We start from the raw sequence: 109,043 nt of genomic DNA, 5'->3' as shown, positions 1-109,043 counted from the left end.
TTCCTCCCCCCAGCCTCCATGTCACAGTCTGCCCCTCGGTGACACGATTGAAGCCCACACCCTGGGGTCTCACCTCTCCCTTCCACAGCCTTAAAAGGAAAAGCAAAATTGAATTCAAACGCTTTGAAGTTCTGCAATATAAACAAACTTCTTCACGTGAACTGCAATGAGGAAAAAAATCACAGAATGCTCCGTAAGGCATAATAAATCTGGCATCTATTGCATTTCTCTCTGCACCCATGGCAAATAATACATTAAAGACCTTAAAACAAAGTGCTCAGGGACACCACATTATTAAGGAGCTGCAAGTCAGCCTGGCTGTTTTGGAAGGCAACCAAAGCACTAGAACACATATTGAGATGGAACCAAAACCCAGCATGGAGCTGCAGGGTAGGCAGAGCACAGCAGGAACGGCACTTGGTTTCAGCTCCTAAAACTGAAAGTATTTCTTATAATTAGAGAGAGTTTGATGCCGGGTGTATTTGGAGGCCTGGAGCAACTGTAAACACATAACTATAGGAGTGAAAAGAACCTTCTATGCTGCAGACACAAAGAGTGTGAAAAATGGAAAAGTACATGTGATGGAGGCAGCTTGGGGCAGTTTGTCTGAATTCCTTGCTGGCCTGGCTCTAAGTCATTGTTATCACAGATCCCCAACAGCTGAGTGATCTCTGATGGAATGATGATGTTAAGGCAGTCGCTCTGTGAGGAAGGCACACTCACACACTGGGCGGATCTCGCAGGCGTAACTTCTAAACAAGCACTGCACAAAATGGATGGATTCTGATTGGGTTTCCAGTCTCTCTTTAAGGCTGCTTTGGAAAGCCGATTAAATGGGATTTAGATGAAGTTAAAGCTTGTCTCTGCTCCTGTCAGGGGAAAACATTCACAATTGTTATTAATGATTGATCTGGGGGCCGTTGCTCACTTTTCTTTGGGTAGTGTCTGAGCCTGTACAAAATCCTGGCTGCAACTTTTCAGCTGGTTTCTGCATTACAGAGGGTTACACCCAACTGCTGGAATCAAACACACTTCAGCACCCAGGGAGGGCAATTTCTGACTGTGGGCACTTTGGGCTATAAGCACTTAGGACTGAGAATCCCATTGGCAGTGGCAGCCAAGAACCAGAGAGGAGGAGGGAGCAGCGCTCCCACCAAAGGGTCTGATCAGGGGACCCAATCCCTGCCAGTAACACTGAGCCTCCTATCCCTGGAAGCTACTGAATGGCTCAGCCAACAACTATTCCTCATCCTCCAATTCCTAACTCATAATATCCTCAGCCAAAAACAAGGTCAGGGCTCACTCCTGGCAGAAGGAGCAGACCTGCAGCAGTGAGAAGGAGAGCTATGGTGACATTGCCGGTGGGGACACCTGACATAGGCCCCACCTGTACTTGATCGCTTCACGTTGTTACCGGTGTGTTTAGGCATGTTGCCCTTGCTGGAATCAGGACACACAGGCAGCCTGACTGGCCACAGGAGATGCACTACTTCAGTCATCTTCTAGATTGTCAGAGGAGTCAGGTTAATTTCCCGGGAAAAATTAAGAAATGTCAATAAATGTTTTGCAAAATCTGGGACAGAGAAACAATCAGGTCTGAAATCTCTAAGTTTTGAGCAGCAACATCTTTCATATTTATGTGTAACTTCCCTTAGGAGCAATGACCTCGCCTCCTGCCTTTATCAGCAAGAATCAGCCTTTCTAATGGGAATTACAGCTGCAAAATTGGAAGAAAAAGAAAAAAAGGAGAGGGGAGAGGGGAGAAGGGAGAGGGGAGAGGAGAGAGGAGAGAGGAGAGAGGAGAGAGGAGAGAAGCTTCGGTAAACACAGACTACTTTTTCCCTACATGAAAACCCCAGTTGTCCTAAAGGCAGACTGAGTGCTGGGGAGGCAAGGCCATGCTGCATCTTGGCACTGGGGCTGCCCAAGCCCTATCCTGCTGCCTCCCCAGGGCCTCACAACCCTTTGTGTTGGCTCCCAGTGAGTTAAAAAGTGGAAGAAAAAGAGCCTACATCCCTGCTGCCAGACTGCCATGGCAACGCTGCTACTTCTCCCACTTCCCCATTCCCTGCGGCATCAACATGGGCCCAGGAGCAGCCTGAGTCCCAACAAAGCCCGTGCACACTGGTCCCCCACGCCTCAGAAACAGTCACTGGCCTGGGCAAGGTAAGGACATGGCTCCCACGGCAGCATATCAGGCCACTCACATGGAGACCCTTGGCATGAAGACCCTGTGAGCACAGGAGGAGCGGGCGCTGCCCAACCCAGCCCCAAATCCGAACTGCTGGGTTGCTCTTCCACTGGGTAAGTGCACGCTTTGCAGAGCATGGCTCAGGTGATTACACTTCTGTTTGAAGGTATGAAACAGATGCTCAGGTTTTTGGCTTTGTAGAAACTCTTCAGTTTGCTAGAACAACAGGGGTAGAATTCCCCAAAGGCTTACTTTGCTTTAAAGGATATTTAAAGACAACAATAAATCCTACCCCACTGGGCATGGCAGTCTCCTGCTCAGCACCCACAGTGCAGAGCTGCTGCAGCCAAGGGGGCAAGGAAATTGCTTCACTGCAGCATCATCTTCAAGCAGAGGCTGGCACAGAGGCTGCAGAGCTCACCAGCTCTTGACACTTCAGCTTCCCCAAGTAACTGTCTGCCAGGGGGATTACTTTGCACTTTGTTTTGGTTTGTAACTTGTTCTGGAATTGTAAAAATCCCATTTAGCCTTTAGCTGCAGCCAGCAACTAGTCTGAAGGGTAACCCTGTGACGGCACCGGAGTTCTCTGCTCACTGAACTACCCTCTGCCCACAGTAAGGAAGCAGGATGCTATAGCTTTGCCAAAATATTTTACTGAATGAATACAATTGCATTCAGTTTCCACAAGCCAACCTAGCAGTGCCACATGACCCCAACTGGCAAGAGGCAAGGGTTACATCTTAGTTCAATTTTAATTCAACACAGCATCAACGCTTATTTACCGCACTCCATAAAATTCATGTGAAAAAATACCTCTGGCAGATGAGTAGCCCTCTTACTCCAGAAATGCAAAAGCACAACAAATCAAGTCAGTGCACGTCTGCAGGATCACGCAAGGCTGGCAGCAAGACGTGTGTTAGCGAGATTCCTGGCTGCAGTCTCCACGTGCTCTGTGGCTCTCATTGCATCTGGCAACCTTAGGGAATTCCCTCACTGCCTCTGTGCTGTGCGGGGGGACCTGCCAGTCATTGGAAGTAACTAAGGGCCCGTCTGTGTCATGTGCCAGCCAGCCAGCCATGGCAATATTGTAAAGGAGCACAGACACACGTATCCCAACCGTCCTGTAGATACTCAAATGGTTTTGAAGGAAGCACCATCTGGCCATTGCCTTTTCCAGTGCCCATTCCACTGCTACTACACCACATGGACAGTGCTGCTGGATAAGCCGCTCAGACTCTCCCCCAGTTTAGGTGCAGCTTCATGAGTCCTGGCAGCAGAGGAGAGGATGGACTGATAAAATCATGCCTGACAGCAGAAAGGTTCAAGCTTGTCTGCAGTGTAGGTGTTTTACCTCCACACCCTGGGATTACACACCTTGCCTGCACAGTCTGTGGTTAGTGCCTGGGAATTCTGCCCTGGCCAAGAGCCACCAGACCCCTCTGGTCATGACTGTAGTGCTCCTTGAGGTTATGGTCTTTGTTTTCTCACTGGAGGAACAACATCTGGGTACATCCAGACCCTCCCTGGCCCAGTGGAAGACCGTTTCAAGCCTATGCATCTACAGACAGCCCAAGCGTGAGGACCCACCATGGACCTGCAAACAACCATGACTAGCATCAAAGTTTACTTGACAGAGCAAATGCAGTTGGCCGCAGACCAGTCACAGGACAGCCTGTTTAGTATTGAGACAGTGATAAAAACTTCTGCGCCAGACAAACCTGGAGCCAGGGGGCTGGAAGCAAAGTCGTCACGATGGGCTGGGATTTGTGGAAGCTCTGGACCAGTTGCCATCCATTGCACCTTTGCCAAACCTCATGTCTGCCTGCAGCACACAGGCCTTCTCTTATCCCAGTGGGGAGACAGGGCAGGTCCGGCCTGGGTTTGACTGCCAGGTCCTTGGCTGCAGAAAGAGCAGGACATGAGATGGGAAACCAGGATCAGAACCTGGGGTTGTGTGGGTGCTGGTGGGTGGAGGTGGGCCTGCATGGACCTGTCTTGCCAAGCAACCCCCCAGCAGGACAGTCTGCCTGGTCCTGCCCTGGCGCTACCCCAGCTGCAGGAGGAAAATGAGGGCTTGTCCTCACCTCTCAGCACTCCTGGTTCTGCTTCTGTGCTCCTGCAGTGACCCTGGCCTTCATATGAGGACCATCTCTCCCACTGCTGACTGGGAAGGAGATGGCTAGGGGAAGATCTCCGCCCTTGGCAGGAGGGGCATTTCTGAGATAATCACAAGGGAAAAAGAAACAAGACTGCTCTTCTTCACTTCAGGGTTTAACACACACTCCAAATGAGAAGAGGACAGGCAATCTGGTTGTCTGCACTTTCACATGCAGCATATTACAACAAACCTTCCAGAGCGGTTATTGACAGCTCCCCACAGCTACAACCTGGCTCTTGTCTTGTTGCAGTCTGCTGCCAAGCATGTGAAGCTGTTGCTGATCAGGCGCAGCCTCACGAGCTGATTGGACTCTGGCTCCTTAGGGCCTCCTTCCCTGGACACATCCTAAGGAAACTGAAAGATGAGGTTTGTCAGAGCTCAGCTCATTCCAGTCCTGAGCTTGCCCTGCAACAACAGACTTTAAAGAACAGGTGACATCAGTGCTGACAGTGTGGCCTCGCTGCCCCAGGACCCCTTTGCCATTTGGCCAGCATTTCCGTGCCCATCCCAATGGGAGAGACCCAAGATGCTATCTCCTGTGAGGCTACAGGGAGTGGACCAGCTGTCCCAGCCCTCCACATCCTTGCTACATCGTGTCATTGCTCCCAACCTGAAGAAGTGAGGAACACATACCATACGAAGTGTGAGCAGCGCAAGTGCATCGCGTTGAGCAGAGAGATTTATCGAGGGTTGCGTCAGCACCAGGGCTCGCAGCATCATTTCTCACATGGCGCAGGCAGGCACTGGGAGCACAGGGAGCTGCTCCCCAGGGACGGCTTCATTGTGTGCCCGCAAGCTGGGAGCCATGGAAGGGAAGGAGTGCAGGAAGCCAAACTGTGTCACCGTAAATCCTGTCACGCCTAACGATGTTTTCTCAAGCATGTTTTCCTGACTTCCCTCCCGAGAGATCAAACCTAAAAGATGGTTGTGCTTGATCTATGGGGAGCCCACAAACAAAATGTTTCCCAAGAAATAAACACGTTGCAGTCTGACCGTGCTCATTATTATAAAAGAATGTTTTATTTCACTTTTTCCTGGGTGCACTATATTGCAATGTAACACTAGGCAGATCTATTGACAAATTCAGATTCTTGGTACAGAATTAAGGTGTTTGTCCATTTGGTCAAATCTCAGAGTTTTTCCTTGGCATTCTTACAGGACCTGTCACCACTCAACACAAGAAGTGGAAGTGCCAGAACTGCAATATGAGACTTGGAGCGGGTGCTTCACAATCACCATTTGCAGAAGCTGCTGAATTGGCTAGATGCACAAGGTCAGCATGATATCCATCCTAACTGTGACAAAGGGGGAAGTGCACACTGTCCAATTTTGATCTCAAAGTAGGTTTGTTTTTCAGGCTTAATGCACAATTAAGATTGTCTTCTTATTTTTGAGGCATGCTGTCACCTCTGCTTCCGCTACCAAGGAAGACTTGCATTATTTTAAAGCAATAATGTTAAATGACTCTCTTATATTCTGGCCATTGTATTAGTTATCATTAGGCACCTGATTAGTGTAATTAATTATATGAACTCATACAAACCATGCCTGATTATCCACAAAAAGTCCATCCATTCCAAGCCAAATACTATAGTTCACAGAAAAGTCTTCTAGTACGCAATTGCACATGAATATACATACGAGCAGTACATGAATCACTGAGTAAATATGGCACTTTTATATGTTTTCCAGGAGGTCATACAGAATTAGGAAACAATCTTCTCTGTGCTGACACACTTCTAAAATACCGTAACGTAGTTAAGAAAATGCACCCCACAGACTAGATAGTAAGTATAGAAAAGTCAGCAGTGCAGCTACCTGAGTTTGTTTCAATCAGTTTAACAGTGATCTGATATTTTTTTCATTCACCACAAGCCTGAGGGCTGGCTACCCACAAAAGGCTGCCACCTGACTCTGTTACAGACACAGCACACGGCTCTCCAAGTGCTGAGCTGACCTAGCATCTCCAGAGCGACCCATCCAACTGCTCCAGGCACAGACCCTGGCTGCAGCCCCGGGCCCTTGCCATCGATCCTTCAGAGAGCTGAGCCTGCAGCAAATGTGTCCTTTTCTTTTTTTTTTTTTCTTTTTTTTTTTTTTTTCTTACTGGCTTTGTTTTCTGCTGGCTCAGTATGTTGATTTGTCCTGTGGAGGAAACAGACAAGCACCAGAGCCGTAAAGGTACGAGCGAAGCAGTCAGATGCTGTGGAATGGGAGCAGGGGAGGAAGAAGGACACCAAGGAAATTCCTCCTCAGGGGCAGCGAGCTGTTCCATTGAATAAGCTGTTCCAGCAGACCAAACCATTGGGGAAGATACAGTTATTAGCTTGAAAGTGCTTAGGCTGGTAAGATTTATTCCTATGCAGAAAGTAATTACGGAAATACCAGCACAAGGCACTTTATACTCATGTAACTGCGTCCACATGAGGGACTGCAATGGCATAAATATAATCAGTGGCAAAGAAAACCCCCACATCCTCTATGATGTATTTAAAAACAGAGAACAGAACAAATCTCCAGCCTTCAGTTATGAGGCGTGCATAATTTCCATTCAGAAGACAGAGCGCTGCACATGGAACAACATTAGACACAAAATAAATTACAGGCTTAAAATGCGACATCTAGGAATATAAAGATAAAAAAAACAACAAAACTTCAAATGTAATCCCGTATTCCAAATCTAAATAAGATAACTATACAGCTCCACCGATTACTTGGACATTTTAAACAGTTTACATTCATCAGGGACAACAGCACTTTGGTTTACATAATTAGGTTAGTATGAGCAACGAAACATTTCTCTCCCTCACATTACATCAAAGTGAAACACATTTAGAATATATATATACTGCCAAGCTGCTCCAATAAGTGCATTCCATATATGACTAAGAGTAGCTCTTGCAACAGCTACATCAGTTATAGCTCTTTCATAGAACTACATCAAACCACTTGGAAAAAAATCATTTTGATTCATGAATCAAAGCCTGACCCAGCTTTGATTAATCACACAGATCTTCTCCAGAACACGCTCAAGTACAACAAATTACTCACTGAGTCTAGGGGCAAACCTACTTATTGGATTGTGCATCACACCCTGAATGAATGGGGAAATACTCATTTTGTCTCCCCACCTGTGTAAGTCTGACTCAAAACAACAATAAGCTCAAGAACTCAGAACGATGGTAGTTCAAAACACTTGATTGCAGCTAGAAAACGTTTAAGAGCAACCAACCCAGCGATAGTCAAACAGTTATTTTACAGAACTTTGAACAATTTGCAACTGATGAACAGCATTGGCTCCTAGAGAAAGAAATACTTACTCCCAGATATTCTTGCAAAGCATTTATCCAGTGCCTGCATCCGACTCAATGTGCATTGCTGGATAGGATGAAAAGATCTCCTCCCAGCCAAGCACTCTGCAATCATATGGTTATTTTTTATTAGCTTAAATTAGCTTGCGAGCAGCACGTGAGTGTTCATGGACTATGTCTGCCAAACTTGCCTAGAAGAAAGCAAGCAGCTGGATAAATAAACAACAGAACAGTTTCAGAGGACAAAGTTCCCAACTTGAAGCATAATCATTAAAGATATTATTGTCTATTAAATTATTTTAAAAAGCAGACAGACCTCCAAATGTATGACCTCTGATTTAATTACTATGTGGGAGAGGAAAACACAGCCTTCATCACTGTCCTCTGGAGGCTGAGACTTTGAAAAAGTTAATGTATTCAATGAATCCCATTTTTGCAAATCTGCAAATGTTCTTGTGTTGGGCTTGGCAATGTAATACCAAAGCTCAAATAAGGAGCATGTTCACTGCTAAAAATAATGTTATTTCCTTGCCAGAAGGTTCACAAACTAAAGATGATTGCACTTTTTCTGAATCCCGGTCCTGCATGGTGCCAAGCATCCCTGTGGGAAGTGACTGAGAGACACAGAGGACACTTTCTTCCTTGCAGGACCGCACATAAAGTGGAAGATGGGTAGAGCATTTTTGAAAATAGTGTTTTATCTCCCTGGGTTGACTTTTTCAACACTGCGAGTTCATTGCACCCCTTCCATTCACGTCAGCAGGAAATGGGCAGCTGAATCCCTTTGCACTGTTCAGAAAACCTTCAGCATGAGTCATTTTGGTAGGGACTCCTCTCTGACCTGTGCCCTTACTCCTCCGGCTCTGGAGCGGAAATCGCAGTCAGTGCCTCCTGCTCGGACAGCATGCAAACAGAGACCTAGACTACACTTTCCAAAAGGCCCTGGAGAAGTTCTGCATATTCCCTCCGACTTATGAAAATACCTCCAGCCCTTGTATGGAAAGAACCGTATCTGCTTGCTTTGACCATCTGAGAAAACAGTGCCATAAATTAAAGGTCAACCCAGACCTTGTTAGATGTTGAACACCTTCAGCTCCCACAAAAAAAAAAGAGGGAATGAGGCATTCAGCACCTGCAGTACTACCTGTTGAAGACCTCATCCTAAGAGATTAACAGTAACCAGGAAGACAATATAATTACCTGTTACAAATTATGCAATTCAAAACATACAGTTTAAATACAATTTCCCTATTGGGATTTACCAAAGGGGAAAAAAAAAAAACAACCAACAGCAGATAAAACCATTTACTTTTGCTAGTAAAAATTAAGTTACAAACACCCTTGCTGTCAGGGCAAAATAAACTTTAAAATATCTTAAAACAGTGAAAAAATACAAGAAAATTTTATTTAAAAAATATATGTACTCCTTACTCCAAATTTGTTTGTACAGAAAGGACTTTTTGAAAAGGCAAAAAAAAAAAGATAACAAACTAAATGCATATTCAGAGTATGCACTTTCTACAGGGTATTTGGTAGAAGCGTTATTTCTGTAAAACTGAGGAAGAGGAAGCTATTTATTCAGCTTTCATTTGTTCCCTGACATCAGAAGGCAACGTTTCAAACAAAGTGTCCTCTACAGTGAAACCAGTCCGCTTCAGAGACCTACATTCACCAAGTTCTGGTGGGAGAATTTCAAAATGATTGCCTTTAATATCCAAGTGGGAGAGGAATACCAAATTACCAATTTTAGGTGAAAGGACAGACAAATTATTTTTCCCAATTTTCAGAGTCTTAAGTTTTTTGCAAAAGTATAGTTCATCTGGCACACTCTCCACTTTGTTGCAAGTAATAGAAAAGTACTGTAAACTCTGCAGAACTCCTATTTCAGGGGGAATAAAGCGAATGTCATTGTAAGACAAATCCAAATATCTGATTTTGTTGCATAGGAACAGGTGGGATGGAAGAACCTCTATTTTGTTATGGCTGAAGGAAAGCCGTTCGAGACTAGTGAGTTTCTTTATGTGCTCTGGGATGTATGTTATACTGTTGTACCACAGCTTTAGGATTGTCAGTTTTCTCAGATGTTGAAAACTTACTATTTCTTCAATGGATTTGAGGTTGTTTTCCTTTAAATCCAACTCCTGAAGACTGAGAAGGCTAAAGACTGCGTGAGGTATGCGCTCTAAATCACAGTGAACCAGTTCCAGCTGTGTCAAGTTGACCATCTTCTTCAGGTTGTTGAGCATCACTAGCTTAGTGCCGTCGTTATGGATGCACAATTTTTGCAGGTGACTTGAAACATCGACTGCAGATTGTGGGATTTTTGACAAATTACTCTTTATGTAAAGAACTTTAAGGCTTTTAAGTTCCCGAAAAGATTCCAATGTAATGTTTTTGGAAATATCATGACTTAAGGAGCCAATTAAGTAGAGTTCTTCCAGATTTCTGAGGCCATACATCCAGTGTGGAAGTTCTCTGATGTCGTCAAATTTCACACTCAGAATCTTGAGATTCTCCTTCAGAAAGGCCAAGGCAGCACTGTGGATCTTAACAGAACACTGGTGCAGTGACAGCTCCTGGAGATTGTCCAACTGTGCAATGGTTGCTGGTATCATTACGTTATTAATGATTTCAAGTTTTAAAGACTGCAGCTCAGTAATTTCAAACACCGTGTCAGGTAGCCCAGAGAGCATGAAAAGCTGTAGCTCCAAATGGCTATGGGAGTTCATTTGTAGCCTCTGTCTTAGTTTATCTGCAGTCCACTCATTGTTTAAGTTGAGCTGTTTCAGCTTATTTTCACTGACTTCAGACAGAAAGACAGCAAACCTCTTCGAATAGAGAGGGTCATACTGATCTATCATATGAAGCATAAAAGCAAAGTCATTCTTGACATCTGGGATATCATCAATTCCTGTCTCCTGCCGGACATATTCAAAGGAATATTCTTTCAGTGAGCGATAGAACAGCCAGTATAGAGTATAAAGGCATGTGAGGCCATAGATGCTTACAAAGCACAGGTAGCAGTATGACAGTTTAGAGAATAGATGTGCCATTGTGTGATTACAGCAAAAATTCTTGTATCCTGTCATGTCTTCTATATCAACATTACAGACGACTGTAAAATTAACTTCTGAGACAAGTGCTGTGTTGTAAGCAATGATAATAAGGAATTTAATTACCTTAAGTACAGTCTGGCGAACATACATGACATAGAGTATGTCCCCCTCCTCAACATGCAGTCTAAATTTCTTCACCTTTTCGAACAGTGCTTTGGCCTGTTCACCTTCTTTCTTGTCCAGTGCCCCATGTGTTCCCTTATCCACAACCAGCTTCTCAGGGATTGATTTTAAAGATTGTGTCTTGACCAAAGTGCCTTCAGTGCTTGGTTGGGTAGTATTAGATTTGTTTATGTTGTTTTTCCTGTTATCTTTCTCTTCAGAGTCTTCTCCTGACACTTCAGATAAGGCCCTTGTTGTCCACGGAGAATCAAAACATTTCCCAAGTATTGAAATGAAGTGTTCAATTTTGGAGCTCGATCCAGGGAATTTGAACCAAAAGTTACTACACAGCATGAAGACCAGCGTGTGTATAAGGACAAGGTAAGGGAAGTACTTGGCATACCAGTGCAGGGCACGTTCGTAGCACACCTGATTAATAAAGCTGTACTGCTGAAGGTCCAAATCAGTCTTCAGTCCTTTCATTTCAACTGTAGCTGGAGGGGTTGATGGCTTGGGTGGAGGAAGAGGGGTTGTATCTGGGATTGTGCTAATTACGACTGAAGTATTAGATTGGTTCTGGCAAGGCTGGACTCGCTTTGGAAGGCATATTATCTTGTCTTGCATGACCTGAAACACACAAAAAGATATCTTTTAAACTGATGTACAAACAATGATGGCAGTATGACTGGGTAACTGCCCCTGGAGTTCCTCCAGCTGTCAGGCATTCCACCCCATAGCCTAGCTCTTGGTCCCACAGTCTGTGAGATGACTATTACTATTATCAGTCCCAAGAAGATACTTGTTCTATATGCCAAGAACTAGGTCACCCCTTTTCATTGATGGTTAGCTTTCCATTATTTGGATAAGGGGGCACTGAGATAAACCAGGAAAAGGAAAAACATGAGTAATGTTTTCACAAAAGACCAGGGATCTCTTGCACTGCTCTCTCCAGAGACAGACTGTTCTTGCTGGGTATATTCACCCTAGCAAAGTGCAACATGGTATTCATACAGCTTAGGCTTGAAAGCAGTGTGACTGCATCTGTGTGACTTTACACTCAAACAGTGATGTCTATCACATCCAAAATGGCTGACAAAGAGTCAACATGAGCACATCTGTGCTGGGACATTCTTTATCTTCAGTCTTAGTAAGGCCAGGTAGGGATACTTAGAGTTGTGTTTTATACATGTGCACTGTTTTATTCAGCGTCTCATATAGAGTTCTTCTATGACACTCCAGTGGGAATGAAGTACTTCTGCTCCTGAGTCTGTCTGTAACACAAAAAAGAGCAACTTCCTTAATTTAGGCTGTTCATCCACACTGGCAGTCAGGTGAGACTGCCTTAAGGGACCAATCACCTTTGGTTTAATTTGGGATAAGCCTGAGTTACTTGCCACAGTCCCCAGAGGTCTGAACTTAAAATATGAATCCATGTGACAAACCAGGAGCCCTGTTATTTGCCCTGAATGATTAACTGGGATCATCCTGAACTAAGAACGTGCCTTCTTCTGTATTGTGGATGTACCCTTTGACATGGTGGTTGCTGAAAGCACTATGAATAGAGTATGCAACAAGAGCTTCCAAAACAGATCCTCCTTGACAATCTGTCCTGGTGCAGGGAGACGAGACTACATGTTTCTAACAGTGACTGTCGACACTTCAGAAACTCTTACTGTTAATCTTTGCCTGTAAATGTTATTCTGATATACACCATTACTTACACCCTGGATTCATGCCTCTGGTAATAAGCTGGAATAAGTTTGAAGCGTTTCCTCACAGTGTTTTCCAGTGGGCTTCATCCAATCAAGCAGATATATTTAAAACCAAGAAGCTTTACATCATGTGCTTAAAGAAACACTTTGCTGTTGATGGAAAAAAACAGCACTGTATAGGAGAGGTTTTTAAACATGGACACTGTATCTTCTTCAGTGAAAATATCTGAAATGGTGAATCCAGGTAAAACCACAGTAGATTCCACATTAAATTTGGGACATATTATGTGAAAATCTTATGCCACATACATGAGCAAAACCTTCCTGAAACAGGAGCTCTATCAGTATGAGAGCTCCATTTCTGAGTCATGGCAAAAACTGAGGGACCCATGTCTGAGCTAGTACTGTAACTGCTTGTGTGGAGTCCATCCCAGACAGTATTTTCCATCTCTCTTCAGCTTTTGGCTCTTAAGCAAAATTTGGCTACAGTGAGTGACAGTAATGTCAATTGTTTACATGTAAGCATGTTCGGAGCTGCTTTGGAATGGAGGAAGCATTATATTAGTTGTGGGTGGCATTAATAAAATAAGCACATCCATTTCAAATCACTTTGAAACATAAAAGCAAAAAGTATTAATGTTTGCCAAATAAAGAAAAAACAGAAATTACAGAATTGCATTTTTTCAAGCTCCTAAGCAAAAATGGGATAATGTGTAAGAACTTAATTTGATCATCTGTTTTGTTATGCCAAATTGTGGTGAAAACAGGCATCCAGGCACAAGCCAAACCAACAGTTCTTATCTAAGCTGGCACCACTTCACTGACCCTAGCACAGCTCTACTGATTTGCAGCTGTGGAAAGTCTGGCTGTGCTATTTGATGTTTCTGCCTAAACAGCTTTAATCCTGGGAGCTGCAAATTTTGCTTTGTTCACTGCAAATTCAAGTGATTAACAACCCATGGCATCACCGCTCTCCCAACACTTCTGCAAGAACCGCCCATCCCTGCCCCAGCCGATTTACCTGCAGTGTGCACCCAAACACGCCGATCATCAGCATGGCCACAGAGAGATAGTCTGTGAACACATCCCACCAGGGCTTCAGCACCCTGAACGCCGGCTGCTGCTCGGAGAACTGGCGAAACTCGGTCACGGGAATCATCCTCCTGGAAAAAGAGCAAGGCCAGAGCTCAGCCTCCCACAGCCAGCACTCCCCGTCCACATGAGATAGCAAGAAAGTCCTTCTGCAAGGTTTGAAATCCATCCAGGACGTGATGTGGCAGCAGGTCCCTGGCTGCCTCCGACCTGGTCCTTCTGACACCCATCTCAATGTGTCCCATGGCGGCACTGAGGCCCTGTGTGTGCAGGGAGACAAACTGATCCCACACAGCCTCCCACCCCCACCAGAGGGTTGATGCGGCCTCTGCGTCCCTCCAGCTCTACACTGGCTGTGATCTCAGATGCCTGGCTACAGCCTTACCCTGTGCTCACATTTCACAGGCCCTTTTAGCTATTGTGTTTCGTTCACCTCTGTTGCCATTCATAGTGGTTTCTGAGACGTGCTGGAATATTTGTGTGCATACTCACCGCGGTTTTAAACCTACTATGTTTTGAGTGCAAGTTGCTAGAGCACTTCAGCTAACCAGAACTGCGGGTGCTATGGGCAGATCAAGGGCTTTATCTTCACCTCAGATGTCTGGCTGACGTCACCAACTCCTCTGAAAAATCAGCCACCAGACAAGCATGCACGGACAGAGACGCTGATACGAAAGCCTACAGCGTGTTGTGTAATGCATCCTTGAGATCAAACCAGCACTGAAACTCCCCAGTAAGTTATGATGGAAAGATAAATCCACATGGGAATGTAACAAAAATACTCCCAAGGACAATTAATGAGAAGTGCCCTTTGACTAATACCATAAATGCTCACCACAATCACCGCCTATCACTGCCACATTTTAAGAGCTCACACTCCTGATTCAGCCGAACAGTGGAACCCACCAACATGGTTCAGGTGCCCAGCTCTCCCAGGGGCGGTCCTCAGGATGCACCGTGCAGCATGGCCTAGATTTCATTTGTAGTTTTAGGGGTCTTTGTTGTGCTATAGGATTGCTTTATTTCTTGTAAGCGATGTGTGTGGAATTTAGATGAAGGAGATTCTGGCAGCGCAAACACAAGCTGCTGTGATCCCTTGTCCCCTTCAGCGGTTGCTGCTTGCATAGTGCAGCTCCTCATTAGCACAGCACACACGCTGCTAGCCACCATCATGGTCCAAGCGCGGAGCCGCGTGCACAGCCCACCTACTCAAGTCCACCTACCAGGAGCTCTGCAGTCCCCCACCAGAACCTCTTTGTCACTTATATTGTTAAAAAAAGGACAAAGCTGCTACTCAACAATGGCATTACTGCTGCACATAATTGTGGTAAGTAAACTTACCAGTAGTAACAGGCTACATTTTTAACTTGAGAAAAAGAGACATTCACAAGAAATGTTAAGTGGAGATCAACATGAAGAAGTAGGATAACTTCTTAAAGATTCTCCAGAGAAATGCTTCTTTTGCTGCAGCAGCAATAAAGAGAAGATGCTGGAAAGGTACACAGGAGCCTGGGCTTGCCAGGACTGCCACAGAGCACAACTTACTTCAGTTCACCCACATTCAAAATGCTACTTAATGGCAAAATACATGGCACCTGAGACACGGAATATGACTTGCATCAAATATCCTTCTAAGCCACCGTAGGAAATGTTGAGTAACACTGGACTGATTGCTGATTAAAATCAGAATTTACTGTTTTTTCTCTCTTGTATTTCCAACAGCCCTCCATCTCTACAGAAAAGAAAACTGCCCATGAGATAAACCACCCGGTGTTCTGCTACCAGAAGGAAGTCAAAAAGGAATTGCGTCAAAGAGCTGTACTGCCTTGTTCTGCAGTACTGCAGGGAAGAGACAGGTGGACAGCAACATGGTGATTAGTCATTTTTTGGTGATGATCTTTACTTCCAGAAAATAAAGAAGAGTCAATGAAGAAAAATGAATATGTAATAACAAGATAGAATGCTATAATCCAGGAAGATGTGCAAGGAATACCTGATCTCCACTGCAAAGGAAAATTAGGGTCAAATACAGTACCCTGAAGGGACGTGCAAACACTTGAAGATAATAAGCAAATACAGTTACTGCTAGAAGGGATGTGGAAAAGAACCAAAAAAAAAAAAAGCCAAAACCACAAAAAACCCAGTCAGATCCAAACTCTTCACTGATGTAAACAGGAAGAGTTTCCAGCCAAATATCAGATAGTTAGTGCTGCAGAAATCTAACCGGAGCCATCAGCTGATGCATGGGCAATGAGAAGCACAGCACAATGACTTGATGTGACCTGAAATGGCTGAGGAGAATAAGTACGTCCGAGTGAGAAAGGAAAGTACTGGACACAAATTAGCCTTAATAAACAAGAGATTAAATCAGAGGATGACTCCAAAACGGCCATCCAGCAGAGCAGCTCCTGAGCAATTGGGTTTCATCAGGGGAAATGCAGGGAGGAGGCAGGGACACACAGCACAGAACGCAAAGGAAATTAACTCATCAGCTGCCTAGTGTGGCAGCACTGGGAGCAGGGTGGGCACAGCAGCAGGAAGGGCCTTGTGCACATGGACTGCAGCCACTGTGCAAGGGCTGGGTGGGCAGGAGCTGATGGGGCAACCCACAGCAAGCCGGAGCTCTCCCTCCCTGGGCTGCCTCAGAGCACCTTGGGAGACACCGCATCATTACACTCACAGAGCCCGTAGCGCTCAGGGGTGTGCATCTCTGATATGACCCTGAATAAACGTGCTCTTGGCCCCTCACAGCTTCCGGGCCCCACGCTCTAGCACTGCTAAGTGACTGTTGCTATTTTTAAGCAGATTCTTTTGGAGCAGCTTAACTCGTTTTAGACAGCATACCTCTGAACGGATGCACTCCCACCACCGGCTGAAGGGACTGCGCTGCTGAACACCACGGCAAATGCTGGTGCTGGCTGCAGCCTGCACTCAAAGCTCCAGAGGCACGGCTTCTGTCAGGTATGGTGACTGAAAAAGGCACATGTAGTGAAACAGAGAGAACTGAAGTCCCTGCCTTCATTCCATCTCCTTCTGTAGGTCTGCCAGCACCAGCTCAGTACCAAGAGCCCAGTATGACACAGCGTGTTGGCCAAGGACCATTACCTGCTGTCCCCAGGCTGGTGACTGGCCCAACCCTGAAGGGAAAGACACCTCCTGGCAGGCAGCACTCGACATCGCCAGCCCAGCAGACCATGTCCTTGCACAGAGAGGCCCAAAGATGGGCCCACACCGGGCACAGCTGTGCAGCAGAAAGGTGGCAGCATGGCCAGTCACTGCTCTGTACATGGGTGACTGTGGTTTGGAAATGTTGTGGTTTCAGGTTTCAGGCTACAGGTGTTTGTCTCAAGAACTCAGGCCCTCTGCTACCTTACTCTTCCAGCAGTTACTCAGCTACATTGCCATGCACTGAAGGAACTTGCCATCATCCATCAGTTGTTTCAGGTTAACATCCACAGCCTTGCACCAGAAACAGGGTCCCTGGGTGCTGGACTGGCAATTAATAGCAAGAATTTATTCGTTCAGTAGGGGGAGGGCACAAATAACAGAACAGAGGAAGAAAGGAGGAGAAGCACTGTGGTAGGAGAGAGGTAAGGTTGCAGAAAAAGTGAAACTTAAAACTGGAAAGCACAAGAAGTTGGTGAGATCTCTTACGCCAACCAGAAAAGACAAGTTATTCACCACTGGGACACATTTTAGTCCCTCAGAGGGCAAACCACACACCACCGAGCCCTGGAGCCACAGTCTCAAGCCATGGCAGCACTGTGCTGGGTGGAAAGGGCAGGGTGAGACTGAAGAACTTGCAACTGAGACTGTGCAGCCCTGCACATAAGAGATCTATCAACAGGAGAAAGCATTGGGCTGGGCTAACCCAGCTCTCCTTGCTGATTTAAACATACTGCATGTGTTAGAATAAATTATGAAATGCCTTTTGGGAATACAGCTGCAAGTAGGTTTCTGGGCTAGTTCCCATACATGATTTATAGCATATTCATCTTCATTAAAGGAAGAGAGCACAGTGCACACTTAACAGAGGCTGCAGCAACTACACGAAGCAAGGAGTTCATGTCAGTGCCTTGCTGAGCCCCCAAATTTGGCTAGCGAGGCACGGGTGAAGCATTTCTTACTGCACTGTAAATAGCTGCCCACAGCTGGCTAATTTTAATTCATAATACTTGGAAACCATGGCTTTGCACATGTCCACTACAAGGGCTAAGCCTCGATTCCAGCATGTGCCCAGAGCTCCCTGCACTGCAGATAAACTTGCCCTGTTTCATCATCTAATTGGGAGGGGTTTCCAGGCTGGAAAACAGACAAGACTAAGAGGGAAATGAAATGTTCAGGGCTGGAATTAGCAACTCCTAAATCCTAAGTGTTTGACACTACCCCCTTATCTGAGTTCTCACACACATGGTACGTGCAGTGGAATGGTGTCTGAACTCCCCGACATTTGCTGTTGGCAATTACTTTGCTGTATGTTTGCACTGACCGAAGTGTCCATCATTTGGTCTGATCCCATGTAGCACACAGCAGTATCTCTACTAGCAGCCACTCCCTACATAGGAGGTATTGCAGGAGGCCAGTTTCCCCCACTAGACTCTACAGCTATTGGTGCTTCCTGAAAAATTAAACAAAACCTGTCATTTTTTCTTGTTGGGAAAATGACTTTAAAAGCTGGCTTTTTGGAAACACAGCAGAAAGGCCTTGCACATTGCCACTTCAAACATGGGCTACCCTGTATTCTGATGATCACAGCAGAAGTTTCCACAAGTAAGAAATACCATCATTTGGCAGAAATACAAACAAACGATGCTGTTGCTCAAACATAAAGCCCACATTGAGGAACTGGACAGTCATTAAGACCAATCCATTTGCATACAAACAAGTCATTCTTAAAAGACATGTGTTTAAGGTATTGTCAAACAAGCTACTTGAAATTTATCTTCTTGGGGCAGCAAGGAAATGTGTCCAGAAGCATGGACAGGCATGAGTCAGGGCTCCCAGGACTAGGCCAAGGGTTCTCTGCATGGCCCTGCCTCAGGAGCCTGTCTGCAATAGGAAGGTGCCCGCTTCCCTCACCACTTGTGGTGGGGGATAGGAGCAAATAGTGCTACGAGGTCATAATACCACTTTTTTCTGATTCTCTGCAAATGATTGAGTTTGAATTGACAGCAAGCCAAAACTCCCCTTCAGAGCCATTGAAGCCAACTTGATGCCGGATGCAACCAGAGCTGCATTCAGACACAGCGCAGGCAGTGACTAAAGCCCAGCCAGCCCACAGGACCCCATGCCAACAGCTGCAGCCTGGTGCCCCTGCAGCCAGTAGCGACCTACCGGCTCTGCCGCAGTGCCCAGAGCCGCTCCCAGCCCTGAGCTCAGAGATGCGAGAGATGAACATAACGAGGAAGTGACTGTAATGAATTGCATGTCAAAGTATACGCTGCAATTTCCACCTACGCATCCAGTAAGTGCCGCCTTGGTGGCGGCATCCCAAACAATAACTTTGTTGTTTGTTTTAATTGAGCCACAGTCCTTTTTCATGCGTTCCACACCAAAAATACTTCCTATTGTCAGCAGCTCTTTGACTTCCACTTAGCTGGGCTGAAGACAAAAAAGTGTCCAGGGCCAGATTTTGCCAGATAAGATCTGCACGAAATCAACAGGAGCTCTATTGTACCACAGCATTCTATGATAGCACTGCACGGAGATTTGGCCTTGCTGAACTATTAGTCCAAATTCAAAGCAAAGTGAACACTACACATTCCATGTCAAAGACTACTGCAGAAGCACCACTCCCCACCTTTCACGTTTAGGAATCATGACCCAAGTTTATCAGAGCTGTCACTCCAGCTGAGGGCTCTCTTTCCAGAGCTGCAAAATATTCATAATGTGACTGCTAACCTTTAACAGCAAACTCTAGCACAAGCAAGAAACTACCCAGAAAGTGCTATTCTAGTACTGCAGAAATAGGTCCAAATGATCGAGTAAAGCAAAGCAGATCAAGCTTGAATCAAAGTTACACCAGCCTATCCAAAACACTTTGATACTCAGATAGATAACAAAGACAGGAACAAAACTGTAGGACAGATAATATTACATGAACTAGTACCAGCCATTGCCAAAGGAATAGTGAGGGACTCCAAGCTAACACAAGCACTCATCATAAAAAGTGTTCAGCTGATATAATTAAAAATTAATTCCTAATTAGGACAGGAAGCACAAAGGCTCCATTCTGAGTCTAAGCAGCTCAACCAGCTGAAAAGTTAGTTAAAAACTTTTTATGCAGTGATTGAGCCAAAAACATTGAAGAAATGCAGCTTTCGTGATTTGTGAGGCTCCTTCACATAAAGGACCTTTTCTGCTCCTGCTCGCATGCTGCACAAGAGAGCTTTCTAAACTCTGCAACGGTCTCATAAAAAACGAATCCCCGAACGCCCTAATAAACACGTGAATATTCTCAGCCTGACACACTGCTGATGCGTTTTCCTGCCCCCAAACCATCTTTTGTGACAAAAATCCCCAACAATGAAAATATAGCTCATAGTCTTATCTGCGATCCTGAAAAAATGAAAAGCCTAACGCATAGAAATTCCAGCACATGAAGTGGATACAATCTACATGCGCTCAGAGATAAGCACAAACAGCTACAGAACCTGAATTTCTACTCATGCAGGAAGGCTTTTAAAGATTATAAACCTCAGAGATTTGGAAAACCAGAGCTATCTGCTAAATTGGTCAGATGTTTTCAGCTCCACATCCAGCCGTGGCCTGCTGAAGATGGAAGAGCTCAAAGCTTGCTCCATCAGAAAGGCCATGGCTGTTCCACAGAGCAGGAAGGCTGAGTTCATCAACAGCAAAGTCATTGCATGGCGCTCTGGCCATGTCATAGCAGGTGTGTATCTGTCAGATCACACTGTCATAGGTAAACGATGGCAAGGAGCAAGTACTCTTTTTAGTCACATTACATTTTACAAAGATTTTTTTCTGACAGTATTGCATGTAAACACCCAGCCTGCTCTATAAGCTTCAGACAGTGCTCTCTGAATACTGGAACTGCTTCCTTACAGCAGTCCCTGCTCCTGAGCCATTGCCACAGGGTGACACAAAGCACATGTGTCTCAGTACCTTGCCCCACTGCAGGGCAGGGCCAGGCCTGCGCTGTGCTCCGCTGCGTGGCCCAGGGCAAGTGTGCGACCCAAGCTCCCATCTCAGCTCCAGGAGTGAGCAAATGAAATTGGAAGTGTTCTCAGCGGTTCGCAGCCTTATTGCTACCTTGCTGGGTTTTAGATTCCAACCCTTACAAAATCAATGATGTGCTGTTGCCATTGAAGGAAGATGCAAGGTCCCGTCTCACTGCTTTCAACAGGGCACCACTTAAGTCCAGAATTTGAAGCTGGTAGACAAGGCTGGATGCTGCCTGTCTGGGAGTCAATGGAAAGGTAAAAGTTCACCTCAACAGAGAGAAGTACATCCTGAGCACTGCCCTGTGGAGCAAGCTGTGTCGTATCATCTGTGCCAGCCCAGGCCCCAGCTCTCCACTTTGGGAGATGAAAACAGTCAACACAACTTCCACGGTGTCAAAAAACACAGAAAAAAACCATCCCTATCGAAGCTCAGGACTCTCCACATGATGCCGTTACAAGTCCTGCTCTGTACCAGCTGAGCCCCTCAAGTGAGGCTCTGACTCAGGAAGCTGAGCCAGGGGCTGCTGGGCCCCATGCTGCTCCGCTGCTTCACTGCAGGGCCGGGAGGTGACAACGCGGCCCTATGCCACAGCCAGCAGCTACAGGCAGGTGAGGTGGCACAGCCACATCTGCCTGAGGTGAAGCACACCTCCCATTATGCCCAGATGCACCATCTCTGGAGTTTGCACCACAGCAGTCACACACAATCCCTGAGCACATTACTTGGAGGTGAGACAGGAGTTTCTGGTATTCTAAACATGTGAAATCCAACACTTCTCAACATTCTGATAAATCATTTTGGAGGGAAAATGGCTTCTTTGCTTTACTACATGAGGTTTTTTGGGGAAGTATTTGGGGACTCTTCTCTTTTTTTCTGAGTGTAGAATGTTTCCTCTTCAGGCACTTCCACACCCCTTCCCTGCCTCACACAGCACCGTGGCAGCCAGGAGGAGACTTCCCTCTGGGTTTTCCCAAAGGGAGAAAAAAACCTGTACAATTAAACCCAAGCTCCTGACGTCGTGAATTGTTTGGAGTACCATCAGAGATTTTCTGCTTCCTGCAGCATTGAAAGAGTTGGGCTGGGAAATGAATAGCGGCCACTTGAATCAGTGCAAGCGGAGGTCAGCAAACAATTGCGGGAATTGCTCCTTGGCTTATGCCGTCACGGGGCCACACCGTGCTGCTGCTTGGGCACAGGGCTGGTGCGACATCGCTCCCGTGGCAGCATCTCTGGGCAGGCAGTGGAGCTGTGGGGAGCAGCCGGCAGGCACCAAAATCCAGCTCCAGGCAGAGCCCAGCACCACAGCACAGAGCTCCAGAGAGGAGTTCAAGAACCTCCAGTGCTTCTCTTCACTGGCATCAGCACCAGCCACGTCCAGAGCTGGACATGTAGTCGCTAGGCTTATAGGCTTTCCATCCTTTTAAAAACTTATTCCAAAGGTAAATAATAATTAAAAAAAAAACAAAAAAAAAACAGGAGATGGAACGTTATATTACTTTAAAACCATCAATGGGGCCTGTTAGCATCCAGACTGGAAGAAAACAGTATCATGGCTGCCACACATTTTAGCAAACTCAGAGTGCAACGAGAAAGGAAATGATTCAGAAACCACAGGTGCTTTGCACCGCAGGCTGGGCACAGTGAGGGCCTGGAGCCCAGGCCGGCTGGGACGAGGAACCGCTCACACCGCGCTCAGCCCCCGACCCACAGTGCGGCCACACGGGGCTTCCGGGGAAGGACAGGCCGAGGGGAGCGCTGCCCTGCGGCCACTGCCCGCGCCAGAAGGAAAAGCAAAAGCAGCTCTGAAACATCGCGGGGTGGGAGGAAGCACGGCCGCTCATCGGGATCGGGCAGGCATTCCTGCCTCATCTCCCAGCCGCGCCTTTTCCCTACCACCACCTCGCAGAGCGCCTTTCTGCCTCCCCGGGGTTACTTTACAGCATCATCAGCCCTACTGAGCTCCATGGGAGCAAATGCAGACACGTGCGTGCTCACACACGGCCGCTCACGAACACTACATCTTTCTTTAAAGGCAGTACTTACTCCTGAAGTAAAAAATGAAAAAAAGCAACCCACAACTCACACGCTTAGCACCGGCAGTAAAATCCTTCACCTTTAAACACCTCCATCCTAACGCAACTGCAGCAGATGCATTCGGCAGCTTTCTATTACCCCCGTTTCTCTGGGCCAACCGCTCTGAGCAGCACCGAGGAGCACCGAGGAGCACCTCCCGCCCCGCTCTGCATCCAGGCCGGGCCAGCCCCGCGCTCCCGGCACCGCGCACACAGAGAGCCCGGAGGCTCGGCACGACACGGCACGGCGGGCTGAGCGTTCCGGGCTCTCCGCGGCGCGGGGGTTGCGGGAATAAAGCAACGCGAGCTCCGCGGCACCGCGCCTGGCTCTTTGCCGGGCACCCCGCGGCCGCCCGACCGTCGGGGCCCCGCCCGACCGGGGCAGCCCCTCCGGGAGAGAAGCGGGGCCACCGCGGGGCTCCGCTCCCGGCGGTACCTCGCCGCGGGCTTCCCGCTGCCGCCCCTCCGCAGCGCCGGGCCCCGCGCGGCCCCGTGCCCGAGCCCCGTCCTACCTGCTGCGCGTTCGGCGGGCTCACGGGCGGCGGCCGAGCAGCGGCGCGATCATGCCGCGGAGCGGAGCGGGGCCGAGCGCGGCGGGCAGGGCCGGGCCGGGAGGGGCCGGGAGGGGCGGGGAGGCCGCCGGCAACCGCGCTCCGCCCCCCCGCTGCCGCCGCCGGGCCACGTCTCTCGCCTGACGCAGGCGGCGGGGCCGGGGGCGCGGGCTGAGAGGTCTCTGCTGACGGAGGAGCTCCGGGCGCTCCGCCCCGCGGGCCGAGCCGGGGGCCGCTGCCCGTAACGGCAGCCGAGGCCTCGGGGACCGCGGCATCGCCGCCGGGAGCTGCCGCGGGTGGGGGACGTCCTTTTCCTGAAGCGCGATGCGGCGAGCCGACTGCGGAGAGAGGGCTGCGCCGCGGCTGGCATCGCCTTAACCGCAGGAAAGAGCCTCGGAGAGCGACAATTGGAAACACAAGCTTCCAGCCTAGCGATTCAGAACGCGCAGACCGAAAAGCGCTGCTGAAAGGAGAAGCGTGCTCTAAGGGACTTCTGTCCAACGTTTCCAAGAAAGATTTACATCTCCGGCGGAACTGAGACGGGACGGAGCGCGCCGAAGGGAGGCACTCGTCCTCTGTGGCCGCCCCCGGCCTTGGGGACAGCCCGCGTGATCCCCGAGGGACGGCACAGCTATGTAAACACGGAGAAGCACAAATACATAAACCCCGTAGGGGGGAGTTAATGGAAACAAACAGGACGTGAGGCCCCGCAGCTGCCCGCCCGCACAGCGCTCCCTGGGCCGGGATGGGGAGCGCAGCGCTGGGGGCTTCTTCTGCTTCGTGTGCCTCCCTCCCTTCGCCGGCTGCTGGGGCTGCGGACCGGGCGCAGGGCGCTGTTCGGGAGCGCGGATCCGCCGGGCGGCACAGCAGCTGTCGCTTCGCGCGTCGCCCGCCCCAAGCACGGAGCCACCTGGCTCGGCCGGGCCTCCCCCCCGTCGCGTTTTTTGCGGGGACCTCGAGGCCGCAGCAGGCCGAGCGCTGAGCGACCGCTGGCGCAGTTCCGTCCCTGCGGAGCCGCCAGCCTGAAAGATTCCTGCAGCGTTTCACCAGTACACGGTGTCACGGTTACCCCCACACGTAAGGGGGATGTGGCAGAAGATTAAAACGGGACTAACGAGCAAGGTTTCCATCTGGGTTTCGTTTCTGAGCTAAAGAAGCCGTTACCATGACTGCAGCATTCATTTTATTAGTTTCTTTCCATTACTCCTAACTCCTGGCAGCAGCTTAGAGAATCTCTCCCTGGCCTGGATGGTTTCTTCTCTCTGCTCACCCTGCCGTCATCTCTGAGCTCATTTAATCTTTCCTCATCAGTCAGTCCCTCCTGTTCCCTTAATCACACTGCTGCCTTTCCTTCAGCTCCCTCGCAGTTGCTCATTTATATGATGGTGGCATGGTAGGCAGTAATTCTGCCATTGTTAACTTTTCTTGTTGCGGACTTTGGGGTTATTTTCGTTCGGAGTAGCTGCTGTGTGGTGAGGGCTGTGCAAAACCCCAACACCTCACAGGAAAAGCAGTGTGCCCAGGTAACGATGCCCAGAGGACAGAGGCTCAGGGCAGCGCTGCTCTGTGGGCTGCTGGTGGGAGGAAACCCACAACTCACACCTGAAATTAAACACACAATTGCAGCTCCAAGAACTTAATCAGAAGCATGGTACAAAAAAAAAAAAAAAAAAAAAAAAAAAAAAAAGTTATTTGAAAAATTGCCAGAGGTGTTATTGCTTGCTACCATGTGCTGCCTTGTGGTATTTACGCGACAGCAAGACAGCTGCAGCACTGCTTTGTTAGCAGCAGGGGACACTGGGCAGCCAGAACTCACCCACCCAAGGGCCAACTCCTTGCTGGGACCTAGGGTTGAGATGCACAGTCCTGAAGCCATTGCTTAGAACCAGCACAGCATCTACCAGAATACAACCCCAGATCGACTCACTCTGTGCTTAAGAGCCTTGGGTCCCAAGAGCAGCCCTGAAACTGGGAGCAAGGGGACATTGCTGCTTGGAGCCTGGCAGAACCATTCCTGAAGCTGAGCTGGGCAAGAAAACCACAGCTTGAATGCAAGAGCTTGGACTGTTCTTGGAAACAGACGCACAATGGAAATGCTTTCCATCAGTCATCTCCTCCCAGCAACTGTTGAAAACAGCATAATCTGCTAACACAGAAAAGCTAAATTGCTTTCAGACGAAGTACTGAGAAACTACTTCTGTGACTTGATTTAACTCACATCTGAACTGCGTACTCTGATAGCTCCAGCACTTCTCAGATGCTTGAAGTTTCTGTCACAGCTCATCTTTCCCCTGGTTTACATTTCTCCAGATTTACATTTTAACCCCTTGTCACAGCAGTGTTTTTAAAACATGACTTTGGATATAGCAGATGTTTAAACAATAGCAGCGTGATGAGAATACTTTTAAAATGACTTGCATGGATGCTATGGGCTGAATCAAGATAGGAGAAGCAAAGCTTCAGAACAAGGTGAAGATTAAGCTGTCATTTCCTAATCCCGCAACATTTTTTTATGTATTAAAAACTGCTTTAATCAGAAGGTAAACAATGAAATCATTTTTCATCTCCTGAGCTCTTTTGTTGCTCCCAAGTAAAGAGGAGCCACGTTCTGTACTTCTGATTACAATGAAAACAGTACCATTACACCAGGGAAGAATTTGGTCTGACTAGTTCTCTGTGGAATAGCTATTGACAGCACTCCTCACGTACCTTGTATTGTTGAGAAAACAGAGAGCTAACGTTTCACCAAAAGACATAGGGCTAACTCCCTCTTCCTGACCTCTGGCTGAACTGGAGCTCCTGGATGTGAGTGACAGTTTCCCTCTGTATCCCTTCTGATGGCTGGGCTTCCTTCAGCAGTGTGCCTGCAGGCCTAACCAGCGAGCTGCACCACTACACGCAGACCTGACTGCAGCTCCCAGCCGTGCACTCCACAGGACGTGACGTCTTGTCATCCAGTTTTAGATGCGAGGCACTCCGTGGGGGTGGCTCATACAAGGCAGGAGTGATGGAGCCCAGCAACCAGAGCTCGCAGCAAGCACTGTATGTAATTGCTAAACACCGCTTTCCAAATAACAGTTTATTACGACCAGTGCATCTTCTTTGGTGTGACTGAACAAACAAGCAACAGTATGGACATCTATGGGAGGATTTCAAAGACGACGCAGCTCCACGCTTGCAGCCCTCACACTGCTGCCTCCTAGCCCCCCCAGCTCTGCCACCTCTGAGGTTCTCTGCTGAATGGCCATGCTTGGTCTTGCACACAGGCCTTTTCTCCTGCATGGGCATTACCTCTTACCCTCAGTCCAGCACTGGGATGGCTTAATCTAAGTGATGGTTTTTTTTCTTACACTTAGTTTTCCCAGCACTCCTCTACCCCTCACACAGGCATGGCTGTGGTGCTCAGAGCCAGCTGAACTAATGCACAGAACCCATACATTAACACAGAGCAGCTCTACTCTGAGGGGAGTGTCTGTTTGTCAGAGCAGTGAAGTACCCTGACTGGTAACGTGGTTATGAAGCTGTATGAGACTGAATCACTGCTTACATGGCTTGCTCCCCGGGTTACATCATGGTAAGAGATAACAGACTCAGCTGTGGTCCACTTTGCATCATGCTTGGTTGTTTCAGAGGATCCCAGTTTTTTCTTGTCATTACATCTCAGCTTGCAGTTTCTTCTACTCTTACACCAATAAATGCCACTGGGAAATTATTCTTTTCTCCACTCTCTTTCAACAGTTATTTGCAGATCATTTACTGCTAGCAAAACTGTGTCAATAAATCAAATGAAAAACAAGCAGCTCATTCTCAGTGAAAATATCTTTTTACACATCAAGTAAGTGTTTGTAAAACAGGCCCCTAACTTTCGTTATATTTTAAAAGTGATCTGAAAATTTAAAAAAAAGTTTGTTAATTATCTGGAATTTTCAATTTCCTATTCTGCACAGGAACCTAAGCAATCAGACACATGGTATGCTCATTAGCCAGGAAAGGATCAGGATTAGAATAGGTCCTCAAAATTAGAAAGTACTAAAACACAGCAGTGATCTTGGCTGCCTAAACTTAAAATGTTTTGTGTTAATTGCTGGAACAGATCAACATTGAGAAATACCAAACCACTGAATGACTCTGAAATGTGGTGCCTGGCAGGAGAGAGGAGGACAGGACCCTCATGGATAGGGTATGAGCTACCAATTTACCTGCAAAGATACTTATCTGATACGATCATAGTTGATAAGGAACAAAAAGCAAAGTGTTGTTTGGTAGCGCCTCTGGGATCTCAGAAGCTCTAAGAGCTGTGGGACTCTTGATGCAGAAGTGTTTCATCAGATGAAAGTAATCGTGTTTTGAATTTGTAGTACTAAGCATCACTGAGATATTACACACTAAAATTATGATCTCGTCTGATTTCCACACCCAGTGTGAAACTACAGCTTGCAAGGCATCCTGTTGCAAGAGGAAATACAGCAGAAGGAAAATCTTCACATCATCCTAGCTTAGTGCTATTATCATTCTTCAAATCAGTACTGTAATGACAGAAAACAGGTCCCAACATTCTCCTTAGCATCATTAGACTAAACTCTTGCACCTCATGAACAGACATTTTACGCTTACACGTGTGTGACACAGGTCCAGATCAACACTACTTCCAGCAAGGGAAGTCAGCATACATCCTGTGCTGTGCTTCATATGAAACTTCATCATCTGACATTTGCTTATGTGGAATGCCTCTGAGCCCATTGCCATTATTTATGTTCAGACTTGCCCATGGTTAAAAGATTCTTTCAGTCACGTGTATTAGCCTTGCACTTTATTACAAATCAATTTGATTCCAACTCTGGGAAGAAAAATGCCAAAAATATAAGTTTAAGTTCACAATTTCAGCTCTGGTTACTTCATACTAATTTAGCAGGGAAGCAATCCAAAAGACAGCATACTTCACTGATGCAGCACTTCTTTGCTGCAAAAGCCCCAATGGACAGAGTCCCTGAAGAAGTTGTGAGCAGTGTTAGGAAACTTGTAACAGCCTCTTGAGGTATGCAGGTATCACAGAGTGAGGTTGGAAGGAACCTTTGGAGATCATCTGCTTCCAACTTGACTAAAGCAGGTTCCTTAGAGTAAGTTACACAGGAAGGTAAGCAGGTGGGTTTTGAATATTTCCAGATATTTAAAAAAGGAAAAAGGAAGAGCCTGGCCCCATCTACTTGACTACCATCTTTTAGATATTTATAAGCATTGATCGAATCTATCCCCTCGGTCTTCTCCAGGCCGAACAGACTCAGGTCTCAGCCTTTCCCCACATCAGAGATGCTCCAGGACCCTCGTTATCTTTGTGGCCCTTCACTGGACTACCTCCAGCAGTTCCCTGTCTTTCTTGAACTGAGGAACCCAGAACTGGACACAGTACACCAGATACGGTCTCACCACAGCAGAGCAGAGGGGAGGATCACTTCCTTTGACTTCTTGGCCATGCTCTTTTAGTACACTCCAGGATACCATTGGCCTTCTTGACCATAAGCTTGCCATAAGCTTGAATCTATATGAACAACTATCACACAAAGGTATTTGAAGACTGTATGTATATGTACATACATAGTTTCTATGAGGAGCCTGCCTGTAGCTGCGATGAGAGAGAATTGTGCCTTATACCACAAACCTAAGGAGATGGAAATCCAAGCTGTTGGTTGGGTGGTATGTGGTAAGATGATCTTTTGATCAGCAAAAGGCTAAAGATGCATTTTCTCTGGAGACCTTTAATAGCCAGCAGGCTATGCAGTAGACAACTTCCCCTTTAGACTGGGTAGTGACAATTTTAGAGTTCAAACCATGCATTTTTCTATGCATGACTTCATCTGCTGCATGGCATTTTTAGAGCACACTATGTGACAAACCTTCCAGGAATCCCAAACACAAATGGAAGCTCCACTGAATTATTTTAAACAGTTGAAGAACACCATCAGTGAGGTCACACAACTGTGTGGAATGTGGTGAATTTCCAGGAATAGGATTGTTTCCCGGAGATTGTGCAAAATACAAGCAGAACAAGGGAACAAAGGTGATGCCGATGGTCTCTGCGCTACTAGGCTATTTTAGTTTGTGAAAAGAAGAATGAAGAAAGCAGACCAGGCTAACAGGAAGCCTATATATCAAAACTCTGAAACAAAACAGTACTAATTATCTCAGCATAAGATGTGATCTGCCCATGATTTTATCTTGTGAAACCAAATTCATTTTTAGCTTGATTTCAGCACTAATGAAGGTGTTAAGAGCTCTTTGCTCGTGCTTCCATCTAATAATAATAAAGGAATGTCTTGATGGCCATTAGGTATAAGGGCAGAGGCAAATATCCCATCTAAACAAGTAAACTCTGCAGTTTTGCGTGAAAAGAACAGCCCATCTGGGAATTCAAAAGCAACAGGAAATATCTCCATTTAGGCTAATTAAGAAATCCATTCTGCTGCCTTGATTCATGTCAACTAAACATGTCTAAGATACAAGACAAGCAGGGTGTTTTCAAAATGAAGTACCATACAGAATGGTCTCTGGATATAATGAATGCAAACATCCCAGTAGAGCCCTTCATTCAGGTAACCTCTACTACAACGTACCAGAGGAGGAAAAATGACATTTAAAGAAGGTCAATCTGCAAGGTATGAAATATAGTAATTTCCAGAGCTAGAAATATTTGCTTCTCAACTTTACCTAGTATAGCTCAGGTCCTAAAAATTACTATTATGTAAAGATTGCAACTCCTAATAAGGTATGAGATATCAAATCCAGGTGACACCATGGCTACTGCACAGTGCTTGCATACTTCCAACTTTTGTTGATCTGCCTTCTCACCACATACAAAAGTGTTTCTGTTTCTTTTGGTTGTTTACTTTTTGGTCTAGCACAGAGAGACAGGAATATAAAAACCCACTTTTAAGTACAAGGATATTCAACTAGAAACTTTATCAAGTCAGCTTTATCAAGGCTTAAATAGCAAACAATGACATGATAGTTACTTTCCACATCTACGTACTGCAAAGAACAGCACATGTCTATACTGCTCACCCCACTATTGCTACCAACAGGGCTAAAAACCAAACTATCATCTGGGTGATGCACCCAGAGCCATGTTCACACATCGTCGGAAAGGGTGCTGGTCATGCCAAAGTTGTGCTATGGGCAACACTACAATTTGCAGTACAGGTAGAGAGGATGCCAGTGCTTTGGCTTCTGCACATGTATATGCACATGTAGTCTGCACAGCTGCAGAAATATCTGCAGACACAGGAGGGGGTGGAGAGCACTGTACCATCAGTTTGTGTCAGCTCAAACTATTAATAGAATTTCAGCTTAGCCCTGCAAAGCACCGTATGCCAGAAAACATCTCTTGCCTAGACTCACATTAGGAAAAAGCAGAGGTGCCAGTCTACCAAGGGAGATGCATTAGAAAATGGGAACCAAACTTTTGTCCCCCAGACCTATATTTTGCCATCACATCCACAGCACCTCTCTGGTGTGAACTTCCGTCTCCTCACTGCAGAGCAAGGCACCATTGTGCAGAGATCCTGAACTAGACCAGAGCAGGGATGGAGAGTTGCCTGGCACAGTCCAGAGGACAAGCTTGTAGCCCAGAAGCTGCACAGCAGCGTTAGCTACAGAGAGAGCAGCTCAGTCAGAACAGGGCAGCCTGCATTCCTTCTCCTGACATGTCCCTTGACCTCAGTTAGAATAACTCCTACAGGAAAAATGTAAAGTACCATTTCTAGTTGTTTTTTTTCCCCCAGTATAAGAAATACAAGTATATTAGTGGCTTAAGTTCTATACATTTGAAAGGAACACCATGATTTTATGAAAAAACAGAAACATGGGAAATTATGAGTAACTCTCAAAAAAAAAAACCAAAACCAAACAGCAACATCAGTGAAAGCAATGCCTAAGCAAGGCCTTGATAATTACACCCAGGCAATCTTATTCTGTGTGTTTTTAGGTAGGTAGGACAAGGACAAGCTCCTCTTCTTCACTTTCAGTGTTCCTCTTAAGACCTACTAGGTAAAGTTAAAAGCTGCAAATAGATTTTATATAGATGCACACTTGAAACACTGATTCATGCTCTCTTGCAGAATTCGTTAAAGTGGGGTGGATGATTCAGTGCAGAGGATACCGCATTCAGAACACACACAGTTTCTGCAGATTTTTTGAATGAAGACTGTTTACATCATATTCCCACAGGATATCAGATAAAGAATGAGTATTAAAAGAACACGATGAGTAACTTAAACACTTACTGCTCTGGTGAATTTCAAGCAAGTTTTACAAAAACAAATCTCAGATAAACTGATTTCATTTGAGTTGCAAGAAAATAGGCAGCTGGCTACATCGGGGGCAAAGATCCTGCACGTGTGCTATCCAAAAGAAAGCCTTCAGGATGAGAACACAGCATCAAATCTGTAAGAGGGAGGTCACTTTTAAATACTCCAGCAATGAGGAAATCTTTGGGGACACTGATCTGTAGCTTCGGCTTGTTTCGTTCAACTTCCTGTTAAGTGATGCAGTGCTGGACTCTTCACTGTTTTAATTTTCTCAACTTCATCTGTTTATGGAACTGTTTTTTTTTCCAGAGAGTTAAGGAGTCTGTATGCCTATCCAAGTTAGAAACTCTAAAATGTATCTCAAAGAAAGAATGTAAAGATAACACCTTCTGCATCAGAGAAATCCGTGGGATTTCCAGGAGTTCTTATGATGCTAATAAAGCATGCACTGTACAGATGGGAATCCCTGGCTACACATATTAGATGGACAATCACACAACTCTGACATATTAATAGCCCCAGAATAAAGGCTTTTTTCACTGTTCTACCCTGTCGGTTCTGTCACTGTTCCAAAGCACTCACCAAAAGTAACCTCAGGCTCAACTAGCAAAAACCTTCAGCTGTTTTTTTTTTAATCCCTTCTTCCTGGTATCTTTTAAAAGCCTACACTGAGAGAAACTACTGACTCCTGTCTTGTCTTCTTCTCTTAACCTGGAATAATGGCAGTATCAGCAGCATCTCATCATGAACACCAAATATTTAGAAGCATGATACAAGCAAGAGATAGTCCTTTAATTACGTGAGACTTAGTTCTCTATTAGAAGATGATAATGTTGACCTCTAGTGACTAGTCTGGGGATACCTGGTGGCACAGTTACAGTGAAATGTTTGTGAATAGATAGACAAAAATCTCACTGCAGCTGGCACATAAGAATAGTTGCCTTCCGCATGCACACAACTGTACATACCCACAATGGAACAGAAACCCCCAACTGAAATAATGACCCCAGCAGGGCTGCTATGCAGTCTACATTATACACGTGCCAACGTATTTAAATACAGGACAGTGGTGCACAGATTGGAAAGAACTAGAAAGAACTAGTCAAGGAAGACATCTTTCCTGAAATCAGTGGACTAAGACAATTTTCCTAAACACAGAAATGAAACGGGTAGACAATTGTGACTCCCTGTAAATAAGGAAGGCAGCAATACATGCCAACCCACCTTCTGTTTCTTACCTAACATAACCCATTAGGTGCAATATTTTTCCAGATGGAAATGGAACACAGACACCAGCCATCAGTAGCTTACATATTTGATTATTTAATGTCATCTATTCTCCATAATGGAACTACTTACTCAATCGCTTGAAAATCATGTAAAGTATGTTACACTGGACATTCATGATAAGTAATAAAAACTACAGTAAACAATTGATTCGTTTGGAAGTTACTCAGGTCTTAGCCATAGCTTCAAAGTAAGTGTTTTATTTCCCACTTCTCCAAATTAAATGAAGTACTTATGAGAAGAGCCACTCAAGGCATATGAAGAAAATAGATTTTCAGGAAAAAGTTAAAGAAAGTGACTCAAGGACTAGGAAGGAGATACTCCAAATGGCCAAGCTGCATACTGACTACTGCTCCATGCAGATACTAGCAGAAAGAAAAAGGTAAGTAGAACATGCTTACAAGTAAAATTCCGACACAGATGAAGTGAGAAGAAAATTAACTATTTTTAGTTCCTCCTGAACTGAAGATAGTTGTTTGCTAATGGAAAAAGGGCTCCCCATCCCTTTAAAAAAAAAAGCTTACATATTTAATACAGCTTTTCCAATAGAGCTTAATATCTCTGATCCCCTTAGTATCAACCATTTACTTCTAAGTTTGCACTAACAAGCATCAGAACTTCTCAGACACCCAGTCAAAGAAAAGGCATATATCGCCACTCAAATAGAAAGATTTTTTTCCCCTTTTTGCTATTTGCTTTGCACACATTGGCTAACTGCCTGCATGAAGATGAACTGGTGCTGCTGTGCCTCATAAGGGTTCCACTCCAAGCTTTCATATCTTTGCTCCATACTGCAGCAACTGGAAATATGAGGTGTGCTTACATTCTAACTTCAGAGGGCATCGATTATTATTTGTATTGAATGTACCAAAATGTTTTAAACACTCTTTTTAAAGAGATTGTCCATACTTGAAATTCCATTCAGTCATATGATAAAGCCAGTAGAGGGAGACAGAGTAAAGTATGCCTTAAGCTGCATAAAGCAGAAAAGAAATTTTACAGTAAAATGCCTTATGCAGCATTTAAGTAACATCTGCTACTTACGTAGGAGATTTAAAAATAAAGCAAGTAGAAAAGCATCAACAAGCAAGAGCACGTAGTATCTGTAAACATTTCTTTCAACTTTCTGGGTATAGCAGATTACTTCTGAGCTCTTACTATTTTAATCTTTACTTCTTAATAAATTACCACACACATACCTTATACATTAGTGCAAGCACTTAACTGCAATCCTTTTATTAGGGCTACTCAGCACATTGTCTCTCAGCTCGCTATGTTCTCAGCACATGTAGCATTTTGAGAGGAAAAGGCAAAGGCATTACTTGGCATTTCCAAATGCATCAGGTCACCAGCTGCACAGGATGCATGCCCCTTGCACCTCACAATAAAGCCTCCTGATTCTTTAGCATATTTTATCTGAAAAAGAATTAAGATAAATGTTACTCCCCTCCCCATAGGTATCTATTAAAGAAGCCACTGGTTTAACTCTATGAAGAGGGCAAAACTACAGCTCTCAGCTAAACCAATGCTAAGAATGGAAACTGTAAATGCTCATATAGGGAGGGACTCCCTATGTTCCACAACCAAAGCTTTCACCTCCAAACAGTATTCCCCCCCACCACTTTTGCCAGCTTCAACATGAAGCAAAGAATTTCTAGATAATTACTAAGTTTATCTTCCAGTCTTCTCAGTTTATACTCAGTGTTCTACACTTGGATACGCACATAATTCTAACAATCAAAACTCACATGAACTAGCACTGCCACAAAAAGAATCAGCCCTATTGCGCCCTTCCCAGCTCTTTCTTTCCTACAACACAAGCAGTTCTCCAGCACACCAGGCCGTAATAACCAGCTGGGCATATGCAGGAGCCACAGCAATTAGCACCTCCCTGCCTTCAGCACAGAAACCTATGCAACGTTTAGGTAAACACAACAGATTACTTTCAGCATCACTTAGATGTTGTAGGAGATTCCTTTGTCCTATGGCAATTATCACTAGATTTAAAACTCACTTAAGAATAAGCCATCACTGAGAAAAGGCAGGGCTAAAATCAACTTGTAGGCAGGTTTTCCCTAAACAGAGAATTCTGAAAAGAGATATTGCAGTTTGGAGTTCAAAGCCTTATTAAGCATACTAGACTTCTGCAGCATGACATCGTTACTTCGCTACAAAAGAGAACACAGCTTTCAGGGAAGGAAAATCCCTGAACCCTGGCTAGCCCTCTGCTCTAGTTCTGTTTTCCTGAGCCTGCAAGGTACTAGAGCAATACTCTAAGGAAAGTAGATGACAGATCTTAACTGATTAAGCCTGAAGCCTTAAAAGAGAGCTTGTCATGTACAATTTGCCGTTTCACTGCTGACTGAAGACTCAGCTCCTGTGCTTTTTCCATCTTCCCCATCTGCCCACTGCTCCAGCTTCCCACTGACAGTTCTGCATTTCCAACAGAAACGCTGTTGATATATTATGAACTAAGTGCAGGGCAACATAAAACATGCAAAGCTTTTCATAAAAATATCTTAAGTACCACTTATTGACTATTAATCTTTACTTGAGAGCTTAACTTAAAAGCCTCAGTTTTTACTCCCACAGGCTTCGGGTGGGAGTCGAGCACATTTGCATGAACAGTTACTCAGAAACTCAACACCACACAGAATCAATCCTTGAACAGCCCTACATTCCTTCATGAGTTTCCTATAAAAAGACAGACTGCTTTGAATAAAAACCAGCAGTGTCCCTCACCAGTAGAATAAGGAACTGATTCAGGAATACAGATGTGATGTCTTACAACCAGCTACTGCAGCTGGTTTCATTAGTTTCCCTCCTACTTCTAAATTTTCAGGGAACCCCATAGCCAAAGTAACTGAGCATGCCTGCCACCCAATAAGATTATTTCAAGGCATGTTACTTGTAAATTCTCGACAAGTTTTAAACATCTTTTATGCTTTCACTTTCCATTCAATTACTATTTTGAGGTTCACTAAGATAGAAGAGCATATTTACTGTAAGAACTGTGCCCCAGACACATTTAATATTAGATCTGGATTTGATACTTATAGGTATATAAGTATCCATATCTGTATTGTAGCTCACCTACAGAAATTATTGCTACTTGATTGGAAAAAAGTACTATAAGAAGCAGCCACAAAGGATAATTTCTTGGCAAGCAAGTGCAAAGTTGTACCCTAAGTATCCATCATAAGAGAAGGCTCTTGTTAGTTATCCCTTTCTCCTATAAACTTTGGTACTTGTCAGACTGCACCAAGATAATTCAACTTGCTAAAGAGGCAGAAAACTAGCAAATTAAATATCGTGTTGTCATTATTGAGAATGCAGTGACTGGCATTCCCTCCACTATAATTAGTATTCATCCTTGCATGCTTTTCAAATACTAATGATGTTAGCTGCTTTGCAAAGCATTTTGACAACAGCACTTGTTCTGCAACTTGGAGATATGCATGAATGAGAAAGAGAAGGGAAATTTATTTCATGAAGGAATATTTATATGTAAGTCTTATAAACAGCAGAAGTATCAGTTATATGATATACAGTAGCATTTTCTAAAGCAATATTAAGTAATACATTCACCTGGGCTTTTTAATAGCATGCCCACAAGTGCTTTAGACTAATGCCTCACTGTATGAAGCACCATACACATCATAACCACCTACCAGCAAGTAATACTTCCCAGTCAGATCCCAATAGCTTTGCTGGGCAGCAGATACTGACTACAATTCTTCCAAGATACCTCCCCATTACTCTGAAAAACTAGTCCTTCTTCCTTTCACAGGAGAAGACTGATTGATTTTTAATCTTCCTTGCCATGACTTCAAGAGTTAAAATTCAGTTTTTTCTTCCTAAAGCATTAGATTCCTTGGGGTTTGTATGTAGAGACCATTCATTTGAAAGCCTTTTAGCCAGCTCCTGCTTAGCAAAGAGAACACTAATGTACAAATGTGATAAAAATAGATTGAGTTATTAGAGGTTGGACAAAGAACAGATATATTCACATAAATGGAAGAACATAAGGAAGCAGGAAGACAAATGTAACACTTCATTTACTAAACACACTAAATTGAGTTAATGTCTAAGCCCCTTCAGAGGCCAATCTAGCCCCAGAGTGATCTGCTACTGCCCCTCCATCACCTATATGTCTTGGCAGCAGAGAAAGGAGATGAACTCCTCATGTAATGCCAGGCTGGTGACGTCTTCAGACAGGAATTCTAGTGACATTACCATATCCTACAAGCAGACAGCACTGCAGTAGGACTTAGTTTTTCCAATCAGTTAAGTACCATTTCTCCTCTGTCGCCAGTCTGCATTAGCTATCAACTCCATCATGACAGCAAGCAAGCTGCAGTTTCTGCAGCTCAACTGAAAGTCACTTTCTGAGACACACAAGCTATTGCCAATTGTCTCCTCTAGGAATTAAATAGCATGCTGCAGTAACAGTCAGATTGCAACTAGTTTGATGCTAGCTTCAAAAACTTGCAAATCTTTTCACTGTGTCTCTTTAGATACGATACACATACACAGAGCAACCAATGTGCAGAGCTGGAATTGCCTTAGTTTATTGCTGTGAGAAAATGGGATCATTTTTGTACCTTAGTTCTCAACTATATATATATATATATATATATATATATATATATATATATATATATATATATATATATATATTTCCCCCACAGGGCGCACAGGATATCAGGATAGCATAGAGCTCAACACCAGGTTGAGTAAAACATACTGTGGCATTCAAAGGACTCGCCCAACAAGGCTAGATAAGGCAACAGCTTAGTCAATTACTGATCTACAGAAACATCCAGAGTTCCATGAAATCCTTGATATAAAGTACAGGATTGCGCACACTGCCTTCTGCTCTCAGGATTTTGGGCCATATTAGTACTAGAATATACTTCAGCTGCTCTTATATTGTTTTCTATGTCCCCAGCATTTATTGAGATAGAAAGTGAAGAGGGAAAGATTCACTTAGAAAGGATCACAGAGAGAACTTCAGCTCACATTCAAAAGATGGAAAGTCAGTGCAGAAATACCAATGAAGTCTGTCAGCATGATGTAAATGCACTTGCAAAAAAGTCATTAGAAATACAATAATCTGACTTCATGAGAATTAATCTTTGATTTGATTGATTGCCTTACTTTACTAACATTACATTTTTCTTTTTGTTGTTGTTTTTTACCAGCTCATAGAAAATCCATTGGTAATGTTAGTAAAGTAAGGCAATGAATCTCATTTAAGCTGTTGTTCCAGGCTTCTACAGATCCAGGTATTTAATTTCATCACCAAGAGACAGTACTGTAAAATTGACAAGGAAGGTTTTTGTTTTAAGAGATCCAAAAATCAGCTCTTGAACAAGTAATATTTGCACAACAATTTTTTTTTCCTTCTGTTCAAAAAAGAGAAAAAACAGTTTCCCACAAAGAAAACTATTAGGCAAGAGAAATGAGATTCTCAAGCTCACAGTATAATCAGCACTTGAAATACATGCATGACTTAAGACAAACAGCATTATTTTTAGCAGTTTAACTGTGTGACAGCCACAAAGGACAAGCTGGGAAGAGAATCATCGCTTTCCCCACATCTCTCAGTACAGTTCCAAGCTGCATTCCACTTTTACTCAGCTCCTAAGAACTGAAGTGGAAGACCTGTAGTTTGCAGAACTATTAAGATGCAAACTTGTTTCTAGGAGCTTCTCCTCCAAGCCCAGAACATGAGAACATCCCTTTGAAATGGAGCACAGTGTTCATTTTCCACTGCTGCTCTCCTGAAGACACACCTGCTAGCATATAGATAGCTGGAAGCAGATTTTCTGAGCTTCATATTCAATACCACATGGGAAATAAAAAACAGTTCATAGAATTGTAATGCAAAAAAATTTATTTTTTTAAAAAAAGCATTCAAGATACGGAAGATCACAATACAAGGGTCAACACAACACTGAAACAACTTGAAAAACTTTTGATTGAAAGCAATTACTAAATACAAAGACTAAATGCCAGCACTGCTTGTTGTACAAAGCTTATGATAGTGTATTTATACTGATTCCCTGAAAACCTCCTCAGTTTGAAGAAATATTAAATATTAAGGTCATGATTGAAATAAGTGTATGAAATTTAGAGTTGTTTTTATCTCCATTTCTAAGCACTAGAATTGTGCTTAATGGTACAAAATGGGTAATAAAGGCACACTGCGGATTGAAAACAAGGCTGGAGATTCTAGCCATTAAACTCTGGCCTTTCTCTGGATGTCTTGTGAACACTCAAGCATACAGTAAAAAAAATCCAATCCTCTTGAAGTGGCTCAGATTGAAAAAATAATCCTGAACAAAAAAATGCAACTTAGAACTGTAAAACAAGTGCATACTCATGCATTTCTTACTGGTTCAAAGGACTGGAGGTTATGCAGTTTAGAAATGAAGTACCATTCAAAGCTTACGCTAGTTTTGTCATAGTGAAATAGAAATGCACACAGATATCATCATTCATCTGTCTGTTGTGTTGATAAAGGGGACAGATCCTCTACTAAAAAGTTGAAGGTACTGGACAAAGCCATATGCACACCTATTTAACTTTCAACACAGCTTTCTCATTTCAAAAAAGCCTTAAAGAAAACACTTGCTTAATCTTTTTTTCTTTTAAATTACTCGGCTGCAAGCCTTGTGTGTCAAATTCTGCCACGAAGCATTCTCCAGTGTTAAGTTACAAAGTCCTGACAGGGATCCACTGCAATTATTAACAAAACTCCAGCCACAGGGGTGCATATCAGTGTACTGCATTTTAATCATATTTTTACCATGACCAGCACAACTGGCTGTTTGCAAACCACATCAATACCTATGAACTATTATGCAACTCAAAATCAGATGTAAGTAGTTTGAGAAAGCTGCATATGGATGCTATGAAAGATTACTCCAGCTGTACTGATCTGCACATGAATACAGTTAATCAGCTTACACTAAACATTTCTAGAACTACATAAAATATAAGTTACAACGCATTGGCTCCCTGAGAAAAAAAGTGTTCTATCTACAGAAGTCTTTGGAACACCATCAGTACAGTGAATAAACATACCTCTTGCACTGCTACTATAGAGATATCTCCTGCTTTCACACTGATCAGATTTGCTTCTATTTTCAAAACAGACCTTATTCTCCATGTGACACTGAAATGGGAAGAGATGACTTGAAGCACCCTAGTACTAGAACTGGCTTATCTGTGATTTCTTACATTTACAAACTAGAATGCATAGTTAGCACACTTGATGAAAACGCAGTAGTTAAGAGCACAGTTTACCTTATCAATTTCACTGTAGCAGATTATGTTTTCAAGAACTTCAAGATACTACAAAGAAGTTTTCAAGTCTAAGGGTTTGGGAAAGCATACTTCTCCCTCCCCTCCCCCCCCAACACCCCCACCAGAGGGAGAACTTTCAAAGTGAACATGATGTCTCCAGAGTTAAGTCTCCAAACACAATAAAACAGTGCACAGCAGAAGAATGAATGAAGTCAGGAGCCATTTTATTTCCATCCAGTGTTGGAAGTATTAAGGATGGCATATGAACTCATTTCATCACTGTAATTTATGAAGTTATTCCATTCCTAGAAGAGACAAGGCTTATAATTCTTATTTTTCCTTCTCAAGTACTTATTAAGTATGCGATTTATTTGGTATGTTCTAACTGTGTCTTTCAGTCTTAAACCTCTTTCATTCTCTTCCCAGCCACTAAAATATCATAACTGGGCATGGAGAAGAAACATTGAGGCAGTCAGTAAATGAGAGGCTATTGAAAAATATTAAATTGCAACATACATTACACTTAACACTTGGGATGCTCACAACATACAGAAGACAACTTTATAATTTTGTGCTGTTTGCCAACTTTATGATCAGTACTGTAAAATCTGATTAGTACACATGCACAACACTTACTCTAGATTGTCCTGATTCGTCCAAATTTCTAGGCAATGTTTTATTTTGTACTTACTATCTTTAAGACAAAATATTGAAAGTGGTTTCAGGTATTGTTGCCCAACTGGCTTTACTAGGAAGATTTAAATAGCATCTTCCACAATTATAGCATTAACACTCAGTACTTGTCAAAAACTTCCAAAAATTAAGGTACCGTGAAAAAGATTCTCAGTATGTCCCATGCAATTGAACTGCTCCAAAAGTTTAAATTTATTTAGCATTCTAAGTTAGTGAAGACTTTGCATTTAGAAACTAATTCCAGATAGTTCTTAGGCCTCGCATGGCAGGAGATGAAACTGTTTAAAATTATCACTACCAACAGCAAAAAGTTTCCTCATAGGAAAGAAAGTATATACAAACTCATAATAGCCAGGCAATCAACTCTTCCATTCCAATACATTAGCATTTAACCAGATTATTTCAACCAGTAGAATCCAACCAGCAATTCATATTTCAGATTTTCTAAACATCTGATTACCTGTCAAAGGCTGTATTTTTCGTTTAAGTATGTTTTTCTTTCCCAATACAATCAACTCTGTTCAATGCATTTAAGACTAATCCGTAAACTGCTATTCTCTCCATCTATACAGATCTTTAGAGAGTATTAAGCAAGAAGGCTTACAGGATGCACTGATGCTGAGTTTTAGTTCAAGCTTAGCACTTATCTGAGCTGGTCTGCAAGCGATCTCTTACACGAGGTGGAAGCGTTTTTAACAACCTTTCTTCTACAATTAGACTATTCCGTTTTAGGAACTGACATTCTTCCAGTTCAGCGGGAAGCGATTCAAGATAGTTTCCAATGAGCTCTAAGTGAACAAGATTCAGTAGCTGGCCCACAAGAGGGGATAAATTCATCAGACTGTTATTTCCTAGAAGAAGAAATTGCAGCTTTTTGCACTGGAACAGTCTATCAGGCAACATTTCAATCTAGAAAGAAGAGAGAAGAGAAAAATAATATACATTAAAATTTGTTAACGCTGCTGCACATTCTCATATTACCCAATTTTGTTCTAGGGTAAGCAAGCACTTTGTTTGTGGAAGGATACAGAAAGGAATATGTAATGTTTTTATCATTAAGTGAGAAAGTTCCTGAGAACACCTCAGTGTTTTCATGTACCTGCTTTGTTGTGAAGATGCTTAGCTACTGGCAGAAGTCAAAACAGAAGCACAGCAGGGGAGAGCACATACATGTGTGCACACTCAAGTGTGTACAAATGCATGCAGGTGGCAGGGGTGAATAAACAGACCACTATTTCCTAAGAATCATTTAATGAAGCAGATTCTGTGGAGAGACATTAGCAGCTCCAGTGTTGTGAAGCCTGTAGAAGCAGTTAACCACACAGCATAGTGGTAATTAGTCCCAATCCATGTTATTGATATTAACATCTAAAACCAATCTCACCAGTGAAAACAGTTCTAAACTTGAAGAGAAGTCTTAAGTCAAACTTGGACCCTACAATAATGAGCCAGTCAGCTTAGCATTGCTGATGATGTTACTAGGCATAATTATTTCCCCCATCCCAGCCAGGCAGCTGTGCTGCTCATAAACCAGCTGTTGATTTGCCAAGCTTTCACTGTGACAAAACAATGTAAAAATGTCACACTGCCAATTTCCATTAAAATGCTACACAGAATAGACAACTGTAAAGAACAGCAGGCACATTTTAGCATCTACCTGGTACTATCCTGAGTTATGGATCAGAGTCCTTAAGCCACTACAAGACCAGAGTGGTACTTATTCAGTATTAAACAAGCTTTGATGACACCACAAAGTTCTTGCAATCGGACAATTACCACTTACTTTTATCTTCACTGGGTTTATTTTAACCATGTACACCAAAAAAGCACTTTCAATCAGAAACTACCACAGAAGGAATGCAAAGTCAATATATAATTTAAAAAATACTTTAAGTAATTCAAAGTTCTACTTACATGGTTTTTAGTCAAAGCCAAGTACTGTAAGTTGCTCAGATAACCGATTTCTTCAGGGATGGAGGTTAGCTTATTATAGCTAAGATCCAAATATTGTAACTTTTTGCAAAGAAACAGCTGCAATGGAACATCTTTAATATTATTGTAGTTTAGATACAATTGTTCCAGGTTTGATAACGCACCAATTTGCACTGGGATATATGAAATACTGTTGTGCCACAACTTTAAGCAAGACAAGTTCTTAAGGTGTTGAAAGCTAATGATTTCTTCCACAGTTCTGAGATTATTTTCTCTTAAGTCAATTTCATGCAAGTTGTTTAGGGTAAAAATGGAATGAGGAATGCGCTCCAGATCACAGCAGATTAATTCCAAGGTTCTCAAATTCACAAGCTTCTTCAAGTTGTTTAGCACTATGAGTTTATTCCCCTCGTTGTTGATAGATAAGTGTTGCAAAGAAGGCAGATCTGTAACCACTTGAGGTATGCGAGAAAGGTTGTTTTTTAAGTGAATTGATCTTAGATTTTTTAGCCCCTGAAAGCTTTCATTGTAAATGGAGTTGTGATGATCAAGCATGAAGTATCCTGTTAAGCACAATTCTTTGAGGTTTTTCAGATGAAACACCCAAAACGGAATTCTTCCCATCTCACTAGATTTCAGACGCAACGTTTTCAGATTTTCTTCTAAAAAGCTCACTGCTGGAAAATCCATAGTTATTGATGAATGATAAACATTGAGATCTTTGAGATTGACTAGCTGGGTCACAGCTGAAGGAAGCTTCGCTTCAGGAATGAGTTCCAAGCTTAGGACTTCTATTTCTGTCAGTTCAAAGACACTGTCTGGAAGACCGCTTAACATGAAAAGGTGCAGTTCAACCTTGTCCTGGGAATTTCTTACTAGCTTATTTTTCAGTTTTTCCACTGACCATTCATTGTTCAGATTGATCTGTTTCAGTTTGTTTTCACTCAAATCAGACAAGAATATTGAAAATCGTTGGGAATAAAGAGGATCATACTGGTCTGCCAAGTGGAGAATAAATGCAAAGTCATTCTTTACATCAGGTATATCGCTATAGTTACTCTTCTCTCTCAACTTCTCAAAAGAATATTGCTTAAGTGAGCTTCTCAACATCCACCACAAGCTATATGTACAAGTTAAGCCATAGAAGATCACCAAAACAACATAAAATGAAGCCAAAACTTTAAAAATTTCTGCTAGCGAATAAACACACTGGTACCTTTTGTAGCCTGTAAAGGCTTGTACATTAACTATGCAATCAATTTCAAGTTTAATAAAGGATAAATAATAGGGAACATAAATTATTATTATTACAAACACAATGACTTTGACTATGATCTGTTTCATATACACTCTGTATATGACATCCTTCTCTTCAACGTGCACTCTGAATTTCTTCACTTTTTCAAATATAGCTTTAGCCTGTTCTCCTTCTTTTTTGTCAAGAACACTTGAAGAAGTTTCTCTTCCGGTTGTTTCCAAGCCAGGTTGTGTATATGGCAGGGACTGTCTGCTGGCACCTACATCTACTGAACTCCCAGGCGATGAAATCACTGCTTTTGATTTGGCAACTGGCAACTTCCTCACAGACTGCTCAGCAACTGTTTCTGAGAGGGCACGCGTTGTCCATGGAGAATCAAAACACTTCTGAAGAATTGCTACAAAGTGCTCAAGCCTGGAACTTGTACTAGGATAGTAAAGCCAGAAATTACTGCAAGCTGCAAAAATAAAGGTATGCAGAAGCACTAGGTACGGAAAAAATTTGGCAAACCAATGAAGCTGTCTCTCATAACATACTGCATCGATATAGGAATACTGCTGCCGATGGAGATCATTCTGGATTTTAAGTGGGATGATTATCTGTGCAGTAGAGCTAGCAGACATGTTAAGGTTGGTTTTAATTAAATCCCAAGGCACGGCACAATGATTGTCAAATTCTAGCTTGCAAGGAAGACAACACAACACTCTGGTTTGAGTAAGCTGGAGTGCTCCAGCAAGCACAGCAACTAGCAGCATTATCATGGTGAGGTAATACCAGAAGACATCCCACCATGGTTTTAGTATGTGGTAGGATGACTGAGCATCTGCTAAGAATTTGAGTTCTGTTAGCGTGATCATGACTTTCACCTGTGAGAGAACAGCAGCTGGTAGAGAAAAAAAAAGAGACATCCTTAGAATTGTTAAAAACCATTTCTCTGTATTAAATGCTTGAAGCTTATGATTGTTTTCATGATTTGTACATGTAGAACAACATTGGTTTAGCACCCACAGTATAGCAAAAGAATTTAAGAACTTCTGGCACTTAACCCTAGCCATGATCTCATTCTATTTTCTAGTGAAAGTTACTCAAAATGCAAAAAACTTAAAGATACTACCAAAAGAAATCAGGGTGTTTTGATTAAACATTTGGGTACTGATCAAGTAAAAGAAATAACCAGGTAGGAGTTAAAGTAGTACCTGAGATATTAATAGCAATCCTTCTCTTTAAGTTATTTCACTAACAAAAATTAAAAAAAAAAAAAAATAATCAAAGCAATATGGTAAAAATCACTATTCTTGTAATTCATCATTTTATACTGGACTAAATAGTCTCTCCTAATTAGTAAAGGAATAAAAAACCCACCTCAAAACAGCAGCTTCACATTATATATCTTATATATAACTCCCAGGCTTTTTCCACAACATTTAAGCATACTAATGAAAGTGTAGCTTTTTAACACAAATTGTCTGTTACTGTCATACATCTATGTACAAGCATGTGCATGCTACATACATAAAACAGGCACATTTAGCCCCTAGCAGGGTAGCCTTGATCCATACTTACTTTATTTAAAAGAATAAAATACGCAGCACCTCTCAGTCAGGAGGTCTACACCTTTTAAAATTCCTTGGACATGCCATCTTTACATTTGTCTTCATTCTGGATGGAAAAGCATCAAGTATTCTTTATTTAGGCAAAGCCATTAAAATACAGGGCAAACATTTCAGTTTTCATCACAATTTCTGCCTTACTGCAAGCATCAAGACCTGTTAAGCTCTGCATTGCTACAGCTACATTAATGGAACAGAGCATGCTCAGGCAAGATAATCTAGAATGTAAAGTCAAAGTCTCGCACAATCACACCAAGAATGAGAAAAGCCTACAGCTATCACTATTTCACTGGAAATAATTTTTAAACAAACAACTACAAGAAAATAAAAAAGGCCATACAAGACTTCAAGAAATAAAGTTCAGTCATTTTTGATACCAAGGTTTGGCAAAAAGATAGGTTTCTCAGTAACATCAGCCTTTACTTACTGAAACAAACTAATCAAACATGCACTGCCAATCACAATACCACAGGCACTACCAGTTTCTTACTATAAATTTGTTAAGCAGTACAGATAACAAGGAATGGCAATGTACTGTATTTTTCTTAATGTATTCTAAATGCAACTTTCAATTCCAATTGAGCTGACTAGTGGCTATAACAACACAAATAGCAGGTCTAAGGTAAAAACCACATTCTTACCCTACATTCTTATTTGAAGGGAGAGGAATGGCCAAAACCAAATTAATCCTTGTTTTGACAAGACTACTTAGGAAAATGTGGAAACTTACCAGGCCCACTCAAGGGAAAGCAGGTGAAGAAGGACAGGATGGTAACAATAAGCCCCTGCAGAGAAATAAGGTATCATCAGGTTATGAAACATTTGGATCCCAGTAACTGAGTGTACAACAACAGTTCAGAACTTCTAAAGAGCTAAGATTCAATAAGCAGAAGCACTAGGTATAACAATGTAAGATACCATCTCTGTAAAATATTTAGTCGCCATCTGAGAAATACTTCTCCTGAAGCAGAGATGAAGTAACACTCCATTGTCATTGCTGACTAAGTGTTAAAAGCCATTTCAGCTAAAATGCTTTTGTATTTATAGTTACCAATTCTAATGCTGAGATTCATTCTAACCACAGCTGGAAGCATTAATTTCTTCATTCACTCCAGCTCAACTTGCAAAAACATCTGTGAGCATCATTAAATTATTATTTTTATATATATATATAGTATATATTTTTTAAATATACATAACAAGAAAACACCTGGAAAAGTCACAGAATTAGATGAGAATTTAAAACAGTGTGAAAAGTCAAATTTTTGTGAGAATGGGAGTACTTCACTTACTGGAGAACAGGTGGACCTTATCAGGGGGCAGAGCAGATAACATTTTAAGGAATTGCTTTTACAATTAAGCACTTACTGGAGAAAGTGACAAGAAATACAATTTCATGCATATATGTTATTTGATACAAAGAAAACTCTTTGTAACAAACCCATTTTAGGGAACATGACAGACTCTTGTTTAATATCAGTTACAAAATTCAGGGTATGATGAAACAGTTGAGTCATACTACTGTCATTACCACTGGTTAATGTTTTTGGTTTGTTATTCTTCTAAAGTTACTTTTAGAAAAATAGAAAATTGAACTTATTAAAACTATACTTGAGTATAAGCATAAATCCAAACATCTTCTTCAATAAATGTCATAGCGTTCTGAAGTAGTTTGTAAGTAGACCAAGAACTCAGTTTTGAGACTGACCCTTGTAATTTTTTTAAGGTCTGTTTCTATAAAATGCTTTGTCACCTCCCTACCTCCAAGTACAAACTTGCCAGTCCCTATGGCAAACCCTACAAAGAAGGCTATGTTCTCACTGTGGTTTTGAAACACTTCCTAGCAAAAAGTGTGCATCTCCATATTAAGTGTTAAGGTCTTGAATCTCTTTTCTTCTCAATGACTACTTTTTAAAACTTCCTGATGAAGCACATGCACAATTACAGGTATACAAAAACAGGTATACAATAGCTTTCCTATTGGAGAAATACAGAGTACATACAAGTGTAATACAAGAGTGAATTATTAATGATAATTTTGCACAAGACAGCTTTCTTTCAGATCCCATCTGTGCACCAGGAGCGACTAAACAAATGGAATAATGTTGGAGTGTAATGGGTCTGATGATTCCCATCCCCAGCAGCTTTCAACCCATATCAAAGCCATAAAAGCTTTTCAAAGTAGCCAAATTCAATTGGCACTCTTTCTCAGAAGACAAGACATAGAAAAATAGCCCCAGGCTAAGTGATGACTTCAGGAGTTACCCCAGACTAGAATCATGCCTCAGCCATAAAGACAAAGCAATCATATTCGCTAATATCCAGGCAATTTTTAATTACTTCATATTTACAAATTTAATAAAGAGAAACAAATCTAGAACAGGAATGAGGCTATCATTTTGAAAAATGTCTATTACTGCCAGAAATGCCTTCTCCCAAAAAGGTTTCTTAGTGTTGTATTGCCCTGTAATTGGGTTACTGCTTACATAATTTTAGACAATCAGTCAGGGACAACTTTTCTTATTCCCCCAAACAAAAATGGGCTCCAAAAGCTAATATCTGATTGGAGGTTTTATGTTTAAACAATTTACAAAACCAGTGCAGCCTTAACTATTTGACTGTTGTTTCTAACACTGAATTAATAAAAATAGATTTATAAAACTAAAGCATACTTCAAGGGGTATCCCAGTGACCCTCACAAATATCCTTGAAGGAAAACTGGAACAACCCACACCCATCCATACCCATCCCCTGAAACATTTGGTTAAAACTTCCCCTTCTATTGGCACGCCACCAACTCCCCCTTCAAGTGACCATAATCAACAAAAAAGCCCAGGTATACAGGGAGAGTTCTGGGGCAGCCCTGACTTCATGAAGAATGAGATCCCTACAGAGCTTTTAGAGACTCTTCAAAGATTCAGACACCTGCAGCTTCTTCCAATTTCAGCTTTCTGTTGACAAGGGATCTCAACTCAAGCATTATGTTTGATACGTGGCCTCCCAGAATATGTACTTTGACCACCTGTGTGCACATGAAAACTTAGTTTTAGGATCTGTTAGATGGGGATTGTAGTTTTGTATTCCACTGAACATAAACAACATGCAAACAAGATTAGAGAAAGCTTCTTTCCAGTTCCTTCTGAAGAGATCACGAGTGATGATTAAACTTATACAAGTGATTATCCTTTTCCATTCAAAATAAGCCTGAAGTCACTCCCAAACTTCTCAAAAATCATTCCAGAAGCACGGGATGTTCAGGGCTATCATAACAACAGTGCTATACTTCCCATATCAACCTTTCAAACCATTAAATGCCTACAGATCTTTCATTCAAAGATCTTAACCACAACAATTAGACAATCTCAGTCATCTGTGTATGGATTAACAGCTCCTCAACATGCCTGTGAACAGGACAGTAGTGCTGAACAAAACATGTGGAATAGACCTATGCTGCTCGCAATCCTTTCTCTAGAGAAGGTTGCTTACATAAGGCTATTAGGTCCATTCATTTCTGGATGAAAATGCAATCACATTTTTAGTATAAAATTTAGTAAATCAGGTTATGCTTCCACTTTTATTTCATATGAGTTACCCTCCTCCTCCTCTGCTACTGCTTCAGGTAATTGCACAGCACATAAGCTGATACAAAAGTTTTGCAGAATTCACCAACTGCTATCCAGCAGTGTCACTACCATTCTTGTAGCAAGCTGGGAAACTGGATTAGCAAACAACTTGGCAAAGATGCTGTGAATAGTTCTCCCAATTACCCAGAAGATTGAACGTTCTTAGGTTCAAGATAGGTAGCCTCTGAGCAGGAAAAAAAGTTATCCTGAAGACAGCTTCACCTAAACACAGAAGCAGTCTTGATTTTTACTACTTCCTTTTTCTGGTACACTTAATACAGGCAAGATACTTTATCTTGTAATCTAATCTAAATGAGGAGTAAGCTTTACTCTAATTTGATTCGCTTTACAAACAAAAGACTCATTACTGAAATTTAAGTAGGACTAGGTACATCATACTGTGCATTTCCAAGCTATACTGCAGCACTGCAAAAAAGACCATTATCTTCCTCAATCCATACGTTGTTAACTTCTCCTTAAATGCCACAAATAAAGATTAAATCAGTTCTCCTTAAACAAGACCAGTAAAGAATTAGTCTGTGGTAGCAAAATATGTCACTGGTCAAAAACTTGCCAGGGGACTGGTTTATCTCCAAGCATTCTGGCTGCACAGGTAGTTCAAATTATAGACTTGTAGGCAACACAACAACGAGCTACTGAGTATCTGAGCTCTGCTTAAGTGCTTCAAATTACTTGAGCTTAATCTTGAGGATGGATGGTAGGAAGAAACCAAGTTAAATATGTTGAGGGTTAAACTTCATTATGAAACTATTGCAAAGCTATGGGATATGTACATTTAGAAAAAATCAGTACATTTAATTTCATAGTGGTCTTGGCTGGAGAGCAATTTTAAATACAAACTCAGATTCAGACGTTCATGTTTCAGCTTCAATAGTAGCACTTACCCAGACATCAAGACAAGTTCAAGATGTCACCTCAGCATCTGGAAGGCAGACTGCCCTCTAGCTAAAAAAGGTATGCTCCTAGGAAGGCCTGATTTAGTGAGAAACATCTAGGCATACATGATAAAAACAGAAATGCAATTCCCAGCTTCAGTCCAAGCTCAAGACCAAATAGCAGATGAGAGAAGCAACCTACACAAAAAACAGTGCAAAACAAGGCTAAGAAAAAACCAGCAAGTTAAGAGCCACATTTCTGGATGGCACGTTAAAGCTGAATGGGCGAGCCACTGACAGTAAGAAAACTAAAATAAACTGAAGTATGCCAGCTTTGTCTGTTTTACAAGTCACTGCATCAATGCAACTGATCTTTTTGAAAGCAGGTTTTCTGCATTCTGGGCAGGTATTAATTCACAGTGATGTTTTACCACAGTGCTTTCCAAGGTCCCTACCAAACCAAGCAGAATCCAGACTGAATCAGTTCTGATGTACTTTTCTAGTAGTGAGCAATAGTTTGTACAGCTTTAGTGGACCAGCACTACTTGCAAACTCAGATGTATATTTAAAAAAATATACTAATTCTATATCAGGGAGGGATACAAATATGACAGAGGAAGGATTTCCACTTTACAGATAAGTATTATAGCATCGAGGCCTCCTTTTTCACATTAATGTAAATTTTCAGCCAAATTGTATGCAGTCATTTGGCTAGACCATGGATTTATTTTCCGCTCACGTTCACAGCCTTTTCATTCTTCTAAACTACAAATAAGTTAATTTGCATCTTTTATTAAGCTTACTAGCATCTAAAATATTGATTGCCATAAATACAAAATAAGCAGAGCTTTGTTGCATTGGTTGTACAAAGAACTCAAAAGGTAAATTCACATTTTGTTCCTTCCTAGCATTTAAGTAACAATTTGACCAACTTATTTAATATGTATTTCTCAGGGAAAAGTTTCTCCACTAAGTTTTTTTTTAATTGTGTTAGTTTCCATTTCTTCAAACACTTGTATGTTCCACGTGCTCTCCGCTAAAAGGGAATTTTAAATAGTGTACCAAAACTTCACATAGATATTACGATCTTAAAACAATCAGCTACTTAAAGCTCTGCCATCAATATTCTGCTTGATGATTCCTCAAGAAACACAGCTAAACCCATTCAAGCACGAAAAGTAACTAGAAAGATTTCCAGAGGCTTTTTTTTTTTAATGGGAGTATAAACAAGATGTAGCTCTGCAGACTGCCAGACCGTTGAACACTAAGGAGCTCTGGATCCAGTCAGGCTCATTAGCAGGCCCCAAACCTGCTATGCCAAGCATCCAAGGTGCCCTTCAGCCTGCTCCATGCTGATCTCCTGGCCACAGGGTAAGCTTAGCCAGCTTGTGGTAGCAGAGGCCACAAGCAGCTCCCACTTGGTCCTGGCAATTACACCATCTGCATGTCCTTGTCTTTATCAAGAGCTGCAGCAAGTAAGTTCTCCTCTGAACATCCTTCCTGTCTGACCACGGAAATTCTGCATAGTTGTTGTTTTCTTGTAAGAACATTCTATAACAGCTGGAATGGTTGAAATGAGGTAATATCATTTGATGCTACATAACTCAGAGTTTTCAGCTTCCAGTGGGATGTAAGATTATCTATACCATTCTCTTTTGAGTGCTAGCTCTGATAAAAAGCATTTCAAATGATACTTCACAGAGTCTAAGCAAGTAAGCTAAAGAAAACTGGCTTCCTAGTATAGGAAAAAAATGAGTGAGAATACTGGGGATGGAGAAAAGAGAATGGAACAGCATGGGAAATACATCTGCCTCCTTAGGAGAGACACAATTCATCAGTGCTCAGCTAAAATGCTTATCCAAACCAGTGCAGGAGGAGGTGACTGCAGGCGTGCCATGCTGTCAAACATATCTGCCTATACCTGCCATGGAAGATGTAAGGCAAATAGCACAGACTACACTCAAGTTATGAGTAAGAAGATGTAAGAATAGTCTTCCTTTGCTGCTCCCCCACGTCCCACTTAAATTTTGAAATCAGTACAGCAACGTTGAAAACAGAAGTTGTGTCAAAACTACAAACAGTCTGTAATTCCAGGTTCCAAAGAAATCTTCAGGCAAGTTTGAAGCAGAAAGTAGGAAAAGTCTCCTTGGCTCTTCATCCTAAGCAATATCATACCAAAAGCAATCCCAACATGTCTAGACTGAGATTGATGTCTGTGGTATGCTGTACATTTTATAACTTTCTCAGAAAGCACCTTACTCAACAGCACACTAAGTCTTTCATCCCAGTACCAACATGACTAGTACTGAGTCAGACCTCCTCCAGCCACATTAAATTAGATTTTCAAGCTTACTTCTAGTGCCTTTTTATTCTCATAACTATATTCTTTGGTCTTCCTCATGCTGAGAAATATGAATACATAACCATAAAACAATGGTATCAGCACTATCCCTCCAGCATTCTAAAGGAAGTCTCAAGAGTATCTACTTCATTCTGCATACCAAGATAAGCACTACAATAGAAAATTAATTTTTATCCTCTTAGTTTCCAGAAGTCAAACAGATTCTCATGATGTCCATTCATTGTCCTGCTACGCTCAGGACATCAGAAAGCAAAGCACACTAAGAAAGCACTAGAGAATATTCATTACTTAAATGCTACAAGGTTTCTCTACCAGGAAATTTTTCATTATCGTACAGATTATCATCTTCAGTTTTTGTGAGCAGTAGAAGTACAAGAGAGGTCAGCTGCACAAAAGTTGACCATTTACCTAAAGACCATCTTCCCTCTGGGAAAAGGCAGGGAATTGCACATAGATGCTCTTCCATTTTCAGTATACTTTTCAATAAACTGATTCTCAAAATCATAAGTGGCCAAAGATCCTAGACATAGCTAAGATGATTCCTGTAACCTCACTAGAAACAGTCTGGAATAAGGAAATATCACAGAATCATTTGAGTTGGAAGGGACTTGTAAAGATCTATAGCCCAACTCCCTTGCAATAAAGAGGGACACCTATAATTTCATCAGGTTGCACAGAGACCAGCCCATAGTCCAGCCTGCCCCTGAATGCCTCTAAGGACAACTGGCTGGACAACTACCATTTCACTTGTTCTAAAAGTGGGGAACCTTGGAGTATGTGTACACATCTGAAACCAGCTCTGAATTAGTTGTCCAACTAGCATGAGCAGCACTGCTGATCCAGCAGAACAAAGTGCACTACAAAGTCTACTCAAGAAGTCAGGTAAGCACAAGGTAAGATTCGCAGTCGTCAAGGATATCACACTGCTATAACAAGGCAGTACTGTAATCTAACACCACATGTACTGATGCGTTAACTAGAGCATGCTCACATTCTCATTTGGTACTATTAGATAAAGGGCCTATAAGGACTTCAGCAGCACCAAGCTGAGATCAAGACAGAGCTGGACAACATCCTGTATATGGTAGGAAATATTCCCAGCTTTCTAAAAGCAGAGTACTGAAATTCAGTGTATTTATATATTCAGAATCTCCATTCTACATTATTTTCCTAGATCACAAGTTGCTTTCTCATATTACTATGTGTAGATACTGAGTATCTACACATAGCCCTTTTAACAGGGCTGTTTACCTCTGATCAAACTTGCATAGAGCTGCTCATCATTTTGTCTCATGTTTTTCAACTGTAAAATCCTAGAGCACTTTCTCAAATTCTTTATGAAATATTTAAATGTGGCATACTACTAGCTAATCTGGGGATTCTGGACTGTACAATAGGTTCTGTTAGGTTCTGACAGAGCTGGAAGCACACATGCTATTACTACTCCCAGTAGGGTCAAACAGCTATCCTTGTTATTATCTTTTCCTGATCTCAGAAATCATTTTGTATTGATACTAGTAATAATAGAGCATAATTTTGATTCCCCTGAAATGGAAGCGGAACAAGTTTTATTAACACTCCAGCAGAAAGCATGCTGTGAACAGTCATTCCTATCTCCCATCATCTGTTTCTATTACTTACTGTTACGTACTTATTAATTGGACAGAGTACCCAGCTACATTTTCTCTTTTAATAAAATTAAAGGATTGAAGGACTCATATCCACATCGCATGTACTATGCAACATTGCATTTTCTGAAAACACACATCCACGTGCAAGCATGACAGTTAAAAGCAACACTAACTTTATCTACCAGAAACATCTTCTAGAACAATACTGTTTCAGAACAAAGTACAAGTGATCAGGATTGAATGCTACAGTAAACCAGCAGTAATCCTGCTTTGATAACTGAGCAAAGTTAGCTTAGTACTTAAATTTACTCTTTATACTTCCCATCAAACCCAACCATGCTGTGCAGCCCTTCGTGCTCCAAAACCTCTTTATGAGCAGATTGTCTGAAAAGACCTAAAAAGTGGCAAGTTCTTTTTCTTTCATGCAGCTTTACTGCAAGAACAAAAACCACTTTTCAGTATGAAGCAAAATGTAATAACTTCAAGTCAAGGTTTTTACCATCACTTGTGTCAATAAGAGCTCTGAAGTAAAAAAAACTCCGGCCCCCTAGCTGTAAAGAACTAAATAACAACTCCAGTTCAGTAAAGCACCTAAAGTGAGGCAGGATATGCCACATAAGCAAAGCTTTGGTGCTTTCCTGACTGAGTCAATGTCATTGCAAAGTTAGTATTTAAGCAACGTTAATGTTTAATAAAAGACACTCACTCAGAAAAGTTTTTCTGCATTGCAAAGGCACTGACAAAGTGATAATCACTTTCACATTTCCATTTGTTATGAGTCAAAGATCACTACCCTTGTTAATAATATAAATCTGTTGTGAAACAGACAGCTTCAGTTAAAGTTTAAGTGCCCCTTTCTTGAAATACATCAGATTGCACTATAGCATTCATAGGAAACAATTAGGCTAAAGAAAAATATATTAGCATTACAGTCCAAACTTGTACTTCTCAAATTCCAGCTCAGTAGATGTATACATTTGCATGAAGAACTTTATCTACCATACAACATCTGGATAAGAATCTGAAATCCTGAACTGCTCAGCAAATAACAATATTTTCCTCAGAAAAATAAGGCAGGAAGGTCTGGGGCATCAAGGGTTACATTTCCTAGGTTTTTGAATAAGAGCTTTAAAATCGATGTCACTCATTAAGCCTGAATGAACTACAGGGCCATAGCTTTACAGCTGTTATGCCACAGAACCAAAGCTTAGCTTCCATACGAACTAAAACCATAATTCAGATAAGTATCCCCAAACAAGTAAATAGCATTTGTAATGTGACAACCCAAAACAATGTCCTAAGCTTATTAGCAGAAGCAACAAAACCAGATTGCTTTATTACAATATTCTTTATTGGTACCATTAGATTCCTTATCAGCATTTTCAGTTTCTTCTGCTTCTTATAATGAGCTAAACCCTCAACTTATGTACGTAAAAACTGCATTCCCATTTACAGTAATAAAACATACAGAGCATGTGAGCACTACTCATGAGAGCACGGACAATTGAACTGTGTGTGTGAACATGGTATTCTGAAACCAAGTGGCAAAAGCAAGAGTTAAATGGAAGACACTCCATTATGAGTTCTTTCCACAATCCTCTTCCAACTGTTGAAAAGCCCCCAAACCCTCTCTGGTGTGCACTGGAGGAGAGCATGCCTGTATTACACCCCAGCCACATTTGCAACAGCTTTGTTGATAGCTATGTTAGTCTACCTTCTTTTCAGTGTACTACTCCACCAGAAATCCATCTTTTCATACTAGTAAGTTTTAACTAGTGTAGAAAACTATTGATATGTATTCTGAAACTTTAGTTCAGTATTGAATTACAATGTGATTACAACTGGTTAGAATCTGAATCCAACTGACAGTACTTTTATACAGCTTTTGGGGAAAAGAATAAAAAAGTCCAAGTATAACTATAATAAAACAAAGATTGCATACAAGACTGCTTCTGGAACGCATACACAATACAGTGCATACAAGTGTGCCATTTAGTTATCAGTAACTTCAGATCACATGACTCATAACAAGCTTTCTGATATTAGTGACACTGACCGCCCACACGGCAATGGCAGGGAGAACAAAATGAAGGCCACAGCTTCTCAGAAGCTTTTAGCAGCTACCACAGAGCACAGTTACAAACTTGTGATGTGTGGCTCTGCACACACATAACACAAGCCTTTATTAGACAGGGCATACCATAACTTATTGCCAGTTAAAAAGAATCAAGCAAGTAATTTGTTAACTAGCAAACTAAGAAAAACGCTTCTGTTCCTAAAGTAACATACAATCTATCCCACTTAAGCATTAACATCACATCAATTTTAAACACTCAAATGTTAATACTACTTCACACTCTTTGCTCTTCTACACTGCTACTCTGGTTATACAGACAAATTATCTCTAACTTCTTAAAAAAGAACTGTAAGAGCAACTGGCACAGTAACACTATTTGCAGGACAACAGCTGAACAGCTGCTACAAGGATGCCTACAGGAACAACAAATAGAGCCCAACAGGTTAGTGCAGAGGATACAGATAGCAGCGTGAAACAGACAATGGAGACCAGTATAAAGCAAACTCTATCCCCTTAGGCACATTAAATACCCATTTCTAATCCTAGCTGAGTAAAGATTTATGGCTTTAGCAGTAGGTATTGTACACTGCAGTAGCAGTACTGGAGCCACAGCCTCCTTCACTACCTCTAAAGGAACACAAGGCTTCCTTCCTTCTACCCTCCCTTTCATTCATGAAATCCACTAAAAAATGCTTCTTTGGCAGCGATGCACTGCTCAATGAGGCTCATACCATAGTGCTGAATTACTGAGGGATGCCTCTTCAGCACTACCAATCCTTGCCTAGAATCTACTCAACATGCTTTCATCAAATTCAGAGAACAGTTGTATTAGTATCTGAAAAGAAACAAAAGGCAACTTTTTCTCCCTGATCAGAATCCCATCTTCCTAAAAAAGTGTAATAGCAAAATCAGACTAGAAGCTCATTTCTCAGGAGCACAAGGGAACAAACATGCAAATTCCCATGGATTACAGAAATCCTACTGAAATTGAATGTAGGTAACTGTGTAAAATACTTCTTTACTGTGTAAAATATATGCTAGAACTCAGGTTTTGTTTGCTTGTTACAACAAAGCATTTTAGTACACAAGGGAAAAATGCTTCAGAGAAGCAGAACCCAATCCTGGCTGCTGGCTCTACGCTGCAGCCCCTCTCTTCCTGCCACATCCCTTGTGCTGGTTAGTACTGCACCCTACAGAGGGAAAGCACGGTGCAGGGGAACTCCACCATCCTCCTGTCAGCTCAGTGGCACAAGGTGAAAGCAGCACACCACACACACAAACAACACACCAAGTTTTATGAGCAATAACCTATAGGACTGTAACCCTTAAGCCTTTGGAGCACCTCCTCAAACATTTAAGGACTCACACCAATATCTCTGTGACCAAATGCCCTCGCTGCTGAGAAGGTACAGAAGGGAGGTCTCTAAGACACTAGGAAGCAGCCAGTGCCTCACCTTATCGCTCCAGCAAACTGATGAGGAAAGCCGAGAGCCAACAGAACTTGGAGCATCAATGCTCGAAATCACAAATGACCACACAGCTCCCACTTTGTTCAAGAACTACCTCGAAAGTACTTTAAATGTCCACACTAGGCGTCAGTTCAAACAGTTACCTGACCAGCATCGCTAATGACAATCTCCGTATAAAGCCAAGCTTCAGGGAAAGCAGCTTCAATCTTTCCTTGCTCCTATAAAAACGGCTGATTGCAGTGCTCACCACAAAGTCCTAATTGGAGCCAGAGAGCTGCCTCAGTTCCACCACAGAGCAGATCAGCACGAAGTCAGCCTCGCACCACCAAACCCACCCGGTCCGAGGACAAACAAAAGCCACGGTGCAAGAACACGGGAGGAGCGCGCCGCCGGGACGGGGACTGGAGGCACCGGGTGAGGAAGAAAGGACCAAGCAGCCCGGGGGGGCCACGCACGGCCGGGCCTCAGCTCCGAGCCGCCCGAGAGCAGGCGGCAGCCCCGTGGGTGCAGGTGACGCCGCACCGGGGCGAAAAAGGGGAAGCGGCGGGCGACCCGCGTCCGGCGGTCACCCGAGGACACGTGTGGCCGCCGTTACGCAAAGCGGAGCAGCGCTCTCCTCCCGGCCCCGCCCGCGGCGGGGCGGCCCCCCGGGCCCCGCGGCAGGCACAGGCGAGCACCCGATCCCCGGGGCTGGTCTGCACCCAGCCCGGCGGCCCACGGGGCAGGCAGGTAAGCGCCGCCGCAGCGCGCGGCCGAGGAAGGGCGGCAGCCCCTAGGGCCTCGCGGGCCCCGTTCCCGCGGGCGGGCGGTAGGCGAGCCGCGCGCTCTCCCGCGGGGCTGCGTGACGCCCTCGGTGGCTCCGCTCCGTCTCGTTCTTCCCGCCCGGTGAAGACGCGGCGCTGCCGGAGACGGCCGCCCCCGCTTACCTGCCCGCAGCGCCTCACCCGCCCCCCTCCTGCCTCCCGCCCGGCGCGGTCCGCACAGCAGCGCGCCCCGTCCGCGCGGCAGCCCGCAGCGCGGCGCGAGGCACCGGCTCCAACCGGCGCTTCTCGGCTCCGGCCCCGCCCCGCCGTCACGTTACCGCTCGCGCCGGCCAATGGGGCGCGTGCGGCGGAACCGCTGACGGGCCCCAGGGCGGGGAGGCGGCTCCGGCGGACAAAAGCGCCGCCGCGCCCGGCCCGCCCCTCGCCGCGCACCTGCGGCCCGCCCGGTAGGGCGGTTCCCGCCCAGGTCCCCTTCGCGCCGCATCGCGCCGCGCGGCCGGGCCGCGTTGGCCGCACGGGGCGGAAGCAGCCGGGGAGCGATGAGAGGCCCGTGCCGAGGCCCGGCCGGAGCCGGGGAAGTGGCGCGGAGGCTGCCGCCTCCCCCCCCCGCGTTCAGACTAACGGACAAGGTAAAGTGGGAGGTAAAAGAGGTGAGAAAACAACCGTTGCCGGCCGCGATCATTAAAACAAATAAAAAGTGAATGCGTGCATTAAGCGAGCTTGAGCTTTCCCACCTCCGCACGCGTTGCAGAGCTGCAGCCCCGTTGTTGTGGTCAGGCACGCCCAGTGAGCGCCCTCCTTCATGAAAGGGACAGCCGAAAGCCGCCGCGCTGCACAGCAAGGCCCTAATTCAGCTATTCAACTTCAGTCAAAAACAGATGACATTAAAAAAGCCACAAGTACACACAACACTTTAAAAACCGCCAGAAGTTCATTTGACTTTCCTGTTTCCTCTTTCTCCAGCTGTCAGGTGATTCCCTCCCTCAAGCATGTCTGCAAAGGCTGCTTCTTCTGGGCTAAATGCATGAAGCCCAGAAGAAAAATTGGAGTTCTGCCTCGATTCCTACAAAGAGCTGGGAAAAATGGGTTGTTTCTACCTTCTCTTAGTTACGCACACAAGCAGCTGAATGTACTCAAGTAATTCTCCTGCAATATTTTCATTTTTACTAACTCCACTGCAAATATCTACTCAAAATCCTAGTTACAACATAATTATGTTCCTTACATTCTGATATAAAATGTTTGCCCTTTGTCTTGTCATCAGCTTCACATCTATTTTCAAAGCAATCCTTTTCCTCACATCTGCACAAACCTCCCCTCATTTAGGCAGCATTGGCACAAATCTTTGTGAAAATAATAATTTCTAAAAACATATTGAGCACACGTGTAGGTACTACTGTTAGTTTCAGCTTTTAGAAGGGCTATTAAAATATACTGCCATGCAAAAAAGGTTTTGAAACTCATGACAATTGAGTCCAAAGTGAAACTAGTTACTGAAACTGAAGCTTGCACTTTAATCCGAACCTACACTAATACAAACAGATACATAGTAAAAAATTGCATGCTCATTTTCCTGGTTTGCAGCCATATTGTTATCATGGTGCAGAATGTATTTGTTTTGTATTTACTTTAGGCTGATAGCTTTCACTTACAGTGGTAGACTCCAATTAGTGGTATTTTAACCTCAGAGGAGATGCTATTGTGTTAGTGTGTTACAGTGATGGTAACGAGGCATTTTCTACAGCTTCTTCTCCAAAAATCATTCTTGAACTTTGGTAAACATCAGTCAGGCCAGCAGTCCTATTTGTTTCCTGACTTGCATCTTCCTTAGCTGACTACAACATCAATATGTATCACCTCCTCTGCTAGCATTTCCCTGATTAATGATTTAATCTGTTTTACCATATTGGAACTACTTACCCTTTTTGTGAGCAAAATAGATATATTTTATTCTATAATCGTATTCTATAATTTTTATTCCTACTTACTAAGAATGAAAAGTCTGTCTGCCAGACCTGCCACACTTTTTTTTAATCAGTAATAAGCTAGGAAGATAAATTATTATTTCATTAGATTACAAAACCAGGAACACTCTGTTGTGATAAAAATAACAGGAAGAATATTCAGTTGGAACTTCACCTAATGGTTATGAGGTTCTAATTGCTTGAGCAACAGATTACAACTTAATTTGCCTTTGGTTCTATTTGTTCTGCTGCTGAATAGCTCCTGAGGATCCACAGAGGGAGCACTCAACCCATCTATCACGCCCCATAGGTCTCTGGACAACGACCTCTGAGCCCACACTACCCACTTAAGACCAATGCTGTTTTTAGCTGCACAACTCTCAGCTGTAAACCCAATGAGTAAGTTCATCTTTAGAGTTGTCCTAAAACAAATATATTAGGATGAGCGCCTTCTGATATTTTTCAAACAGCATTATCTGGAAAACATTCTTCAAGCTTTAATAGTTCATCTCAGACATTTATTAGACACACAAAAACCAACATCTTACAATTTAAATGTAAAAAAAAAAACAAAAAAAACCCAAACAAACAGAAAAACCAGCATGATAGAATTGTGACGCAAGAGACGTGATGATAAAGGAACAAACATAATAGAAAGATATTACAAAAGTAAAAGTGCTCACCTGTCTCTGAAAACCTAGGCTTACAATAGAAACTTCCCAATAAATGGATCTCCAACCAAAAAAACCTTCCCTGCATCAGCCAGCCCTTAAATGAGGCCTAAAAGAAGTGCAGCCAGGCTTCGCCCCTTCCGGTCACACAGCTGAATTGTCTTCACCTGTGCTCCCAGGTCTTTTCCCCAGGCGCTCAACCACTGTCTCAACAGTTACCATACTCTAAGAAAAGTTGAGTTTCATTTTACACATCATGCCATCCCTGATCTTTCTTAACTTGATGCTTAGGTGTTACAAAACCAGCTCTGAGCTTCAGAAGAAATTACAGTTTCAAATGGTATGCATGACTAATGGCTGTCTTGAGCATGCACTTCAGTCTCTTCACTCACACACTCCTTGGAAATCTGATGGAATAAGTAAGACAAAGCTACGCAGGGTATTATATATTTAGATGAGTAATATTTGACATTGAATTTTCACTTTAAAATATTTCTAATTGAACTTTCTTTCACAAAGGTGACATTATACTTGACTTTTTGCCCTCCAGTGCTGCTTGGAGTTGTTGGAGCAACAGCATCATGAATGACAATTGCTCTGGAAGCAATTATCTGAAATGACCCCAGACCTTTTGAATAAAGCTTTCTAAGACAACTTGCCTTGTGATCACCAAGTATATTTTGGACCACGTGTTTTTCAAGATCTCATCTTTTAATATGAAAGCTTCACAGCTAGCTGAAGCACAAGCCATCAGATCATAACCCTTTAATCTCTAAAATGCCACACAAACATTTGCTCTCCAAAAGAGAATAAAAACATTTAAGCTCCAAAGATCTACAGATAATTTCATTTCTGTCCTTGGCAAATCCTGATTATTATCATGCTTGCTCTTTCTGGCATTTGCTAAAGCTTCTTTGTCTTCTGAGAATTTATAAATCACATATTTCATACGCTCCAGATCACTGATCTCCTGGTGCAGTACTGTGACTTGCAGTTTGTAAGTACTACCCACAAGTAGTGGGGGTGCATATTTTAGAACAACACTTCCCTCTGCTGGATCTGTGGATAGTGACAGCTGCACTCGCACTGGAGAGATCTGCCCAGGTCCTGTGCCACCAGGCACAGCAAGAGATGCTCCCTCCTGACAGCTTTGGATAGTAAGAATCTAGCAACAGCCATCCTCATTTATCAAATTAATTTGATAGTCATAAAAATTTGATCCAGCATCAGCTGATCATGGGTATGTGCCACACCTTAAAAGACTCTAATAGAAACCAAGAAAAGTGGTAGAGTGAATTTTAATTGAGTGCTATGCTTCTTATCTGGCCACCTGTTCCAAATAGTAATAACCAGCATATCACTTTTCAGAGCACTTTTTGATGGAAACTTTCATTTTCAAATATAGTTGTCTTAAGTTCAAATCTGTTGGAATAGTGCCCCCAAGTGAGGGAGGAGGAAGAGTCAGAGGGAGAGGGGATTGCAGAGAAAAATGAGTGTGGTTGCACCTCATTCATCATCTCTAGGAACTGGTCCCAGTGCAAGAGTACATGTGCTTTTAACTCAGTTATAGAAACACAACATAAAGTCAACTACATATTTTGCTGAACAACGATGGACAAAACGATGTTTTGATGGACTTCAAAACATAGGATGATGATGAATAGATGAAAGATAGTTTAAGGGGAGCAGATAATAAAGATACAATCCTAAAACAATATTCCTAGTCAGAGAAATGTACTTTGGAACAGGAGGCAGAGAAGTTCCACAGAAAAAAAAATTGTCAGAAGATTTGATCAAAGTGGTATGCAGTGTTGAAAGGTAGAATGAGCAACAATGCTGAAGGCTGTACTGAGGTGATATGGAATAAACCTTCATTCAAAGACAAGAAATAGGTGATTACACAGTAGGTAATTTCTAGGTGCAGAACAAAGCCTGTACTAAGCAGAGAGAAAGGCTAGTTAGAAAATATTATACAAGAAATATCTCTTGTGAAATAAATGTTTTCAAAGAGTTTGGGGAGGAAACAAAAGGCTTGAATAAAGAAGAAACTAGCATGTTGGGATCAAGGAGACATCCTGAGTAACAGTGAGAGGGAAAGGAAATTAAAAAACATACAGCATAATGTAGGATAAACAGTGTTTTTAAGCAGGATGTTTTCCAGTCATCATCTGTGTTTTAAACGCCAAAGAATAAGCTTATTCTCTGCTTCTTTTACATAGCATTGCATTCTTTTGTCCTGGTGATCGTAGCACCTTATTTTTACTGAGTAATTGTAAAGTCTTGTCTGAAACTTTTCAAGAAATCTGGAGGTGGACTTCAAGTAAACAGAGCTGCTAACAAGTATTTATTCCCTAACTGCTTTCAACACACAGTAAGTGTTTATTAGTTCTACAAACTCTACGAGCATTAACAGTTCACATATGACACTTAATACCGCATTACTTATCACTGATGAGTGCATGCTCATATTCTACTAGCAAAAATTATTTTATTTTTAAGCTTTGGGATTCTACTGCGTAACAGAAATGCCAAGTCATAGCCTCAAACAGTGATTGAGCACCTGGGGGGAAGGCAGGGCCAACCCAGGTGCAAGGAACTCAGGTGCAAGCAATGCCCCTAAGTGACTGGAAGGGGTGGAACCAAGATCCACCCCCTTCCCAGACCTCATTTAAGGGTTGTTTGTTTGCTTTTTTCTCCCTTTTCCTCATTTGTTTCTGTGTCTATAGCTGCTGTATTTGGGCTTGGTCTCATTCTGCTGTTATCGCTATACTTTCTATCACATTATAGTATTATGTACTGCTATTCACTCTTGTTTGCAAATGCTCTGACTTCACTGTACATTACAACTACAATTCAACAAAATGCAGTTAAGATTCTAGCTCTTAAAAGCCTGTGTCACATATGTTTCAGTATATTCTTATGCATTCAAATTACTTGCAAGCATCCTAGGTCTTCCTTTCATTTATTTTGTGTTAATTCTTGTATTTCGTTTGCTTTACACAGAGACAAAATAACTTTATAGAAAATACTTTATTAACATGTTTCTGTTTGCCTAGCATTTCTGCAGAGCCTTGTATTTTTAGTCAATCCAGAACTTGTCTGGAGACAGCTTCATGCTGTGGATGTTAACAAACTGAAAACTAAAAGTTCTCCAGTAAGGAACTATTTGTTATGGTGTTCTATGTAACTACTGTCGCTTTACTTGTTAGGCTGTAGGCACACAGCCCTAATGTCAACTGAGACAGCTCAAGAGAGTCACTTCCTTCAACTAAGCTCCTGTTGGTAATGATAGTCCCCAGCTGTCTTTGCTCTAGGAATTCATGATAGAACTTGTAATTCAGCATATGTGGGATGTTACTCCCCAATTTGTTTTGACTAAAATTGATTGAATCAACAACAACAACAACAAAAACAATTTGGGATCAGCCAGTGTAAGATCTTCTTCATTTAATTTGACCTTAAAATATAACAGGATTTACTTGGTACCATGTGGCCTCAGATCCTCAGAGAAGATTCTAGGTCAAAAGATAAAAAAAAACCAATTTCTTCCTTCCAGCACACTTTCATTCTGGACTTTTCTCATTCACTTCAGTCTCCTTTCCTGAAGTGTGGCTTGACCAATGATTTAACTGAGAAATTTATTTTAGATACTCCTCCAGAAGGGTAAAACACCAGTTCTGTACTATTTGAAGCTCCTACCAGTAAAAATGCCAGAGACTTCCTTCCTGGTAGATGACTAGATCCTACATCTCAAACAGAAATTTGCCTTTTTCCTGGAGAAAGGAAAGGTATAAGAAAGGTATTTCTAATCTAAGGTTTGTTATATTGAAGCATTTTTTCCTAAGTTCATAATCAGAGAAGGCACCTCTGGAATCTGTCAGCACAAAATCAGCTTTATCAGTGTGAAAGGCATCTAAATAAATGAGCATTAATCTGTTTATGGATAATAAGAAATACCAGTTATCCACCACCACCTTCACTCTGCTGTTGCATTCAGTTTTCTTAGATATACACAGCATATGAGGTAATCTAGAACTGGAGTGTTCCCATTACCTGTTAAGATTAGATCTTTAGAGGCAGTAAAGCCAGTATAATCTGAACTCTGAGGTCAAGGTAATTAGCTATGATACATTTTTTAAAATAGTGCAAGTGGTAAGTACATTATTATAGTATAGCTTACCAGGGGAAAACAAAGAAACAAACCTCCAACAGCCAAACCCAAACATTTATCTTGAATGGGAATAAAAATAAACAATAAATGCCTATAGCCTGGTGTCATATGACATGTTCCTTAGGACATATTTGGGACATTTAAACATAAAAATATCTAGACACAAGTTGAACACCTCACTTCAAATGACTGAAAACTCTTATGCGTTTGTTTAATGCTGCACACTGAGTAATACAGGAAATACTCACTGAAGTATTTCCAGCTTGGTAGACTCCCATGATGCAATCCAGTGTTAGTCACAAAGCGTGGAAGCAGTCAGGTATTAACAACCTCCCCGGTCCAGATGTTGGCTGGCTTCAGTAGGAATAAAATTGGGCCTGCAAGATATTTGGTCAATACTCCTTAACCTGCATTACTGCACGTTTTGCTCATTACCGTATACTAGTTTCCTAGAACATCACTTTAGTAAACATTTCCTAAAGAAAAGACTCACATTGTTTCTCTTGAATAGGGCTTACAGACACAAGGCAGACTGTGAAGTGTCAGCTTGGCAGTGGGCTGGGAATAAGGTAGATGCCTCCCTAACCTGGAGCTGAGAGGCTCCAGGTTACTCATGTCTAGAGATGTGTGGGTGTCCTGCCTAACCTACTGCAGAAGCATGGATGTAGGACTAGCATTAAAATGCTGCAGACATCAGCATGTCTTCCTGTGCTTTTGATTGGAAGGGTATTGTTAGCACAATTGATAGCTGTGCAGTCCTGAGAAAGAAAAAATAATAAGTAGAGGAATCATGAGCAAAGAAATCTCTCATGTGTTGTCTGGTCACTTTCCTGATCAGAAAAACAGGATTTTATCCATTTCTTGTTAGCAGCCGAGATCTATGCATCCCATCACTGAGTACTTTTTCCTCTTGACAAAAAAGCTGGCACTCTAAGTTTATATATAAAGGAAATAATACCCATTTTTGTACTATCATGTGTAAAGTTGTTTTTATGACTTGCATAACACGATACTGGCTATATCCCAAGAGAAACCTGACCTAAATTTCTTGTTTTTCATCTCTACCTGATTTCACCAATATCCAGTTTAATTAGTCTTACATGCTGTAACTAGGCTAGAAATCTTCAGCAGACAAAAATTAGCTGCAGTCAGCTGATTTTTCAATGGACTGTTAATAGCATCCACAGATGCCAAGTAATTTGGCATCTACTGAAGTAATTATCTCCTCTTCAAATGAACTGCTTCCCACTAGGCTATTTGAAAGTGTACAGATTCCTAGCTCCCATTTCTTCTTTACGAATAAGATGCAGCAGGATTATATTAAAATAAATTAATTAAAAAATGCACTAAATCTTACTTCTAGTGGATGAAGATGTCTTATGCAGTTATGACAACCATGCATAAATTTTGCAAAAAAAAAAAAACAACAACAAAAAAACAGGAGGCCTTACACTGCAGTCACAAAATGAATGAGGTGCTTCTAAACTGAATGTGAGTTACTTGGGATGTCTTTAAAAAAAAAAATCAAAAAACAAAAAACAACTTAATGTGAGTGTTAGCAGAAGTACCCACTGAGATTTTCATGGGGCGCTACCATTACAGTGGACTTTGACACATAAGTCAAACCTAGAGAAAATACCATTGTATGGATTTCCCAGTTATGCCTGCCTTGTACAAGAGATTGTGAAAAACCTGGGCACCGATGTTGCAAATAGCCAACAGAAAGCTGAACTTTTTTTTTTTTTTAAACTGTGCTATGACACGACAAAGTTTGTGATCTGCTGCCCTCCAATGGATACTTGCAGAGATTACGTCTAAAAGTGCAGAACTGCAGGCAGCAGGAGCACTGTGCTTGAGACAGCTAAACTTCTAAAAAAGCACTAAAGAGAATAAAATAATAAAGTATTAAGGTTTTTTTGTGTACTATGTTTAGTATCAAAACCACAGTTAGATCTCCTTTCTTAATATTACTTTTTTTGAGATTGCTTTTACAGCCAAGTAGACATGTTCTAGTTCACCCTATGACAAATTTTTTTCAATCTGCTCTTGTTATTTTATGATACATAAATACCTATAATGGTTATATACATAATATGACACATGCAGTAATGATATCCAAGTAATAGATATTCCTTCTATGTCTGATTTAAAAAATACCTGCTAACATTCTGCCTGCTAACCCATCTCTTCAGACTGTTACTGGTACACTAAGAACTCTTCTAGTTCTAAAATTTAAAAATGAAACAAGTAAGACTTGCTATGAAAACTATCTTATGCACAGTTCTTCAAGAAAATATTTCTCTTTATCAGATTTTAGAGCAAGGAGTGAATTTGACATGTAATGTCCTGTTGCTTCTACAGACCCCTGTAAGAATCTGATACGTGAGGCTCTTTTGGCTCTGCAGCAGTCTGAGATACTAGATGATAAGATCACAATGTTGCAAAACATGCTCATTCTTTCCTAGAATTCTGTATGGTGATGTTGATAGAAGGGAAACCGGTTTTGTCGAGATTTGTAAAAAACAAGGTTGGGAAGGAGACATTTTAAGTGTAACTTTCCCTAAGTAAATAATCAAATTTAGCGACAATTAAAGGAAACTTTCTGTGATGTCATACACCTAATGGTAGCAAGACTCAAAGCAGTCAGGGTGCTCCCAAATGATGGTACCCACAGCTGTCTGAAGTTTCACTTTCCAGCGACTTCAGCTCTCATTTAATAGTGGGGTAGCTTCCGTGTGTGTGGAAGCTTAGCAATGTAAATCCTGTGAATTCATGAGACACTTCGAGAAAATCTCATTCTTCAAAGGGGTGAACTTATGTATGAGGTCTGTGTTAACAATATGGACATTTAATTCCCTCCTAAAAAAAAGTCCAAGAGGCTAATCAGCACAGTTTGCACAGGCCTACTGTCAATTCTTATGTTTTTCAGGAGGTTACTTTTGTATGTGGTTTCTTATCAAGATAGGTACTTTTGAGTATGAGTTATCTGGGCAATCGTAATTCAAACAGGCAATAGTTCGCCACAACTTGGAAAGCACCAACTTTCTTAAAACGTTCAGCCGCGTTCCCGTGCCTCGCTCTGTAAGCACCAGCCTTTCCCCCGGATCTCACCACACGCCAGCAGCGCCCGCGCCCAGCTCCACCTCAGCCACCTTTCTCGGCATAACACTTCACGCGGCGCTCCGGCGCCCACCTCGCCCTCAGGAGGGACGCCAAGGCCGAGGGCTGAGCATCGCTCCCGGACGGCGGACGGAGCCGCCGTCGCCGCCCTCCCGCTCTCGTGAGGCGCCGGGCCGCGCCTCGCTCGGCCCGCGCGGATCTGCGCTCTCCTCGGCCGCTCGCGGCCCGTTCTGAGATCCGTCCCGCTGGCGAGCTCTGGGCATCGCGCAGTCCCCATTTCCCTCAGGGGAGTTGGCGGGAACTCAGAGGGCAGCGGGGCTTTTTTCTTCCCCTCGGGCTACCGGGCTGAACCCGGGCGGCTCTTCCCGGTAGGCGGAGCGCGGCGGCGGCTGGGCGGGAGGAACGGCCGCGCTGGCTCGCTGGCTGGCTGGCTGGCTGGCTGGCTGGTTGGCTGGCTGGTTGGTTGGTTGGTTGGCTGGCCCATTGGCTGGCCCTCTGCGGGGGGCGGGTCCCGAACCGTCGGAAGTGCGGCAGGCTGCTGCTTCTTCTTCTTCAGGGCTGAGAGGACGCCTGAAGGCCCCTCCCCGAGCGGCTCGTTGCGCCTCTGCGCAGCCGGGGGCCGAGGCGGCTGGCCGGGCGGTGTGTTGGCGCCTTTCCAGCTGTGAGCTCGGGGTGCTTCACGTTGAGAGTACGCATTGGTAGGTGCGTGTCAGCGTGACGATAAGCGCAATGTGAGATGACTAAGCGCCGCAGCCATCGGCGAAGCCCCTTTTAATCCCTCTGCTCTGTTTGCGTGGTGAAGTTTGTTTCTGCGCGGTCGGTTATCTTCGTTTTGCAAAATATGCAAAAGAGAGGGACGAAACGTTGTCGCGTGCAGCAGTTGTTGAGTTTCAGTGGCCTTTGTTAAAATACCCAGCCTCCCACAGTTCAGCAGTTTCAGCAGCGGTTCTCTTGGCCTGGTCGGTCACGAATGGCTTCAGTGTGGCAGAAAAAGTGTTGAGGTGAGGAGTCTGTAAGGAGGCATCCTCTCTTCTCTGACGCTTTCCTTCTCTGGCTCTGTACAATGATGCAGTTTTTCAAAGAATTCATAAAGGTTGCCCAAGATACCGTATTCTTTTATGTTTCTGTATGCAACAGGTGTTAAGCAGAAGTATAACAGTGGGTGTATTTTATAGGGGTGGTATAGCTGAAGGTAAATATAAAGGGACAGCAGCGTTTGGCCTGTAGTTTCAAAGGAGGACAGGGAGGGAGGAAATGAGTTCATCAGAAGCATTTTGTAACTTTACTGGAAGAAACTTTATTGGGATGAGAAAAAGTTACCAGCAGACATTATAAAACATAGACAGAGCTAATTATTAAGTGCGTGCTGGTTCTAAAAGTAATAATTCTTTTGAGCCTGTGTTAACGTGTTATATACAGTAACAATGGGAATGTGTGTGTGTGCATGGAGAAAGAAGAGTAGGTCATGTTTTCTTTCTGAGATCTGGAGACTGTAGCAGGCCTTTGCTTTTATTTCCTTAAAATTTTGCTTAAGAGTAAGCATTCCATGTTGCAGATGAGGGAAGAGCATTTCCTGGAAAAGCATCACAAGTATTTCAGTGTAGCAGAACTACATACTGAAACCTTGACTTTCCTTGTTGAAGCTGTGTTTTTTTTTTTTCTTTTTTTTCTTTTTTTTTTTTTTTCTTCCCCACTATTTCCATGTATTCCAGAAATATTTTTTTCCCTTCTGTTCCTCATAAAACTTTCAGTTTACGCTTGTCTGTCATTAAAGGTGGATATCAATTTTTACTTCAGGTGTTTTTCATGTACCTTCAGAGATTGACCACACTGCAGTGATACAGGTCTGCTGCTCTTCATGCCATGCTATAGTTTTGCATGACTGCCTCACAGCAAGTAATGCCTTGTCAAATATCACACTACCCTTTAGTGCAGCATGGCACTAATGCTATTGATATTTACAGACTCCTTTTTTTTTTTGTTTCTGTTGAGGTTGCAAGTTAACTTTGCATGTTGAGTTTGGAAAATTTTTATATCATCTTGCTACTCCTCAGTATAAAATGACCAGGTAAAGATTTGCCTGTTTGTCACAGTGCAATAACTACTGCAATTGTTTGCTGTAAAAGTAAGGTTATCTCTGTCACTCATCTCACCCTGGGAGAGTAGTGCTGTTGCTGTAGTCAACATAAGATAGAATCCGTACGTTACACACAACCAGCAGGGCTTCACGATCTTTTTTGTCTTTGTAGCTACCAAAGTTTATGTCAAATATGCTAAGTGCTATTATTTAAAGTAACTTTAAATGTAGTTACAGGTCTTATTAAACATATATATTTCTTTTGTGTCTCTCAGGGTATCTGCTGACTGATGTGAAATGTTTAATGGCTGTGTATTTTTTCTAGTCCTCTGGCCACCAGAGTTGAGGACATTGCTACTGTTTCTGCTTTTAAAGGAAAATCAGTGAATTACATTTTTGCAGATCACTAAATGCCATGGGCTTCTATGGATATTCCCAAGATTCTAATTGTCTTAGGTACAACTCAGTATCGTGTCAGAAGGACCTTAATTTCAGAACCAAGACTGGGTTTGTAGTACTGGAAAAAGGCAAAATAACATACTTTTAAAACGTATTGTAAGAGGCATCCTTAAAAGGAGTTGGTCTTTATTTACATTTTCAGTGTAAGGAACACTGCTTTATGGGAATAAGTCCATTGTTCCTAATGAAAAACTCCTATGTTTTTCTCTTACAAATTCAGTTCATTTTCACATTGCCATCTGATGCATATGTTTAAACAAACTTAGAAGTAGCTACCTGAGGTATCTGCTCATTTGTCTCTTTGCAGTCATTGATTAACAGGGCTTGTTTTTTGCAGCCAGCGAACAATCTGTTACTTCATGCAGAACATCCTTTCTGGCTATTTTCAGCCATGCTAAATATTTAATGTTTGCCCAAGTCATTGAGGCAAAACTCTTTAGTTTTACATAAATTGCATAGACCTGCTACTCCAGTGTGACTGGTCATTTCCGTTATCTCAGTTTCTGAATGCTGAATTTGAAACACCTGAAAATTGAGACTGGTTTTAATGTTGGGTCCTTTTTATATTGTGTATAAATTGTCAACTCTGATAGCAATTTGTATTAGACAAATGCATTTTCACAATTCTAACAGAGACTTTCAATTGCATTTAAGTCTTAATTTTCATTGTAAGGAAAAAAATAGAAAGGTTATTGCTCTCAAATAGAGGAAACCTTCATTTTGTATGACAGCCAGAAAGATTTTAACTTGAATTATCAGCTACAGTTTCATCCTTGATTCATATAGAATGTGATAAGGTAATAATTTACTAGAATTGATTTCAAAGAAAGAAAAACACTGACAGGAAGGGAAGGTTTTATCATTTTAAAATGCTTGGTGATGTTTAGGAAACTTGTTCTGGCAATATAAGGGTTTTTTTCAGATTACTTACTTGTTATACAGGCATGCTTTTTGTTTCACGAAGCCTCTGTTGCCGTGGCATTGGAACGTACCATCTACAAACAAATTTACTTACTAGGTCCATCAAGCTTTCAGCCTCTGATGTAAGTATTCAATCTACTTCATCGATAAAACTACTTTGTGCAATGTTTTAGTGAGGCACTGATTTTGTAATGCTGCCAATAAATACACATCAGCTGTATTTTCTTTGCTCCTAGTTACCTTGACCCAAGCATTTAATATTAAGGCTAAAGTAAGTTTTCTAACAAGTTAAATATTTAACCTCGTGAACACAACAGAATTTGGCACTTATTGCTCTGTATAACCATTTCAGTTTTTAAGGTCAGTGCTACAGGTAGTAGCTGAAAGGATTGCCTAACTGTTAGAGCATTAGCCTGAGATGTAGGAGTGATTCCTGCCAGCTTTATCACAGAACTTCTGTATGTCAATTCCTTTGTATCTCAGCTTTCTGTTAATTCAGCAGGGATAGTTGTGATTTTTTTGATGCTGCAATAGCAAGGGATATAAAAGCACTGCAAGCTTAATTTTTTTATAGAATCTCCTTAATTTCCCTGCTTAACTGCATTTGAGATTATTTAACTTCAGCTTAAGAGAAAACAAGCATTGTGATGTGGTGTGTGCCTAGAGGTTAAGCTTGGTGTTGTGTATAGAACTCTGGCATGTCATTTGTGCTCCCAGGTCACAGAGCAGTTCATCTAGTTAGCAAGCTGGATCAACCAAGGCATGTGTCAGATCCTATGGAACAGCTGCTGAAGCTGTTATACAGATAACTGTAGCATAGTTCGCTCAAATGAGAGGCTTGTTTTCACATATAAGTCACTTGGGAAGTCAGATTTGGCTTAAGTCAGTTTTTCCTGTGCTGTATTTTTATTCTGTTTAAAGTACCTGGATGTTCTTACTGACATTGAAATGTCAGTAGACACTGACATTGAAATGTCAGACAAGTTGAAATGTCATCCTGTCTTTATTTTTGAATTTACTTAAGATTTTGACTTCATTTGCAGCTCTTGACATTGAATTCCACAATTTAATTATGTACAAATATGTGTTTCTGTCATTAAGCAGTAAACACAAACAGTATTGCCATTCAGTTTGCTCACAAGTTTCTTTGTATTATGAAAAAAGATAAATACAAGCAGCACTTGACTTTCCATCTAAAGCAATCAGTGTTAGGGAAAGCAGGAGGTTAGAGTTAGAGCTTGATAAGGACATGGCTCTTAGTTTAACACTGATCTTAAATTCATGGCAGTCCTCGCTCTGCACGCAAAAAAGGCTTGAAGATTATCAAGCTGTGATGTAATTGGGCTACACTAAAAAGGAACCTTCAGAGTTCTCATGACCTTTTAGAAGAAAGAATGCTCCTTAGGGTATCATTTATAAGTGTTATTTGTTCACTTTCTCAAAGTAGCTGGCATTGTGAACTCTACTGTAAGCTGAACATCTGAAAACTGGTATAAGTTTAGTTGCTCTGTTTTGAAGCTATTTTCAAGGCACAAAAAAAAAAAGTAGACCTGAAGTACTAAGTGTTTAAACTTAAGGTAGTATGTGGACTGTAACAGGCTTACTTTACTTGCCTACATATTTTTAGCTATGGGAAATTACTTACTGAAGTTAAGATCTATGTTACAGTTGAGGATAAAGTCTTACAGTCTTACAGACTTTTAGTGAATTGAGACAATTTTAGGAGGAGCTGATCAATAGAACAAATTTCCCATGGCACTGTACAGAATTCTCATTTTTAGCTGGAAAGTTTCAAAGAATGTTTCTTATTTGTTATAGTGTGAGTAGTAGTGCTGCATGTGGAGAGGAATAAAAAAAAAGGAAGTGTATGTGGAGAAGGGCTCAGTTTAACTTGTATTATTGGTATTTGTACAGTACTGGCAGACATTAATCGTATTTACCAAGACAAACATTGTAAAATTGGATTCATCCTCTAAACTGCATGTTTTTAATAGATGCAGCACTGATCACCCAGTCAGAACTCACTCTTAACTATGGTGCATGTCTGTCTAGTTACTGTTTGCTGCCTGAGGATAAACAAAAGATGTCCTGCTATGTGTTGTTCTTTGGATGATTGTCTCTTACAGATGAGGTCAGAATTAGATCCATGCAGAAAACAAATGAGCAGCAAAATATGTTAGTTTATTAATTGTTTTCCCATGTTTCCAATTGTTACACATGTAGGAGCTTCATTACTGTAAAATGATTGAGGACAAACACATACCTGCATGAAAAGACAGCTGTGAGTCAATCCCACCGTTTCAAAGTTGAAACTTTAAACGTAATGCAACTCAGGTATTTAGTCCTTCTCAAAGCATGGTAGCTGGAGTATGGTTTTTGAATCCTTCATAAATGAATAATACCAAACAGTGGTAAAAGTCACTAAAATTAGTATTCTGACTCAAAGAAACTGTAGTGTTTGGGGCCCTAAGGGTCTTATTTTCTATGTGAATTGCTTTTCAAGTGTAAAGCTGATTTCCAGACAGAAATGGACATGCACTGCTTTATGATTATTTTCTTTGTTGCTTGTGCATACAAATAAATTTGATGGTTTTCTTTTCCCAAATTTTCTTCTTCTTTTCTTTTTTTTTTTTTTTTTTTTTTTTTTTTTTTTTTTTTTTTTTTTTTTTTTTTTTAGTGCCAGAATTATTAAAAAGTTTACAGGGAGAACCGTGAGGTCTATTCTAGAGCAGTTTCCTAAAACCTTCAGTAGTGGTCTTAATATACAGCAAAAAGACACATTCTAAAGTGTTTGTGTTGTAATATGAACCACCTTTCCTGTTTTCTTGCTAACCATCATATTGGCAAATAAAGTTACATTGAAAAAGAAACTTCCAAGCTGTATCGGGCATGAAAGAAAACCAGCTGTTAAGATATTAGTGTATCGTAGAAAAAACAAAGAATGTATTTATTCCAATTTTTATTTTTAGATCATTTTTTGAAGCTATTGAGCTAAACGATGCTCCTCATCCGTCCTTGCTGCCAATTCAGTTTTAGATAGTGATGAATGGGGATTTCTGAGGCTTTTAATGTATTTTCTTCTTAGTCTGTGTTCAAGCTTTAACAGAAGCTTTAATGAAAGACCGTGTCTATAATTTTGAGTAAGAACTGAATTCAGTTGGCAGTGGTATGTTTCAGAAGGCACGAAGGAGGGTTTGTCATGCAGGATCCAACAATGTAGTACTTTGTCTTTCTTAACAAAGCCCTCCTATCTGTATATTTTGATCTTGCAGACAATGGCCTTTAGACACAAAAACACAAGACGAATTGAAGGCCTTGATAGCAATGTGTGGTAAGTAAAAGGAAAGCATCAGCTAATTTCAGAAAAGGCCTTTGGCTGATGTATTTTCTTTCCAGGTTGATAATTATTGCCAATAAGAAAGTGCACAGCTCTTGCTGTCTCTGCTGAAATTTATTTGTTACCTGCTTAAAAGAAGAAGCAATGAACCAAATTCTGTTAAATATTATTTCTGTGCATGAGACATTAGGCACAGGCTTCTGTGCATCTAGTAAACCACTTAAGACAGGTATAGCTCTTGGGTGTGGCAGAATAGCTAGCTTTCAATTTTAAATGTTAATTGAGTTGAATAATTATCTCAGTAATACTCACTTCTTATTTACCAAATGAATTTGACTTTATTTTTAAGCCGTCACGCTTGTCTTTGTAATTTAAGTTCTTAGTATGCTTTTTGCTAGTTATTAAATTGCTCAGAAAGCACTATTATCATCACTGGTAAGGGTGGGATTTTGTTTGTTAATGGAAACAGCTTGGGGCTTACGTTTGTATGTATGTACGTGTATGTGTAAGTATGCATATATACAAACACGATGTTGTTTTGGTCATCCAGCCTCAGATGGTGGGGTTTCTTTTTTTGTTAGCAATTCATTTTTAATTTTGTTTGATTGAACTGTGATGCTTGTTTTCCTTTTTTCCTGGGTAAATTTTGCATTTTGCCCTTTCCTGACTACCTACATCTTAACAAGAGTGAAAGACAACAAACAAACAAAAAAAACCCAAAAACATCCATACAAACAAAGTTGTTCAAGAATTTTAAGCTTAGTTTCTGACAGGGTACTGGAAACAGTTAACAAAAAGCTTCTAGCAATCCATTGCCTAAAGTCACAAAAAGAAGAAGTTACAATCCTCAGAGATGACTGGGTAGTTTAAGTGATACCCTTCACTTGACAAAATCTAGCCTTTAAATCATGTGATATCCCTGTTCTCATTCAGGTCTACTTCATTTTACAAAGAGGGCACTGTTTCACTTCTGCCTCTATGCAGAAAAACTGTACGCTTGTGTGTGTGCATACGAGCACCATTCTGCTGGTAAAACAGTTATTCTGTGGGGAATAAATTAACTGTTTTTTGGGTTCTCTGACTCCTGTGGTTACTTAACATTATCCCAGACTCTATTTCTCAGCATGAACGCACTTTACTAAAAACTGTTTCCAGTACTGTGAATTTGGCAAAGCAAAATACTTTTGTGTTCTAATTTTCTTAAAGGAAAAAAGAATTCTATCTGATATGTTAAGGTGTATTTTTTTTTTTTTGCTGTTAGGGTTGAATTTACAAAGGTGGCAGCAGATCCTTCAATTGTTAATCTTGGTCAAGGCCTCCCTGATATATGCCCTCCCAGCTATGTTAAAGAAGAACTGGCAAAAGCAGCAGCAGTTGACAGACTGAACCAGTACACACGAGGCTTTGTAAGTACTGTGGAACTTGAGGAGTTGAGATCAGTGGAGAACTTGCCACAGGAAAAAAAAAATTGACTTTGCTTTAAGTTGGTTTTACTGGTAGTTCATGCTTTTCTGTCTCAAATTAAGTTTTATCTGTTACCAAACAACAGACTGTGCAGTCTTCCTTAAGGCAGAATACTTGCTCAAGAGCAAAATGGTAGCGTGTGTATGAGATTGCATGGACCGTTAAAGACAATATAAATCAATTTACTGATTAAAAGATTTAAATTACACGTTTTCCTTTTATTTGGTCAGCGTGGACATGAATTGGGTAGGATAATACTAGCATGAGAAAGGTCACTATTGGTAAGTGAAGAAAGTACACTATCAGTTGAGACAGTGCCTCAAGAAGAGATTCACCCATGATATCAGCAGATCTGAGTGGAGATTAGGAAGTGCTAGAAAGAGGAAGTTTCCCCTCTGGAGGATGGTCACTATGCAGTGTGTAACTTGTATTGTAGCACTTTGGTCGTGAGTTGGTTGTGGAGTAACTTGGGTGGTGCAGCATTGCTGTGTAGCTGACACACTCATGGGAAGAAGTGGCTGTAATTTTAATCAAAAATGACTTACAAGTCTTAAATTATTGCAATGTTTTTGTTTACAGAGAGGTTCATAATTTTATGCCTTATGTGCAGAGCTACGATGTTCAATATTTAGAGGAGGATATTTGTTATGTAGGTGAATATTCTCCCAGAACTGTTTTCACTCTTTTCATCAAGTATCCAAAAAGGAAGGAAAAAAGGTTTTTCATGGCAGGAAACCTCTAGTCTTCCTGAGTAAACAGAGTTGTGCCTTTTTATTCCTGTATCATAGATGGTCTTCGTTTTATGTTTGTTTTCTTGTTCATTGCACATTTTGGGAAGAGTACACGAACCTGTGTCAACTGGCGAAAGGTGGTCTGAGGTTTGCAATATATGACTTATCATTCTGATCACAGGAGCTGTTTACCAGCAGTACATAACCAAGATAAAAAGATTTTCCTTGCACCAAACCATTTTTAGTTGAAAAATGTGGGAGGAAGGGCAACAACCCCCTTACCTCCCCCCCAAATAAAAAGCCCCAAAACACTGGAGTGCTCCTGACAATGTGTAAACTCTTTCAGATGCATTTCTTTGCTTTGAACAGGGGCATCCATCGTTGGTGAAAGTCTTGTCTAAAGTATATGAGAGAGTTTGTGGAAGAAAGATTGACCCTCTCACAGATATCCTGGTGACAGTAGGAGGTTATGGATCTCTCTTTAGTACAATACAGGCTTTAATTGAAGAAGGCGATGAAGTAAGTTTTTATTTGAAACACTCACTTATATGCACTGAAAAGAGAATTTGACTGTTTTTTTCTTTGTAGCTGTTTGTTTGTCCACTTATTAATGTTTGGGCTTCTTTTTGATGTCTAGTAATTTGTTAAGTTACAGGAAGTAATTCAGACCTCTGCATATTTGACTTGCAGCTCTAGAAGCATCCTTTGGATGTCTTCCCTGTCAGTTCACCAGCTTACAGACCCTTTTCTTTCATGCTTGGCAATACCTGTAGTGGTTTCTGTACTGTTATTGTTAGATGACATGATATTCTATGTTTATTTAAGAAAATGTCTGGGTTGTTGTCTGCAACAGAAAACAAAGCATAATGCAAAGTACTGCCTGTGAAAAGCTACTGTATGTCAAGTTCTATTTTGAACCATTGAGTTATGGCAACAAAAGCAGGAAAGTTCTTCATCACTACTCATCTCAGTCTTTTTGGTAATGATACTAAATGTCATTTTGGGAGAATGTTTCTTTGGGTCTGCAGTGAGCAAAAGCTTCTTTTGTTGTGTTGCACATTTTGCTTTCAGCATTCTGTTGTTTTCACTTAAATAATGTGTTCACTTTTCTATCTTTTATTTCTTTTTTTTTTTTTTTTTTTTTTTTGTTGCTTTGGTATTCACTTCTGTTCTTTTAAAAGTTCTCTTAGTTCTCTGCTCTAACCTTTCTTTGGGTTGGTGGTTGCAGTTTTTTTTGTTTGTTTTGTTTTTTCTTTTCATATTTCCAAGCCTCTGCCCAGCAATTTTCCTTGAATTTGTCCTTTTTTCCAATTTAAATTTTTTCCTGTTGGAATTTAAAGACTTTTCTTTGGGATTTAAAGGCCATTCTTTGGGATTTCCTTGATGCTTGGAAATTCTGTGTTGGAGGTAGAATCCATGTCTTTGAAAAGAATAAGTTCCATCTGACATGGCGAGTGCATACTTGCTTCCACCTGGAATGTCATTAATTAGGGCAGCTGTGCTGTTCAAAAATTTGGTGTGGTTATCTCCCATCTTTGTCGTGCACATTTACTTCTGTGCAACAAGGCCCCAAACATTCCAGGTGTTATATGTTAGTGTTTGTAACGTTGTAACTACAGAATAACAGCCAATGTGTGTTGTCAATAACAAGAGTAGTGCTTATTATGCTTAGTCTAAGGGCATTATTATATTATGAGCTTTTTTTGCTCTTATTTTTTGAGACCTGAAAGATCATCTAGTTCCAACCCCCCCTGTACAGGCTGGATTACCAGCCACTAAATCAGGCACTAGATCAGGCTGCCCAGGGCCCATTGAACCTTGAACACCTGGAAGGATGGGACATGCAGCTTCTCTGGGCAGCTTGTTCCAGCATCTCACCACTCTCTCAGTGAAAATTTTCCCTCTGACATCTAATCTAAATCTCCCCTCTTTTAGTTTAAAACCATTCCCTCGTGTCCTATCACTATTTACCCATGTAAAAAGTTGATTTTCCTTCTGCTTACAAGCTACCTTGTATTGGAAGGCCCGATCAGGTCTTCCCAGAGTTCTCCAGTCTTCCGATCATCTTCGTGGCCCTCCTTTGGACCTGTTCTGAAAGCTCCACATCTTTCCTGAGCTGAAGGCCCCAGATGTGGACACAGTACTCCATATGGGGCCCATAGAGGGCAGAGTAGAGAGGGACAATTGCCTTCCTTGCCCTGCTGCCCATCTTTCTTTTGATTCAGCCCAGGATGCTGTTGGCCTTCTGGGAAAGGAAGAATATTGTGATTTTATTTATTTATTTATTTATTTTAAATCAGAATGGAGTGCCAGAAACATTATCCAGTTAGATTAACAAAGCAAATCTGGAAATATGATGGCATTATGCACTGAAGATTTTCTGTTTCTGATATTGCTATTGTAATTTCAGGTAATAATAATAGAACCATTTTATGACTGTTATGAACCAATGGTAAAGATGGCGGGTGCAAAGCCTGTTTTTATTCCACTGAGATATGTGAGTAGCTTTTTAAAAATTGTTTATTATATGAAACTTCTATACCTAATACAATTTGATGAAAACCTTATAGGAGATGCTTTTCTGGGCAGTGTTTCAAAATATTCAATTGTACAAAAATGAAATTGATTGTTATAGTGCAAGACTGAGATAATGATACTCCAAAGCAAATAAAATATTTTATTGGTGCTGGAAAAGGTAGGACAGTGTTTCTCATTTTCTCATTTACTTTAATTTGTGCAGTCTGAAAGCTGATCAACATTCCTTTGTTTGGATGGGATCAGAAAATGTTTTCAGTAGAAATGGGGGAAGGATGGTCGTGCCGGTGCAAATTCTGTACCTGTTGCATTTCAGAATATTTGGTTTCTGATCCTCTTGGTGGCTCATGTAGTGATGGAGTAGAATTTATTTTCTAAAATCCACTTATTTAATAAGAAATGATTATGAGGTAGCTGATGTATTTATTGGTAAAAAAGGAGTAATTATCATATAGTTAAGTTGCATATTGGTACTTCTGGCATTGTGTTGGCAGGTTGCATGGATTTTTAAGGATGCAAGATGTTGATCTTGCTGAGAGGGCTGAGTGACTGCTTTTCTTTCCTTCTAGGCATATATCAGAAAATTAGTATGGCCATGTTCTTTGATATTAGCAGAAACTGACCCAAACTTCTGTCATCTTAATGTACTCTGAGGATGTAAGTCCAGAGCCTCAGTGGTAGATATTTTTAACTCTTTGGCTGTTTTCTCATAGATAAGGAGGGAAGGAGCTAAAATCCTAGTCTTGGGGTGATTTCCAGCCAAGCACACACATAACTTGTTCTAGTGTATGGGAAGGCCATAAACTCTACTGTCATATGATTGCACTTCCTGCATTACACACTACATGTGTGAGTAACCAGATCCTGGAAACTGGTTCTTGGGGAAGCTGTGAGACAGGCGTCAAGCAGGACAAGACTGCCATTGTCACAGTAATTTGTCTTGATCTTAGCTTCCTGCCTGTTTGGGAGCACCTCCTCCCAGGGAAGCAGAACAGGTTGGATAAGTTGTCATGTGTAGCTAGTAAAGTGTCTGAGGATGGTAACTTGGGCACCTCTGTTTAAGCAGTAGCAAGTTGCATTCCAGTAATGCATTTTTTGTTTTCATTTGTTTTTCCAAGAAAAATGGTGGAAACTCTGCATCCAGTGCTGATTGGGTCTTAGATCCAGCTGAACTTGCAAGTAAATTTAATTCGAAAACAAAAGCCATTATTCTGAATACCCCACACAACCCTATAGGCAAGGTAAGAGTCCTGCTTTAACACTACTATAATTTCAGAGCATGCCTTAAATACTGTGACTAATGCATTGTCTTTACTTTCTTGCATCCCAGGTATTTACCAGAGAAGAACTCCAGATAATAGCTGATCTCTGTATTAAACATGATACTCTGTGCATCAGTGACGAGGTGTATGAATGGCTGGTGTACAAGGGAAATAAACATACAAAAATAGGTACTTATCTATTAGAAGCAGCTGTGGACCGGTACTGCAAACTTACCCCTGAAATAATGTTTGCTGGAAGAAGTTCAAACTTTAAGCTTTTACTATCTCAAAATATCAGGAGTAGCAATAGGAGAAACTCCATTAATGAGGGCTCTAGTGGAAGCATCACAGTAGAAATTGATTCTTATAAAAAATGAAAAGGAAGTTATACCTAAATGACCTTGGAATGCTTATTAGCTCAGCTACACAGCTACTGATCGTACAGCTTAGTATGTTAATTGCATTGGCCATGCATAGGCTATGAGTCTGTTTTGAAAGTGGCCTAACCTCGTGGCTGTTGTGATGATGCCTTCCAGATTCTTCGCTTGTCTGATACCTTCTAGAAGACCTTCAGATGCTGAGAAAATGGAATGTTTTGGGTTCATGTGATTGTAATTTGCGTCAGTGCATCGTACCAAGTTACCACAGTAACTGGTGCTTTATCCTGTTCCGATTACAAAGTAAAATGAGTTTAGTTTATAGCTTTCTTAATAGATCTGGCAGGTGGTTCATGCAAATAGCCATCTTCAGAACCAGAGTCACTGTGGGTGGTGTAAGGTAATCCATTTTTTTTCCTTTGCCATAGCAACAGGTTTGAACACTCATGTTGTCAGTCGTGCTTTGTCTTAGTGGACAGGTGCTGAGTTCTTAAAGCACAGTAACTTTATTGTTTATTAGTATCAGCCTTGTCATTTTAATGCTTCAAACCAAAACGTTTACAACCGAACAGAAGACTTTCTGTAGTTCAGCGTGCAAAATAAAAATCCCTTGCGATTATGAGAAAAGGTAAAGCCTGAAAGGTTACTCAGCTTCATTCATTTCAGCATGTACTCTATGATCAATTCCATGACATCATCTTTAACTTTATTGCTAAGATGATCATAAAACTTCCATAAAACCATGAGAAATAACATTGCTTCAGTAAAAGAAGCAAGATCTGTTCATTTTAACTTCAGTTTCTTAGACTTCTTTAAATCTACAAAAAGAAAATGTAAGAAAAAATGGCATGTGCTATTTCTCTATTTGATAGCTCCTGTGTTTTCATATTAAACTTTCCACACTCCATCTGTGCACTGACGCTTCCTTTCTAGAGATACAAAATAGATATTGCATCAATTTACAGTGTCTGGCGGTGGTGCCTTAATATAATTCAACAAGAGTTGCTCAACACAGATCATATAATTAGTACAGTCTCTGTGCTGTCACTAAGGCTGTTTTCTGCAGTGTGGTGCACTTCATCATGTTTCTCATCATTATCCGACTGTGAAAACAGTGAACCTTCTTTAAGTAATGATTAGGATTTAGAGGTAGCATATTGTAACTGAGGATTGAGAACAGACATCTCAGCAAGCTGAGTGCCAGCCCAGGTAACAGACTTAGATGTGTTAGCTTGCACTTTGATAGTAAATTGTAGTCCAAGTCCCTTAAGGTGTCATGTAATGATGCTTCCATCTGGCATGGAAGCACGGAAGAATTTGCTTATTTAAAACCTGCTTGTAAAAAAGCAACGGAGCTGATTCTTCGCCTGTGCTCTTTTGCTGCTGCTGTTGTTTGAAAATGCTGTTGCATTCTGTCTCCAAGGTTGAATTCCTAAGACTATGTGGCAAAACAATCTCTTGCTAAAGGGCATTTGCTTTGAAATTCAATTATTTTTGCAGAGAGCAAGTTCAGTTGTCTTTAGGAAGTAGTGTGTACTCTTGACCTAGCTAGCTACAAGATGCATCTGTTCAAACTGCCTTTATGTTTTCAAGGTCACAGAGCAGTTGAGTGAATAAGTGTAAGCTAATAAGAATCCAAGTCTCCTTCCTGCTAGTTTGGTTTCTTTTCTTGGCAAGTGTGCTCAGAAGAATACAATGCATATTTTTGAAGAGTTGCAATGACCTTTACCATGCCTAATTAATGTAACGGCGGCAAAACCTTTCTTATGAAAGTCAGTGTTTGTTTGGAAAATCTGTTTGTTGCTTCCCTCTAGAGAGGGAATTTAACAACTGACAAATTCATTGGTAGCAAATTGCAAGCTGACAGAAGAGATCTTTGCTCTGTCATCAACTTTGAAAAGGAGGGAAAGATTTTGGTCTCCTACAAGATACAAATACAAAGATGGAGATAAGCTTCCTTGTATCCCTTACTACTTGCAGGCACCTTACCTAGTTCTTACTGCGTTTCAATCTCAGGGCTGTTCAAATTGTACAATAAAATGTAATTTATTTACTCTCTACTGGGTTTCTGACTTCTAAACCAGAACCTTACAAATTATTTTCATTTTCTGGTAAGAGATACTAAATGATACTGAACTGTTTTCTGGACAATTCTGTTAAAATGGCTGGGAGTGCTTGGTTTAATGTTGTGTATAGTGCCCTTACTAGGCATCAGAAATAATACCATATGAGGTAAATAAGTAGCCTCTTAGATATTTTTTTTTTAAATGATAATTATGCACCTGGGGAAAACTAACATCATTTTCACCAACTATATCTCTCCTCATTTTCTGTCTTTTATCCAAATCTTATTTTTCTGCCAAGATCTTTGGTCCATATATTCTTTCTCACTTGTTACGGTTGCTATAGTTTTCAAATATTCTCACTACAATTAAACATCAGCACATTGTAGTTCTTAGCGAGGAGCAAACTACATGGAATATGTGAATGCACTTGTACCCAATTAATTTTATTTTGTATGCAGCTACGTTGCCAGGTATGTGGGAAAGAACAATAACTATAGGAAGCGCTGGGAAAACATACAGTGTAACTGGTTGGAAGGTAAGGAAAATCAGCGTAAGGCTTTAGTTAAGTAAATAACAGGATGCATTTTTGTTATCTGTGTTTGAAAGTTTCTGGCAAATCTGTGCGTCTCTAAAAAGTGAAGATACCATTCAGCTGGAACAACTACTTGAACTCTTTTGTTTTGTTCTTGTCTGTTGAGTAGTGAGTTCTTATGAGGAAAAAATATATAAATAAACACAGTATGATTTGTTCAAAACTCTTGGAGAAGACTCAGATGCTATCCAGTATTGTGATGGTGATGTTGTTTTCAAATTTATATAATACCTTTTGGAATAGTTTCTCTTTCAATGCTATTAAAATATTAAATGATAATAATATTTTGCCCGACTTCAACATACATACTGGAAAATAAAATGTATAACCTTTTGGCAGCTAAATGCTTTCTTCTTTATCGCCCGTGGTCAGACTGAACCATGACAATTGACTTCTGTCTGGCTGAGAGTAGATTTGATCCAGTAATGACCTCTTGTTTTATGCTCGAACCACCCTTGACATGGGTGCCTATGAGATGGACTTAGAACAATTGGCAATCTCATTCCTAATAAAGGATCTGTTTATCTTCTAACTCGTTATATGGAGAATTAAAAGTTTGCTTGATATTCTTTGAGACGTGTTAAGTGAAGCTGTTATTCTTGTCTCATACCTAGACTTTTTAAAAATGCATTGTAAAGGAAAGTTAAACTAACTCTATTCGGAGTTCTTTAGGACAAACTAATAATTGTTAAAGAAAACCTTGAGACATTTTCTAACTTCAATTCTTTGTTAATCTGAAGTAATGGTGTTGCTGTAAGTGTAATATATGCATGTTTTTCTTCCCGTAGCTTGGTTGGTCTATTGGCCCTCAGAATCTGATTAAGCATTTGCAAGTAGTTCATCAAAATACACTATATACTTGCCCAACTCCATTACAGGTATGTACAGATGGAGCCAAAGAAGTTATTTTCTGGCATAGCAAACTTGTAGACCTCACCATGATAAAACAATAATCACAACAACTAATTTTTGATTGTCAAAATTTGTGTGCTGGGTTGCTAGAAAAAGATGATAATCTTCATCAGCTGAGCAGACATTTAAAAAATAAACATAAAAAACAACCTAAAACAAAACCAAGGAAGTCTTGCGGATTCTTTCTTCTTTGACACACAAACTGTTGCTTATTGCAGAAAGCACCACTCATAGCAATCTGTGGGGTTTCCTGCCAAATGTAAGTAAAAGTTGATGCAGTAGGGTCTTGTTTTACTGACAGTTATCTTTACCTTACAGTTTACTTCTTAGTATTTTTATGATTATATTTCACTAAACTCAGCTTCAGTTCATTTTGTAAACGCTTCAGAGCTTTTGTATGTGATGAATGCCTAGTGAGCAATTGGTGCTTTGGGTTTTGCTACAAATTAACAAGCAAATTGCACTACTGGATGCAGTTTGTGTAATTTATATTTGTTGATTTGCTTAATAAGAGCCAGATCCTACTACAGAATTTCATTAGGAAGCATGTCAGTGTCCATGAGTATTTTGAACATTGTCATTTCCAGGAGGCTTTGGCACAAGCACTTTGGGTAGACTATAAACGCATGGATGACCCAGACTGCTATTTTTACTCTCTGCCTCGAGAGCTGGAAAGCAAGCGTGATCGGATGGCTCAGCTACTTCAAGAAGTTGGGCTGACACCTGTCATTCCAGAAGGAGGATACTTTATGATTGTTGATGTTTCTACATTAAGTAAGCTTAAAATATATATATATTTTATATAATGTTATATAATAATATTATATATATTATATATATATATATAAGCTTTATATATATATATTTTTTAAGCTTATATATATATATATATCTCTTCTCATTTCTTGTTCGTATGACATGGTCAGAAATTCTAATTGGGAATTAAATTTTCCATCTAACTTTAGCCTGTAGGTGGATTTTATGAGCTTGAGGAAAACTGTTTGTTTGCAGTTGTAGCAGCTGTCCTTGTTTTGCAAAGCTTTGGCGAAGTTTTAGGAGGGGCAAAGGTTGTGGATAAAAAAGTCTATTTCTTAACAGTCTATGACTACGAAACGATTTGAGAGCCAAGCATTTGTGTTAATCTCTTGTTAGCTGTTCCAGTATAATCTGAATTACATTTCTTTAATAAAAGCATACATCTTTATTCTGAAATGTTAGTGTAATGCTGTTCATGATGCCTTCCCACTGGAGCCTGGAAAATCATACAGTTTCTTTTCCTTAGATGTGGATCTCTCTGATGTAGATGAGAATCAACCTTATGATTATAGATTTGTCCGATGGATGATATCATCTAAGGTAAGATGTCCTGGTTATATTCTAGTTTTAGAAATGCTTTTCTACTGAAATCCAAAGCAGTGCAACCATGCTTACTCAAAATATTGTTTGGTATTCGTGCTATCTTTTGGAAATGATGTGGCTTAAATATTGCTAAGCATACTGGTAATGTATTTTATAGGTTTGTGTTAAGTTCCAGCAATTGTTTCTCTGCTTAAATGCTAGTTGTAAAAAAAAAAAAAAAACAAAACAGAAAAACAAAACAAAGCAACAACAACAACAAAATCCTTTGAAATATTTTGTCTAAGTAATGTGAAATTATTTAAGCCTAGTTACTCAGAACAAAATTCAGCCTTGTATTTTCCTTGAATGTTGGAAGACTTTAGAAAATCATGCTTACATCTGTTCTTAATATACATGTATAATAATATTTTTGTTTAATTCTTCAGAAACTCTCAGCAATTCCACTTTCAGCATTCTGTGGGCCCGAGACAAAGAGGCAATTTGAAAAATATATACGTTTTTGCTTCATTAAGGTAAATTTGTGTCCCATGAAGATTCAAAACTCAAAAATCAATGCAGCATCAAAAACTGCAATAGACAACTGCTACACTTTTTCCCACAGTCTGAGTTGGATGATTTTAGAAACAGAAAATCAGTTTGGTGTATAATTCAGCATGAAGTAGCTTCAACAGTCTTTTGTTGCCAATGGACTTGAAACCAGAAATATGGATGACATAGCTACCAACTGGGTGGTTAGGTCTTTTTTTTTTTTTTAAATAGATATTTTGTTGATTTGTAAAAGCATTATTGACCGGTGATGACACTGAAAATGTATGAGGTGGATATGCAATCACTTACAGTGGATTCTATAACCAGAATAAGGAATAATTCCCATGTATAGGAAAATGATATACTAAAATGATATGCATGAAGTACTGCATGTCTGTTCAGTTTCCAGCAACAAAAATCATAAGTCGGCTTGAAGTTTAGCTTACCTGAAATTACCAAGGGTTTTACACAAGCTGCAAACTATGAAAGAAAACAAAGCTGTAAACTATAAAAGAAACAAAGGCATGGGAAGGAATCTCATCTGTGTGTTTGTTTGTTTTTTAAAGAAAAGAGAAATCATGAATCTGTGATTTTGTGAGCACCTGATTTTTCACATGTTCTTCCCAGTGTTTCACCCAGTTGTTGAATCTGTGCTTGAAAAGAAATGCTGTGGAGACACGTACATACATAATCTTTGGTAATCTGAGTGCTGTAAGATGTCTCTCGCATTGCTCTGTCACAGTGTCAGCATAATGAAATGTGACAACTCTGTTTTAGTATAAGAATCTGTACCTTTGCTTGGTCCAGTAATGAATGGGAATTTCTGCTTATGTTATCACAGCTCTTAGGATGAGGTATAAAGACAGTGATACAAACAGAGCCAGTCACAACCAGAATGAAACTTGCTGATAGTTAATATGGCTTGCCAAGGATGAACAGCAGTAATCACAACAAGTTAAACACTACCTGTATGATTCATTGTGTTGTAGCCAAGTCATGCAACTGATCAGTGGGTTACTCGCATTCAGAGGGTTGATATTTAAGTAGACAGCATAGCTTGGTTGCATGAAATTTTAAAAAGCCCACCTATACACATAAAGATTAGGAAACTATGCTAACAAGTGTCCAGTATAGAGCAGCCAAATGTGTCACTGTGTACATGCTGAATATTTACATAAGGACTACCCAGTTTAATGAAATTTGATAATACTAATATTGAGAAAAAATGTTATTTTTGGAACAAACATATCTAATAAATCTTTGCAAGGAATCAGAACTTTTTTGTGCAGTGTAGATTTGTAGCTATAACTTTTAATGACAATGTGATCAACTGGGATATTAAGAGGTTGCAAATGACACTGCCAAATATTGATTTGGGATCATATAAATATGACTGGTGCTGTTTTCAAGAATCCACACTTGCAGTAATAGTGATACTCCTTGTTTTGCAGAAAGACAGCACTCTGGATGCAGCTGAAGTGATCCTGAAGAACTGGAAGAAGCAGAAAGCTTGATTTTTTTTTATTTTTATTTTTTAATTTTTTCTCTTAATTAACTCTTCTGTCTGGTATAATTATCTTACATCAGGGCTTTTGTTGCAGACTTAAGAACAAATTACTTAATACAGTACAGAATTAATATGATATTGTAAATAACTTCGTACTGCCACCTGCTGAGGAGTTAAAACAATGATTTACTGATATTTGTAATGCAGCTCAAGTTATTTTCACATGTCTTTGTCTTACTGAAATGTGAAGAGTTCTAGAACTGCAAAATAAAAAATTGTTGTAGGTATTCTAAGTTTTTTTTGGTATGAGGTGGTGGAAAATTACTGTATGTCTCAGAGAAGATAACCACAGTGCCTTTCTATGTACCTGTCTACTCTGTCCATGCATAGATTGCATCAGTTTAACTAAAATGATTGAGTTAAATCAATTATGTGTTTATACAGGCAAGATCTAAAGGAATAATCAGTATTTGGTTTTCCCATAGTAGTCTTGTGCTATTCTGAGGGTATTCAGTCCTCAATAAAATTATGCAAGTGGCATTTAGAATAGGATTTCTTTTATTTCTAGACTCTTGTTTACTCCATAAATGAATCTGCAAAGCAAAATAAAAGGACTTGCTATAGAGGCATCTCCATCAGGTGAATTAATCCTATGATCTCTTTTTTGCTCTTTTCATGTCCACAAAAGCCACTGGTAACTTCACAACAATCCTACTTTAAACTCTTAAGATCAAGTGGGAACATGGAGATGGGCCTGATATAGTGCTGTAGTTCTGTGATACTATGGAGCTCAACTTTGACTATTCCTAGCTCAGTGGCTAAAGGACAGGTTCAGATGAGGTAAATGTGGAGAGTTCTTTCATTGTTGTCTCCTCTCTATGCAATCTTTTAATCTCTGGGTAGGATTTCCACTAGCGAAAGCAATCCAAGTATGTAACCTTTTAAATGTGTTGTATTCTTCATGTTCATTTGGTATTCAACCCACAGACCTTATGCTGGAAAGCTCAAAGAAATTCTGTTGCTAGATTTGCAACTATTTTACTTATTCTGTGGTTATAGAGCTGGAATCCAGCTGAATTCCAGCGGTTTGTGACTATGGACAAGGACAAAAAGAATCGTATGGAAATCAGACTGTGATCTGCTAGGCTGCTTTATCAGTAGCCTAGTAGCTGGGTCTTTTCAGCTGCCTTGCACTGTTGTTCTCCAGATCTCCCCACAAAAATGGTTAGTTGCAATTTTCAAGAAGTCATTACAAGTAATATGTATACAGTGATGATAAAAATAATATCAAAAGAGACTTCTAAATAAAGATCATTGCGTCATGCTAGTCTGAAATACAACTGCAAAAAAGCACAGTTCTCTGAGTACTTCTCCAACTATTCTAACAGTCTAAGATTCCCCTGAGATAGCTTGCTGGTAGCACGAGAACATGCATGTAATGAGGCTGTGCATCTCAGAAGCGGAAAGGTGTTAGGATGCTACTCGCCTCCCTTTACTGTGTTTATATTGCCTTGTGAACAAAAGCCTCATTGCTTCCGAAGCACTTGATGTAATCTGCTAATTTTTTTTTGTGTCGTTAAAGGTCTGGACATGTAAGATGCATTGCAGAAATGAATTGATATACCAAGTGTGATTCAGCTGCTCTGGCTGTTGATCGTTGCCTCCATTTGCTCCTATGAGGCATTTGACTGACATCTGATATTTTAACAAAATGAACATTGGCTAAATAAATGATTGCAAAGGATCTTTAGACAAACAAGTAAGATCTGATGACTTACTGTCATTAATGTACTGTTTGTTGTGTTTACAAAGGCAGTTGAAATCCCATTGAATGATTGTTGGAATGTTAATGTGAGAACTGCAGCGTTTTGACTTTTATCGCTGATGGTAGGCAGCATGAAATAACTTTGGATTAGATTTTAAGAAACTCCAGAGTGCCCAGTTAAGTAACATTTTAAAATTAGGATTATTGTTGTAACTACAGTGATGGGAAAGAACAGGTGTAGCTGGGGGCAGCAAGGTGGATTTTCCATAAGCTATTTGAAAGATCTGTTGTAAAGACTGCTGGTAGCGGTATTCTCGTCTACCACATCAAATGCTTTTGCTTGGGGGGAAAGCGCTTGAAATATGGCTGCAGACAGGGAACAAAAACAAAGCACGGTCCACTGTATTTTTTTTTTTTTTTTTTTGGCAACAGTTCTGCAAACGATTGTCTCGGTGTAGTGTAAATGGAACCCTTAGTGAGCAGAGGGGGGGGAGACCTGCCGATGGCACTGACTGGCGGCGGGAGATCTTTCCGTGGAAGCCGCGCACCCTGCAAACCCCCTGGGGCTGAGTGCTGATGTGGCGCAGCTGTTGCAGGCAGTGCTACTTCACATCTCAGAGGTCATAGGGAAGCATAATACAACAAGCTTTATTCCCCTTGAAAAGCAGGTGTTGTTTTTTCATCCTTTGGTCTTATTGAGTAAACGTCATCGCAGACGGAAAAAGGTCCTTCCTTCCCTTTCGCGGCATCGATCTCTGCCTGCAGGCGGCCCCACGCCGAGCGGCTGCCAGCGCGAGTTCTGTCACCTCACGCAGCTGCTCGTGGCGTCGGTTCCCAACAGCCACGTTCTGGGCGCGCGCAGCTCGAGGCGCCCGGCGTCGCCTCCGTCCCCGGCCCGCGCCGCGCGGGGCTCGCCGCAGGCGCGCGCGTCAGCCCGGGGCGCGCCCTCGCGGAGCCGCCTGTCCCTTCGCGCGACCCGTCGCGAGCTGCCGGTGGCTCCGCCCCTCGCTGCCACTACATAAGGAGGTGCGCCGAGCTGCTTCCCGACCGCGCGCAGTCGCCGCCGCCGGAAGGAGTGAGATGGCGTCCACGAGCCGGTAAGGGAGGCCCGGCGCTCCGCGGGGGCTCGCGCGGAGGAGTTCACCCCCAGGAGCGGGCGGCGCGGCTTCCGCCATCTCTCCCCGTCCGCGGCCCGGCAGAGAAAATGGCCGCGTCGGCCTCCGCTGCCGCCCGGGGAGGAACCGGCGGCCATCGCCGGTTCCTACCCGGCCCCGGCTCGGCGCCGCCCCCTGCCTCGGCTCGCCGTTCCTCCCCGGCTTCTCGGGACCGTAAGCCGTCCCGCGGCAGGGGCCTCCCGGGCTTCTCCGTATGGGCCGCGGCGGCTGGCTGCTGTGGGTTGGAGCCCCGAGCTCGGTGCCGCTCCCCGAGCGGGGCCGGGCGTCTGTCTGCATCGCTTAATTAAATCCTGGGTAGAAAAAGTGGTTGTCGTGTGGTCATTTGTGAAAGAGAGGTCTGCAGCAACGCGCTACGAGTGTTTTCTTTGGAGCTTCTCGTTTTATTTTTATTTTTTTTCCTCCCTCCTTTCGCTTCGCATGTCGCTGGCGTTTTGCGTAACGCCGACTGTCAGCTGGGCGCCCTGCTTGCTTTGTCAACACTTGTGTCTGCCACGGGAAGCCGCTGGGCGAGGGAGGAAGGGCCGGGAGGGAGCGCGTGTGTCTGATATCCAAGGTGGTTTGCATCCGAAGGTCGTGCGTGAGCGTGTTCTGCACGGGGGTTGTGGAGGTTAACGCTGCCGGTGAATCGTAGTCTGCGTTCTGAATTGTAGAGGTTCTTCTGAACAGCCGTCGGTTTAGAGTGTTACATTTATTTTCCTCTGACGCATCAGGTGTATCCAAAACATGAAGATTGAGCTGGGACTGTGTTAGATTAAGCTGCAATGACAGGCTGGTGGGAAAGGAGGAAACTCGGATGAATTCAACTCCCATAAAGGCTCACTTCCTGTTTGAAGGACTAGCAGGTGTTTTTGGTGCCGTCACATTTAGGCTGAGAAGTGCTTGCAGCGTTTTATTTTACTGTGATCAGCTGCCATACCTGCTGCTTTTTTAGCTCGATTAAATGGCTCTGTTGAATATAAAACTTTGAATAGTAAGCGGAAACAACTCTAACCTTGAAACAAAGTTGTTTTAATGGAGTTACTGGCCATTCACTGTTAGTTTGAATGAGGTATTTACTGTTACAATGTTTGGTTAGAAGCAATTGGTTGTTGCTGTGCTTTGGTGCTGTTGTATATGTGCACATGTTAAACAACGAGGCTTTATTGGAAGCTTTTTGTAGCTGCTGAAGATATATGGTGTACAAGAGATGGTTTCCAGTCCTCAGAAGCAGTTGTTGCCCGATCCCTCTCATGAGCTGGTAGTTTCTCCTTTACAATCTCACAACTAATGAATTGCTTAATTTAATGCTCTACTTTTAACCTAACTTAAGGATGGCATTTTTTTTCTAACTCTTGAAAAAAATGACAGAATTATATGTTCTCAAATAAATGTGTGCCCACTGCTTCCTGAATTGAGGACCTAATAAGTTATATTGGTTTGATAAGAATAAGTGGAAATGCCCGTTAGCATGAAGTAATCACCTCTCTGTTCTTCAGGAACTTCAGTTAGTGGTAGACTGCAAGGTGGACTACGCTTAATCCTGACTGCATTTAAGCTTTGGATGCTCTCGTTGGAAGCTTTCTATGTTTCTGTGATGAGATAAATTGCAAAAGTGTTGCAGTTTAAGATATTCAGGTGTTTTAGGTTAATAATAAGTCCTTCAGATCACCATAAATCAGTCTTCTCAGCAGTGAACTCATGCTTTGGGATGCACCCTCCTTGACTGGGATAATAACAATTTAATTCTTTTTTCTTTCTTTGTAGTTTGGATGCTCTTCCGAGGGTGACTTGCCCAAACCATCCAGATTCCATTTTAGTGGAGGATTACAGAGCTGGTGATATGATTTGTTCAGAGTGTGGGCTAGTAGTAGGTAAGTGGATTTCATATCACTGTGAATTACTATGTAACCTTCATTATGCATATAGATCTGTATGGGTTTTTTGTTCTTTTTTTTTTTTCTTTTTTTTCTCCACAACATGGGAATGTAATTTGAGCCTTTAGTTTTTTGTCTTGATACCTAAATGGTTTGTTTAAAAAATAATAGTGCTAAACACTATTTTTAATAGCCTTTCTTCTGGAAACTTCTTGTGGAAAGTTGGAAAAAACAAACAAACATGTTTTAAAGATTGAAATCTTGAAATATTTTGTTATATTGAATTAGAATATTATGTCACCTAGTCCAGTATTCTGTCTTTAACTATGACTGTTATTTTGTTATTTCAGTTAGTAAAATTAAAAAAAAAATAAATTCTGCCTTATAAACAAAGCCAGAGCAACTCTTGTTTCCCACTGGTTGGTGGTTATTTTCTGTCCTGAAGGATGATTCTCTGTATTCTTGCCAATACTTGCTTTTGTTAATTACTTCTCCTAAGTCTTTTAATACCACACAAAATTAATACCAGTTTTCTCCTGAACTTTTGCTGATCTCTTCTCCACTGTATGCATGGCAGCAACTTACAGAGGCTAAACTGTATTGATAATTATAATAGAGTATTTAAAATGGGGAAAAAAAAGTTGAGAAAAAAATTCTTAGAATATGAATGCAGATTTTCATCAAGTTACGTTTTCAAAATGTGTTTAAATTGAACTTAGTCTTCCTTAGAGCCAACATTACTGCTGGGGCAAAATGTTTTTTTTTTTCTTTAAGCATGGTGTATTTTTTTAAGCAGGTTGTTGCATGGATTTATCACTAAAATATTCTAACATTTACTGTTGTGCCGATTGTTCTCATTTTGTTCTGCCACCCTTCAGTAATTGAGTTGTCCTGCATATGTTCCATTCATTAGCTTGAGTATCCAACAGCTAGTTTGAAAAACAAGTAGATAAATAATTGAAGAGTGCATGACCAAACAACAGTGTGAATATTTAATAGTCCTCCTTTTGTTAGGAAATCGAGAGGAGAAAATCAGATCCTACTCTCTATGTCTCCTCTTCTAGAGATGCGAGGAGAAAGGGATGTATAATGGGTAGACAGCATTTTGTTTCTGAATGGTCAAAGTTGTATGTATTTGTTGCAAGTTGCATGATATGTTCCCATTAACAGAGTAGTGCTTTCACTTCTTTCTACACAGTGAAGTCAGTCGCAGATTTGCATTCTGATTTCCCTAAGTTTACACAGGTGTAGCTGTTACGTACAAGTGTTACTCACCATGGGTTTAGGGTTGGGTTGAAATTTGATGAGTTTTTTACTACTAGAGGGGATCCATAGAACAGTGGAAGAAACTGCAAGACTGTAGCCAAATTACTGTCACAGTTCCATTTAAAAATACTGTGGTTCTGGTGTCTGCAGAACTGCTTGTGTCCCAGAGTGGCAGAATGGTGTATGCTGAACATGGGTGTGTTCCACTGCTACAAAGTCTGTAGTAGCATGACTTGGCTACTGTTTTTGTTCAAGATGGCTGAAATGAGATCCAAGAGTTTTTGACAAAGCTTAATGTATTTCCACATGATGTTTTTCCTGCTTGCTGTGGCAGAGCACTAAAACATCACATATTTTGAGGAAAAGTTTATTTTTCTTTTTTTTTTTCCTTGTGTATGTTATTGGTTAAAGTAGCTGATACACTGATTCCAAAGTTTGACAATTGTCATTTCTATGGGTGTGTAATGAAATCAGTTTTATTACAGTTATGACTGACGTTGCATTTAGAGGTTATGTAGCTGAAAAGGAAGAGAAAGGCAACAGGAAAAGATTGAGACAACAGGAAACTAGGATAAGGTTATGAGCGATATGCAGATGTTTGTTCCATCTCCTGTATACCTGTTCAGAGTTTGTGGGAAAACATTCCATAGTTTGTGGTCAGAGCTATGGCTTTACAAAGTTCTGTTGCGTTATTTAGTTGGCTAATGTTTCTGAAAAGTTTGAGATGTAAATGTCTAGTCTTAAAGTACAGCCTATATGATATAGGTAAGATTTAATTTTTCTGCATATATTGTTTTCATTATGATACAACAAATGACTAGGAGTGGATTTCCTAATTGTATCTGTTGGTCACTCCATTACTCAGACCATTACAATGTCTGTATTCAGGGACAGGACTGATTGCACCTCTACATACGTGATGCTTTTCTGAAATAAACCAATGATTTCATTTTTTTTTTCTCTTATTTTTTGGTAGTGTCCTGGAAGTGAAGAAGGTACTTAAGTATTTCTGATCAAGTAGAGGGCTTTTGTGGCTGTTGTAAAATCTTTAAACCTCCAAATGGTGAAAAATGTATCCATTTTTCTATATCTGTACGTATGTTGATGATTACCTCTTTCTCTAAATACTGTTAACATTCTACACTTAAGATTTTAGTTGGAGATTTTAGATTTTAATTAAATGGACAAAAAGCTTTAGATATGGATGTATATTAGCACCTTATAGCTAGTTACTGCTTTTATGCTTGGTGCCCAGAGTACTAGAAAGTGTTGGATAAAAGTTTGTGCTTGCAAGTAAAATTCTTTGCATCCACGGAAAAGCTGATTACAAGATATGCTTATACTTGCAGAAACTTTGAGTGGCTGAATGTGTGAGTGTTCGTGGGTGCTGAATTTACATAGGCAATTTGTTGTATGAGAAGAGTCATCCATAAGCCTTTTTCAGTCAGCAGTTCAAATAGTCTCTGTCTTAAGTCTGACCCACTTCAGTTCTGTATCTGCTGTAAACAGCATAAGTTTCTACAAATGCCTGTGTTTGTCTTTTGGATGTGGATTGCTGAAGATGCCTGATCCCCAAATCTCATAAGCAGTGGCAAACGTTGTCCATCCACTAGCCTGAGTGGTGGTATGAGCAGTGAATCGTGCAGCCATGACATGACTGTCATCATTTAGTCTTTGCTAAGACATGAGGAGCAGAAGCCCTGGCAGTTCTGGCAAAGCTTTGCAGTCACTGTTGTTAGCATGATATTCCTGAAGGATGTGGAAGGTTTTACAGTTTGTAGGTTCTAGGCTGGGAACCAAAGATGGTTCAGAGCCAATATGAAGAATACTTCCATTAGACTAAATATTATGTTTATCTACATTCTGAATCATGGAATATTTGGGGAATGTTGCTGATGATACGGTGTTGATACCTGAAGCTATTCAAAGGATTGTGTGCCTAGTCAAGGCTTCTGTGGGAGCCATGTAGAGGAAGTCGTGACTGTAAAGTTAGGGTTTGGTTTTGTTTATTCACAACAATTATTCTTTGTTAACTTGAATATACTAGATTTATTAAAATGTTGTGTGGCTGAGCTCAAGGAAAGTAATTTTGCTTGCTGAAAACTGAAATGAAGTTGAGTATAACTGTGTTGGCAATACGTAAGTGTCATGGTTTCATGATTTTTGTTATCAGTGTTCCACATCGTAACATCATGTTGTGCACAGGCAGTTAGAGTTAATGCTCCAGGCCAGATTGTTGATATTTCCAGGTACCTGGTGCTCAGAAGAGAACTACATCTCCCAGAAGACTTTCGCTGTTCTGTTTCCATTCTCAGTTTAGAGGGAAAGATAAAACTGCTCACAAGTCACGAGACTGTCCCCTTCTTTTACTTCTTGTCTTTGCAGTGTGTGCTCCCAGCCGTCTCACCTCAGCATTAGAGTAAGGCCTTCGGTTTTTGGACACTCACTTTATTTATCAGCTTCAATTCCAGTTGTATTATATTGTATTGCCTTGATTCCAATATCGTACTTATTAAATCAGTTTTCTCCCTTGGCTCGTTGCTGCTGTTTAGTTTTTAGGCCCACCTCTCTACCTTTTTCTCTCTTTCCCTTCCCCTTTCCCCGGGCCACGTGCCTGTGAGTCCCTTCACACCGTTGCTCGTAGAAGTGGGCCATGTTGGCCCCCAAATTGTTGACAATAAGCAAATAAACAGAATGTGGCAGGGTGTACACGTGTGGAATACCACGGCCAACTACAGGCTCCTCAGTACAAGAAATGTTCCGGCTTGTTGGAGCAAGTGCAGCAGAAAGTGACAAAAGTGATGTACGGACAGGTGTATTCTCAGTATGAGTGAATGAAGACCGTTCAGTTTTGAAGGAAGGCTCAACTCAGCCTGGTTCTGTGCAGTTATTCTTCATAATTTTCCTTGGCTTGAATCTTCTACCTGGAGTTTTCACTGTAATTTGTCTCAGCACCTCAGTGCTCTCCATGATAAGGAGTTGGCTGAAATTAGAATTCTATGTATGTTTTTAAGCATGTTGTTCTTAAATGTGTTTCCATGTATGTGCTCACTAGATGGCAGCAGATTCCTTAACTAATGGTCAGAATGAGCCAAACATTGTTAGAAACTGGCTGTCTGGTGTTTTAAATTGTGAATAAGCATTATTTTACTGTTTATTTTGAGGTTATAATATTAGTTGTTTATATGCAGAGCTTGACTCAGTGTACATCTACCATTATAGCTCCTCTACAATGAATTAAGCCGTATCATCTTGAAAATGTTTCAGGACTGAATACGGAAGATAACATTATTTGAGGCTCCAGTTCCATCTTATTGTTTTGATTAAACCTCCTCAGTCTGCAGCTATTTGTGTGTGTATTTAATATAAGAGGTAATAAAAATGCAAACAGAGAATACAGGACTCATGCATCACGGGTATTTCAAGTGGATTGTGCTGCTGAAGGAGCTGGTATTATTTGTCTGAAAACATGTAACTGTTAATGCAGAACTTGTCAAATAAGAGTGGTTGCCTTTGATAAACTGCCTTCTACTTTTGGGGTGAAATAAACATGCAATATTTGTCTTTTATAGTCATGCTAAGGTAATTACTAAAAACTTTTGAAAATTGCATTTTAATTTTTGATGCTAAGCTGAGTTCTTTCATTTCTGGAGCACTTGCTCATTGTATTTATTAGTTCTGAAGAAAAGTAACTGGTCTGAGGTCTTCTGTTCTGAATAACAGCAGTTGTGCATTTTTAGATGGTATGTAAACCGAGTTGCTGAAGTTTGTTGTATTTGCTCTGCAGTTCTCGTGTCAGTTAGACTGCGTTTTAAAGACTGGTTATATACTGGGAGAAGAGTTTTTGAATTAAATAATGCAGTGAAGAAAACCTTTGTGTTCATGAAGATGCTTCATGCTGGAGATGGGTGTCTGTGTAGATTTGGTCCTTGAAGTGTGTTTTGCTTCTACTTCAGAGCAGAAAGGGATGAACTCACGTTTGATTTTAATTAAAGATATGTTTAATGTGACCATGTCTTGTGAAGTTTCTGTTCAAAAAGATGGCATCATAAGGAAGTAGTGGATGTGCAACCACTCCCAAGCCTATCACAGCTGGATACAGTTGACAAACCTATGTAGTAACAACGGGAGAAAGCGGGGATTTTAGATGGTGTTTTTTGGGAGCTTTTGCTTGCTCTACTGTTTGCCACCCAGGTGCATTTTCCAGGTGATTTAGGAGAGCACATCAGTAGGCTACGAGCCAGGAAATGCCGTGCAGAGCTTGAAATGCTAACTTAGCAACCAGTGTTCAAAGCTGATCTCCGAGTGCTGCGATATCGCACTGCTTTCTGTAAAACTGACTTTGGGATTTAAGGTTTTGTTTCTGTCGCTTACAGGTGGGGCTTTATTGCATACATAACAAGGCAACAGTTCTAAAGTGATTTTTCTGTTTTGAAAGGTTAAGAGAATACTTAGTGCTACACTTTCTTTTGTGTGCGGGGTAGGATAATTAGCTGCTTGCAGTTGAATATTTTCCATCTGTGGAAACATTTGGCCTATTTGTTCCAGTTTTGTTGTTATTTCTAGCTTGTGTCAGGCTTCTATGCAAGGCTTTTGAAAGGTGGAATGTGATTCCTTGGACCTTTGTAAGTAAAGATTATCCAGGAGAACTGTTTTCTTGCAATAGCAGATTTCTTGGCAACATGAAGGTATTTACACACTGGATCTTAATTCCACAAATGCTTTATATTCAGAGATTTGTTCTACTTAATCTTTTCTCACTTTGAAATAGTAGTCTCAATTCTCTGTTTGTAGTATGCTTGCCAAAGCAGGCAGTGATACAACACTTTTTTGTTAGAGCAGGAATGGTTCATAACTCACAAGAGGCAGATCCTTGAGTGAGTCATTGAGGTCATTTCTACTTGTGGAAAAAAATATTACATCATTGCCCTGTGCTCAGTGTTCTATTTATACCATGCCAGAATTTTAAGTACATTTTGCTTTTTTTAGATGCTGTAAACAGTATTGGGGGGTTGTCTTAAAGTCACTGCTAGACCATAGAAGGTGCATTACTGAATCAAATATTTACAAAGAGTCCAGGAGCCAGAGGAGCATGCTGTCTGCTAATGAAAGCTTGCAAGATACCGGCCTCTAGCAGGAAGCAGGAAAATGCATCTGTGCTGTCTTTTACTTTGTGGTGTTCTTAATCTTCTGACTTCTGTTACTTCCACCTCCACTCCCTCAGCCTTCTTTAGAGTATGAGATAAACATGGAGCATAGCCGTGAGCAAGTCGGATGAATACTAGTGAGAGTACTCCTGTCTTAAATCTGTTCCTTTCAAGTTGGCCTGACTTAGATTCATTTACACCTTTCAGTTTCAGGCACATTCCTTGCATCATCATGTGTTAAGAGGGAAGTTCCTCCACTCTGTGCATTGCTCCTGTACTTTTCTATTTCCAGCTTCATATTGTATGTTATCATTGTTTGGTAGGGAGTGCTTTTGTCTGTCTGCTTACATTTTTACTAGATTAAAGCAACCTCTGTTGTTTCATACTTGGACTTCTGTGCCAGAAATTTTTTCTTGCTGTCAGTGCCATTTATTTTTGTGAATTCACAACACTTAAACATCGATGAAAATAATGAATTTTCCCTCAGGTTTAGCAAAGCAGAGGTGACAGTTATACTGACTTCTGATAGTCTGCACAGAACTGTAATGCTTTCTTTTCTTAATGCTTTTCTCTACCCATGTTCCTAAAAATTCTGTGTAGTGCTGTAGTACAGCTCTGGAGTCAATGCCTTGGAGGTGCTGGTTTTACCAGACCTGTGAGTGGAACAAACTGCACTACAAACAGAACTTTTCTGTTAATTGTTATTTGTATATTGTGATTAGTGCAGATTTTTTGCCTGTATTAATGTTGGGTAGAGATATTTCTCAATCTGAATAGATGCTGCTGGAAACATTTAGGTGAATTTGAGAGGACTCCCAAGGAAAGTCCTTTTCATTAAGGGTCAGGCATCCCTTAAGGAAGAAAACAGAGCTGCAGAAGGTTGTTATGATGGTTCAGAAGGTGGCATATTCATTTCTGAGTACCAAGGGTCTGTAGCTCATTCAGAAAAGCGATGTGCTACTGCTTGATGAGATTGTGCTTGATAGCTAATTCAGGAGTACTTTTATCAAGTGTCAAAGGTAAGATAACTTACTCATTTGTCTGTCACTGGGAATGCTTATGGACAGCTGTGAGCTCCTTCTTTGTGTATTGAATAACCTATGATAGTCTTTAAGGATGGCTGCAACTGTTCTCTGGATTCATTTATCTAGTTATTTCAACCTTCTCTGCAGCTCCTGTTTCTGCTTTCTACTTAAAATTGAAAAACCTAAAAATTTTGGTGTGTTTGGTGTGGCCTGCAACTACATCCTGTTTGCGCTTGGTAACAGCCTGCATTTTATAACTGGGAGCTCAGCTGTGTAACTCAATGTTTCAGAAGCTTTTCACAATATTATGTTGATACAAACAGTTGTTTTCTGTAATCACAGGTGATCGTGTCATAGATGTAGGGTCGGAGTGGAGAACTTTCAGCAATGATAAAGCAACAAAAGACCCATCTCGAGTTGGGGATACCCAGAATCCTTTGTTGAGCGACGGTGACCTGAGTACAATGATTGGAAAGGTAAAATGTTAAATGCTACTAAGCTTGGTCATTTTCGTGTCTACTACATATTTGTGTGTCCAGAGGGAAGCTATTCAGAGAATGCATTTACAAAGAGATTTAGTTGAAACTGAACTCTTGCTTTTCAGTAATCTCTAAAATGTGTCTGTTTTTGGCTGACAGCAAGAAAGAATATTTTGACAAGACAGAAGTTTGCAGTGCTGTAGGATTAGTTGCCACTCTTTGATTTGCAACATGAGCTAGCTTTTTTGTAATAATGTCTGAATCAGATTAGTATTGGAGACATGGAGAGCAACATGCATGTTGTGCCTGCTCTCTCAGTGAATGTTACATGAAAACACTAAATACAGAATTCTTCTATGGTGTAAGTATTGCAGAAGAAAGTATTGAGTGTATGTTTGGCTTGAAGTTTTGTGATACAACCATGTCAGACGTTCATGAGAATGGGAAAGCAAGATTAATAACACAAATGCCCTCCCTTTAATGAAATAGTGACCCAGATAAGCTTTCATTGTGCTTTGTTATATTTTCTAATGCAGTATTCAGATTCATATTTGTGGATTTCCTGAATGTTTCATGCTGTCTGATTTTGACAGTTGTCATCTGATATCTTTCACAGTAACTTAATGAAATCAGTAGCCTGTTTTCAGTGCAGCATTTCCACTTCATTTTTAGGAAGGTGTCTGTTCCATTTTTGTGTTAAGCAGGGAGCTGGTGTGCAGCCCTTAAAATCGGAAATGCGTAATATTTAATCATAACCAAAGAAATACAGTTGATTTTTGAAAACAGTTTGAAGTTTGGGTTATCTTTCACTAACTTAGTGAATTTCCTAAATTCCTAGAAAAAAAAATCTGCAGTCAACTCACAGCAATCATGTGGATACTTAGAGAGCTGTTAGTGGTTTTGATGAATTATTCTATCCCTCTTTTCCATGAATCCTAACAGAAAACAGTCCTCCATGGAAAATGAAGAAATAGGCATATCTAAACATATGTGGGTATACATAGGAGAGTGTGCCACCATACTTCTCAGCTAGGAATTCTTCAAACAGAGGATGACCGTTAGTGAACTCTGATAGGAGCAGCTAATCTTGAAGCTGTATTAGTTTAAAAAAATAAAATAAAAATTGTCCATCCGGATGTTTGTGTTTTGGACTTTTTCTGAGCATTGTTGCTTTCCAACCAGATTTTGGGATGCATTATACTGGGCCTCCCTTCAAACAAATTTCTGCACTTCTTCATTAAACAAATGGGCGTTGCTAAGTAGCTCTGTGAAGCAGTGCTTTAGGAGTTGTTGGACTTCTAGTGATACCATAATAGGTCCAGGAGGATTGTAATTCTCAGGACTTGGATTTCTGTTACAGATTTGGTAAGCTATGATTAAGATTAGAAATGCACCTTTATAAATGGAGAAATGGACAGCTTATTCCAAATTTGTGCTGTATCATTTTGGAACTGTGCAAATACAGGGTTTGTTTCTGGGAACTCAGTTTGATTCTGAAGTAGGATGACATTTTCAACTCTTCTAGAACCTGCATGTTGGAAAAGAAAAAAGGTATTTCAGCAGGAGATACAGTTCAGCTGGATACAAATTCTAACATGACCTGTTAACCCTTTTCCTGTTTGAAGTTCAGTGCCTTATTTAGGATAAGAGGGTTAGTAGTCCCAGGGAGAGAATTAAAGACCTAAAGAAACATCTATGAAAAACTTACATTTTCAGGGATAAGGATTCATTGACTGCAATAGCTTTGCTGTTAACCAGAATATCCTTGAGTAGACAGGACTAAAGTAACTATAGCAGGTCATATTCTCTGAATAGCAAGCTGCAGGCTTGTCAGTGAGGCACAACGGATGAGAACTGTGAGCAAAAACATCCAAATCTTAGAACCACCAGGGAGAATTTCAGAGGACAATCTGTCCTGCTGCAGGTATTTCACTTGCAAGGGAACGAACCAAAGAACAGACGTTATTTTCTACAGGAAGTTGTTTGTGACAAACCAGGATGTGTTCTGGACAAGAGTTCCTGTGTTTGTGTTGCCATTGAACAGGGGCTCTGGATGTTGTGAGCGCTGGGAGCTGCCTTTTTCCTCAGTTATTTGGAAGAAAGAAAACGGCTTGTCAGAAGGTTCTGAAGAAATTTTCTATCCATGTGCAAAGGATGTGAGTTTTGCAGCAAAAATAACTGAACCAAGAGATCAGCCAGTTTCTTGAGCAGTGTTCTAAAGTCAGTGCCAACAGTAATTGGGCATGAGAATTAACTTTGAAGTAAGAGATGTTTCAATAATGGTGAGATCAGTGTAGGCACGAGGAAGATAAGTGGCATCTGGAACAATAAAGAACAGCCTTCATGAGTTCCACACAGTGAAGCAGGATGAGATTGTATTTTCTTGGTTAATAACAATTAGAATTAGAATGGCCTGGAGGGGACTCCACATCTATGTGCCTGAGATTCCTTTCCTGTTGGATAGGAAGCTCCTTTCTGCTTGGGGTAGAGCTGCTGTTATTAGGATTGTTTAAACAAATGAGCTAAAATGCCAGCTGGAACAACAGAAGTAAAACTCCTGTTGTGTTAAATCCAAAAGTGAAGGTGAATTATTTTCATGGAATATTATAGAAGGCACCTACGTTCATAGAGATGGATGTAAGTGAAGATGGAGTCCAAAACACGTGCCTGTTAGAACGGGACTTTAAATTGTGAAAGAAAAGATCGGGTCAGTTCTGCTTCGCAAAATGGCTTCTCATAGTTTCCTCTTTGAAACTGAGAGGTGCTGCTCTGGGACTCCTTTCTGCTGCAGAAATGCATTCTTTACCTGCTAATAACCAAAGAGAAGCTCTTTTGCCCATGCAAAAGAGATTAATTCCTAATTGGTTTTTGTACCAGTTTAGTACAATTTAGTGCCAGAGACCCATGTGTGTGAGATAGCAAAAAGTTGTGTTGGATGAAAGATTAATTTGTGAAGGGGAAGTTGAGTTAGCTGTGGTGGAAGTGGCTTGCATTCTTCAGGAGGATTTTAAGGGTGTTGACGCAGAACTGTACTTCTCTGCAAGTAGATAGCGTGCTGCAACTCACTTGATGGCAGTGCAGATCATTTGGAGCCGTGGTGAGGTCTGGCATTAGTTGCGATTCAATTGTCAAACTATCATGGTAATTTCATGCAAAATTCAAGAGAAAGAGATGAGCCAGTTCCTTATACACCAGTGTATTTTCTGAAAGAATCTGAATCTGAAAGAAAACTTGCAGTTCTGCTATAAATCTTGTGGGAAAAGCTGTCTTTTGTTATGCTTCATTGTTAATTTATTCCTTTTTGTAGTGACTGCAACTATGAGAGAATGTAGGTTGGTTGAACAGGAAACTAATGTATACTTTCGGTATCGAATTTCTATGCTTTGATCAGATGGCTCTGAGAGGAAGCTGGGTGTTGTCAGACTGTGTGGCCTGTATCTGAAAGTGCTGTATTGATAAGTAGTGGCGAGATGAATGTAAAAGAAGAAAGGATCCATGGTTACCTGCAGACCACATAAAGAGCGGGTTGTACTGGGCAAGCCTTCTGCATGGTGAGGGTGCATTCCTTGATGCTGTGGATAGCCTCCAGTCAGTGGTGGTGGTGATGCTTTTCCCTTCTGCTCTTAAGGGGGAGGATATACCAGTTAAAACTATAGGGCTTCTGTTTTTTTTTCCATGCAGGAAAAGGTATTTCCTAACATGGTTGTGAAGAACTGAAGCCAACAAAGCATTGTCCCTCAATTGAATGATCTGGAAAGAAAGTAGATGATGCATTTAAATAGCAAATGCAGGAGAACTGCTGTGGTTTAACTTAAGCAGTTGAAATGGAAGAGTATTTTCCAACCCTTTTATAGTTGTGAGCTGTTGTATATTGGGGTTGCTCTTGGAAGGTGCTGGCAGTGTGAAATCCTCTGACTAACAGTACTTGTGTGTAGCTGTGTTGGTAGTTTGATGTGTGTAAGCAGACATTCAAAGGAAAAAGTAATGGCCAAGAAAGTGAAAAATGAGGAGATGTAGGAGAAAATTAGAAAACAGCGCAATAAATCTTGCAGGTGCTGTGTATAATGGACCAGGGAAGGTAAAATCTGTGTGGTGGAGAGGAGTGCTTGGTGGCTTCAGAACAGAGCAGTTTTCTGGAAAAGAAGGGACACCTAATGTGAGGTCTGAACACAGGGTCTGGGAACCTGCTGTCAAAAACGATGGGCCTTTGTGGTCATTTCCTTGGCAGCTACAAGATTTTGAGGAAATACAGTTCCTCTAAGTATTTGTGCATAGCGCCGGTGCAGGAAGCTACGATACACATGAGTGCTGTGCAGAGCATTGCAGGCAGCAGGCTGTGAGTGATGACCAGGAAGGAGCCTTTAGACCTGAGACGTGTGTATCTTAGGCAAAGAATGTTGTTTGGGAATAGTTTCTAAAAGGGAAACCTTGCTGAAGGCATGTTTTTAAAGCTCTTTGAGGACTGAAGTCTGTGCTTTCTTGCTCTTTGCTTCCCCTTAAGACTCTCTGGTGACTTTTGGGTAGTTGGACAGATTCATCCAGTCAAATCACTACGATTGCCTTCAGCACTCTCTCTGCTGCCATGGTTGTTTGTAGCTGGTTCTTTCACTGGTACTCGTGCTGGAAAGAGTATGAAAAAAGCCAAGAACAGTCTTGGGTTCTGGTGTCTGTCATAGGCCTGTTCAAAGAGCCACCCTATAGGAAAACTTGTGAGAGGGGTTTCTGTGCCAGGGTCTTACGTTTTCACAGCAGTACCAAAGTGTGCACGTGCCAGATGTGGGTCTCAACAACAGAGGTAGCCATCAGATTATGAGGTGGATGTGACCTCATCAGGAGGACTTAAGGATTTTCCTTTAAGAGGCTGTTGGATTTATTGTAAAGGCAGAATATATGGATTTTTACATCTTGCCACAACTAATGCTTACTGCTGCTAGCAGGCAACGCATCACATTAGTTTTGAATTGGTCACTGGTTTGGATATTCTCTTCATCTATGCTTTTATTTCCATTCTTGAGTTGTTATTGTAACAGCTGGTTTCCAGTTGGTCATAAAATTGTTTTGAATTGGCTATATTTGTTATGATGCAAAGGTAGCCTAACTGACATACAGAAACATAATCTTGGAGCTGAACAGTGGCAGTAGGCATATTGACAGACACACGTTGGCTATGTGCTATTCATGTTTCATTCTCACGTAATCAGTGGTGCTCGGAAGCCAGTTAGTGTTTTAAGACTTGTGCAGAATGTAGAGCATGGTGTCTGGGACAGGGCTCAGTTTGAAGATTTACTTCAGCCGCATGTACTTGCGTGTTCCAATGTGTTGCCTTGACTTAGGATTTATAAAGCTGGTGGATGTTTGTTCTTGAAATAAGGAAGAACTTAACTGTTTTATTGACTATATGCATTTTTTTTTCAGGGCACGGGTGCAGCAAGTTTTGATGAATTTGGGAATTCCAAGTACCAAAATCGCAGAACGATGAGCAGCTCTGATCGTGCAATGATGAACGCCTTTAAAGAAATTACAAACATGGCAGACAGAATCAACCTCCCTAGAAATATAGTTGTGAGTTCATGTCTCTGTCTTAAATTGTTCTGGCGTTGACTGAGTTAGCATAATATAATGGGCACATGAATTTTTGATATTGCTGCTAATTAAATGGCCTAGAGTTAATTAAATTTAATCGTCTTGCTTTGAAGGATCGAACAAATAATTTATTCAAGCAAGTGTATGAGCAGAAGAGCCTGAAGGGAAGGAGTAATGATGCTATAGCTTCTGCTTGTCTCTACATAGCTTGTAGGCAAGAAGGTGTTCCAAGAACATTTAAAGGTAAGTTTTCACTGGTACAGATTCAATATTGCCTTCAAGCGTCTAGTTATTGTTATTATAGGATGTTAGTTTTCAGATGTCTGGACTTTGCCAAATTGGTTGTTTGCAGTGAAAGCCCACCTTGCTGGGCCTGGGAGGGGTCTGCAAAAAGTTTGCTACATTTATAATGCGAGTAGGCTTTCAGGCGTGGGATTCTTGGTGATAATATATTTTAAAATTGGCATTTGAGATTCATTCTGAGTATTGGTGATATTTAAGATGCTGCTTGATCTGATGAAGATGGGGACTCTTGCAACTGCATTTTTGCCAAAAGCTCTGCAGTAAATATATGTGTCTTTTCCCTGATCCTGAGGGGACAACTTTGACTGAGAGTATCAGATCTCCCTTATTAAGTAATCTGTATTCTTTAGCTTCTCATGAAAAGTTTGAACTGACTTAAATGATTTAGAAGTTTCATTAATGTGCAAAGCTTGTGGTGTAGTGGCTTGCATCACATTGGCCTGCTTTGTGGTGTTAACGTGCATATAGTCAAATGCAGGTATTTTCGGGCAGAAAATGCTGTCAAATGTGAAGTTTATTTTTTCCTCTTTGTTTAGAAATATGTGCGGTGTCCAGGATTTCAAAGAAGGAAATAGGTCGGTGTTTTAAACTTATTCTGAAAGCTCTTGAAACCAGTGTTGATCTGATTACAACTGGAGACTTCATGTCAAGATTCTGTTCAAATCTGGGTCTTCCCAAACAAGTGCAAATGGCAGCAACACACATTGCCCGTAAGGCTGTGGAATTAGATTTGGTTCCTGGGAGAAGCCCTATTTCTGTAGCAGCTGCAGCTATTTATATGGCATCACAAGCTTCTGCAGAGAAAAGGACGCAAAAAGGTAAAACTTTCCTTAACATCTTACTGCTTAAAAGACAACTCATGTTTTTTGTGGACTCGGAAGCTGCTGTTCCAATGGCATGCAGTGGAAACCAAACAAACATATGCTGTTTTATTCAGTAAAAATGGCAAAAATTTAAAAAGCATTATTCGTTTGTCTGCTTTTTGTCTTAGAAATTGGTGACATTGCTGGTGTGGCTGATGTTACGATCAGACAATCATACAGGCTCATCTATCCTCGAGCTCCTGATCTCTTCCCAGCAGATTTCAAGTTCGATACTCCAGTAGACAAGCTACCACAGCTGTGAAGTTGCTGAAGGTTACTTTAATTTCTAATAACAAAACAAAAAAAAGATTCTTGCCTATAATAAAGGATGTACAAAGTGTTAATATTGAGTCTTCATGTTGTGGAACTGGAGGATATGGATATTTGAGCATAACTGCTGGAATGCAGCACACATTCCAAGGTAAACAAGCTAATTGTGTGGCATTTTGTATGTATATATTAGTGGAAGTAAATATTTAATGACTGTTGCAACAAACTTAATTTCATATTATTGTACTTATTCAGATTTCTTTTGTAGGGATCTAGTAAAATGTATTTTGGAAAATTGAAAATACTATGTAATTCCCAAATAAACTTTTCCAAAAACACTGACGATCTTGTGGATGTCACTACAATTTGACACACACATACTTTTCCACAAATGGAGAACTGGAATGCAAACCATGGAATGGTAGAGTTAGCTTCATGCTTAGATTTTGTCACAAGACTCCCCTTTGTGACAGTATTTAATCTTAAAAATTAATCTTTAGCGTGGCCTTAATTTATGCATTTAGCTGCAATTTGCAACGGGGAAGACTTGAGCAA

The 109,043-nt window shown here is 41.2% G+C and overlaps 5 protein-coding genes across 18 annotated transcripts; 3 read left to right on the top strand and 2 right to left on the bottom strand.

The window, feature by feature from the left end:
- Window positions 1–5,356: 5,356 nt before the first annotated feature.
- On the bottom strand, window positions 5,357–23,551 carry LRRC8C (leucine rich repeat containing 8 VRAC subunit C). The gene is made up of 3 exons (XM_048945869.1): window positions 23,452–23,551; window positions 13,612–13,753; window positions 5,357–11,505 (listed from the first exon to the last, which is right to left on the bottom strand). Exons 2-3 carry the CDS (start codon window positions 13,747–13,749, stop codon window positions 9,235–9,237), a joined length of 2,409 nt encoding a protein of 802 aa, XP_048801826.1. The 5' UTR covers window positions 13,750–13,753; window positions 23,452–23,551; the 3' UTR covers window positions 5,357–9,234.
- A 17,047-nt stretch (window positions 23,552–40,598) lies between these two features.
- Window positions 40,599–61,442, bottom strand: LRRC8B (leucine rich repeat containing 8 VRAC subunit B). Of its 3 annotated transcripts, none has more exons than XM_048946224.1 (5): window positions 61,354–61,442; window positions 46,615–46,669; window positions 45,838–45,933; window positions 42,999–45,157; window positions 40,599–41,993 (listed from the first exon to the last, which is right to left on the bottom strand). In XM_048946224.1, the coding sequence occupies exons 4-5, from the start codon at window positions 45,129–45,131 to the stop codon at window positions 41,721–41,723; spliced, it is 2,406 nt and encodes an 801-aa protein (XP_048802181.1). In that variant the 5' UTR covers window positions 45,132–45,157; window positions 45,838–45,933; window positions 46,615–46,669; window positions 61,354–61,442; the 3' UTR covers window positions 40,599–41,720. The 3 variants fall into 3 exon arrangements, with proteins under 3 accessions (XP_048802181.1, XP_048802182.1, XP_048802183.1); XM_048946225.1 differs by lacking the exon at window positions 61,354–61,442 and adding an exon at window positions 58,869–58,983; XM_048946226.1 differs by lacking the exon at window positions 61,354–61,442 and adding an exon at window positions 58,190–58,475.
- LOC125693063 (translation initiation factor IF-2-like) lies at window positions 56,883–59,391 on the top strand. The gene is made up of 2 exons (XM_048944473.1): window positions 56,883–56,915; window positions 58,183–59,391. Exons 1-2 carry the CDS (start codon window positions 56,883–56,885, stop codon window positions 59,389–59,391), a joined length of 1,242 nt encoding a protein of 413 aa, XP_048800430.1.
- A 7,687-nt stretch (window positions 61,443–69,129) lies between the features above and the next one.
- On the top strand, window positions 69,130–90,539 carry KYAT3 (kynurenine aminotransferase 3). Of its 10 annotated transcripts, none has more exons than XR_007377274.1 (15): window positions 69,130–69,334; window positions 72,111–72,211; window positions 75,362–75,420; window positions 76,688–76,832; window positions 77,991–78,140; window positions 80,032–80,118; window positions 81,275–81,397; window positions 81,487–81,607; window positions 84,320–84,396; window positions 85,242–85,331; window positions 85,953–86,139; window positions 86,648–86,721; window positions 87,150–87,236; window positions 88,704–89,599; window positions 90,342–90,520. XR_007377274.1 is itself a non-coding variant. In XM_048946231.1 (15 exons), the coding sequence occupies exons 3-15, from the start codon at window positions 72,113–72,115 to the stop codon at window positions 88,764–88,766; spliced, it is 1,362 nt and encodes a 453-aa protein (XP_048802188.1). In that variant the 5' UTR covers window positions 69,130–69,330; window positions 70,430–70,476; window positions 72,111–72,112; the 3' UTR covers window positions 88,767–90,528. The 10 variants fall into 10 exon arrangements, 9 of the variants coding, with proteins under 9 accessions (XP_048802188.1, XP_048802187.1, XP_048802186.1 ...); XM_048946231.1 differs by adding an exon at window positions 70,430–70,476 and having other exon boundaries at window positions 69,130–69,330; window positions 88,704–90,528; XM_048946230.1 differs by adding an exon at window positions 70,430–70,476 and having other exon boundaries at window positions 88,704–90,528.
- A 963-nt stretch (window positions 90,540–91,502) lies between these two features.
- On the top strand, window positions 91,503–108,830 carry GTF2B (general transcription factor IIB). Of its 3 annotated transcripts, none has more exons than XM_048946236.1 (7): window positions 91,503–91,621; window positions 93,443–93,549; window positions 101,333–101,466; window positions 106,885–107,031; window positions 107,166–107,295; window positions 107,892–108,173; window positions 108,347–108,830. In XM_048946236.1, the coding sequence occupies exons 1-7, from the start codon at window positions 91,605–91,607 to the stop codon at window positions 108,478–108,480; spliced, it is 951 nt and encodes a 316-aa protein (XP_048802193.1). In that variant the 5' UTR covers window positions 91,503–91,604; the 3' UTR covers window positions 108,481–108,830. The 3 variants fall into 3 exon arrangements, with proteins under 3 accessions (XP_048802193.1, XP_048802195.1, XP_048802194.1); XM_048946238.1 differs by lacking the exon at window positions 91,503–91,621 and adding an exon at window positions 92,234–92,252; XM_048946237.1 differs by lacking the exon at window positions 91,503–91,621 and adding an exon at window positions 92,565–92,747.
- Window positions 108,831–109,043: the final 213 nt, after the last annotated feature.

The sequence above is a fragment of the Lagopus muta genome, chromosome 5 (genome assembly GCF_023343835.1).
Source record: "Lagopus muta isolate bLagMut1 chromosome 5, bLagMut1 primary, whole genome shotgun sequence".
NCBI classification, from domain to species: Eukaryota; Metazoa; Chordata; class Aves; order Galliformes; family Phasianidae; genus Lagopus; species Lagopus muta.
Note: the sequence above shows the minus strand (reverse complement) of the source record. Positions and strands in the feature narration are given on the sequence as shown.

Bases quoted from the DNA above. Each gene is read 5' to 3' on its own strand.
- LRRC8C (XM_048945869.1), bottom strand. From the start codon at position 13,749: ATGATTCCCGTGACCGAGTTTCGCCAGTTCTCCGAGCAGCAGCCGGCG. The intron at 11,506-13,611 runs GTAAATCGGCTG...TGTGTGTTTCAG, and splicing joins TGTTTGGGTGCACACTGCAG to GTCATGCAAGACAAGATAAT.
- LRRC8B (XM_048946224.1), bottom strand. From the start codon at position 45,131: ATGATCACGCTAACAGAACTCAAATTCTTAGCAGATGCTCAGTCATCC. The intron at 41,994-42,998 runs GTAAGTAGAACT...TCTTCTTTCTAG, and splicing joins TGGCTTTGACTAAAAACCAT to ATTGAAATGTTGCCTGATAG.
- LOC125693063 (XM_048944473.1), top strand. From the start codon at position 56,883: ATGCCTACAGGAACAACAAATAGAGCCCAACAG. The intron at 56,916-58,182 runs GTTAGTGCAGAG...GGCTGATTGCAG, and splicing joins CAACAAATAGAGCCCAACAG to TGCTCACCACAAAGTCCTAA.
- KYAT3 (XM_048946229.1), top strand. From the start codon at position 72,113: ATGCTTTTTGTTTCACGAAGCCTCTGTTGCCGTGGCATTGGAACGTAC. The intron at 85,332-85,952 runs GTATGTACAGAT...TGTCATTTCCAG, and splicing joins CTTGCCCAACTCCATTACAG to GAGGCTTTGGCACAAGCACT. The intron at 86,140-86,647 runs GTAAGCTTAAAA...TCTTTTCCTTAG, and splicing joins TGTTGATGTTTCTACATTAA to ATGTGGATCTCTCTGATGTA.
- GTF2B (XM_048946236.1), top strand. The intron at 93,550-101,332 runs GTAAGTGGATTT...CTGTAATCACAG, and splicing joins AGAGTGTGGGCTAGTAGTAG to GTGATCGTGTCATAGATGTA. The intron at 108,174-108,346 runs GTAAAACTTTCC...TTTTTGTCTTAG, and splicing joins AGAGAAAAGGACGCAAAAAG to AAATTGGTGACATTGCTGGT.